The sequence below is a fragment of the Cololabis saira genome, chromosome 16 (assembly GCF_033807715.1).
Source record: "Cololabis saira isolate AMF1-May2022 chromosome 16, fColSai1.1, whole genome shotgun sequence".
NCBI lineage: Eukaryota > Metazoa > Chordata > Actinopteri > Beloniformes > Belonidae > Cololabis > Cololabis saira.
The window spans coordinates 1,674,217-1,818,395 of NC_084602.1; the positions used below are offsets into that span (position 1 = coordinate 1,674,217).

Sequence of the window (144,179 nt, forward strand, 5' to 3'; positions counted from 1 at the left end):
AGACAACTAAATCCTGTCCTACATACTCCGGTTCAGTAGGTGGCGGTATGCAATCCGCCAAAAAACGCAAAGAAGAAGACTTTGTTTTCTGCGCATGCTCTGTTCGCAAGGAATCTTGGTCAAAATTTCATAACGTTTTCGTTGGTGTCAGTTTATTATAACATAACGGCGATGAACGCTGGTTTGAGGGGCCCCCTAGAAATTTTTGCCTAGGGCCCCAACAGACCCTAGAATCGCCTCTGGTGACAATTAATAGAAGCGTGATGTCAGCAGTGTGGACATATTTCAAAATAAGGGATGACGACAGAAGCAAGAAAGACTGAAGCTACGTGCTGCTAAGCTACGTGCTGCTAAGGTGTCAAGAGTAGGAAAGGAGAATACGTCGTTTAATACCAGCAACTTGATAAAACATCTCAAGACGCATCATAAAGCTGAGTATATGGAGGTTGCTAATGCTACTGCAAGAACACAACAGCAATATTAGCTCAGGTTCTGCAAAAGCGACAGACAATGGCAAGAGACGACCCCCGGGCCGTGTTGGGACTCAGCGGGCTGTCGGCGCGGCGCGTGTCCAGGGGGCTGACCGGGCTGCGGAGGAAAGCCCAGCCTCAAGAACATTACTTAGTCTTATGTCATGCTCAGCTTTTGTGCTTCCCCACACAATAATGTCATCCATGGATGTGTCCACTCCTTCCAGGTGCTCATAGATCATGTGTATTGTCTTATGATACACTTCAGGTGCTGAAGCAATGCCGAATGGCAGTCGCCGGAATCTATATCTGCCAAATGGACTGTTGAATGTGCATAGTTTTGAGCTTGCATCGTCCAACTTTAAAATGCCAAAATCCTGATGATGCATCTAGTTTGCTAAAATATTTAGCGTTTGCAAATTGTGACATTATTTCTTCCCTTGTAGGCAGTTTGAAATGTTCTCTTTTTATAGCTCTATTATACACTTGACTGCGCAGGAAAATTTGACTACCATAGCTTTAGAAAATCAATTATTAATTTACGGTCCTATACATGTACTGATTTAGTTGAGGGAATACTTGCTCAGTACATTTGAGTTCTCCAGAAGTTGTGTTTCTCTTGGTTTGTAAGTGAATAAAGAAACTTGTCCTCCAAGGACTATGTCCCCAGGAGAGTATGCATGTAGAGGTTATCTCAGAACAGTGAAGATGCCAACAAGTGACCTCAACAGAAACATTGTGCATGCAGTTAAAGCAAATGTATGCAGGTTCCATTCAGCTCTCTGGATTATACCCCCCCCCCCCCGAACATTTTCATTAGTTGACAGACTCTCATTCAGGGGCGTCAATTGGGTATGGCAAGGTACGGCAGCCGCCACACCTCGGCTTCAGGGGAAATTGTAAATGTTTGTTTTTTTAAATACATTTATGGAATTACTCTGTGTCTATTTGTTTTGATTATTCTATTATTTAATACATATAAAATAACTACAAATGCAAGTCAGAACAACATGATCGATTTCACTAGGTATTATCTTTCCCAACACTTGTACCCCCCCTACCCCCTCATATCTTGAAATGTGATGTCCCAGCGTCCCTGACGACAGTCGTCGCTAGGTCAATCTCGTTTTTAGCGCGCTCTGCAGTGTCACTAACTTATAAAAATGAAAAGAAAGCAGACAACCACGCAATTTTTTTTCATAGAAAGAAGGCAAGTGATGAGTCCAATGTTGCCCCAGCAGCAGAAGATATTAACGAGGCTGTTAGCCATTGATGGATTAATTATGCAAGTTCATCTTAAGGTAAGATATCAAATCACCTACCCTCTTATAAATCTGTATAAGGGAAATATTTGACTTTTTTTACTCTCTCTTTCTGTCTTCTGCTCCTCCCTCTCCTTTTTGCATTTGGACTTTAACTGTTTGAAGTTAAACTGGGATGTCCCTGTGATATTGTTGCACTGACATAGTGAATAAAGTTAACCGAATGAGTTAAATTGCGTTTGTCAGATACTTTTTCTGCTGTCTAACTCTGACGCTTGTTGTCCGTGGTGCAGAAAACGGATGCGTATTGCGTAATCAACACGTTGTTAAAGTGTAGTGTTCATAGTTACGTTAGCAGGATGTGAGTGAGGCTGCATTTGAAAAAGTTCAAATTTTCTTGACCACACAGATAAGCTACATAGCAGACTTCTGTGATGAGTATTTTCAGGGCATGTTGATTGATACTGTAGTTCCGTTCTCTGACTCGTAACCTTGCCATACCTTAGCTTTGACTGAAATGACGCCACTGCTCTCATTATCAAAACAGAAGGGGGTGTTAAATAGCGCATAGAGAAGGATTCATCCAGGGACACATATGATTCATTATCACATGTCGCCGTGACCTGTTTCAACACGGCAGTTTGATGTATCTGACAAAAGTCCAGTCTTGTCTTTTCACCCAGATCCGCGGTGCAGTTCACACTAACGTCCATGAGAGGGCACCATAAACATTCTCGCTGAACATCATCAGCTTTCATTCGCACCTTTTCTAAAACCTCGTGGGGGTCCAGGGGACGCTGGAGAACAGGCCAGTTATGATCTGGTGAGAGGCAGAGTTCAGTCCGGACATGCAACCTGTGCAAGCCCACACTCGCCCCAACAGGTGCTTTCATCACCGAGCCATGTGTTATCTGTAGGAAACAGGAAACCCACTCTAATCTGCCACTTTTGTTGGACATTTTAAATGGGAACATTAGTTTTGTTAGTAGTAGTTAGTCAGATTATATGAGAGATACAAGCTGAATGGGGAAGGAAAGAAAAAGGACACCCCACATGGCACTAGGGACAGGGCCTATGATGAGCAGCCACACCAAAGGTATTTGATGCTTTTTATTCTTCTGAAGTTTTGCTCTTAAAGCACTGTCTAAATATACATATGTATATTTATATTTATATATATTAATGCATTTGATGTTGAACGTAATATTGAGAGTTGACAAGTCAAGTTTAATGCTGCCTATCCACTCTCTGTTTCCGCGGTTTCCCAAAACTCCGTCAATCAGCTGATTAGCGCCTCTGGGGTTTCCCCAACTACAGTACGTGATTGATTAGATTGATTAGTGCGGGAGCCTTCAATCTCCAGCTGATTGGGACGTTTCAGCGTCAGGTTTGTGAATGAAACAATGCTTTTTATTTTTTCCAAGTGAACATAATCCTTCTCCAGTTTGAATGATTGGCAGCTCATCTCCACTCATTGAGCATAGTTCTCATTTAATTGTAATAAAAAATTTTTGAATTTCCAAAATGTTTTCCAAAGCTGTTAGAATAATTGAACATAAAATCATCTCATATTCACTCCAAGTATCTTTACATATAAAATAACATTAGTTGGTGTGTGTGTGCGACTAACGCGGACGAGGTCATCAAAGAGCTATCTGTGCAAAACAAGAACTGCTCCCCCGGTCGAAGATACACCGTGCTGCTTCAAGGCCAAGGACGAGCAACATATATCAAGCTGAAAATAATGAGTTGTGTAAACGTGAAGAGTTGCAGCTGTGTTTTCCCTCTCCCTTAGAGCTGCAACTCGTATTGTAACTAGGGACCACCCTAAGGAATTAAAAAGAGAGGGGTCGGCAGAGTGGCTTCAGAGCGGCAGGAGATTGTAACTGAACACATCTCTGTCCATTCTCCTTGCAAGTAAAAATGTAACCTCTTGTCTTTCTCTCTTTTGTATTATGTTTTGGATGTTCTACTTTCGGATATTCTCTCAACGCTTGGCATTTCAGGATCTGTCCTCCTGTGGTTCACGTCTTACCTCGCAGGAAGATCCTTCAGAGTATCATGGCAAGGACGAGTGTCCAGATCACATGAGCTGGCAACAGGGGTGCCACAGGGATCGGTGCTTGGCCCAATTCTCTTTTCACTATAGACCTCTTCACTAGGTGAAATCATCAGCTCTCATGGGTTCTCCTACCGCTGCTATGCTGATGACACCCAGCTCTTCCTTTCCTTCTCCTACCACTGCTATGCTGATGACACCCAGCTCTTCCTTTCCTTCTCCTACCACTGCTATGCTGATGACACCCAGCTCTTCCTTTCCTTCTCCTACCACTGCTATGCTGATGACACCCAGCTCTTCCTTTCCTTCCCACCTGGCGACACTGCTGTCTCAATGCGAATATCGGCCTGTCTTTCTGATATCTCTGCATGGATGAAGGACCGTCACCTCCAGCTAAATCTGTCCAAGACTGAGCTCATTGTCTGTCCAGACAGTCATTCATTACTTCCTCAGATAGGAATTCTGCTGGGAATCTCGGTGTCATATTACATAGCCAGCTGACCTTTAAGGACCATGTTGCCTCAGTTTCCTGGTCTTGCCGATTCGCTCTTTACAACATAATGAAAATCAGACCCTACTGTACCTGACAGAACTTACAGCACAGTTCTTGGTTTAGGCTCTGGTCATGTCACGCATTGACTATTGTAATTCTTTGTTGGTCGGCCTTCCAGCTGCTCAATTAAACCTCTGCAGATGATCCAGAATGCAGCAACATGTCTGGTCTTCAACCAACTCAAGAGAGCTCATGTCACTCCACTGCTAATCACCCTGCCTTGGCTTCCAATTGCAGCATCAAGTTGTAAGCTCTGCTTTTGGTAAAGATTCAGCTCTTTAAGGAGAAATTCTGCATCTAGTAAACTTCTCTGCTCATCAGAATTAGTTAGAAGATTTGTCCAACTCTTTGCAGGAATCAGCACTCAGTAAGCGGCATGTACTTATGCCAAGATGATCACATGACGGTGTCTTCTTAGAGGTAGCTTTCTCGTATAAAGGGACTGTTGGGTTGGGTGAAAAAAAAATAAAAAATTCTAGCACTGGCATGGCAACACGTGTGTCCAACTGGACTCTCAGCAGTCTGACCAGCACTGATCCAGCTGGACCGTGCTATAGAGCAACAGAAGGAAGGAGTCCCATTACAGACCGCTGGTCCCAGCAAATGTTACAAATATGGAAAAATCAAAGCTGACGCAGCGTTGACAGGACACTGCCCACAGTGGTGCCCTTCAGGTGCAGCACCTTCAGGTGCACCACCTTCAGGTGCAGCACCTTCAGGTCGACAGCTCGACAGCCACCAGGTTTATGAACATCTGCACCTCAGAGCGCAAACAGACGTTTGCGCTTTATAATAAAATCGCTGCGAGCCGCGAGTCGCCTCGCGCTGACTCCCGTCGTGTCCAAACGTCTGACGGCCCCGCCCCCTGACCAATCAGTGGCCTGTAGTTTGATGACGGCCCCGCCCCCTGACCAATCAGTGGCACGGAGGGTGGTGACCTCAGAAATAGTCCCGGCTCAGCCCGGATAGAACCTCGCCAGAATGGTTACAGAAATAGTATCGGCTTGGAGCGGCTCTACCCGTCTCAGCCCCTAGTGCAAAAGTGCAAGACGGGGCCGTGGCGGGTAGAACCGAGTTAAGCGGGACTAGTGCAAAAGGGCCATTAGAGACTTGCTGGAGGAGCGTAGGGGGAAACTAATCATTCCAGCATTCACACGCAAAGGATGCCAGCTGACCAGTGAGGAGGTCACTCACACGCCGCATTGCTCATGCCCGCATTCATGTTGAATAAGGAACCTGAGGGTGTACAAGATTCTTTCTCAAACAGGGCCAATTAACTTTGTACCCGAAATTGACAAAATGCTCAAGATTTGTGCTGGTTTAGTGAATTTAAGAGCTGAGTTTATTTCAAGTGAAAAGTGAGAAGACATTTAATATTGCACTTAAACATACTTACATATTTCATTCATTTAACATTTTCTGAAAACAATTGAGGTCCAGTTACACTTACAGTATGAATATTTTCTGGTTTCTTAAGTCCTCCGACAGTAAACGTAATCTCTCTCACTTAAGACACAAATGTTAACAGAAATGCATACATGTAAATACTAGCAAGATAGTTTTAGATCCAACACAAACAAGTCAGGCAGTAATTTGGTTAGTCATTTATTTATGACCACAAAATTTAAACAATTTCAGCAAGTTGAACAAAAACGTTGCAGTAAATAGTGATAATATAACTGTAATATTTAACTCAGGATACCATCAGTTTACACGCTCTTGCAAAAATGAAATGACATCATGCTCAAACTGGAAAGTAATATTAGATGGTCATAACACAGATGGAATATTTAACTCAGGTTACCATCAGTTTACACGCTCTTACAAAAATGAAATTACTCTGTGATTGATCCTGGCATACTGGATGTGCTGGTATGGGTAGATTGAAAGAAAGACACTACATTAACAAGGAAATACATATTGTACTGTGCGAATGTTTAAATTGTGTTCTTTGTTGAATTTTATGCTCCTTTATATAGGCTACAACTTTGTTTTCAAACATCCGGATGATCATTCCCAAACTTATAATACCGGTACGTAACATTTAGATCTGACGTGTTTCCGGTTTCTGCTAAGTGCTGTCCCATTCTTGCAAATTGTTCAGTTAAACTGTATGCAGGCACCTCTCCCAGATTTGATTTAAAGCGCGGAGTCAGACAAGGATGTCCGCTCTCGCCGTACTTGTTTCTGATTTGTGCTCAATTACTCTCTGATTACATTAAGATCAGCCCCTTGAAAGGTATCAATAGCTGAAAATGATATTATTATTAGTCAGCTGGCTGACGATACCACTTTATTAAAAAAAAAAAAATGCTTCACAGGTTTCAGTAGCCATTGATTTAATTCAGATGTTTTCCAAAGCCTCTGGGCTCTGTTTAAACGTTAATAAGTGTGAGCTGCTGTAATGTTTCCTCTATCTCTAACATTCCTGTGAAAGATTCTGTCACTTACCTCGGTATTGTTATTAACAAAAATCAAGACACTAGATGCTCTTTGAACTTCAGCCCTACCATAGGAAAGATACAGAAAAAACTCAACTCTTGGCTACAAAGAGACTTATCCATTAGAGGTAGAATTCTACTAACCAAGGCAGAGGGCATATCCCGCCTGACTTATGCAGCTTTATCTCTCCATGTGAATAACAGACCTCTAGAGCCATTGATAACATACTTTATAATTTTGTGTGGAGAAACAGAATACACTACATTAGAAAATCAGTCTTAATGAACTCCTATGAACATGGTGGCCTGAACTTTCTTGATTTTTTCACCCTTAACTTTCAAAATAAATTGGATTAAACAGTTTCTTAGAAACCCAACTTCCATCTGGAATTTTATTCCCAACTACTTATTCTCAAAACTTGGAGGCCTTAAATTTGTTTTCCTTTGCAATTATAAAATTGAAAAAAATCCCCTTAAAATTATCTAATTTCCATAAACAAATGCTCACAACACACACACAACTTCTCCCCCCACAGATACTACATCTGGAACAATAGAGACATATTACAGTATATAAACACAAATCATTGTTCTTGGAAAACTGGTTGGTCCATGGGATTTATCTGGTTATCAGCTCCTCAATCCAAACGGCACTTTAATGTCATACTCAGAACTCCTGGACAAGTATAGTATTCCTAAACCACCAAAGGAATACGCTATAGTTTTTGATGCTGTACCTTCTGGTGTCTTAATGCTTCTTAAGAATTCATCTGAACTGTCTTTACCTCCATTGGATCCTGCTGTTACTAGTGTTGGTCAGATATGTTTCTCCTCTAAAAAGAGCAATAACAACCCTGATATACGTGCCTTATTTCAAAGAGAAGTAGTCTCTGTTCCAAATGTAGTCTCTTACTGGAATAACTTCACTTCAGATCTGAACTGGAAGAAAATATGGTGTTTGCCCTCTAAATATCTGATTATAAATAAGGTTAAAGAAGTGACTCTGAAAATGATTCATCGTTTTTATCCTTGCAAGGTATTTCTACAAAGATACAAAAAGGACATGGATGTGTCTGCTCATTTTGTAAACTGTCTGCAGAGACTTATGTCATTTATTTTGGTCTTGTCCCATCTCATGTATTTTTTTAAAGATATCTGTTCAATAATTTCACATCATATTGACTCTGATTTCTCCCTTTCATATGAAAATGTATTGTTTGGATTCTTTTCTTTCACCTCTAGCAAAGCAATTCAATTTTACATCATCAATTTAATTTTGTTACTTGCAAAATTTCATATTCACAAATCTAAATTCTCTAATCACATACCATCTTTCCCGGCCTTTAAAAATGAATTCAAACAATACATTGCAACAATCCAATATTCTAAAGATAGAAAAGCCATCCAAACCACTGAGTTATGTACTATGTATAACATTTTTTTGAACTGATCTATAATTTCTGTCTGTGACTAATCCACTGGCATCAAATGTTTCTATATATGTTTTATTTGTTTTATAATGTATTGTTGACAATTTGAAATAAATTTAAAAAACAAAACAAAAAAAACAACAACTCCACGCCCGTCTTCCGGGAGATGACGTGTGGTTATGGGGGCGGGGCTTGTGCGGGTCTGGGGGCGGGGCTTGTGTGTGTGTGTGGCAGTTATTATTATAGATCCATGGTGTGTGGTGTGGGCGGGGGGCGGGGCTTGTGTGTGTGGTGTGGGCGGGGGGCGGGGCTTGTCCTGATCCGGAAGTCTCGGCTGCTGCTGGAGAAGAGCAACATGGCGCTGGGGAACTGCTGGAAGCAGCTGTCGTGGTTCTACTACCAGTACCTGCTGGTGACGGCGCTGTACATGCTGGAGCCCTGGGAGAGGACCGTGTTCAGTATCCTTCTATCCTCCTCCTATCTCCGGGGGAGAGGCTCTGCCCGCGGCTGCTCTGGAGCTGCCCTGTAGCTCCGGCTGGAGCTGCTAACGCTAGCTGCTGTAGGAAAGTCAGGTGGAGCTGAGGGACAGACAGGTGATCACTAGACGTTTATCACACTGGTGGAGGTCTGGTCACGTTCAGTAAGTTCATAACTCTAGACGTTTATCACACTGGTGGAGTCTGGTCACGTTCAGTAAGTTCATAACTCTAGACGTTTATCACACTGGTGGAGGTCTGATCACGTTCACTAAGTTAATAACTCGAGCCGTGAACAGATCACACCCAAACTTACTGAAGTTTAGATAAAGTCCTCACGACCGCAGCTTTAGATCAGGTTAGTTCCTGTAAATACAGTAAAATACTGAACATTGATGTACATTAATGTACATCAAGGTGGATGGAGGTCGCTGTTGTTGTTAATGTAACTTTGTAAACACATGACCTAGGGACTCCAGACACAAATAGACAAATAAAACACTTATATATTGCTGTTAAGATACCACGTGACAAGAAAAAATATTCACATTTTATTTATTTTATTTATATATATATATGTGTATGTAGGTGTGTTTATGTATATATATATATATATATATATATATATATATATATATATATATATATATATATATATATATATATAAATGGATAAAAGTAGATGTGTAATTAGTCTAATGCAGGAATCCAGTTTGATTTAGTTTTAGAGTTGTATGAGCAGGTTGAGTACAAAAACATGAAGTCAGTTGCAGTGTAAGTTTTTGTGTAAAGGCAATAAGTTGAAACAAAGTGGTCCAGTCCTTGGTGAGAGCTGTGATGGAGCCGTCCGTCTGTCAGGCCGGACCGGTACTGGTCCAGTCCTTGGTGAGAGCTGTGATGGAGCCGTCAGGCTGGACCGGTACCAGGTCCAGTCTGGGTTTAGCTGTCTCTCAGCTGCAAACATGCTGTTTAGTCTAAAACCTACGGAAGAATATCAGGGCCAGGCAGGAGAACAAATGTTTGAGGGGAAGACTTTCTTTTTTTATTGTACACATCGAGAAAAAAGTCAAAATGTTGAGGAAAAAAGTTGAAATGTGGAGATTAATGTTGAAATACAATTTGGTGAATAAAGTGTAAATGTCTCCTCTGGCCCATCAAATCCAGTTAGAGCAACTGACAGCTCTGCAGCAGCATCTGTAACTAACTAACTAACTAACTAACTAACTAACTAACTAACTAACTAACTTACATCCTTGCAGTGGAACGTTAAGGAGACGTTTCTGAACTTATGCAACTGCATACAAGACTGTCTCAGAAAATTAGAATATTGTGATTTTCTGTAATGCAATTACAAAAACAAAAATGTCATATATTCTGGATTCATTACAAATCAACTGAAATATTGCAAGCCTTTTATTATTTTAATATTGCTGATCATGGCTTACAGCTTAAGAAAACTCAAATATCCTATCTCAAAAATTAGAATATTCTGGGAATCTTAATCTTAAACTGTAAACCATAATCAGAAATATTAAAATAATTAAAATAATTGCAATATTTCAGTTGATTTGTAATGAATCCAGAATGTATGACATTTTTGTTTTTTTAATTCTATTACAGAAAATAAAGAACTTTATCACAATATTCTAATTTCCTGAGACAGTCCTGTATGTGTGATATGTGTTTCAAATCAATATCTTCATCAAATTTTGACTCTTTTCTCAACATTTCCACTTTTTTCTCGAAGTGCATAATGAAAAAAAAATCTTCCTCCTCTGAAATATTATTTTTATTTTTCTCCTGCCTGGCCCTGATACTCTTCTGTAAAAACCAGCCCTGTCCTGTAAAAGTGCTTTGTTTTGGTGACTTGTTCCTAGATGAAGATGAGTTTGCGGTTAAGAGTCCAGAATGTTCCCGGTTGTTCCTGAACTCGTCTCCTCAGACTCCCTGCTGGTGTCGGTGGCCGGCATGGCTCTCTACACCGGCTACGTGTTCATGCCGCAGCACGTCATGGCCATCCTGCACTACTTCGAGGTGGTCCAGTGAGCCGGGGGCTCCCCCACGGACCTGTCCCATCGCTGGCTGCCCGTCCGCCGGCCCTGCACCTGTCCGTCGGCCCACGTTTCCTCCAGAACCTCCTTACTTTTCAAACTTTTACTTTTCTTTTTTTGCGTGTTTAAGTTTGCACAAGAGGCCCTTGTTTTCCTTCTCTGAGTGCTCTGCAACATTCCTGGAAACGTCCCTGGTTTCACCTTGTTTTTAAACTGAGTAACAGTCTGGATGTGACGGTAAAGCCATGGTTGCTATGGTAACACCATGGTTGCTGTGGAAACACCATGGTTGCTATGGTAACACCATGGTTGCTATGGTAACACCATCACTATGGTCCTGATCCTGACGGGGGAACGGTCCACACGCAGGACGGTGGTTTTCTCCCCCCGGACGTTTCAGCGGGACCATTCTCAACCTGCATCATTTTTGTGTTCCAGCTGTTTGAACGGAAGACTCTGGACCATAATCACACGTCTCACTCCTCCGTCTCACTCCTCCGTCTCACTCCTACGTCTCACTCCTCCTGCGTTTCCACCCGTGTCCTGTAAATATGAAGCTTATCAAATGTTTAATAAAAGAGAAGGTAATTTTGATGAGGTTTTTCATTCCGAGCTGGTTCAGATATCTGCGTTAAATACGCGCGGGTCGTGAAAACTCTGAGACGAAGCTCATCAAAGTTGTTGCTTGGCCGGGGAATCCTAAACAACGACAGTGTGTTTGATCCAGTTGCTACGGTTGTTTAAGTTCCAGCTGCTTTTCCCGGCAGATACTTTCACACTTGTGTGAAAAAGTGTTTGCCCCCTTCCTTTTTTTTTTTTTTTGCATGTTTGTCGCACTTAAATGTTTCAGATCAAACAAATTTAAATATTAGACAAAGATAACACAAGTAAACACAAAATGCAGTTTTTAAATGAAGGTTTTTATTATTAAGGTGAAAGAAAAATCCAAACCTACATGGCCCTGTGTGAAAGTGATTCCCCCTAAACCTAATAACTGGTTCCCTCGGCAGCAACAACTGCAATCAAGTGTTTGCCATAACTGGCAATCAGTGCGTTTACATGGGAACTTTAATTCCTCTAATTCAGAATTAAAATTCAATCCGATTTATAAAAAAAAAAAAAAATCACCATGTAAACACCTAATTCCGAATGAAAATGGCCATTCCGAATTAAACTTAATTCTAAGTAAGTGGCTGGTTTATTCTGATTTTAAATCCGAATAGAATAATTCCAGATCATGTTTACACTCGGTGCGTCCGACCTACTAAAAAGTATATACTAAAAAGTATACTTAAGTTCAGCACACTTTTGAGTAAATATCCGTAGGGTGGAGTAATTCGGACGTACTATTAAGAGTGCACACGTCACTTCCTGCCGTAGGGAGGGGGGGGAGTTGTTACCATTAGGGATGCACCGAAATGAAAATTTGTGGCCGAAGCCGAAACCGAAAATAATAATAAACACTTGGCCGAATACCGAACATTGTTCTTCGCAGTTTTTCATTTATTTTGCCAATTTTTTCACCATTGTATAAATCAAATAAATTCGATTTAGGCATGCTTTTAAAAGAAAAAAATCTTTTACAAAATTACAAGGTAGAAAACATTTGTTGAACATAAAAAACTGAACATTTAATTTCCCAGCATTTCTTAAATATTCCAGCAGACATTATACCAACAAAGAACAATAACTTAAAATAAATAAATTAGCAAAATGAAAATCTTTGAGCTTACGTTAGGCTTAACTGACTGAACATTGTAACATAGGCCTGAAAACAATAAAAATGCATTAAAGCGCTCAGGGTTTTTTATCATTTCAAATGATAAATCAAACTTGTAGCTGAAAGACTTTGCAGATGTTTCCCCTCTAGATATTTGAGCAGAACATTCATTGCAAACAGCCATTCTTGTATTATTCTTTGCCACTCTAAAATACTTCCACACTGCTGACATGTTTGCACCACTTCACTCCACGCTCTTCCACGTTTGATTTCGTCATCTAAACGCACCTGTAATAGATTGATTTATGTTGATTTGGTTCCACCTGCTGGTGAATGTTAGGTAAAATTCTTATGTGGTTAGGTTTCGGTTGGCCAACGATTTATGTGGTGCAACAGTTACGGAGCGGCCAGTCTATTTCCTTATATTACAACGCCGTTATTAATTGTTCAGTTTTTTTCCCACTTATTCCACCGAACACCGAAAGTTTTTTGCCATTTTCGGCCGAACAATTTCGGTTACCGAACAATCGGTGCATCACTAGTTACCATGGTAACAGCAGCAGTAGCAGCACCGCTCTTTCCCGTTTATTCTGGCCGAAACAAGATGACATTATATAATATTATTAAATATGAATATTATAATATTAATATTATATAATAATATTATTATACTTAATATTATACTTATGACATATACGTATCATTTAGCAACCAAACACTGCTGCATTGCATTGTGGGAAGTTTCTGCTCAGCTAGTGTCCATCAATCCACACTAATACATTTCTCTGGAATGAGTATGGATAGTACACGGGAGATGTGAAAGCTCCCTGAATCAACATAGGTGTGAGTGTGAATGTCTGGTTGTGTTTATCACTGACTACGTTTCCATGCATCAATAACCCTTTTCTAAACAGAATATTAGCAATAACCCGGTTTTTAAAAACCCCAATATGAGCCCTGGGTTACTCCTTTTAAAACCTGAATATTGGGTCATGTAAACGCCAAACAGAATATCCCCATCAAACGGAACAGGAATTTGTTTTCTGCTCATGTTCTGTTCACAAGGAATCCTGGTCTTTTGAGTCCAGGAAGTTCTTATAAACACGGAGAAACCAAGACCAGGAGGAGACTAATCCCTTCATAAATGTAATGAAGGATATGAACATTTCTGCATTTGTAGACGGTAGAAAGTACCGGGATAGAAGATTTACAAGAAGGAGAGAGAAAAGTTGCGTGAAGCAGCATTTGTACGAACACCAGACCAGATCACTTCTTCTTCTACTTCTACTGGGCTGTTCATTATCCACCGTGCTGCTGTTATTGTTGTTGATTATTTGTTATTTGGATTTGGATACAGGAAGAAGAAGCAGAAATGACCGGAATTGCGTCATGATGTTCTCCGTGCGTCGCTGGTTTGATCCAGATATCCCAAATGAATATTTACCATGTATACAGGGATAACCCTGTTAGCTCACGAATGGAAACAGATTATTCCCAATGTTTCAGTACCCGTAATATTGACCTTAACCCCAATTTTGACTGCATGTAAACTAGGGGTGGAACAATATATCGTGCCAAGAAATTTTGCGATACAAAAACGTCACGAAACGTGTCGTGGAGGTGACAAAGTGTATCTGATATTGGGTTATTAATATTAATCTATTGTGGTGACTAGTAACGACCGCGCCTCGACCCGCGGACCAAAATCTTCCTCCGCTCAGAAGAAACTAGTCCCGTTTTGGTCCCGATCACGGGACTCTTGCAGGGTTTTGAGCTCTGAACTTTTACTGATGTAAGGCTGGTGTAGAGTTAAGCCTTACCTTATTAAATTAAACCTTTTTGGGGTGGTGAGTAGGATAAACACGGGGACAACTTCTGCTGATTTCTAGTGTACTTTAATGTCCCTCAACAGTGTAGGATTTTAGAACATCAACACAGCACCTAGTGCCGTACTGTGGCGTATCACTCCGCCCAATCTAAAACAGACTCATCACTACAGATAAACTGACTAGTGTCATTATAGTCCCTGATTTACATCACAATATAAAGAATATATTTATAAAATAATCAACCCTGAATTACCAAAATAACCTTCTTAACAAAAATAAATCTCCTCTTACACTTATAAGGTGAGCATGAATCAATCTTTTTTATGATGTAAAATTGTATGTATTTATTTACTTTTATCTATTTATTTAATTTTAGTTGTTACATTTCTGGAAAAGAAAAAAGTAAAATCATACATGAGAGAAACTATTCAGTTTGTGGCTAAATATTTGTACTTGTATGAAACTGAAGATGCATAATACAAACCTGACATTTACTTTTAGTTCAGTTTGTGGAAAATGGTTGGCCTGGCTTTCTCTTTAAAACTTAAACAGTTATAAAGCATTACAAACTGTAATAATAGGGCAAACGCACAGCATTGTTTTGTATTTTGTGTCTTTCAAATAAAAGACCATTTTTTCCAGACATATGTTCCTCATTCAAGGTTGTTAAAAAATACTGCTATAATATCGTATCGTTATCGTGACCTCAATATCGTGTATCGTACCGTATTGTGAGATTAGTGTATCGTTACATCCCTAATGTAAACGTGGTCTATGGCTGTCTCCAAATTCAGATACTACCGCACTACATGCTACATACTGCAAAGTATGTACTAAATGAAGGATTCAGTACGCTGCTCCAGCAGACCGTTCACACAGCAGTGTGCTACAGTGTATCCCAGAATGCATTTCACACCAAAACGACAGAGAAAGATGAGATTTAAAAGCAGACTAGAAGCTGTTTTAATTTCAGCTGTAGTGCTGTTAATATGCCACTTCATTAAGTTTTAATATTTTTTCAGGCGTAAAAGTAACCGTTAAGATCCCCACCCTGGGCTCAGTTTATCCAAATAACGCCTGTTAAGAAATTTGATCCGATGTTTCGGGGATCAGAAGTATGTATATGTATATATATATATATATATATATATATATATATATATATATATATATATATATCCAGTACTCGAGTTGTAAAAAAAAAAATCAGGGGGGATGGTGGATTTGATCATATGGAGACAGATAATTTGTGCTGATTACAAATAATATAATATATTACAAATAATAGCAGTGACCAAAACAGCTGCAGAAATACTGCAGGAATGACATAGCAGCAGTTAAATGCAGCCTTCTGTAAGCTTTAAATATCCACTGGGCTTACATCAAATACATCAAAACACAACAATAAAAACACTTTTCTGAACTTATCAATATGACTCTGTCCTTCACAGGATAAGTAACATGGATCACTGCAAAAACTCTAAATCTTAACAAGAATATTTGTCTTATTTCTAGTTAAAATGTCTCATTTTAGTAAAAAAAATCTCATTACACTTAAAACAAGACTCATCACTGGAAAAAACAACAATTTTCACCTGTTTCAAGTAGATTTTCACTTGAAATAAGTAGAAAAATCTGCCAGTGGAACAAGATTTTTTTGCTTGTAATAAGAAGATAAATCTTGTCCCACAGATTTTTCTACTAATTTCAAGTGAAAATGTATTTTTCTCGTAATGACATGATCGCCCCCGTATAGCTCAACGGGTTGAGTAGGTGACTTACGTACAGCGAACGCGGGTTCGATTCCAGTCGGGCCATATTTTGCAAACTTCCCCCGATGTGGGACTAATAAAGGATTATCTTATCTTAAATGTTGAAATAGCAGTAATACCACATTCATTGATGAAATGACATAAGGGATGGAAAGGGATTAATAAATGTATTAATATGAACATATCAGTCTATTGAATTTCATTTTATTTTATTATTAACAAAGTTCTCCTCTCTTTCGAGTCGCTCTCTCTGCATCTCTTATTTATTTCAGCTCCCGGACAAATTCTCTGTCAAAACACATTAATGAAAAGTAGTTATTTCATGAAAATACAATGAACTACCGATATATAACGTTGTCATAACACTTAATTCACTTTTATTTACCTAGCAAGCACACTAAGATAACTAACAAAAACCTAACATACTATTAAAAACCTAACTTAAATCCTTTTAGGGAGGCATTTCGCTGCCCACTGAATAGGCTTCGTTGGTGGATCGCCACACAATCAGCGCCTCAGTGTGTCCTTATCTGTCCCTAATAAAGATAAGCTAAATGTTTTCTTCTTGACGGCTCACTATCGTTAACGGTAACGTTACTTTGGCTGACTTAACGTTACGTTATCGCTTTGTATTAACGTTATTAGGACAAATATGCCAAGTTCTACATTCATTACAAATGGGCAACGTAGCTTTGTCACAATTTTTTATCGTTGTCCTTACACTAAATTGAATTAAAAAGGTTATATATTAAAGTTACTTACATTTATATTCCTCCTTCTCCCTCTCCACGGACGCTACTAGTCATTTCAGTCACTGTCCGGTCGCAGCTGTTTTCTCAATAAAGCTTTGAGAAAAAAAAGAAAAAAGCGCTGCCCGGCCGAGGCCGCATTGCATTCTGGGATATAGTAGGCGAGGTAGACTGGTCTGATGCATGCTGCAGATTTTTTTCCAAATCAGTAAAACATCCGGGTATTTTTCTCACACTGCAGATTTCCTTCTGTTCACATACAGCATACTACTTACTACACTTTGGACAAATCAGTGTATACTTGTAGTACAGTATGCGGATTCGAAAAACAGCCTATGTGTCCCTGCGATGGACTGTTGACCTGTCCAGGTGAAGCCCTGAGCTGGGACAGGCTCCACCCCCGGGACTCTGCAAACTGGAGAAAGCGGGTATAGAAAATGGATGGATGGATGGATGAACAAGACTACAAGATTTCATCATGTAAGATGAGAAAATGATCTTTACATTGTTAAATTGACCTTTAATAAAAAATATCTGGGCCGCCGGAGAGCGTGGGCTGAAAAGCTACGAAGGATTTCTCCATCATTTACCCAAACCATCTCACCAACACGTTACGCTAATAAATCATGCTCCACATCATGTTTAATGTACGTTTAATGTACGTTTATTTCCTGCAGACAGCGTAAAAATAGTCCGAAGGTAGTTGTGGTCCTGGAGTGTCCCCAGGAGGCTCCAGCGCAGCGACGCACAGCGACGCCAGGAGGCCGTGAGTTCATACGTGAGTTGGTCCGTGTGTCCGTACGTGTGTTGGTCCGTGTGTCTGTACGTGAGTTGGTCCGTGTGTCCGTACGTGAGTTTGTACGTGAGTTTGTACGTGTGTTGGTCCGTGTGTCCGTGTGTCCGTACGTGAGTTTGTACGTGTGTTGGTCCGTGTGTCCGTGTGTCCGTACGTGAGTTTGTACGTGTGTTGGTCCGTGTGTCCGTACGTGAGTTGGTCCGTGTGTCCGTACGTGTGTTGGTCCGTGTGTCCGTACGTGAGTTGGTCCGTGTGTCCGTACGTGAGTTGGTCCGTGTGTCCGTACGTGAGTTGGTCCGTGTGTCCGTACGTGAGTTTGTACGTGAGTTGGTCCGTGTGTCCGTACGTGAGTTTGTACGTGAGTTTGTACGTGAGTTTGTACGTGTGTTGGTCCGTGTGTCCGTACGTGAGTTGGTCCGTGTGTCCGTACGTGAGTTGGTCCGTGTGTCCGTACGTGAGTTGGTCCGTGTGTCCGTACGTGAGTTTGTACGTGAGTTTGTACGTGTGTTGGTCCGTGTGTCCGTACGTGAGTTTGTACGTGAGTTTGTACGTGTGTTGGTCCGTGTGTCCGTACGTGAGTTTGTACGTGAGTTTGTACGTGTGTTGGTCCGTGTGTCCGTGTGTCCGTACGTGAGTTTGTACGTGAGTTGGTCCGTGTGTCCGTGTGTCCGTACGTGAGTTTGTACGTGAGTTTGTACGTGAGTTTGTACGTGAGTTTGTACGTGAGTTTGTACGTGAGTTTGTACGTGAGTTTGTACGTGAGTTGGTCCGTGTGTCCGTACGTGAGTTTGTACGTGAGTTTGTACGTGAGTTTGTACGTGAGTTGGTCCGTGAGTTGGTACGTGGATGATGCTCCACCAGCACCTGAAGGCCTCTCCTCAGGCTCCTCAGGCCACCGGGCTGTGGCAGAGTGGGCAGTAGCTGTATTTCCTGATCTCCTGCTCCAGAGCGCAGTGTTTACACACACTGCACATCCAGAACTGGTACTCCGTAATGGGCCGGCCCGTCACGATGCATGTGGGGAGCTTCCCCTCTAACCTGGAGACAAATGGAAAGGAAGGTGGATATTTGAGGAATTCTTTTTTTTTTTTTTATCCCCGTTTATCCCCATTTCCCCCCCCAGTGCTCCTCCCTAAGTCAGTCCTGGGCATTGCTCCCTCTACCAACCCCGGGAGTTCCTGCACTGAGCTCAGGTCTCCTCCTTAACCTGAGGAGTGATCAGCAGCATCTTTTCACCAGACAGGGTGGGGTTTCTCCGGCCGGACGTAGCGCGTGGAAGGATCACGTTATTCCGGCCAGATCCTCCCACCAGAGGGGGCAGTAGAGCCAGGACTGCTGCATGTTTTTGTGACGGTAGCTCAGATTATGCCACAGTCTGTGTGAATACTCTATTCTGATTGGCTGGCAGGTGTCCATTACCACGGCAACGGAGATTCAGAGAAGAGCCGGCTACCGCAGGACGGCCACATGAGTGATTTTGTAATTTCTTTTAATTTATTTGGTGAATTTAAAAATGTTGATGACTGGGATGCAGAACCGATGGATGACCGATGGAGACCACAGCTTCACAAAGAGTGGAAGGAAGGCAGCGCCGGGCAAGTTACGCCACAGTTTGTGGATGGATTGTAGATGCGTGGGCTAACGTGTCTGCTGGCACTGTTGTTCCAGCTTTCACAAAAGCCGGCATCATTTCCGAGGGGCCTCACGGCACGGAAAGTGACTCTGACAGCGAGGAAAGTGGAACTGTTGTCAGGACTCAGCCCGTCAAGCTTGATCCAGGAGAACTGGTCAGCGTGGCCAGAGAGCTGCTCCCGGCTCGTACCCGTGGCCGAGCCGGGAGCAGCTCTCTGGCCACGCCGAGCAGAGCCCTGACAGCTGTTGCATATTTGATTTAGCGCAGCTGTTTAATTCAGAAACGGAGGATGAGGACTTAATTTTTGATTATTCATTGGTGATTTAAAAAATGTTAGTACTTTGTAATAAAGACTTTAAAAAAAAGCACAATCAAACTCAGTTTTGCTCCTGCTCTATTTTTAAATACGCACACTTGTATGCTTGTGTGTGTGTTGTTGTAAGGCGGTGCGCCGTATGTGTGTGTAGACGGCGCCTTCTCGTACGGTGTGCCGTACGGTTGTGAAAATCCGGTAATTTGGAAGTGGGCCTGGGATCCAGACCCCGGTCTGATCTGGACTGATCTGGTCTGATCTGGACTGATCTGGACTGATCTGGACTGATCTGGACTGATCTGGTCTGATCTGGACTGATCTGGACTGATCTGGACTGATCTGGTCTGATCTGGTCTGATCTGGTCTGATCTGGTCTGATCTGGACTGATCTGGACTGATCTGGACTGATCTGGTCTGATCTGGTCTGATCTGGTCTGATCTGGACTGATCTGGTCTGATCTGGACTGATCTGGACTGGCGTGGCCTCTGCTGGTCTCACCCGTCCAGCGAGGCGTCCGTCTGGACCCCGCGCAGGTTCTTCGGGGGGTGCTTGGTGAAGATGTCCAGGGCCAGGTCCTCGTAGAGCTGCCGCTGCTCGGGACTCAGCCCGTCCAGGGACTCCAGCTTCATGAAGGCCTTGGAGCACACGCCGAAGGCCCGGTCGGCTGCAGAGCACACGGCCAGCAGAGAGAAGATCTCCACCGCAGGGATGATGTCCTCGTACTCACACAGGTGCAGGGCTGGGAAACGGAAGAACAAACACTCGTTTCAGCTCGGTGGTTCAGACTGATCGTCTTCTTTCAGACCAGACCGACTGGACCTGGTTCACACCGGTGCGAGACACCCGCGCCCGTCAACACAGACCGTGAACCGAGCATACCGGTGCAAGACAGGAGCAACAGCCCACAATCATTCTTTTAATATTTGAGAAATATTTGAGAAATAGGGGAAATTTTGAATTTGATCTCTAACACCTTGTCATAACTGCATGCGATGCGAGCAAGCGTCAGCGTCAAAAACAATTCCATTGCTTTATTTTTTATTGCACTGTCCATACTGGTTGCGCAGCGCGACGCGGCGCGCCGTTTTGAGCTGGACTTTTGTGGGACGCCCTGTTTCTATTTTCTTCCTGTCGCTCGCGTTGAAAGCCGGTTGAAAGCGCTGTAGGTCATTTCAATACAAGAACCTCAATAAAGTGGCAGCTGCTGGAGGGAGATGGCCAGGGAGCTGGAAGGTTCTGATAAGATAATAAGATATAATAAGAAGAATCTTATTAGGGCTTAATTTGTGCCAGATCCTTCCGGAACAAGATCCGGTACCTATTTGATTGGATCCGGCACCTCCTTTTATCCATATTCTCTCGGCGTTTTATTTCTCTTTGAAGTTACTCATAGATCGCCTGTTTGTCTATGTCGGATGCATTTAATCAGAAAAAAGAGAAGAGGGCCCTTTTCTCTGCGCTCCCTTTCTCCTGCGCTGCGCGTCACCGTCTCCATCACCAAGCGCTTTTCCAAATCCAACTCAGCCTGGATCATTTCTCGTGTGCTCTGCTTTTTCCCACATCCCAGTAATGATCTGACATGTTGACATGTTTGCTGCATTTAACACCACACGCCGCTCACTCCACGCTGTTCACTGTTTGATTGCATCACCACACGCCGTTATTAATTGTACGGTTTTTTCCCCACTTATTCCACCGAACACCGAAAGTGTTTTTTTTGCTATTTTCGGCCGAACAATTTCGGTTACGGAATATTCGGTGCATCACTACGCTTTGTTGTGTGTAGTGAGTGTATACGTGTGTGTAGTTCAGCCTACAGGTGCTGCGCGCTCCATATTAGAACGCGTCAATCAGTTTAAGTTTGCTTTTTGTGATTGTAAATAAAACTACCAGCCCTAATTCAAATTTCCCTCCATTGAAGGGAAACAACGTGAGTGAATCTTTCTTTAACTGTAATGTCATTTGTTGGAGTTTGGAGTTTTTTGGAGTATTTGTCTGAAAGTTGGCATAGACACGAGAATTCAAAAAAGGACAATAAAACTCAGAAAATGTAGTTTCTTCCATTTTCTTCCATCCAGTTATTTCAGTATATTAACATACCCAATGATATTTTCTTCTTCTACAGTATATGTTCATTCAGCTATAATATGCAATAGTCTATAAACAATGAAACAGTCACTGGTGCAATTTCACAAATTTATGGTTACGCGTAAAATCGCCGGCGTAGCCTACGGCGTAGGGTACGCGGCGACGCGCACAGTTCGGTGCGTGTCGCCGCGTACCCTACGCTGTAGGGTTTGCGTTGGTGTAACGCGGAACCATAAATCAGCCTTTTAAAAAGCGAGTTTCAGCTGTCAATCAAAAGAACGTGGGGGCCGATAACGCGTTCAGTGTGGACAGAGAGCGTCCGATGCCACGCAGTGCGACGCGATAGTCGGACGCTCGCGTCCAGTTAGGACAGGCAGTAAGCCACATGTAGTCATCCAAGAAGAGAGGACTGCAGATTATTAGGCTCATTATTTTGATCCAGGTCCTGGTCAAGGTTTCTTCCTGAATAAAGGGGAGTTTGGCTTAAGGTTTTTCTCCCACTAGGGGAGTTTTGCCATTGTTTATGTAATAACTGCTCGGGGGTTTATGTTTATGTTCTGGGTCTCTGGAAAGATCTTAGAGACAACTTCTGTTGTAATAGACGCTATATAAATAAAATTGAATTGAATTGAATTATTAGAAACACTTGATGGGGCGGTAGTGGCTCAGGTGGTAGAGCGGGTCGTCCAAAGATCGGAAGGTCGGCGGTTCGAATCCCGCTCCATCCCAGTTGCTGTCGTAGTGTCCTTGGGCAAGACACCTTACCCACCTTGCCCCGTGTGAATGTGTTTGAATGTGTATGAATGTTGGTGGTGGTCTGAGGGGCCGTTTGGCGCGATATGGCAGCCACGCTTCCGTCAGTCTGCCCCAGGGCAGCTGTGGCTACAAACGTAGTTTACCACCACCAGTGAGGATGTGTATGGATGAATAATGGTCTAAGTGTAGCACTTTGAGATTCATTGAATGGAAAGTGCGTTACAAGTTAAATTCATTATTATTATTATTGATGATACCAGCACAGGTGATTCAAAGTGGAAAGATTTCTGTTATATCTGTGGTCTGAGTGGAAGGAACATATTGGATTCAGCTGGAATGACTCTGAAGTCCTGAATAAAGCTGCAAATTAAACCCCCAGTTTCATCTTCTAGCTCAGGGGTGGCCAACCAGTCCGAGGCTGAGACCACAATTGGTTACTGTGTTACTGCAAAGAGCCACATCGTACACAACAACTGTACCATCCCTCACTCCCTGCTCTCTCTGAGACATAAAAATACCATTAGAAAACGGAAAGGTGAAATCCTGCAATCTGATTGGTTGTTAACTGTGGTATAATGAGCATATTATGTTTCATTCCAATGTATACAGTATACTGTTTATATTTCATAATTATATATTTTTTACTTTTTTTACCCTTTCCCTGCATGTGTGTGTTGAGTGTACTGCTGCTGCACAAAGTGAATTTCTCCATTGAGGAAGAAATAAAGGAGAATCTAATTTTATCTTATCTTATCTACCACGGCTTCTATTCTAAAGCTTCATCACAGCAGATCATTCTGCGTCAGGAAAGCAACAATGTTTCCATGACAACAACCAACTGTTACATATTTTTTGACGGTTACAGCAGGTAACAAAAAGTAGCTGGTCTTAAAATGTATTTTTGTTTACAATACAATTAATTAGGCATGTTGACGGCAAACTTTGATCTCCGGGGAGGAGCTAACGATGGATGGATGGATTAAGGAGTTCCTCTCTCCGAAAAAAAAGACGAGCAAAAGACGACATGCAGAGCTACAGAGGGGCTATTTTTACTGGATAATATGTATTTCTGATTAATTAAAAACTACATAAAATAGATTGTGTATTCCTCTTTCATATTTACATTATTGGTAACAGTTTTTTAAAAGCAATACATCACTTGGCGTCGGGCCGGAAACGCAGCTCAGCTGTGATATAATGAGCGTATACCACGGCCTGTCATGATGTATTGCTTAAATATTCATATTTAATATATATATATATATATATATATATATATATATATATATATATATATATATATATATATATATATATATATATATATATATATATATATATATATACTGTATATACACATACATATATATATTAAACTCTCCCACTCTGTTAAAAACTTCCTGTGTTTATCTTCATATTTTCGTTTGGCCGTGCATTTCTTTCCCTGCCACTTTGAAAGTACATTTTTGTCCCTCCAAGTTATTTCCGTCACAAACACGAGCGTGCCCGTATAGCTCAACGGGTTGAGCAGGCGACTTATGTAAACCTTCCCCTGTACAGCGAACGCGGGTTTGATTCCAGTCACTGCATATTTTGCCCCCACTTCCTACGTGTCTGTTTTTCACTGCACCATCAAATAAAGTCGCAAGAGCCGCCTGACACCGGGCAAAGAGCCGCCTGACACCGGGCAAAGAGCCGCCTGACACCGGGCAAAGAGCCGCCTGACACCGGGCAAAGAGCCGCCTGACACCGGGCAAAGAGCCGCCTGACACCGGGCAAAGAGCCGCATGACACCGAGCAAAGAGCCGCCTGACACCGGGCAAAGAGCCGCATGACACCGAGCAAAGAGCCGCATGACACCGGGCAAAGAGCCGCCTGACACCGAGCAAAGAGCCGCATGACACCGGGCAAAGAGCCGCATGACACCGAGCAAAGAGCCGCATGACACCGGGCAAAGAGCCGCCTGACACCGGGCAAAGAGTGGTGCACTGGTGTCGGGTGATGTCGGGTGGTGTTGGCCGGTGTTGGCCGGTGTTGGCCGGTGTTGGCCGGGGTTGGGTGGTGTTGGCTGGTGTTGGTGTTGGCTGGTGTTGGGTGATGTTGGGTGGTGCTTGGTCACCTGTGCGCGTGGCGTGGTCGGTGCAGCCGGCGTACAGCTGCCGCTGTGCCAGCAGGAAGTAGTGGTAGGCCCCCGCCCCCCTCCAGGCCTGGTCCAGGACCCGGGCTGGAGACGTTGCGTCCTCCTCCAGCAGGCCGGCCAGCACCGACGTCGCCTGCTCAACCACACAGACAACAACCGTTAATCCATCAGTCACATTACACAAACCAGCAGTGCCAATCATTCAAGGCTGGATTTCTAGAACACACTCATATTTTGTTCATAGGGCTTGGTCGCCAAGTTGCATTCTGGGACGCGGCGGCCATGTTGGCAGTTTCGTGAGTGTAAACAAACAGCAGTGTAGTAGCAGTGTAGTAGCACCAAGTGAACAGACGGACCGCAAAAAAAAAAAGTTAAAATGCCGGAAAGGAACTGAAATTTATCGGGATACGTTAAACAAGGAAGGCAGTTTTATCTGAAGATTGGGGTTAATCGCACCGCAGAGAGCTGGCAGGCAACTGCGTTTAGCTGGAGAAGTGGGGAATAAAACCATAACCATAATGTACTGCTATCAAAACTCATTGATTTTAATTTTTCTGTTCAATCCATGATGTGGTTCTGGTCATACTTGTCACACAGACAACAATGTACTGTTGTGGACGGCTCTAGGTCCAGCTTTATGAGCTGTCCAGTAGGGGTCCCCCAGGGGTCCATACTGGGGCCAATTTTATTTTCACTTTATATTAATGACTTGCCTTAACACTGCCCACATGTGGACGTCCAACTCTACGCAGATGACACAGTCTTATTCACCAAAGCTAAAGACCCTGAGGAAGCAGCTTGCGTACTCTCTACAGCTCTTACACACATACAAATGTGGCTCGACAGATCATGTCTTGTATTAAACGCTAAAAAAACCGTATGCTTATACTTTTCTAAGCAACCTTCCCCTATGCGTTCTCTACCCGGGGTCAGCTTAGGCACTGAAAAGTTAGAAGTGGTAACAGACTTTAAATACTTAGGTGTTGTTCTAGACTCAAATTTCTCTTATAAAACATATAAAAATGATCACTAAAAAAATAAAGTTCAATCTTTATAATTTTAAGCACATTAAATGTGCCATGTCAAACACTGCTGCCCTAACATTTTTACATGCTATGATTTTCTCACATTTAAACTACTGCATCACAACCTGGACCATGGTGGGGCCTACCACACTCAAAATCCTAGATAAAAAACCTATCTCATACCATCATTGCAACATCTTGGACAAATACAATCTATGAAGCTTCGACAACTTCTGCAAATTCTCATACAGTTGTCTAATGTATAAAACCCTACATGGCCTGGCACCACCTTGCCTCCAGGAATTTTTTAAATACCGACAGTCGCGGGTCACTCGAGCACTCGAGGTTCCGTTCAGAAAAACTGCTTTTAGCCATAACGCACTCTATAAAGGGTAGTGCGTTATGGAATTCTATACCTGTACACATAAGGGAATGCCCCTCTTTAACAACTTTTAAAAACCAGATAAAAATATGGCTCAGAGGTCAACAAATGTGTACACACACCTAATGTGTGTTTGGGCCTCCTCCTACCTACTAACTTTTTTTTATCATTCTCATTTTACTAATTGTACTTGTCTTTACTAATTGTACTTGTCTTTGTTTCTGTTTTCTTTTTCTTATTGCATTTTTATCTTCTCTGCTTTTAACACCTTACCTGCCTATATTGGACTACAGATGGAAACTAGCCTTGTGCTACTACAATCTGGCACATTTACATATGTATATATGTTCATCAATGTGCATTGTCCTGAGAAATAAATAAAGTAAAAAAATAAATAAAAAAATAAAACCGACTCCGGTCTGTGTGAGTGTTTGTTTGTGGTTTACTGTGGAAGGTTATGTTTGGTCGTCTTACAGCTACGATCCAAGCGAGCCGACGACTCTTTTGCTATGTTATCTCCGATGCTTGGTGTCCGTGGTTCTGCCTCCAAGCAGGAAAGCAGTGAAAAGTTAAACCATTAGCGATCTTTTCCCCACGTCTGTTATGTGTGGAGCTGCTGCAGCTACTACACAGCAACAGGTTACCATGGTTACAGAATAACGGACAGTAACGATTACAAGTAAGACACAACAAAGAGGGAGCACGTCTGTACACAGTGCGCAGTGGTCCGAAGAGCAGCTCAGGTAGCATCCAACATGGCGGCTCCGCCAAGTGATGACATCAAGACGACCAAGCCCTATTCAGTCAAAGCTATTAACAATCCATGATCTTGTAAAATATTATACATCAATAATCTTATTTAAAGCACTCAACAAACTACTACCAAGTAATATACAAGATTTTTTCACAATTCGGGAGAGAACTCATAATTTGAAAGGATATGTAGATTTTAAAATACCTAAAGTTCGAACCACTCGTAAAGGTTTTTGTGTGTCTGTATGTGGTGTGAGACTCTGGAACATGCTGGATATCCAATACAAGCAAAATATCCACAGATTTAAATTGCTAAATAAACAACATAACATAGTCTAGTCAAAGTATAAAGAGAGTGGGTTGTAACAATTTGTTAAATCAACTTCGGTCTTGAAATGTTGATGTGTACTTGTTGTTCCTCATTAAGTTGGTATGTATTGTCCATTACATTCTAGTACTGTTGTTCTTACCATCACTGACGTGTGCGTATGTATGTATGTATGTATGTATGTGTGTGTGTGTGTGTGTGTGTGTGTGTGTGTGTGTGTGTGTGTGTGTGTGTGTGTGTGTGTGTGTGTGTGTGTGTGTGTGTGTGTGTGTGTGTGTGTGTGTGTGTGTGTGTGTGTGTATGTATGTATGTATGTATGTATGTATGTATGTATGTATGTATGTATTCACTACCGTTTCATGTTTGAAATAAAAATTTTAATTTCAAATTAAAGCTGTAAGCAGCGATGAACGGGCCCTTGCGCATGCAATTTTCACCAATAAAAGTCAAGGACTCAAAACCGAGTCCGATGACACTCTATTGGCCCTTTTCCACTAGTACCTACTCTGCACGGCTCGCCTCGCCCCCGTCTTGCGCTTTTGCACTACGGGACAAGACGGGTAGAGGCTGGTCGAGTAGATACTTTTTCTGTACCTACTCTGCCGAGGTTCTAAGCGGCGGAGTCGGCGCTGTATCTAACATCATCACACTACAGGCCACCGATTGGTCGGGGGGCGGAGCCGTCAGACGTTTGAATCAGGAAGCGGGAGTCAGTGCAAGAGCGGCTCGCGGCTTCCTCATTTTATTCAACAGGCAACGGCAGCAAAAGTCTGTTTCTGATCCAACTCTGAGGGGCAGATGTTCATAAACCTGGTGCTGAGGAGAGAATTAAAAAGGGATCTAGACGGAGATAAGGAACGACCAGACCTACCAGGAGCTCTGTCTCTTCATAGCTGCTCACGGCTCCAGCTGAAGGCTGATTTAAGGTTCCACGTCACACAAACGCAGAGCCTACGCCGTAGGCTACGCCGTCGATTTATCGCGGAACCATAATTCAGGCTTTATTTCTCATCAGCGCCGACGAACAAAATAAAAAAAAAAAAAAAAGCATTGCCGCTTGAAGCTTCTTTCACTCTCCTTTTTTAACTTGATATCGAACACAAGCCACAGACCCAGCAGCACATCTATCATCTCCTCCAGGTTCTACATCTTTAGTGTTGTTGTCTTCTTAGTTTAGATACACAATCAAATACGTCACAGCAGCTTCACTCCAACCTCCTACTTCTGATCTGGGTATCTAAAAACAAACGAGGACAAAGCGGGTGGAGGCGAGACGAGTCGTGACGAGCTGTCCCGAGTTGGGGTGCGCTGAGTAGATACTAGTCGAAAAGGGCCATATGTCAAACCATTGAAAGTTATGGCAGAAAGTAGGAACTATCAGATATATCGACCAATCAGAAGAAGGGGCGGGGTTAATTCAGGCCAATGAAGGTCAAGTACTCAATACTGAGTCCGATGACACCACCCACATGTCTTTCTCACAACCCGTTCAAAAGTTATGGCAGATAATAGGGACTATCGGATATCGACCAATCAGAAGAAGGGGCGGGGCTAATTTGCACCAATTTTGTTCAAGGACTCAAAACAGAGTCCGATGACACCACCCACGAGTCTTTATATCAAACCATTCAAAAGTTATGGTAGAAAGTAGGAACTATCAAATATTGACCAATCAGATGAAGGGGGGCGCACTTTTTGGCGTCTATCGTCGCCACGGTAACGCTTTTGACTGAGAAAAGTAATGCGTGTTGTCGCAAGATGGAGACTCACATTTTGATGTATAACACACCTGGGTGCACATTACGGTTCAGGCCGTATTAACGGCCGAAGAAATTGCAGAAATTTCACCAAAATTACACGATTAATTCAAAATGGCCGACTTCCTGTTGGGTTTCGGCCATGGCGCCAGGAGACTTTTCTTTAAGTTGCGACATGATACAAGTGTATAGCGATTTTTGTGCATGTACGTCAAACCGTATTGTGGGGCTTGAGGCACAAAGTTTTCTAGGGGGCGCTGTTGAGCCATTAGGCCACGCCCATTAACACATTCACTGCCATTGACGCCCAAGAGTCACAAGTTTCTTGACGTAGTTTCAATGTTTATGTACTCCTAAAACTCAATATTCTGTGGGTCTTTGAAATCAGCCAAAATGCCAAAAACCTCTGGCAGTATGGAGCTCTCTGCTCTGAAAATGGCTGGCAGTCAATGAGTTAATGCAAACCATTAAATATCAAATATTTTCGCCAATTTGGTTACTTTTAGGGCACGTTTAGGGGGAAAAAAGGCCCTCCTTTCATCTGAAAAATAAAAATGAGGATAAAAACGAGAAAAGAAAAAAAAAACGAGAAAAATTCCTACAGATACGATAGGGCACTGTCAGTGCTCGGGCCCTAATAAATTATTGCTTTAAATCTCCTAGCTGCACTTAGAAATACAGGTTAAAGTGCTGAGTGGTCCAGGTGGAGTGGTCACCTGAGAGGCTCCGGTGGCTCCGGTGGCTCCGGGGGCTCCGCTCTGCTGCGTCTTCATCTGCTGGTGGTAGCTCTCCACCAGCTGGGCCGCCAGCACATACAGCTTCTTCACCCGCTGAGGGCGGCTCCTCTTCCTGGCCTCCTCCTCTGCTACCTGCAGAACACATGCGCAATTATGGTCTGGAACTGCACTTACAACCCTGCTGGCCAGGAGGATAGTGTATTTTCACGACCATTCGGCGCGCCGTGTGGAAAGGCGCACCCTCAGTTTTGTGTGTCATTTTTGGATGTAAAACACACATACGGCGCACCAACCGAAAAGGCGCCGTCTACACACACAGAGCGCCGCCTTACAACACACACACACGCACGCCTTACAACACACACAAATAGAGCGAAGAATTTAAAAAAATTTAAATAAAGCGGGAGCAAAACTTAGTTTGATTGTACTTTATTTAAGTTATTACATTAATCAAACCCATCGAAATCTTCATCCTCCGTTTCTGCATTCATCCGAGCCTGATCGCACTGAGACCAGGAGAACTGATCAATGAGATCGGGAGAACTGCTATGTAATTCTTCATATTTAGTTTTTCTTGTGCTTGAATGGGGTAGGTGCCAGGGGTGGTGGGTGGAGGGAGAGGGAGGTTGAGTCTTGTTGTACTTGTTGATATTAACAATGGTTAACTCTGAACTTGTGAACCACTGTATTTTTATGTGAAAAACATCAATAAACAAATTGTTAAAAAAAATTAAAAAAAATTGCCTGATATCTTTAATATCATTGTGCTGGATCAACTGCCAGGTGGTAACCACGGCAACGGAGATTCAGAAAAGAAGAGCCGGCTACCAGGACGGCGACATGAGTGATTTTGTCATTTCTTTTAATTTATTTGGTAAATATAACAATTTTGCTGAGTGAACTAGAATATCTCCCGTTACCAAGGAAACTGAGTTATGGCTTGTTAAATAACTTTGTAACTTACCAGGTTCCAACGGCTGCAGACGAGACATTAAATAGTCGCTCAGCCGCTCAGCTGTGGATTGTTATAAAACTAATGATTTCCACTCAAAACACATTAAAGCATGAATAACTGATTTCATATTTATGTTTTTTGGTAAGTGACTGGTATAAGCGGGATAATGCCCTTCCAGGTGACATTATCATAAATATATGGACTTTGCGGAGGCAAACCGTTCACGCCCCCACGTTGTCCATATACAGTGGGGAGAACAAGTATTTGATACACTGCCGATTTTGCAGGTTTTCCCACTTGAAAAGCATGTAGCGTCCAGGGCAACTAAGGAGTGGCTCCGTAAGAAGCATTTCAAGATCCTGGAGTGGCCTAGCCAGTTTCCAGACCTGAACCCAATAGAAAATCTTTGGAGGGAGCTGAAAGTCCGTATTGCCCAGCGACAGCCCCGAAACCTGAAGGATCTGGAGAAGATCTGTATGGAGGAGTGGGCCAAAATCCCTGCTGCAGTGTGTGCAAACCTGGTCAAGAACTACAGGAAACGTCTGATCTCTGTAACTGCAAACAAAGGTTTCTGTACCAAATATTAAGTTCTGTTTTTCTGATGTATCAAATACTTATGTCATGCAATAAAATGCTAATTAATTACTTAAAAATCATACAATGTGATTTTCTGGATTTTTTTTTAGATTCCATCACTCACAGTTGAAGAGTACCTATGATAAAAATTACAGACTTCTACATGCTTTTCAAGTGGGAAAACCTGCAAAATCGGCAGTGTATCAAATACTTGTTCTCCCCACTGTATTTATGATAATGGACACCTTGACGGGCATTATCCCTTACATAAACACCTTAAAATATATAATATGAGGAAGAAATACCTGGACTCATTCCTATGAGTCCAAGTAGAAGAAATGAGACTAAAGCAGTATCAAACATTGAACACTACATTCAAAAGAACAATCAAAACCTGTATTTTAAGTAAATATAATGAAATATGTTAGTTAAGTTTGATTGACATACCCATAGACGGCGGGAATTTTATTTTATTTTAGTTTTTTATTTACTTAGTTGTTGTTTTTTTTTATTTTTAATTTATGTTATTTGTGAATTTATTTCTTGGAAAAAGGGGCAGATTAGATACGATTCTTCTTCTTTTTTGCTCCCTTTTCATTCACAATTTATGAACATATGTATTTGTATTGAATTGTTTGTTTTATTTTTTTGAATGAAATAAAGAATAAAATGAAATGAAATGAAATGAAAGCGTACCTTGAACATGAGGCTACCGTACCTTGAACATGAGGCTACCGTACCTTGAACATGAGGCTACCGTACCTTGAACATGAGGCTACCGTACCTTGAACATGAGGCTACCGTACCTTGAACATGAGGCTACCGTACCTTGAACATGAGGCTACCGTACCTTGAACATGAGGCTACCGTACCTTGAACATGAGGCTACCGTACCTTGAACATGAGGCCGGCTGCGTCCAGGAAGTGGTGGGCTTTGCGGTACAGCTCCACCGCCTCCAGGGTCTTCTTCTTCTGCAGGAGATGGGACGCGTATTTGGACAGAAGAGACTTGATCTCCTTCATGTTGTGGGCTCTGGCAAACTCCACGGCCTTGTTCCACTGGGGGACAGGAGACAAGAGACAATAGTGATGGAGGGACGAAGCATGGTGGCTCTGCAGCAGGAAATATCAAAGTCTGCTGGGATTTGAAGCTGAGATAAAAGATTTATCCTCCTGTCAAAGTCTGTTTTAAGTCTTCAGTGCTGTGTCCTCTCAAATCCTCTCAAACATGTCCTTTTAAGGCAAAAAGGTCAATATTTACACTGGACAGGAGTGGCAGGACAAGAGTGGGAGGACAGGAGTGGGAGGACAGGAGTGGGAGGACAGCGGGTGTCTCCGCTCTCACCTGGTTCAGGTGGACACAGGTGTCCACGGCTGCTCTGGTCTGGTTGGTCCTCAGGTAGGCGTCCACCGCCTGCTCACACATCCCCACGGTGGAGAACATCTGTCCCATGTCCTGCAGACACACTCACAGTTACAAGGACACTGGTTTAGAGGACAGAACTATAGAGGGAATGGACATGACGTCACAGATGAGACTTCACAGCGGGTTATGCTGAGTGTCAGAAAGACTGAGTGTCAGAAAGACTGAGTGTCAGAAAGACTGGGTGGCAGAAAGACTGAGTGACAGAAAGACTTGTCAGAAAGACTGAGTGACAGAAAGACTGAGTGTCAGAAAGACTGAGTGTCAGCGTAAACTTTCAGTTTGAGCAACTGGAAAACATCTAAAATGGGAAAGAGCTGTTGTGCGATCGACTTTACTCATAGATTTAGCAAGAAATCTGAGTTATCGTTTTACAGACTGCTGAAAAATAAGCTTAAGAGAGACAAATGGATCGCTGCAATTCTCAGAAACAACTGGATTCCAGGCACAGAAACGTGGATTTGTGGTTCCCATTTTGTATCAGGTAATGTTGGATTTTTGGGTAGCTAACGTTAAACGGTCAAATCATAAAGTTCGGTGTCCTCATCACTTTAATTTCTACAACAAATCCTGCCTTGAAGTCAGACCAAGCGTCAAGACTTTTGTAAGCCTTCAAGCTTTGCTTCGTGTATTTCCCCGGTGTAGAAATTAAGTACATATAAATATCAGGAAACTGGATTGGTGTCCAAATATTAATGTCCATGGACCACTGGTTCTTGGTAACTGTACCAAATATGAATATCCATGGACCACTGGTTCTTGGTAACTGTACCAAATATTAATGTCCATGGACCACTGGTTCTTGGTAACTGTACCAAATATTAATGTCCATGGACCACTGGTTCTTGGTAACTGTACCAAATATTAATGTCCATGGACCACTGGTTCTTGGTAACTGTACCAAATATTAATGTCCATGGACCACTGGTTCTTGGTAACTGTACCAAATATTAATGTCCATGGACCACTGGTTCTTGGTAACTGTACCAAATATTAATGTCCATGGACCACTGGTTCTTGGCGTAACTGTACCAAATATGAATGTCCATGGACCACTGGTTCTTGGGGTAACTGTACCAAATATTAATGTCCATGGACCACTGGTTCTTGGTAACTGTACCAAATATTAATGTCCATGGACCACTGTTTCTTGGTAACTGTACCAAATATTAATGTCCATGGACCACTGGTTCTTGGGGTAACTGTACCAAATATTAATGTCCATGGACCACTGGTTCTTGGGGTAACTGTACGGGTCTCTGTCAAGTCCAACTGACTTTAATTTAAGCTGATAATCAGCTGTTATCCCGTCTTCTCCACTAGTTGCAGATGTTTTTACCACTCAGTGAGAGTAAGGGGGCTGGTCCAGTGGGAAAGTGACGTCAATGCTTGAACTCTATATGAGGGCAGAACAATAACCCCTTGTGTTGTTTGTTGGGGAGTGAACTTGTGTCTCACCGACAGCAGGGGATGGTTCTCCGGCAGCTCCACCATCAGTCTCTCCAGGCCGGAGTAATCCTCCAGCATGTAGTAGCACTCGGCCAGCTTCTCCTGGTTACAGCTCTGGACGTAGTTGTGCAGGGCACTGACCCTTCAGAGAGTGACAGTGGGACGCTGTTTAGCGCAGGGGATGGACTCGTGCGCCAGTATCAGGACAAACTACAAATAAGATACTCAAGACGAATTGACGTATATAAAACACCAGAAAAGATCATCAGTTCCTCATGGGTTCTCAGCCTAGTGATCATTTGTCCGTCAGACCCAGAAATGTCCGTCTCCATCGATGTTCAGAGCGTTTGTTAACACAGTCTGGTTGGTCCGACTGTCACTGGGTGTTCAGGTGCTTCCACAACCGCCCCCCACCCCCACCTAGCTGAAACCGTTCGTCCTGATCAATAGGCCCCTTCCTGTGTGTCCTAGCTGACGCTGCTTTCTAGAGATTCAACCTCCACAGCAGCTGCTGAACCTTCTACTCTCCATCATCCAGTCTGTTCTCTGCACTCACATCACTGTCTGGTTCGGATCAACCAAACTAGACAGAACAGACTGCAGCGGACAATCAGGTCTGCAGAGAGGAGAACTGGGACTAACCTCCATCTATCCAGGACCAGGACCAGGACCAGGACCAGACCCCTCACACCCAGGACACAGTCTGGTTGAACTCCTCCCCTCTGGACGGAGCTACAGAGCTCTGTACGTTTCTTCCCCCAAGCTGTTGCCCCAACGTCAAACTCGTGCTGGGGTCCGTCAGGCCGAGCCTCCTCCCCCCCCCCCCCCCCCCCCCCGCCCCCTCCGAGTGGGAGAGGAAGCCCGGAACCGCTGACTGCGCCCCGGGCTTTCCTGGCCCAGACGGCTGCCGCCCTCGGCCTCCGGCCGACCAGCGGGAGCGGTCGGGGGGCCGCCCTCGGCGCCGGGCCGAGCAGCGGGAACGGTCGGGGGGTCGCCCTCGGCGCCGGGCCGAGCATCGGGAACGGTCGGGGGGTCGCCCTCGGCGTCCGGCCGACCTCGGCGTCCGGCCGAGCAGCGGGAACGGTCGGGGGGTCGGGAACGGTCGGGGGGTCGCCCCCGGCGCCGGGCCGACCGCCGAGAAAGCCGCTCTCGGGGCCGGGCCCATGGTGGCCTCGGGCCAGATGGTGCGTCCAGGACCACCCCCTCCTCCGTGCCGCGGCCCCCGCCAACTGCTGGTCCGCCTCCGGGGCCGCCTCCTCCACGGCGCAGCCCTTTTCTGGAGCTGGTGTGTCCGGGACCGCCTCCTCCGTCACGCCGCCCTTCTGGTCTGCCTCTGACTCCGCCTCTGACTCCACCTCCGCCTCTGACTCCACCTCCGCAGCCGCCTCCGCAGCCGCCTCCGTCCCAGGAGCCGTCGCCTGCCGACCTGCAGCCACTGCCTCCCGGCCGCTGCCGCTGCCTGAGGTTCGCCGCTGCCACGGCGAATCTCAGGCGTGGAGCCGGGGTGGGCCGTTCTGGGGGTCCCGTCGGCTCGGGAGCTGTCGCTTGGCGGCCCGCAGGTTCTGCCTCCCGGCCTCTCAGCTGCGGCGCCGCCAGCCCTTCCCGCGCTGCTGCGGCGTACCTCAAGCGTGGCGCAGGGGTGGGTCGGTCCGCGGGCATCAGCGAGCTGCGCTGGCCCGCTCCAGGGGCCCGCTCCAGGGGCCCGCTCCAGGGGCCCGCTCCAGGGGCCCGCTCCGTGCCTCCCTTCTCCATCCCGTCGGGCCCCACGTTGGGTGCCAGTGTAGCAAGGCTAGTGCTACGGGGGCCCGACCGACAGGATTGAGAGGACACGGAGTTTAGTGCAGAACCCTTTTCATTAACACCACCACACGCCCAGGACACAGTTCACAAGCACCTCACACCAGCAGCACATCACGATCAGCAGCTTCCCAGATTCAGCTTCAGTCTCCCTTATAAGGCTGGCAGGGTGGAGAGGCTGACGGGCCACACCTGTGTCCCATCAGCCTGAGTGGCTGCAGCTCCTCCACCCTGCCACAACGTTTGATGGTCTTTCTCCAATTCCTCTACAGGTCTGGGGGTTGGGAAGGTCCTGATTGGATAGGGGGGGACCGGAAGTTAAACTACCGGAAGAAAAACTAACTTAGCCGCTTAAACTTTGAAAAGCTCACCATTTTGATGTTTCCTGTTTCCATCTGTTCTTTTAATGATTTCTATTTATTAAATAAATGGTCTCTGCTCTTGACCAGCGTTTACTGCGTGCTGCCATCTTGAAACTTTGTTTGGAAAACCAGCCCAGTGCGGAATATAAGCGTCATGGAGACAGACGGGCGAGGGAACGAGCAGAAAGAAAGACCAGAATTAATTTAAAGAGGAATGAGTGGTTACATGATCGTGGAATTATTCCATTGGGATTTAAAATCACAATAAACCAGCCACTTACTTCAGAATTAAAGCTAGGGTCTACGATTTTACCTATTGTACATTTTTATCAAAATCATTTATAAGGTTGTTATGACCCAATAGTGTTACCTATGAAATATGATTAGCAAAAAGAACCAAAAGAAAATATTCCTTCTATCTGCTGTAATCCTGCAAAGAAGTCGACCAATAGGCGCCTTCGGCCCGAACGGCACCTATTGGTCAATCTGCTTGAATGTCAGTGATTGGACAGTCCTCACCTACTCCCCGCCTCCCAAAGTACGGCAACACCAAGGATATTCCTGCTGCTCCCGGACCAGAGGGGGTGAGGAGGGGGGGCTTCGCGTGAGGCAGAGCACAGGGGGAGGGGGTTTGTGTGGAGAGTAGGTGTCTTTTTAAAAAAAACTTAAGATCGTAGACCCTAGCTTTAAGTTTAATTCGGAATGGCCATTTTCATTGGGAATTAGGTGTTTACATGGTCATTTTTACTCATTTTAAATCGTATTGAATTTTAATTCTGAATTAAAGAGGAATTAAACTTCCCACGTAAACGTACCCAATGATAAAATGTTGTTTCTGAACTGAAAATACAAAGAAAGCATCCTACCATAGTTGTCTGTCAGCGTAGTAGTCTCCGATGGCGTTGGACGCCTGCTTGAGCAGAGCGTCGTCACAGTCCCCAGAACCGTTCTTGAGCAGCCCCAGAACCCGGATCCAGTCCCCCAGTTTGATCCTGAGGCTGATGGCCAGGTCCCTGCAGGGCAGACAGACAGATGGCATCATGCCAAGAGGACGGATCTCAGCTGGCTGAGACCCGAGACGCGGTCGTACCTGCGGTCCATGTCCAGGTACATGTTCTCGGCCTCCTCGAACCGGCTGAAGTAGGCGGCCACCTCGGCCTGCTTCATGGGCTCGCTCTGCAGGTGGCCCAGCCGCTTCACGAACTCGATGCCCTGGTAGTCCCTGCAGCGGACGAAGGCCTGGTCGGCCGTTTTCAGGTCCAGCTTCTCCAGGGCCGCCTCGGCCAGCAGACGCCTGGGGACACACACACTAGTGGGGACAGCTCTGGACGGGTTGAACAGAGGAGCAACGTTCCAGGAAACGGTTGGAATAGAGAGTCTGCATTGACGTCACTTCCCCACTGGACCCCCCCTTACTGCACTGAGTGGTAAACACAGCTGCAACTAGTGGAAAAGACGGAATAACAGCCGATTATCAGCTTAAATTAAAGGCAGTTGGACTTGACAGTGACCCGTACAATTCAATTCAATTCAATTTTATTTATATAGCGTCTAATACAACAAAAGTTGTCTCTAGACGCTTTCCAGAGACCCAGAACATGAACATAAACCCCCGAGCAATTATTACATAAACAATGGCAGGTAAAAACTCCCCTAGTGGGAGAAAAACCTTAAGCCAAACAGTGGCAAGAAAAACTCCCCTTTAGGAGGAAGAAACCTGGACCAGGACCAGGCTCATAAGGGGGGACCCTCCTCCCGAAGGCCAGACTGGGGTGGTCAGGGACGTCAGCAGCCCACAGCAGGGGGGGAGGGTGCAGGTAGTCGGAAGCAGTAACGGGATGACCAGGGGTGGGAACCGCAGGCAGGTGGAAGCAACAACGGGATGACCGGGGGTGGGGACTGCAGGCAGGTGGAAGCAGCAACGGGATGACTGGGGTGGGGACCGCAGGCAGGTGGAAGCAGCAATGGGATGACCGAGGGTGGGGACCGCAGGCCAGCTCGAAGCTCCCGAAGCTCCGGCCCAATCAGCAAGCCCCAGGTTGGGGTGCAGGGTCGGGGAAAGGTTGAGAAGGGGCAGGGCCAGGGGGAGGAGTCTTGACGGACAAACCTCTCCCTCGCCTGACCGGGCCGTTACCCTGCCCCTCTCACTCTCACGCTGCAGGTTCAGGTGTTGTGCATTCAGAGATGCTCTTCGGCACCTGAAGAACTAGTGGTCCATGGACATTAATATTTGGTACAGTTACCAAGAACTAGTGGTCCATGGACATTTATATTTGGTACAGTTACCTGAAGAACCAGTGGTCCATGGACATTAATATTTGGCCACGAATCCAGTTTCCTGATATTTATATGCTACTCAGTCTTTCTGCTTTCTGCTTTTCTCATTGGGAGAAACCCGCTGTGAAGTCTCATCTCTGACGCCATGCACATTCCCTCTATGCGTTGCTTTTTTTCCTGAAGTAGAACACAGGATCAGCGCTCCATGAAACGGCTGTAATACTCTGAGGTGTAAAGATCATCTCTGTGCGGCACACGAGGGCCGTTCTGTGGACGGAGCCAGATCTTGAGTGATCCTGCAAGAACTGACACTGTAGCCAGAGAACACACGGCAGCAACACCACCCTGGAATAAACCGGCTTCTCCCTCACTCTCCACCTCCACCAGCACATTCCTCTGGACGGTTCAGACCAGAGCTGGAGCCTCTGCAGGTACTCGACAAACCCACGACTTTAGGGTTTAGGGTTCACATCTCTTGATCTGTTGATTTTTGTGCTGTGTAACTGACACCAGCATGACCCCTGTTCTGGTTCAATAAACCAGAAGGAATGTTTCTGCAAACAGCAGAACACGTGCAGCCTGATCCACAAACCCGGGAGAAGCTCGGCTGAAGCTGCTGAGGCAGCGTTCTTTTAGAAATGATTGAAATCATACATCACGATGGTGGTAGGATTTATGAAACTGCTTCAAGGTTTTTAGAGATGCTACATTCTAACTACATGAGGAACGTGAGATAAAGCTTCCACCTGGAGTCCGACCTGGAGACCCCCACTCATAGAAAACAAGAACCCTCCTTTCATAAGGAGGCTGGAGGAACACTTCCCTTCTGGGGGCGTCTCTCCAGCTGGAAAATACTGTGCATGATATAATAAAGCTTGTATCAACATTTGATTGTGTTCTCTGGTCTCCTCATGGTGCAGCACATTAACCAACACGCACGACTTTCAATATCATATAGAGGGAATGACGTCACAGATGTCCACTGAGTGTCAGAAAGACTGAGTGACAGAAAGACTGAGTGACAGAAAGACTGAGTGTCAGAAAGACTGAGTGTCAGCGTAAACTTTCAGTTTGAGCAACTGGAAAACATCTAAAATGGGAAAGAGCTGTTGTGCGATCGACTGTACTCATAGATTTAGCAAGACATCAGAGTTATCTTTTTACAGACTGCTGAAAAATAAGCTTAAGAGAGACAAATGGATCACTGCAATTCACAGAAACAACTGGATTCCAGACACCGAAACGTGGATTTGTGGTACATATAAATATCAGGAAACTGGATTCGTGGTCAAATATTAATGTCCCTGGACCACTGGTTCTTGGTAACTGTACCAAATATTAATGTCCATGGACCACTGGTTCTTGGTAACTGTACCAAATATTAATGTCCATGGACCACTGGTTCTTGGGGTAACTGTACCAAATATTAATGTCCATGGACCACTGGTTCTTGGTAACTGTACCAAATATTAATGTCCATGGACCAGTGGTTCTTGGTAACTGTACCAAATATTAATGTCCATGGACCACTGGTTCTTGGTAACTGTACCAAATATGAATGTCCATGGACCACTGGTTCTTGGTAACTGTACCAAATATTAATGTCCATGGACCACTGGTTCTTGGGGTAACTGTACCAAATATTAATGTCCATGGACCACTGGTTCTTGGTAACTGTACCAAATATTAATGTCCATGGACCACTGGTTCTTGGGGTAATTGTACAAAATATTAATGTCCATGGACCACTGGTTCTTGGGGTAACTGTACAAAATATTAATGTCCATGGACCACTGGTTCTTGGTAACTGTACCAAATATTAATGTCCATGGACCACTGGTTCTTGGGGTAACTGTACCAAATATTAATGTCCATGGACCACTGGTTCTTGGTAACTGTACCAAATATTAATGTCCATGGACCACTGGTTCTTGGTAACTGTACCAAATATTAATGTCCATGGACCACTGGTTCTTGGTAACTGTACCAAATATTAATGTCCATGGACCACTGGTTCTTGGGGTAACTGTACGGGTCACTGTCAGGTCCAACTGCCTTTAATTTAAGCTGATAATCAGCTGTTATCCCATCTTCTCCACTAGTTGCAGCTGTTTTTACCACTCAGTGAGAGTAAGGGGGGGTCCAGTGGGGAAGTCCCTCTATCATGAGACTGTCAGTCGTCTCCTCAGTGTGTCCCGGTCGGTACTTGCCACAGTCTGGGGTGAGGATTGTCCTCGATGAACTGCAGAGCGTCCTCGATGCCGACCTTCTCCATCAGAGCGCGGCTGTCTCTCAGGGAGCGGATTTCAAAGTTGATCAGGTTGTCCTTGTTCGGCCTCTCGGGGTCCTGGAAGACACGGCCCCATTTCAGTCGGACCCCTTCCCTCTGGTGGCGCCAAGAGCCACAGTTCTGATCCATTACAGGCTGAATTCTGGTTCTGCGTTAAACCTACACCGTAGCCTACACGGCTACGTGGGAGTCTCTCCTTAGCCTACGGCGTAGTCTGACCTGCACCTCCCAAAAAATGTAACTACGACCCAACGGAGACCGAGAGGCTGTGATTGGTTGCTTGGTAGCAACGCATTTCTGGTTCTGGTTCGGGAAGCAGTCATTGTTTTGTTTTTTTGTACAATAGTTGTCTTTATGTCTTTGATTCACTGTGACTGGAAAAACCGGACGCTAAACAAAGTATCAACTAGTGCTCTGGGGGGGTGTTGCACCGTGGAGAAATGACGGAGAAGAGTGACGGAGAAGTCTGAAGGTTCACAACGGCGTCATGGCAACGGCGTCACGGCAACGGCGTCACGGCAACGGCGTCACGGCAACGGCGTCACGGCAACGGCGTAGGCTCTGCGTTGGTTTAACGCAGAACCTTAACCCTTGTACTGTCTTCGGGTCAAAATGACCTAATTCATCCATCCTTCTTTCCTCCTGCTCTCTCCTTCCTTCTTCCCTTCCTATTTTCTCCCTCCCTCCCTCCCTCCCTCCCTTCCTTCCTTCCTTCCTTCCTTTCTTCCTTTCTTCCTTTCTTCCTTTCTTCCTTCCTTCCTTCCTTCCTTCCTTCCTTCCTTCCTTCCTCTTGCTCTCTCCCCTCCTTCTTCCCTTCCTCTTTTCTCTCTCCTTCCTTTCCTTCCTTCCTTCCTTCCTTCCTTCCTTCCTTCCTTCTGATTTCTCCTTCCTTCTCCCTTCCTCTTTTCTCCCTCCCTCCCTCCCTTCCTTCCTTCTTTTTTCCCTTCCTTCCTTCTTTCCTCCTGCTCTCTCCTTCCTTCTTCCCTTCCTCTTTTCTCCCTTCCTTTTCTCCCATCTTCCCTTCCGTTATTTCTCCCTTCGTTCTTTCTTTCCTTCTTTTCATTCTTCCTTCCTTCCTTCTTTCCTCCCTTCTTCTCTCTCCTCCTCCTTCCTTGACCCGAAGACAGCACCAGGGTTAATTCAGGCTTTAGACGTGTCAACAAACACGTGAGCAGTAACTTCATCTCATAAAACAAAGGTGTACCTTCATTATTTCATCCAGCAGAACAGATTTGATTTCCAGGTCCTCAAAGTTACAGATGTATCCAGAAGTCTGAATAGGTTCCTGTTGTTGAGAATACAGTAAAGTAGTGCAGGTGAGGGACGTGTTACCGGAGCAGCCGTTGGACTGCGGTGGGGGGTTTCCTGTCACCTCTGGGTCCAGGTTCCTGAACACGTACATCCTGGTCTTCTCCATCATGGCAAACAGGTCCGGGTTGTCGTTAGCCCACTTCATGTCCCAGACGTCTTTGCGCTCGAACCTGGATGGATCTCCGGCGGACGCCGTCGTCGTCTGAACTTCCAGGTCTAACAGCGTCAACACGCCGGCGATGTCGATGATGGCCAGACGGCTAAAGGAGAAACCAGACTGATTATCGACGGGCTCCAACAGCAGCCGGAGCAGTGTCTCCGTGTGCAGGCGTGAGCGCAGCGACCTGGAGTTGCAGTTCAGGGAGAGGTGGTGGGCCCGGCTGCTCAGGCTGTACTTCTGCACCAGGGCCAGGTTGGGAAGGCTGTATCTGAGGACGCTGCCGGACTCACGGCCCTGAGGAACAGACACTCTCTCACTTCACCAGTCCACTGTTTGCTGTCAGATGTTGTGGTTAGACGGGACTACGTACCACCACCAGGGTGTTGTCTGTCGCTGTGATGCAGCAGACGGGGTCTCGAGTCGCCTGAAACACAGATGAAAACACCACAATACCACAATAATTCATCTGCTCAACTCTTAACGACAACTTTGGAGTTTGAAAGGAATGTGTGGCAGTTTTTTTGAGCCGTGTTTAATGCAAAAGGTTATTTTGATGTGCTTAAAAGCAGGGCTGGGGATCCATTCAAATGTCAAGAATCGATTTGATTCTGATTCTTAAGATTCAGAATTGATTATCAAGATTTGATTGGATTCCGATATTGATTTGTGTTAGTGTTATTAAAACAGTTTTTTGAGCTGTTGCATGAATGATATGACTGTAGTTCTGCAACATATTAATACTAGTATTATATTGAGATTCAACAGCAAGTATTGCAGCTAATGATGCTGTAAGGACCAATCAGCTCCCAGAATGCTGATAGAACTGCTTTAGGCTGTATTTTTTTTTTATTTCGGCTGTATCTGAAATCGCATACTAACGTACTACAAGCTACATACTGCAAAGTATGTACTGTATACTGCATACTAAATGAAGGATTCAGTAGCTGCTCCAGCAGACCGTTCACACAGCAGTAGCAGCCAAGTATCCCAGAATGCATTTCACACCAATTCAATTCAATTCAATTCAATTTTATTTATATAGCGTCTAATACAACAGAGTTGTCTCTAGACGCTTTACAGAGACCCATACCCAGAACATGACCCCCGAGCAGTTATTACATAAACAATGGCAGGTAAAAACTCCCCTAGTGGGAGAAAAACCTTAAGCCAAACATTGGCAAGGAAAACTACAGCGGAAGCCCAGAGCTAAAAGCTGTTTTAATTTCAGCTGTAGTAATATGCCACTTTATTAAGTTTTAATTTTTTTTTCAGGCGTGAAAGTAACCGTTAAGATCCCCAACCTGGGCTCAGTTTATCCAAATAACGCCCGGAGTACAGACGTGATCGCCGGGTCAACCCGCGCCGTCGTCCCGGGGAGAAACCTGCAGCTCTGTGGAGAATTCCCGCTGGCTGAAATAAATCATTTAGGAAGATAAATGTTGGTTTAATAAATGAAATCTAACAATTGTAGCTGCCACATTAGTTTGTCTGAATATAAAGTGAAGCTTCACGTTTTACTGGATCCCAAGAAGCAGCACCTTGAAATACGGAATTGTTCTGTCATTGGGAATTAAAAGTTGAGTTCCGTATTGAATAGACTGGTCTGATGCAGCTGCAGATTTTTTCCAAATCAGTAAAACATCTGGGTATTTTTCGCACACTGCAGATTTAGCTTCTGGTCACATACAGCATACTGCATACTACATTCTGGCTAAATCAGTACGTACTAGTAGTACAGTATGTACTAGTAAATCAGTACGTACTAGTAGTAAAGTATTGGCGCTTTTGCATTAGTACCGCCTTAACTCGGTTCTACCCGCCACGGCCCCGTTTTGCGCTTTTGCACTAGGGGCTGAAGCGGGCAGAGCCGCTCCAAGCCGATACTATTTCTGTAACCATTTCAGCGAGGTTCTAATCAGGGCTGAGCAGACTATTTCTGACGTCACCACGCTCCGCGCCACTGATTGGTCGGGGGGCGGGCCCGTCATCACCCTCCACGCCTCTGATTGGTCGGGGGCGGGGCCGGCAGACGTTGGAATCAGGAAGCGGGAGTCAGAGCGAGAGCGACCCGCGGCTCGCAGCGATTTTATTATAAAGCGCAAAACGTCTGTTTGGTGATCCAACTCTGAGGTGCAGATGTTCATAAACCTGGTGCTGAGGAGAGAATTAAAAAAGCGATGTAGACGGGCTGTTTTACTCTCAGCCGCTCGCGGCTCCAGCTGATTTCTGATCAGCGCCGACATGAACAAAGCGGTTGCGCAATCGAGTACGTCACAGCAGATTCACCCCAACCTGCCCGCTTCTCCCCTGGCTGTGGAAAAACACACAGGGACAAACGGGAAGAGCCGCGACGAGCCGCGCGGAGCCGAGCCGGGCTAAGGCGGTACTAATGCAAAAGCTCCATATGCGAGTTGGGAAACGGCCATCGTGTGGGTCAGAATTACCAAACAGATCCAGGGCAGCAAACAGAGATGGATGAAATTGTCGTTATTTTTTCCCACATTCCGTTATTATTTTTTCGTTTTTCTTTTTTTTTCGGCTTTTAATTTTTGAGAATTCGGTTTTTAGCATTTTATGCAAATGTAACCCCAAGACAGTATATAAAGTAATGAAATATAGACAATTTATGCAATTATAACTGAAAACTTTAATGTTTTCATACCTTTAAACACATTTAAAGGCAAAAACATGGCACCAGTTATTCTGGTGTCCAACAAAACATTCTTTTTTGGGCATAAACAAAAAAATATCAAAAGTTGTAATGTAATGATGGGGGGGAAAAAAAATCAATCTTTAGACATACAAATTCTTAGGAATTAATATGAGAAGCGATTTAGAATTGGAAAATGGATTTTTTCAACACAGACCTACTTAACCCTTGTGCTGTCTTTGGGTCAAAATGACCCAATTCGTCTATCCTTCTTTCCTCCTGCCATGCTCTCTCCTTCCTTCTTCCTTTTCTCTTTTCCTCCTTTTTTACCCTCCTTTACTCCTTTTTCTTCCTACCTCCCTTCCGTAATTCGTTCCTTTATTACCTTCTTTGCTTTTCCTTCCTTCTTTCCATATTTTCTCCATTCCTTCCTTCTTCCCTCCCTTCTTTCCTTTTCTCCCTTCTTTTCTTCCTTTATCCCTCCCTTCCATCTTTTCTCCCTTCCTTCATTCCATCTTTTCTCCCTTCCTTCATTCCTTCTTTTCTCCCTTCACCCTCCCTTGACCCAAAGACAGCACAAGGGTTAGAAGTACTTGGAAGGAAACATGACTGATGTTTCTTACAGTGAAAGCTTTGGCAGACTCTGGAGCCGCGTCGCCCGCGCCCGCTGGACTATCGATGTGATGGATCCTGAGGACACAGGGAGGAGGAGGCGTGAGAGAGAACAGGAGGCCAGACAGAGCTGCCTATTCACTGGAGGGACTTGTGAGCCAGGTGAGAGCAGGAGGTGGCACCCTGCACGTCTGGAACCTCCATGCCATTTCCTTCTCATGAATGAGTTCTTTTTCAGACGACGGTCCGGGGCCGGCCCTTCTCACCGGCAGCTTTGAACCAGAACACCCAAACTTACCCACGGACTCACAGAATCTAGCACCGGGGTGGCCCTGGCACCGGGGTGGCCCTGGCACCGGGGTGGCCCTGGCACCGGGGTGGCCCTGGCTCCCGGACCGTCAGCACCTTCATCTGGACGGCTCTGGTGACGTCGCTGCACATGAATGTGTCTCTCACTCACCTCTCCTTGCCTCCCCTCTTGGTCCGGGTCACTTGGTTGATTTCCAGGGCGGTCAGTTTCTTTGCCACTCTGTACTGCCACAGATAAAAGGCCTCCTTTGAAGCGGTGATGACGTGAGTCTTCGTTATGGTCACAAATATCGGCTCTAAACGAAGAACAGAAACAACCAGGTCTCAGCGGGGAGGGATTGCAAAGCGTTGAATACTTTGTACTTGCTAATATACTTGTGAGACCACGTGGAACCTCGTGCTTCAGAGGTGGAGACTGCACTAATAGGTTTTTATGTACACTTTCTTATAAGTAATACAAACGTGTATAAATATTGTAAAGTGTTCCACCCTCCATTTGAACGTCTAAAGCCTGAATTATGGTTCTGTGTTAAACCAACGCAGAGCTACACCGCCACCGCGGCGCCGTCGTGAACCTTCAGACTTCTCCATCATTCCATTTCTCCGCGGTGCAGTTCCACCCCAGAGTGCTAGTTGATACTTTGTTTAGCTTCTGGCTTTTCCGGTCACAGTGAATCAAAGAGATTTTGGTCCGCGGGTCGAGGTCGTCACGTGATCCCGCTGCACCAATAGGATGTTACTAGTAAACAATATATTAATATTAATAACCCAATATCGCGCTACAGTTTGTCACCTCCACGACACGTAGCTGCACGTATATATATATATATATATATATATATATATATATATATATATATATATATATATATATATATATGTGTGTGTACAGCACTTGGGCAGACCTACACTTACATATAAGAATATAAGAGTTTCAATAAGCTTACTTTAATATTACTTTAATTTAACACCCCTACTTTAATAACTGTTCAATATAGAGATATAATACTCAAAATTATATATATATATATATATATATATATATATATATATATACAGTCAAAAACAAAACAAATCAAAGCAAACAAAAGAAAACAAAACAACGCCCAGCATTTAGTTGTGCTACTATGTATGTACGTACTAATAGAAGTAATTATAATGCATAGTATTACATTATCATTACTTTACTATAATACTACGATATAATAGAGAACAATAGACAGCAATGATATAACAATATACTTGAATAACTATATAAGAGTAGATATGCTATATATACTGGTTCATATATTCACCTCCAATTAAAATGATATAAATGTGTAGGAACTCACCGATGTCGATGTACTTGGTGTCCAGGGGAGTCCCCAGGGAGTTGCACAGGTTCAGCACGTACTGGAACACAGCAGGGACTTTACTGGACAGCTTTATATTCAATTCAATTCAATTGTATTTCTATAGCGTCTATTCCAACAGGTTGGGCCCAGTTTTGTGTTGTGAGATTTGAGGCTGAACATTACCCTTGTTGCACTTGCAGCATCCTCCTGTGTGACCAGTGATTTAACACAGGGAGTAAGGAGACAGAACTTTAGTGAAAGATCCCAGCACAGATGCACATACAGACACACATACAGACACACATACAGACGCACATGCAGACGTACATGCAGACGCACATGCAGACGCACATACAGACGCACATGCAGACGCACATACAGACGCACATGCAGACGCACATGCAGATGCACATGCAGACGCACATGCAGACGCACATGCAGACGTACATGCAGACGCACATGCAGACGTACATGCAGACGCACATACAGACGCACATGCAGACGTACATGCAGACGCACATGCAGACGCACATGCAGACGTACATGCAGACGCACATGCAGACGCACATACAGACGCACATGCAGACGTACATGCAGACGCACATGCAGACGCACATGCAGACGTACATGCAGACGCACATGCAGACGCACATGCAGACGCACATGCAGACGCACATGCAGACGCACATGCACAGGTTCAGCACGTAGACGCACATACAGACGCACATGCAGACGCACATGCAGACGCACATGCACAGGTTCAGCACGTAGACGCACATACAGACGCACATGCAGACGCACATGCAGACGCACATACAGACGCACATGCAGACGCACATACAGACGCACATGCAGACGCACATACAGACGCTGCAGGGGTTTGTACCTGGGGCTGAGTTTCATCTGCCTTGCTGGCCAGGACGCAGAAATCCCCCGAGGTGGTGATGGACATCAAACTCTTGACATATTTGACAAACTTCTCGTTGTTTTTGGTTTCCCAGAAGACCACGCAGTGTTCCTGCCGCTCTGGCGTGGTGTAGGCGTACACCACCGTGCTGCAGCAGTAGCCCCACTGGACACACACACGGAGACACCGGGGACATCAGGACACACACGGAGACACCGGGGACATCAGGACACACACGGAGACACCGGGGACATCAGGACACACACGGAGACACCGGGGACATCAGGACACACACACGGAGACACCGGGACATCAGGACACACACACGGAGACACCGGGGACATCAGGACACACACACAGAGACACCGGGGACATCAGGACACACACGGAGACACCGGGGACATCAGGACACACACGGAGACACCGGGGACATCAGGACACACACACGGAGACACCGGGACATCAGGACACACACACGGAGACACCGGGGACATCAGGACACACACGGAGACACCGGGGACATCAGGACACACACGGAGACACCGGGACATCAGGACACACACGGAGACACCGGGGACATCAGGACACACACACGGAGACACCGGGGACATCAGGACACACACACGGAGACACCGGGGACATCAGCACACACACACAGAGACACCGGGGACATCAGGACACACACACGGAGACACCGGGGACATCAGGACACACACGGAGACACCGGGGACATCAGGACACACACACAGAGACACCGGGGACATCAGGACACACACACGGAGACACCGGGGACATCAGGACACACACAGAGACACCGGGGACATCAGCACACACACACAGAGACACCGGGGACATCAGGACACACACGGAGACACCGGGGACATCAGGACACACACGGAGACACCGGGGACATCAGGACACACACGGAGACACCGGGGACATCAGGACACACACACGGAGACACCGGGGACATCAGGACACACACACGGAGACACCGGGGACATCAGGACACACACGGAGACACCGGGGACATCAGGACACACACGGAGACACCGGGGACATCAGGACACACACACGGAGACACCGGGGACATCAGGACACACACACGGAGACACCGGGGACATCAGGACACACACGGAGACACCGGGGACATCAGGACACACACGGAGACACCGGGGACATCAGGACACACACACGGAGACACCGGGGACATCAGGACACACACGGAGACACCGGGGACATCAGGACACACACGGAGACACCGGGGACATCAGGACACACACGGAAACACCGGGGACATCAGGACACACACACGGAGACACCGGGGACATCAGGACACACACGGAAACACCGGGGACATCAGGACACACACGGAGACACCGGGGACATCAGGACACACACACGGAGACACCGGGGACATCAGGACACACACACGGAGACACCGGGGACATCAGGACACACACACGGAGACACCGGGGACATCAGGACACACACGGAGACACCGGGGACATCAGGACACACACACGGAGACACCGGGGACATCAGGACACACACGGAGACAATGATGTACTTTTAGGAGTAGTTTTGAATCACTATACTTTGTACTTTTACTTGAGTAGATTTGTGAAGAAGAAACTGTTCCTCTTACTCCGCTACATTAGGCTACGTTGAGCTGTTACTTTTCTTTTATCCCTTTTATCCATGTATGCGTCAATCTCATGACATCACTGGGTGATTCTTTGGGAAAAATGTTCTGTTATTATTTTATTTATTTTATTATTAATTTAAGCTATATTTTATTTTTTATTAATTTTAATTTATTTAATTATTTTCTTGATTTAATTTGCCTGAAGATGATTATTTTGTACTTTTGTCTGTTTGAATGGTTGTGTTAAAAAAATAAATCAGACGTTACTCAACAGTTACTCAGTACTTGAGTAGTTTTTTCACCAAGTACTTTTTTACTTTTACTCAAGTAATTATTTGGACGACTACTTTTTACTTCTACTTGAGTCATATTATTCTGAAGTAACAGTACTTTTACTTGAGTACAATTTTTGGCTCCTCTACCAGCTCTTGCTATGAATGAATATAAACACTATTGGGTGAACGGGTAGATTAGTTTATATTTATGTACACAAATGGGCAGCTAATTATATATTAATCGGATAAAACGTATTTGTCACAGTTTCACAGTGTAGGATAGGTTTTTTTTACTGTTTAACTCACTCCCCTGTTTTTCCAGATCCTGCCACCCTAATCAGCCAGATATCCACTCATTCCCTTCACCTGTGCTTCCCCACCCAGCTCCACACCTGGTTTCCCTCATCAGCAGTTCCCCTCATATATCGGCCCATTTCCACCTTCTAGTTTGCCAGATTGTCGTGTATTTTTGCCTCGCTTTCCAGCCTTCATATCCTGTTCTGTTTCTGCCTGCCTGCCTGCCTGTCTTTGACCCTGCCTGATTCTTGGTTTATGGATTTTTGCCTGCCCGTTTTGGTTTTGTTTGCCTGATCTGCCTGACTACCCGGTTTGACCCCTGCCTGCCTTTGACAAAGATTAAAGCCTCTTGGACTCTGATCCTGCCTGGTGTTGTGCATTTGGGTTCTCTGTCCTGTCTGAGCCGTGACAGTATTTTTGTTTACGTAAAGAGCAATTATAAATAAACATAAGATGTTAGATGTTAATTAAGACTAAATTATATAATACAGCAGGTTCATGGCTGTGCATTTAAAAACCCTGAACTTACACCAGTTGACCAAATTCACTGCCTTCACTCAAAAAACTAAGGTTCTTACCAAGAAATGTTCTTATTTCTAACCTAAAAATGCCATTACACCTGATAACACACATCACTTAAAAGGTTAGGTGTTTTTCCCACGTGTTTAAATTGAACTTTTATTTGTGTCAAGCACATTTTAAGTTAAATTAAGTTTTAAGAAAAGTCTTAGATTTTGAGTTTTGTCAGTGTTCAAAATATAATTCTGATTCCTGCTGTATTGGAGCAGATTAGGCACCAGCGCTGCTTGTTTTATCCATCAATTACTAGAGATAAAACTGAAAACTTTGTTTGTGTTTTCACAGATTAAATGCGTTAAATGTGTATGTGCATGTATATACATATATGTATGTATGGGTGTATGTGTATGGATATGTATATTGTTGAGGAATTTATCAAACCAGTTCAGAAGTCCGCTTTGTGGTTTTTATGAGGTTTTATTGAGCCGGCGGTGAGCACGTCTACACAGACCAGAGGTCTGGTAGAAATGCTGACCTCGAGTGATGTTGTAATCAGATTTTTATACAACAAGATGCAGGAATACACGAATCAGGCGAGAGACAAAAAGTAATTTACAGTCGGATGTGAATCGGGCCAAATGTCATTATCAGACATTTGGCATGACTGTCACAGACCTCCAAATCACCCCATAGGGTGCTTTCGTGATTCAAGTCTGTTTGAACCAACTTCCGAGGTGTCGGGATCTGCACGGGGGGTAGGAAGCTGAAGCTACCCCAAAGGTGTTGGGTCCTAGTTCAAAGCCCTGCAGGAGGTAGGACTGGGGCAACCTGCCCCTGCAGGGGGCCAAGCTGCTTCATCAATATATATGTGTATGTGTGTGAATACGTGTATATGTATATATACATATATATATATATATATATATATATATATATATATATATATATATATATATATATATATATAGATAGATATAGAGCAGATGGAGTTAATAGAGATAGTACGGTGTAAAAAAGTATATTTATACAAATATTTATATGAGCATGTGTGTACAAATATATAGAAATATTCAACTATGTGTATGTATGTATAGGTATGTGTGTGAGTATAATTATAGTATAGTTAGTTATTATAAATACTTACAAATGATTAGTGAATAGGGGTAGGATTAAATTAGTTTACACTTCTTCCTACTCCTTTTTGCACATGTAAATTGAGATATTAAGTGTTAAAGAATGAAATTTTTTTTTTTTTTTTTTTTTTTGTTTGCTTTGTTTTGTTTTCTTATCTTTTCTTTTAATAGTTATCTTTTACAAGTACAAAATAAAAATCAAATCAAATGAAAGAATGTCGTGGACAGCATGAGTGACATATGTTAGTAATTACCTTATAATCTGGTCTTATGTTGGCAAAGTAGATGTAGGAGTCTACAGCGAGGGCGCAGCGCAGGCCGCCCCCCTCCCAGGCAACGCCCGACATCTGCTTCCCAGGAACCTTCAGAGTCCTGAGATGCTGGGGAGAAACAGGGAATTAGGAGAATGATTCCCTTTTTTCTTTACTAGGTTGTATTTTCAGAGCTGGAGCTGGAAGTTCTCCGTGATCCGAGGATCCGGCCCAGTTGGTTCACCATGAATACGTTTCCAGCATCAATAACCCTTTTAAAACCCCAATATTGGCAATAACCCAAATTTGCACGGCCATGTAAACACCAATAACCCCTTTGAATAACCAGAATTTGCTCATATTCATGTTTTTAAAAACCCCAATATGAGCCCTGGGTTACTCCTTTTAAAACCTGAATATTGGGTCATGTAAACACCAAACTGAATATCCCCATCAAACGGAACAGGAATGTGTTTTCTGCACATGCTCTGTTCACAAGGAATCCTGGTCTTTTGAGTCCAGGAAGTTCTTCTAAACACGGAGAAACCAAGACCAGGAGGAGACTAATCACTTCATAAATGTAATGAAGGATATGAACATTTCTGCATTTGTAGACGGTAGAAAGTACCGGGATAGAAGATTTACAAAAAGGTGAGAGAAAAGTTGCGCGAAGCAGCATTTGTTTTGAATTTGGATACAGGAAGAAGAAGCAGAAATGACATGAATTGCGTCATGATGTTCTCCGTGCGTCGCTGGTTTGATCCAGATATCCTGAATGATTAATTACCATGTAAACGGAATATTCTGAATGCTCCAGTAACCGGAATATTAGCAATAACCCGAATTTTGACTAATTCTATTCTAATTTTTAAATCTGGGTACAGTGAGCGAAACTAAGACAAAAAAAAAATTGGAAATTATGAGAATAAAGTCATAATATTGCGAGAATTAGTTTTCTCGCAATAGTTTTCAAGTCATTGTCATTAGTGAAACCTGGCTGACAAATGAAAAGGGCTCTAATTTTATATTAGAAGGATACAATCTTTTTAGTGTAAATCGTAAAAATAAAAGGGCTGGTGGAGTGGCTTTCTTTGTACAGAAAGATTTTCAGTGTAGAGTGGTTGACAGTACAGTTGTGGAGGATATCATGGAGAGTCTGACAATTGAAATTAATTCCACTAATCTGAAAAGTATTATTGTGAGTTGCATATATAGGACACCTGGTTCCTGCATCGATTCCTTTATTAATTCCTTGGTTGATATTTTAGGTAAGGTATGTGATAAGAAACAAGTTTTTGTTTGTGGTGATTACAATATTGATTTAATTAAATGGGATGAACATAAAATGACAGCAGAATTTTGTAATACGATGTTCAGTTTAGGTATTTGGCCTCTAATTGATAAACCGAGTCGAATAACTAAAGAGAGTGCAACACTTGTAGACAATATTTTTACGAATATTCATCATCAAGTAACAAGCGGTTTACTCATAAGTGATGTCAGTGATCACCTTCCTGTTTTTGTAGTTGTGCATAATTTAAATACCAAATGTTCGGTTGATAAAAATAAACCTTCCTGCAAATTAAGGAGATTGAAAACATCAGAAAGAATTGAAGCCTTAAGGATGGATCTTAGGAGTTGTAATTGGGACGAGGTTTATGTTGATGATCCAAATCTAGCATATGATGCATTTTTGTCTACATTTTTAAAATTATTTAATAAGCATTGTCCTATAAAATGTGTAGGGTGAAAGATCAATATAAAGGTAAACCATGGATTACAAAAGGTCTGCAAAGGGCATGTAATAAGAAAAATCAACTGTACAAAAAGTTTTTACAGCAGAGAACTAGTGATAGTGAGGAAAAATATAAGCGCTATAAGAACAAACTAACCACCATTATGAGGATTCAAAAGAAGGAATACTATAGTAAAATATTGGCGGACAGTAAAAATAACATACAAAAAACTTGGAAGGTAATCAATCATATTATTCAGAATAAAAGTAATAACTCAGAACTTCCAGATTATTTTATAAATAAAGTTAATAATAAAGTGGATGATTTAAAAAATATTGTTGACGAGTTCAATGACTACTTCGTAGATGTTGGAGCTTCGCTGGCAAAACAGATTACTGTATCCGATGACAATAAAAATATGTTTAATTTGATCAACACTAATGTCAGTTCTGTGTTTCTAAGTGGAATACATGAAACTGATATTATTGAAATTGTAAGAAAATTAAAATATAAGAGATCACTTGACATACACTCCATTGATACAGTAATTATTAAAGATGTTATAAAAAGGAATTTTTCCAAACAACTTGAAGTTAGCAAAGGTGATCCCAATTCATAAAAATGGAGATAAACACTGTATGGAAAATTACAGACCAATATCACTTTTACCGCAATTTTCCAAAATTTTAGAGAAATTGTTTGTGAAACAACTAAATCGGTTCATTAATAAAAATAAATTATTAAGTGAAAATCAATATGGATTCAGAGAAAGTAGAACTACTGCTTTTGCAGTAATGCAAATGGTAGAAGAAATAGCAAATGCAAATGAAAATAACGAGTGTTCTATTGGACTGTATATTGATCTGCAGAAAGTTTTTGATACCATAGATCACAATTCAATTCAATTCAATTCAATTTTATTTATATAGCGTCTAATACAACAGAGTTGTCTCTAGACGCTTTACAGAGACCCATACCCAGAACATGACCCCCGAGCAGTTATTACATAAACAATGGCAGGTAAAAACTCCCCTAGTGGGAGAAAAACCTTAAGCCAAACAGTGGCAAGGAAAAACTCCCCTTTAGGAGGGAAGAAACCTTGAGCAGGACCAGGCTCATCAGGGGGGACCCTCCTGCCGAGGGCCAGACTGGTGGGTCAGGGACAAACAGCTATTGAAGAAATTAAAGATGTATGGAATACGAGGGGTTGCTCATTCTTGGCTGGAAAGTTATTTAGATAATAGACAACAGTGTGTACAAATTAATGATACTATGTCCGCCTTTAGAAAGATTACTTGTGGTGTACCTCAAGGTTCAGTGATTGGTCCAATACTGTTTATTCTTTATATTAATGACATCTGCAATGTAACTGATTTTTTTAGATATGTTTTATTTGCCGATGATACCAATTTGTTTTGCTCTGGTACGAATTTAAGGGAACTTTTGTGTTGTGTAGAAAGGGAGCTGGAAAATCTCAAGACTTGGTTTGATGTCAATAAATTATCTCTAAATATTAAGAAAACAAAATTCATGGTTTTTGGGAATCAAAATGAAAGTGATGGTAATATTAAATTAAAAATATGTAATGTTGATATTGAAAGGGTTTTTGAGACTAAATTCCTTGGGGTTGTCATCGATCAAAAGTTAACATGGAAACAACACATTGAATATATTAAAGGGAAAATTTCAAAATCACTCGCAATCCTGTATAAATCCAGAAATGTACTTGATTTGGCCTTGATTTGATTTACTACTCATTGATTGTTCCCTATTTATGTTACTGTGTGGAATTGTGGGGATCCACCTTTAAAACCACCTTAAATCAATAATAAAACTTCAAAAACGAGCCATACGTACCATCAATAAGGCTGATTACTATACGCTCACACAGATCCACTTTTTCTAAATTCTCATGTTATTAAATTTTATGATTTGTTTTATTTTAAAATCATGCAAATTATGTTTAAAGCAAAATCAAAAATGCTCCCTGATCCAATACAGAGGTTCTTTTCAATTCAGGAGACTCGTTACAATCTCAGAGGTGTCTGTAATTTCACAGTACAAATGGCTAAAAAAGGTATGAAAAGGAGATGTGTCTCCATCGTTGGAGTTAAATTCTGGAATGATGCCAACATAAATTTAAAAACATGTCATTCTTTTGTTGTATTTAAGAAAATGGTTTGTCAAGCTATTTTTGAAGCTTATAAGTGCAATTGACCATCTGTCAATGTTTCTTTGCTTTTCTATTGTTTCTTTGCCTTTTGTTGTTTCTTTGCTTTTCTATTCTCTTTTTGGTTTTCTGGAGGAAAGGAAGGCCTTTTTTCCCCCTAAACGTTCCCAAAAAGTCACCAAATTTTGCACGCAAGCCAGGCCTGGCGAAAAAATTTGATATTTAATGGTTTGCATTCAAGGGCGTGGCAAAATGGCTCAACAGCGCCCCCTTGAAAACTTTGTGCCTCAAGCCCCACGATACGGTTTGACGTACATGCACGAAAATCACTACACACCTGTATCAGTACGCAACTTAAAAAAAAGTCTCTTGGCGTCATGCCCGAAACCGAACAGGAAGTCGGCCATTTTGAATTAATTGTGTAATTTTGCCGCAATTTATGCCATTCCTTCGGCAATTAATACGGCCCGAACCGTAACGTGCACCCAGGTGTTATACCTCAAAATGTGCGTCTCCATCTTGCGACTACGCGCATTACTTTTCTCTTTCAAAAGTGTAACCGTGGCGACGCTAGACGCCAAAAAGCGCGCCTCCCCTTCATCTGATTCGTCCATATTTGATAGTTCTCCAAAAGTCACCAAATTTTGCATGCAAGCCAGGCCTGGTGATAAATTTGAAATTTCATGGTTTGCATTAATGGGCGTGGCCTAACGGCTCAACAGCGCCCCCTAGAAAACTTTTCTCTGCCATAACTTTTGAAAGGTTTGACATAAAGAGTCGTGGGTGGTGTCATGGGACTCGGTATTGAGTCCTTGACCATAATTGGTGAAAATTAGCCCCGCCCCTTCCTCTGATTGGTTGTCCCTATCTCCTGCTATAACATTTGAATGTTTTGACATAGAGAGTCGTGGGTGGTGTCATGGGACTCTGTAATGAGTCCTTGAGCTTCTTTGGCCTTAATTAGCCCCGCCCCTTCTTCTGATTGGTTGTCCCGATTTTCTGCTATAACTTTGGAATGGTTTGACATAGAGAGTCGTGGGTGGTGTCATCAGATTCTGTAAGGAGTCCTTGACCTTCATTGGCCTGAATTAATCCCGCCCCTTCTTCTCATTGGTTGTCCCTTTTTTCTGCTATAACTTTTGAATGGTTTGACATAGGAAGTCGTGGGTGGTGTCATTTCTGATATGCTTAGGGGGGGCGGTGGCCGTGAGTGCGAGGGCCCGTTCATCGCTGCTTGCAGCTTTAATTAATATTAAGACTTTATTCTCAAAATACTACGACTTTATTCTCAAAATATTACGACTTTATTCTCGTAATATTACAACTTTATTCTCAAAATATTACGACTTTATTCTCGTAATATTACAACTTTATTCTCAAAATACTACGACTTTATTCTCAAAATATTACGACTTTATTCTCGTAATATTACGACTTTATTCTCAAAATATTACGACTTTATTCTCGTAATATTACAACTTTATTCTCAAAATATTACGACTTTATTCTCGTAATGTTACAACTTTATTCTCAAAATATTACGACTTTATTCTCGTAATATTACGACTTTATTCTCAAAATATTACGACTTTATTCTCGTAATTTTACGACTTTATTCTCATATTATTATGACTGTATTTTCGTAAATTCCTTTTTTATATATATATATATATATATATATATATATATATATATATATATATAAATATATATTAGTGGTGGGGAAATAAATCGATATTGCAATATATTTTTGCACTCTCTGTAGCAATAAATATCGATAAACTGACGGCATTGACGGGGTTTACGCGGTTGTCACGTGGGAGTCTTCAACTGATGTTCAGGAGATTATTAAGTTCCTTCACACCGTAAGAGCCGCAGTAAAACACATAGCCTATTCATATTACAACACACTTCAAACTAATATTTGCAAACGTTTTCACTGACAACATTACCTTTTTCCTCTCTAACTGAGACGATATAACAAAAAAATCGTTGTAATGTCACACACACGCAGCTGCAGCAGCAAAAAAAACGTTAACTGCGACGGAGGATATCCGGTCCGAACATTCAAAATAAAAGTCCTTTTCAAAATAAAGTTCTCCTTTCATCCTTTAAACCAGGACCCTTGGATGAGAGAAAAACAGAGCAGGGACCCCTGCTTGGAATTCAGATTTTTTCCCATCTTTTTTTAATGTGTCAGGTTTTCTTGACACATTAACAGACAGTTATTCTGTTAGGCCGAGCTGGAACGTTACAATCTCCAGCTTTAAGCTTCGTTATTGTCATTAATTAATCCATCAGGTCTAACTAGCGTTAAATAGGAAATAGCCAAGTCAATTTTGCAAATAATTTTCTTTTCTTAAACAGCTAGCCAGCTCGTTTTTCCGCTCTAAAGTTGACATTAGTCACAAGACTCACGTCAGGGGAATCATTTATGTAGAGGTGTAGACTAAATAGTTATTTTCAAAAGTAGATTATCATTACCTGTTAATGTAGTCTCTCAATCACAAAAAATAAATTAAAGGCTTTTTTTCTTTTTTTTTTCTTCACAAAATGACAGTTCGTTTTTTCTTCTCTCTATTCATTCTTCACCCAAAAATAAATTGATAAATAAAGTTTTTTTTCATTTTCCTTTTTTTCACAAAAAATTAATTATATATATATATATATATATATATATATATATATATATATATATATATATATATATATATATATATATATATATATATATACCGCTGCTTTAAAAGGATCGTTCATCTTTTAAATTAAAGACAGGTGCTAAAATATAGAAGAAATGACCGAATAAGGGCAATTGGTCCTTTACAGGCAGTGAGGTACAACTATGCTAAATTAAGTTGCTTACTGACTTTTCAGTATTAGAAACAAAGCAGTGACTGTCCTGGTTTATATAGGACATGTTATTAATGTTCATGCACTTTCATTTGTCATTGGCAGTGAGGAAATATACAAATGCACTTTCTTTGTACGAAGAAAGTGTAAACTCCATGTAAAATTGAAGAATAGTTTAATTCGGAATTATTTAATTCGGAATAATTAATTCCAAATTAAAAAAACATCATGTAACCGTGGCCATTCACACGTTCACATTCACATGTCCACGTTCACATGACATTCACATGATTCTTCTTCTTTCTGCTCCCTTTCATTCACAATTTAGGAACGTTTGTGTTTATATTAAATTGTTTGTTGTTTTACTTTATCAATGAATGAACTAAAGAAGAAATAAATAAATAAATGTCCAGGTGAAAGGTTGTTCCATTTCTAACTGTAAGAAGGAGAATAAAAACGGTGCCCAGATGTCAGCAGGTCACAGACGGAGCCGTGCAGCAGTCTTACCTCCCCAAACGGAGTGTAGAACTGCACCACGTTGAACTCTTTGTCCTTGCTGGCGGCCCGGAGGGAGCCGGCCACGGCCAGCACGCTCCCACAGTGGTTCCACTGGATGCTGACCACGTTCATCACCGTGTCCACACACACCGGGGCTGCAGGTGGAGGCAAAAGCACCACGCTGTACAATCAGCAGGTCTAACATCCCATTCTTAGCTTGAAATATAGTGGAGTCCTCCAGGGGATTTGAGCTGCTCACTTTCATCACTGTCATAACGCATGATCTGGCACCTTCCGTTGTCAAAACAGATGGCAAGACACGGACAGTCTGGCTCCACATAACCCCCCGTCCCTGCATACCAGTGGATCCCCGCTATGCACACACTTCCAGTCACCGCGCTGAGACAGCTGATGCTCATCTTCCTCTGGAAAACCCAGATAGAACAAGTCAAACCAGTTAGACGGTTAAAGGAAAGTGAAAAACATCCTTTCAATTATTAATCGTATTTGCCTGTGAATGCTAACAATAGACCAGAGCTAATTCTGTGAAGACAGAAATGTTTGAAACCTTCTCATATAATAAAAACATTTGTTTCAAGATTGCCTTAACTGCACTGCAACATAGAATAGAATAGAGTACAGGACTGTCTCAGAAAATTAGAATATTTTGATAAAGTTCTTTATTTTCTGTAATGCAATTAAAAAAACAAAAATGTCATACATTCCGGATTCATTACAAATCAACTGAAATATTGCAAGCTTTTCCTTATTTTAATATTGCTGATTATGGCTTACAGTTTAAGATTAAGATTCCCAGAATATTCTAATTTTTTGAGATAGGATATTTTAGTTTTTGTAAACTGTAAGCCATGATCAGCAATATTAAAATAATAAAAGGCTTGTAATATTTCAGTTGATTTGTAATGAATCCAGAATGTATGACATTTTTGTTTTTGTAATTGCATTACAGAAAATCACAATATTCTAATTTTCTGAGACAGTCCTGTAGGATAGAATAGAATAGAATAGAATAGAATAGAATAGAATAGAAGGCCTTTATTATCATTATAATGGTATGATGAGATAAGGCAGCAGCTCGGTAAAAGTGCACCCATGTAAAGACTATGTAAAGAACAAAATAAGAAACAGGAAACATAAATATATACAGTATACACTATGAAATTGAATGAAGGAGAGAATATTGCACCTGAATGGATGAAGAATATTGTGCAATATGATGTAGCTTCTGAGTTCAGAAAGTTCACAGTTTTTGGGAAAGAATCTGTCCATTCAACACATACAAGTAACTCAACTGCTCACATAAACTTTTAAGCACTTCATTGTGTGGATTTATGACAGGAGCTCCCTGTGGCTTGGGACGCCACAAAGCACAACACCAGTATAACAGTGCTGTTCCAGTAACGCCCACACACTTACGATGAAGTTTCCTTGGTTGTCGTAGATGTGCACCTCCCCGTTGGCCATGCCGAACAGCAGGATCTTGCTGTCAGGGGACCACGCCACATGAGCTAGCTGGATTCCCTTTAATTCCTTTCCCCAAACTCTGTTTCCTGCAAAAGCCAGGTCAGGTTTAGGCATACTAAACCATCTTTCTGGAGGGAGCAATTCAATTCTTGTGAAACAATAGAGGGAATGTGCATGACGTCACAGATGCTTCTTCACAGCGGGTTACGCCCACTGAGTGTCAGAAAGACTGAGTGTCAGAAAGACTGAGTGTCAGAAAGACTGAGTGTCAGAAAGACTGAGTGACAGAAAGACTGAGTGTCAGAAAGACTGAGTGTCAGAAAGACTGAGTGTCAGAAAGACTGAGTGTCAGAAAGACTGAGTGACAGAAAGACTGAGTGTCAGAAAGACTGAGTGTCAGAAAGACTGAGTGTCAGAAAGACTGAGTGACAGAAAGACTGAGTGTCAGAAAGACTGAGTGTCAGAAAGACTGAGTGTCAGAAAGACTGAGTGGCAGTGTAAACTTTCAGTTTGAGCAACTGGAAAACATCTAAAATGGGAAAGAGCTGTTGTGCGATCGACTGTACTCATAGATTTAGCAAGAAATCTGAGTTATCGTTTTACAGACTGACGAAAAATAAGCTTAAGAGAGACAAATGGATCGCTGCAATTCACAGAAACAACTGGATTCCAGACACCGAAACGTGGATTTGTGGTTCCCATTTTGTATCAGGTAATGTTGGATTTTTGGGTAGCTAATGTTAAACGGTCAAATCATAAAGTTCAGTGTCCTCATCACTTTAATTTCACCAACAAATCCTGCCTTGAAGTCGGACCAAGTGTCAAGACTTTTGTAAGCCTTCAAGCTTTGCTTCGTGTATCTCCCCGGCGTAGAAATTAAGTACATATAAATACCAGGAAACTGGATTGGTGGCCAAATATTAATGTCCATGGACCACTGGTTCTTGGTAACTGTACCAAATATTAATGTCCATGGACCACTGGTTCTTGCTAACTGTACCAAATATTAATGTCCATGGACCACTGGTTCTTGGGGTAACTGTACCAAATATTAATGTCCATGGACCACTGGTTCTTGGGGTAACTGTACCAAATATTAATGTCCATGGACCACTGGTTCTTGGGGTAACTGTACCAAATATTAATGTCCATGGACCACTGGTTCTTGGTAACTGTACCAAATATTAATGTCCATGGACCACTGGTTCTTGGTAACTGTACCAAATATTAATGTCCATGGACCACTGGTTCTTGGTAACTGTACCAAATATTAATGTCCATGGACCACTGGTTCTTGGGGTAACTGTACCAAATATTAATGTCCATGGACCACTGGTTCTTGGTAACTGTACCAAATATTAATGTCCATGGACCACTGGTTCTTGGTAACTGTACCAAATATTAATGTCCATGGACCACTGGTTCTTGGTAACTGTACCAAATATTAATGTCCATGGACCACTGGTTCTTGGTAACTGTACCAAATATTAATGTCCATGGACCACTGGTTCTTGGGGTAACTGTACGGGTCACTGTCAAGTCCAGCTGCCTTTAATTTAAGCTGATAATCAGCTGTTATTCCGTCTTCTCCACTAGTTGCAGCTGTTTTTACCACTCAGTGCAGTAAGGGGGCTGGTCCAGCGGGGAAGTGACGTCAATGCAGACCCTCTATTCACAGATGTGTGTAGTAGCAGATGTGTGTAGTAGCAGATGTGTGTAGTAGCAGATGTGTGTAGTAGCAGATGTGTGTAGTAGCAGTGTGTAGTAGGTGTGTGTAGCAGCAGTACCGTCTACAGAGCCAACAATGACCGCTCCATCTTCATACACGATGCAGATCTTATGACCATCAGCATTCCAGCTCATACTCCTCACCACCGACTTGTTTCTGTTGTTGATCATCTCTTCATACCAGGCACCTAAGGATAAATGGGTAAAGATAAATAACTAAAGACAATTTATTTATAATCAGTACTGGAGTTGAGGGGGGATGAGGGGGGATGAGGGGGATGAGGGGGATGAGGGGGGATGAGGGGGGACGGCATCCCCCCTCATCCCCCCTGAAATAAAAACGGTCCAAATCATCCCCCCTGTAAAACTGCCATCCCCCCTTTCCATCCCTTATGTCATTTCAACAATGAATGTGGTTTTACTGCTATTTCAACATTTAGAGTCATCACCAGAAAAATAACACCAGAAAAATAACTTATTTGACAATTCTCACCTGTTTCAAGTAAATTTTCACGTGAAATAAGTAGAAAAATCTGCCAGTGGGACAAGATTTATCTTCTTATTACAAGCAAAAAAATCTTGTTCCACTGGCAGATTTTTCTACTTATTTTAAGTGAAAATCTACTTGAAACAGGTGAAAATTGTTGTTTTTTCCAGTGTTGAGTCTTGTTTAAGGTGTAATGAGATTTTTTTTACTAAAATGACACATTTTAACTAGAAATAAGACAAATATTCTTGTTAAGATTTTGAGTTTTTGCAGTGATCCATGTTACTTATCCTGTGAAGGACAGAGTCATATTGATAAGTTCAGAAAAGTGTTTTTTATTGTTGTGTTTTGATGTATTTGATGTAAGCCCAGTGGATATTTAAAGCTTACAGAAGGCTGCATTTAACTGCTGCTATGTCATTCCTGCAGTATTTCTGCAGGTGTTTTGGTCACTGCTATTATTTGTAATATATTATATTATTTGTAATCACCACAAATGATCTGTCCCCATATGATAAAATCCACCATCCCCCCTGATTTGTTTTTACACCTCGAGTACTGATTATAATGCGAGCAGTATTGTGCCAGCGGTCGTGCCTTTGTAGAGCATCCACACGATGATGAGTCCGTTCTGGTCGCTGGTCGTCAGCTTCTCAAACTTCTCATTCCACGTCACCACCTGCACTGCACCTGCACGGGTTCCAACCACGAGGAGTGAGCGCATTATTATCTGATCTGAGTCAAATACAACACTGGGAACAAAATTCAACAGCAGAACAAAAGAATCTGAATTGTTTCTCAGTTGTAGTTTCATGATTGTTTTGGTTTGTGTAATGTAAAGGAACAGAAATGTTTTTAACTCACCACTGTGTCCCTCCAGGGTCTGGTTCATGGACAGATTACTGGGGGCCGCTAAACCTTTCAGTCTGTTATCATCTGTTGATAAAGGACAGTAAAGGTTTTTGTTGATTTTAATTAACTGTGTTGCACATTTGTTTTAGTTATCAATAACACCTGTAGAGCAACATAGAGGGACAGGATCTGAATGAAAAGGCTTTTCACATTTTAAACTGATTTCCTGACTGTAATAGCAATTGTTTGAAATACTCTGAACTCTTAATCATGTAAATTACATACTAACTGAGTATGACAAAACGAATGCTATTTGATACATTGATGAATGCATTGATCATCAATCATCACAACCACAATCATACTTTTTTTTAAATTGTTAAATAAGTTTAAAGTGTTAAAAGGTGAAAACCGACCCTTGACACTTTAATCCAACCAGGACATGTAGGTAAAAGTACAAACAACTTATTACAGTAACAAGTGTTTGAACTTATTTTGTCTCACACGCAACACAAACACAGACAACCTAAACCTCATCACCAACATCATCAACCTCGGTAACCTCATCAACATCACCAACCTCATCAACATCATCAACCTCATCAACATCATCTACATCATCAACATCATCAACCTCATCAACATCATCAACCTCATCAACATCATCTACATCATCAACCTCATCAACATCATCTACATCATCAACCTCATCAACATCATCAACCTCATCAACATCATCTACATCATCAACATCATCTACATCAGCAACCTCTCCTACATCAACATCATCCACATCATCAACCTCTGCAACCTCATCAAAATCTGCAACCTCATCAACATCATTAACCTCATCAACATCATCTTCTACATCAATAACCTCGTCAATATCAGCAACCTCATCTACATCAAACATCCGCAGCCCCAGCAACCTCATCAATATCAGCAACCTCAGTAACCTTATCAACATCTGTACCCTCAACATCAGGATCATCATCCTCATCAGTCACTTCTTCAACATTATCAACCTCAACAACTTCATAAACATCATCAACTTCAAAAACGTCCTCTTCATCAGCAACCTCATACATACCAGCAACATCAGCAACCTCATCAACACAAGTAACTGTAACATCAGGAACCTCATCAGCAACAGCAACTTCCTCAACCTCATCAACCTCATCAACATCTGCAACCTCAGCAACCTCATCAACATCTGCAACCTCAGCAACCTCATCAACACCAGCAACATCAGCAACCTCATCAACACAAGTAACCGTAACAACATCAGTAACCTCATCAACTTCATCAACCTCAGAAACCTCAGCAACCTCAGCAACCTCATCAACATCTGCAACCTCAGCAACCTCATCAACACCTGCAACCTCAGTAACCTCATCAACATCTGCAACCTCAGCAACATCTGCAACCTCAGCAACCTCATCAACATCTGCAACCTCATCAACATCTGCAACCTCAGCAACCTCATCAACATCTGCAACCTCAGCAACCTCATCAACATCTGCAACCTCGGCAACCTCGACAACCTCATCAACTTCACCAACCTCATCAACATCTGCAACCTCAGCAACCTCATCAACATCTGCAACCTCAGCAACCTCGACAACCTCATCAACATCTGCAACCTCAGCAACCTCATCAACATCTGCAACCTCAGCAACCTTGACAACCTCATCAACTTCATCAACCTCATCAACATCTGCAACCTCAGCAACCTCATCAACATCTGCAACCTCAGCAACCTCATCAACATCTGCAACCTCAGCAACCTCATCAACATCTGCAACCTCAGCAACCTCATCAACATCTGCAACCTCAGCAACCTCATCAACATATGCAACCTCAGCAACCTCATCAACATCTGCAACCTCATCAACATCTGCAACCTCAGCAACCTCATCAACATCTGCAACCTCAGTAACCTCATCAACATCTACAACCTCATCAACATCTGCAACCTCAGCAACCTCATCAACCTCAGCAACCTCATCAACATCTGCAACCTCAGCAACCTCATCAACATCTGCAACCTCAGCAACCTCATCAACATCTGCAACCTCATCAACCTCAGCAACCTCATCAACATCTGCAACCTCATCAACCTCAGCAACCTCATCAACATCTGCAACCTCAACATCAGGATCATCATCCTCATCAGTCACTTCTTCAACATTATCAACCTCAACAACTTCATAAACATCATCAACTTCAAAAACGTCCTCTTCATCAGCAACCTCATACACACCAGCAACATCAGCAACCTCATCAACACAAGTAACCGTAACAACATCAGGAACTTCATCAGCAGCAGCAACTTCCTCAACCTCAGCAACCTCATCAACATCTGCAACCTCAGCAACCTCATCAACATCTGCAACCTCAGCAACCTCATCAACCTCAGCAACCTCAGCAACCTCATCAACATATGCAACCTCAGCAACCTCATCAACATCTGCAACCTCATCAACCTCGACAACCTCATCAACTTCATCAACCTCATCAAAATCTGCAACCTCATCAACCTCGACAACCTCATCAACTTCATCAACCTCATCAACATCTGCAACCTCAGCAACCTCATCAACATCTGCAACCTCAGTAACCTCATCAACATCTGCAACCTCAGCAACCTCATCAACATCTGCAACCTCAGCAACCTCATCAACATCTGCAACCTCATCAACCTCATCAACCTCATCAACCTCAGCAACCTCATCAACATCTGCAGCCTCATCAACATCTGCAACCTCAGCAACCTCATCAACATCTGCAACCTCATCAACATCTGCAACCTCAGCAACATCAGCAACCTCATCAACATCTGCAACCTCAGCAACCTCATCAACATCTGCAACCTCAGCAACCTCATCAACATCTGCAACCTCAGTAACCTCATCAACATCTGCAACCTCAGCAACCTCATCAACATCAGCAACCTCATCAACATCTGCAACCTCAGCAACCTCAGTAACCTCGTCAACATCTGCAACCTCAACATCAGGATCATCATCAGCTACTTCCTCAACATTATCAACCTCAACAACTTCATAAACATCATCAACCTCCCCAACATAAATAACCTCATCAACACCAGCAACCTCCCCAACATAAATAACCTCCCCAACACCAGCAACCTCATCTACATCATAAAGAACCTCCACTCACCAGTCTGAGTTTCCAGCTTCAGGACCTTCAGGAGACCGTCGTCTCCTCCGCAGGCGATGAAGCCCTGGTCCTTGTTCCAGGACACACATTTCAGGTGGATATTGTTGGGAATAGCGATCTATGGGACACAAAACATGCCCGCCCTGTTATAGATTAAACTGTATACAGGACTGTCTCAGAAAATTAGAATATTGTGATGAAGTTCTTTATTTCCTGTAATGCAATTAAAAAAACAAAAATGTCATACATTCTGGATTCATTACAAATCAACTGAAATATTGCAAGCCTTTTATTATTTTAATATTGCTGATTGTGGTTTACAGTTTAAGATTAAGATTCCCAGAATATTCTAATTTTTTGAGATAGGATATTTGAGTTTTCTTAAGCTGTAAGCCATGATCAGCAATATTAAACTAATAAAAGGCTTGCAATATTTCAGTTGATTTGTAATGAATCCAGAATGTATGACAGTTTTGTTTTTGTCATTGCATTACAGAAAATAAAGATCTTTATCACAATATTCTAATTTTCTGAGACAGTCCTGTATAAATGAAACTGTGTGTTTGTGTTTAAACTGAGCAGCAGGTTCCTCACCTTCTTGCTGAGATAAATGAACATGACCACGACAGCTTTGACCGATGACAGCAGAATAATCCCAGTAAATGTGTGAAAACACGGAGCTTGTTACCATAAAGGCCTGGGATAAACGTGCAGTTCAGACCGCGACAAAACACTGTTTACCTCACTTTTACCGTCAGTTTAGCTACGGATAACTTCATGGATTAACATAATCAAAGACACGGTGTCATCATATTAAAGACGCATAGCTAAATTAGGTTTCAAACTGTTTAAAGACGATGTTTTTACGGCTCATGCTGCCGGACTGAATGCTGTGGTAAACGGTGCCTCTCCGTCTCCATGGAAACCGGAAACCGGAAACAGGAAACGTTGCCCGGAAGCGTGTGTTCCGCGCTGGGAGTTGTAGTTTTTCACGTGGATTGTCGCGGTAGGTTTGTTTGTTTTTCATGTGTTTTCATCAGAGGTGTATAAAGTACTTGAAAAAAGTAACTAATTAAAAGTAGAAATACCATAACTGAAAAAGACTTTGGTAAAAGTTAGTCACCCATAAGAAAATGACTTGAGTAAAAGTCTATACTCAAGTATCAAAAGTAAAAGTACAAGTATTTTATAGTACGCATGAAAAGAAGCAACACAACCAAAAATGATCCTTCCCTTGTTTATTTTATTTCACTTTCTGAAATGTGGTATAGAATACAACACCAAAATGTATTTCTTGCAAAATATAATTCCTTAATTATTTTAATTTATAACGAGTTGTAACGAGGTGGCAAATGTCAAAGTAAAAGTATATTTTTGAACTTTTAAATGTAGTGAAGTAAAAGTAAAAGTCCTGATTTAAAAAAAAAAACGCAAGTACAAATCCTCAAAAAAAACTACTTAAGTAGTGTAACGAAGTACATCTACTTCGTTACTACACACCTCTGGTTTTCATGTGCTTTATTCTGAACTTACATACTTCTTTTCAGACGAAAATATTTCTAGAATTATAATTAATGTTTTAATGAAGTGTGGTGAGATGAGTAAATAACACAAGAAATGTAAATAATTCATTATTTTATATTTATTCTCCATGTGCATCTTCCAAATAAAAATACAGAAAACTAGATGCCTTTTTTTTAAATGAGCACTAAAATACATCATGCACACTGGCCTACGAGTGCAGGGAGAGGCTGATACAGGCCAGACGGCAGAAGATACAGAACATTTATGATACACTATTCTGACCCGTGTGGAGAAAATACCACTATAATTACTATTGCTGCAAAACCTGGACCCAGTTACACTCGGAACTATCGTCCCTCCTGTCAAAAACTGTACAAAATAATTACCTATCAGCGCTTTGCCATGATTGCTGTATATTTTCTTGTTTATTTTAAGGATAAGGATTACGATAATTCAATTACGTAACATGTCATGGGCCAGCTGGATCAGGCCGTTTATGGCCTTTCTTTTTTAAATAATGCTATCTGGCACAAACAACATCTGTTGCATAATAGATTAGCATTCTTGGTAATGCCATTGATAGAGGATTTGAAACTGTGAATTGAAATACACTACAACATAGAAATAACACTGTAAATTAATTCTTAAATATGAACCCCATAACTAAGTTGCTAAAATCACCTAGCTATCATACCTAGTTTACGTCTGAAGTAAATTCCTTGCACTTTTATGTGCTAGTTTTGTGTTAAATAAACACCAACGCTACTAACAGAAGGCTATATTGCAAAAATCCACATCCTGTAGAAAGTCAGTCATCTTTGACGGTCGTAGCAGTTGGAGAACAGCGCTGAGTGGTGAAGACAGTCGTCGTGGAGACGGTCTCCTGCTGGCACACTTGCTCCTAATGCTGCACGTGAACCTCAATCTGGGTCACTTTGTGTGAAAGCTCATCGAGTGGTCAGAGTCAAGGAAATAAAACACATCATCATCACTGAGAGAGTTAATGACACAAGATCATTGTGATATCTGCTCAATATGCCAAAGTTAATCAGTTTAAAGCGTGGCTTGCAGAACAATCACAATTTTAAAATCCTAATATAAGATTGAATACGGATCGTCCTCAGGGAAAGGATATGTTTCCTGCTCAGCTCCTGGATGGCCGACTGCACGGTTCTCTGGAAGACGAGCTGAGCTTCACACATGCAGGCGTCCTCCGTGATTTCACTTCTCATTTCCTCTAGAACAATCACAAGATCATATGCAAAGGGTCAAAGGGCTTTTTGAGAGGGGTTTCAATGCGTCTAGACCTGACTCAGGCCCAGACATATATTATTATTATGAGTCTGGTCCACATATCCACAGAAAAATGCAAATGGAATATCAAATGTAAAGATTTCTTATTGGATAAATCTCTCTCAAATGCCAAATGAAGCAAGTATCTGAGGAACCTTGGTGGACTGCATGATCCCAGACTCCTTTTAGACATCCCCACATCCTTTCCCAGCAAGACATTATACAATAATTAAACACATTTTTAATTTTTACCAAACTACGACATCACCTGTAAATCTGTTAAGCCCGGGGGTCGGCAACTCAAAATGTTGAAAGAGCCATATTGGACCAAAAACACAAAAAACAAATATGTCTGGAGCTGCAAAAAATGAAAAGTCTTGTATCAGCCTTAGAATGAAGACAACACATGCTGCATGTTTCTATATTAGTTAGAACTGGGGGAAGATGTTTTTTTCATTATGCACTTCGAGAAAAAGGTCAAAATGTTGAGAAAAAAGTCGAAATGTCGAGGAAATAGTAAAAATTTCATGAAAAAAGTTGAAATGTCGAGAAAAAAGTCGAAATGTCGAGATTAATGTTGAAGTACAATCTCGAGAAAAAAGTCTAAATTTTGAGAAAAAAGTCGAAATGTCAAGATTAGTGTTGAAGTATAATCTTGAGAAAAAAGTCAAAATTTTGAGAAAAAAGTCAAAATTTCGAGAAAAAAGTCAAAATGTCGAGATTAAAAAGGCAAGGAAGAAGGAAGAAAAAAAAGGAAAAAGAGAAGAAAAAGAAAAAAAGCAGAAAAAAAAGAAGTAAAAAAAGAAATAAAAAGAGACAAAAAGAGAAAAAAAAAAGGAAAAAAAGAAAAAAAGGAAAAAAAAGGTCAAACATTTTTGAAAAACCTCCAGGAGCCACTAGGGCGGCGCTAAAGAGCCGCATGCGGCTCTAGAGCCGCGGGTTGCCGACCCCTGGTTTAGCCTAATAAAAGACCTCCGAGACGTTGGATCTGTTATAGAATAACCCAAAATATGTGGAGGCACTGAGACCATAGTGAGTGGAAAGGTTGTCTTACGTGAGCATGTCTTTCCATCCATGTTCAATACATATCCCGCTCGACATGTGCAGATGTACGACGCCCCGCTGGTGACACATGTGTGCTGGCAGTCGTGTCCCTGAGCACACGCATCTGACCCTGGAGAGAGAAGCTCACAGATCAGCAGATATCACATCAGCAACAGTCCCGCGGCCGTGGCCACACCGCTCACAGGAGCCTTTACAAGTGCTTCTGTTGGGTTCTTAGACGTGTCGGTCGTCACTACAGACAACAAACATGCATAGAGGAAAAGGAATCAACAAATGGAGGGAATGAGCATGACGTCACAGATGCAACTCCACAGCGGGTTATGCTCACTGAGTGTCAGAAAGACTGAGTGTCAGAAAGACTGAGTGTCAGAAAGACTGAGTGGCAGAAAGACTGAGTGTCAGAAAGACTGAGTGGCAGAAAGACTGAGTGACAGAAAGACTGAGTGTCAGCGTAAACTTTCAGTTTGAGCACTCAAACATCTAAAATGGGAAAGAGCTGTTGTGCGATCGACTGTACTCATAGATTTAGCAAGAAATCAGAGTTATCGTTTTACAGACTGACGAAAAATAAGCTTAAGAGAGACAAATGGATCGCTGCAATTCACAGAAACAACTGGATTCCAGGCACCGAAACGTGGATTTGTGGTTCCCATTTTGTATCAGGTAATGTAGGATTTTTGGGTAGCTAACGTTAAACGGTCAAATCATAAAGTTCAGTGTCCTCATCACTTTAATTTCTAAAACAAATCCTGCCTTGAAATCGGACCAAGTGTCAAGACTTTTGTATGCCTTCAAGCTTTGCTTCGTGTATTTCCCCGGTGTAGAAGTTAAGTACATATAAATATCAGGAAACTGGATTCGTGGCCAAATATTAATGTCCATGGACCACTGGTTCTTGGTAACTGTACCAAATATTAATGTCCATGGACCACTGGTTCTTGGTAACTGTACCAAATATTAATGTCCATGGACCACTGGTTCTTGGTAACTGTACCAAATATTAATGTCCATGGACCACTGGTTCTTGGTAACTGTACCAAATATTAATGTCCATGCACCAATTCAATTCAATTCAATTTTATTTATATAGCATCTAATACAACAGAGTTGTCTCTAGACGCTTTACAGAGACCCATACCCAGAACATGACCCCCGAGCAGTTATTACATAAACAATGGCAGGTAAAAACTCCCCTAGTGGGAGAAAAACCTTAAGCCAAACAGTGGCAAGGAAAAACTCCCCTTTAGGAGGGAAGAAACCTTGAGCAGGACCAGGCTCATCAGGGGGGACCCTCCTGCCGAGGGCCAGACTGGTGGGTCAGGGACGGCAACAGCACAGCAGGCAGGTGGAAGCAGCAACGGGATGACCGGGGGTGGGGACCGCAGGCCAGCACGCAGCTCCCGAAGCTCCGGCCCAATCAGCAAGTCCCAGGTTGGGGTGCAGGGTCAGGAAAAGACTTGTGCTCCGTAATGCAAGCTACAAGCCACCCACGACCACCTGCAGGACAAAAGGGAGAAAAGGGAGGAGAAGGGGGGGCCAGCAACGGGATGACCAGGGGTGGGGACCGCAGGCCAGCACGCAGCTCCCGAAGCTCCGGCCCAATCAGCAAGTCCCAGGTTGGGGTGCAGGGTCGGGGAAAGACTTGTGCTCCGTAATGCAAGCTACAAGCCACCCACGACCACCTGCAGGTTCCGGTGTCCGGCAAAGGATGCACCACTGGTTCTTGGGGTAACTGTTCTTGGGGGGCGGGGGGGCAGCCACGCTGAAAGCCCTGTCTCCAAAGGTCTTCTGGTCAGCAGTAATATTTAACACATTTGGTTCTTGTAACGAAGTCCTGGTGTGACGTAGAAACAGGACCAGTTCATGAATATTTCTCCCATTCTTCCTTACTGGAGCGGCTTGTCTAAAGGCGTCCCAGAAACCAAACTTTTGTGCTCAAGCCTTCAAAGCAGACTGGTAGAACATGTTCAGCCGTTTGGTGCACACAGTGAATGATCCGAGTCTCCTCAGAAAGAAAAGTCTACTGCGCCCGTTCTCTAGACGGTGCATCCCTCACCGTTGTGCATCCAGTCCAGTTTGTTGTTGATAGGCTCCCCACCCCTCTCCACCTCCTCTCCACCTCCTCTCCACCTCCTCTCCCTGGATACAAACAGGGACAGGGAAGCTTCTGTTCCTCTCTGACGTCCAGTGCCAGTGACTGGATCTTTTTGATATTGAGACTCAGACAGTCCAACAGTGGAGGAGTCTTCCGAGAACTTCTGCCGATGGAAAGAACCAGAATTCCAGCAACAATGTGAGATGTGAGGTGTGAAGAGGAATGGTGCCAGAACCGTTCCTTGGGGGAGGTGGCGGTGCTGCCGAGCACAATCTCAGAGATACAGCCGTCCACGTTTGCAGACTGCGGTCGGCTGCTGGGGAAGTCTGTAATACAGGCTGGTGTCGGGGTGCAGTAGCTCATCTCCCAGCAGGGACGGCTGGATGCTAGTAAAGGCAGTGGAGAAGTCCAACATCCCTCTTATAGTTCCCTCCTGCTTCCCCAGGTGGGAGAGGGCCTTGATAGCTCATCCCGGTCGCCATGAAGCGCAGGGTGACGGCCAGCCGTTCTGCGGCGGTCACGCAAGCGGTGTGTGTGTTGTTGTGCTGAATCTGCGGGGTAATCCGACGCAAAATATCGTCAAATAAAGCTGACGACATACGGAAATATTCCCGGTGTTTTTCATCGTCGATTCCCCGCATAGGCAAGACAAGGGTGTCAAACTCTCCAGTCTCCCGCCGGCTTTGGTTTAACGGTCTGACATACCATCTCTGATGGCGCTGGCGCCGTTTCCTTTGCCGAGATCGCAACAAAAGCAATGTTATAAACTCCTCTTCATCCAATGTTGACATGTTCTTGTGTGTGAAATCCGGTACTACTACTAATCACTTTTCCAACGGTTTTCCAACTGCTGCTCTGCTTACTGCCCCCTATCGGTAACTGCCGGTATGACGCGCTCTCCTCTACTACGCGAGGAACGTTGCAGTTGGTGGTGGACGAGAACGGACGAGAACGGACGCGACCGGACGCGAACGCAGGCACCAACTGCAAGTATAAATGAGCCCTTATACTTCATGTAGATGACGGCATCATCTCCTTGATGGGGCCGATGGCTCCAGAGAAGCTGTCAGCAGAAGCCACGTCCCATTGCAAACGTGTTTGCTGTTTGCCATCTAACCCACTGACAAGCCACACAACTGCGCCCAATTTTTTATTTTCTTTTTTAGTTCCAAAATAAAGAATGCCACAGAAGCACAAGACACCTGGATCCCCAGTGCTCTGTTCCAGCCCTCATAAATACATTGATAAAACACACATAATACATTCATTTACAACTTAGATAAATGAATTTAGAAGGACACGAAAAACAACTTAAAAAATAACTGAATTTAAAGATATTCAATCTACGGAAGAGTATCAGTGCCAGGCAGGAGAAAGATAATATTTTAGAGGAGGAAGATTTTTTTTTCATTATGCACTTCGAGAAAAAAGTTGAAATGTCGAGATTAATGTTGAAGTACAATTTTGAGAAAAAAGTCGAAAGGTCGAGAAAAAAGTTGAAATGTAGAGAAAAAAGGCGAGACATTTCGACTTTATTCTTGAAATTGTATTTCAACATTAATCTAGACATTTCGACTTTTTTCTCAAAATTGTACTTCAATATTAATGTCGACATTTCGACTTTTTTCTCGACATTTCGACTTTTTTCTCGAAGTGCACAATAAAAAAAAATTTTCCCGTCTCAAATATTTTTTCTCCTGAATGGCCCTAATACAATGGACCTAATGCAGTATTTTTTTTAACAACCTTGCATGAGGAACATATGACTGGAAAAAATGGTCTTTTATTTGAAAGATACAAAATACAAAACAATGCTGTGCATTTGCCCTATTGTTCCAGTTTGTAATTCTTTATAACTGTTTAAGTTTTAAAGTGAAAGCCAGGCCAACCATTTTCCACAAACTGAACTAAAAGTAAATGTCAGGTTTGCATTATGCATCTTCAGTTTCATACAAGTACAAATATTTTGCCACAAACTGAATAGTTTCTCTCATGTCTGATCTGACTTTTTTTCTTTTCCAGAAATTTAACAACTAAAATTAAATAAATAAATAAAAGTAAATAAATAAACTATGAAAAGTCCCACATGACTGTTATTGATCTTGTGCAGAGCTCAGAGCTTCACCAGCTCCAGCCTGAGGCCGTAAGGTCAACCCCGTTATCGTTTCATCTTCACACCGTCGGGGACGACACAATCTTTACACCATAAAAAAGATTGATTCATGCTCACGACCCGAAAAAGGTTTAATTTAATAAGGTAAGGCTTAACTCTACACCAGCCTTACATAAGTAAAAGTTCAGAGCTCAAACCCCCAAGAGTCCCGTGATCGGGACCAAAACGGTACTAGTTTCTTCTGAGCGGAGTCAGATTTTCGTCCGCGGGTCGAGGTCGTCACGTGATCCCGCTGCACCAATAGGATGTTACTAGTAAACACAATATATCCATATTAATAACCCAATATCGCCCTACAGTTTGTCACCTCCTCGACACGTATCGTGACGTTTTTGTATCGCGAAATTGGGATCCATGGGATCTCATTCCAGAGGTTAGAAGACTGGATGGGAATCACTGGTGCTTCTTTAAACTGGTTTATGCTCTGAAAATCTGGACCAGTCTTCCTGACTTCCATCTTTTCTCCCTTCCTTAATCCCTTTCCTACTTCCTTCCTCCTTTCTTCCTTCTTTCCTTCCTTCCTTCTTTTCTCCCTTCCTTCATTCCTTCTTTTCTCCCTTCACCCTCCCTTGACCCAAAGACAGCACAAGGGTTAGGACGACCCTCGGAGGTGAGTTATGCGCGGGGCAGCTGGACACGCCACCCCGCGCCGACCAATATAAAAAGGACAGGCAACACGCTAGATCTGCACGTTAAACGCGGGGTATCCGCCAATGGAAAAGGGGCTTGTGTCTCCAGATCTGAAAGTCACATTCTTGGCTTTCCGCAGAGACCGGACCTCTGCTCTCAGGCAGGGTTTCTGGTTGGGGTAGACGGGACTTCCTTGGTGGAGGTTACATCCTCCATGAAGACAGCTAGGACGCGTTCCTCCAAGTCCACCGCTCCATCACTTGTAGCTGCCTGTCTGCAGATCTACTAGTCCTGTAGCAGAGTCGCTGTCACTGGTCCACATAGTGACCGTTCTCTGCAGTAGTTTGCTTTGTTTAATGACAGACTGGAACCATCAAGATGGAGATGTGGTCAAAGGGAGGTCTGAGGTGGGAGACTGTCTGTGTGCACCTTGTGTGTTGGTGTAGATGTGGTCCAGCGTGTTATTTTGTGTCAGAATGGTGACGTGATGGGGAAACGTAGACAGAGTGTCTCAGATCTACGCAGTGGAAGTCTCCTGCAATGAGGTGCACTCAGTCTGGGTGTACCTGTAACAGGTGGAGAGTGTTGTTCACCGTAGCATCTGGTGGGATGTAAACCACTGTGATGAACACTGCTGCCAACTCTACAGGCCAGTCAAACGTTCAAGAGCAGTGTTTGTTCACCAGTGAACAGTTTGTTGATATACACACCCCTTCCTCGTGTCTGTTGGGTTGGGTCAGCTCAGGAGAGTAGCAGTCCTTCCATCTCGTAAGGCTAAGTCTGGCTTGTTGTCGTTTAGCCAGGATTCCGTGAGACAGAGAACGGTGCAGTTCCTCAGCCCCAGCCTCAGACCAATTAAGTCCACTTTGTTGTCCAGAGAGCAAATGTTGGCCAAAAAGAGGGGCGGAACAGGAGGTCTGCTACATTTAAGCTTGGCTAGCAGACTGGATTGCTTTTTCCCTCTTCTGCTTCCGAGTGCAACGCTTCCGTTTAACTCATGTGTTCTGCTCCTCCCGTCCGATGTTCTGCCCAACACTGACTTTGAGTGCAGGCATAGCAGATGTGGGATATGGATGTCTGATGTCCCTGAGTCCAGCTGAGCTGTACATGAGGGGCTTGTTTGTACCGAAATCAGTAGATACCATGACTACGTTTACATGCAGTCGGGTTATTGCTAATATTCCGGTTACTGAAACATTGGGAATATTCCGTTTACATGGTAATTAATCATTTAGGATATCTGGATCAAACCAGCGACGCACGGAGAACATCATGACACAATTCCCGTCATTTCCGCTTCTTCTTCCTGTATCCAAATTCAAAACAAATGCTGCTTCGCGCAACTTTTCTCTCACCTTCTTGTAAATCTTCTATCCCGGTACTTTCTACCGTCTACAAATGCAGAAATGTTCATATCCTTCATTACATTTATGAAGTGATTAGTCTCCTCCTGGTCTTGTGTTTCTCCGTGTTTATAAGAACTTCCTGGACTCAAAAGACCAGGATTCCTTGTGAACAGAGCATGTGCAGAAAACAAATTCCTGTTCCGTTTGATGGGGATATTCCGTTTGGTGTTTACATGACCCAATATTCAGGTTTTAAAAGGAGTAACCCAGGGCTCATATTGGGGTTTTTAAAAACCCCAATATGAGCAAATTCGGGTTATTCAAAGGGGTTATTGGTGTTTACATGGCCGTGCAAATTCGGGTTATTGCCAATATTTGGGTTTTAAAAGGGTCATTGACTGCATGGAAACGCAGCCAATGCTGTAGCCGGGAGCTACACTCTCACTCTCGCCATCATGTTCTCATTGTCATTCTGTTTGGCATCCATCATCATTAAGATTAAAACTGGTGCTACCCACCTTGCTATGCTCAATAAAACCAGTTCAGACATTTGTCTGCCGAGAAAGTGGAGGTTCTTACGTGAGCATGTTTTCTGGTCTGCATTCAACACGTATCCCATCCGACACTGGCAGGTGTACGAGTCAGCATCGCTGATACAAACATGCTGGCAGTCGTGTCCCCGGGAACACGCATCAGAACCTGGAAAGAAAACAGTGTGAACATAGACAGACACAACACAACACAACAGAGTCCAGGCTTTCCCCCTGTCCTGCCTGTGTAATGTCTGCGGAACAGTGTCTGCCTTGCTCGGGGTGAATATACTTGCTGTTTGAGCCTGCGTTCACGTCCATTCGCGTTCACAACCAGCTTGCCACGCGAGCGAGGGGAGCACGTCGTACCGGCACTAACCGGTTTGGGGCAATATGCATAGCCATAGTTAGAAAAGTAATAAAATATTTCGTAGTAGTCTAATAAACCAGCTGCTGGAATAACGGATAAATAAACAAGAAAGCAACACGGGATGAAGAGGAGATCACTGCTCTACTTTTCTTGTGATCTCGGTAAAGAAAACGGCACCATCAGAGATGGTTTGTCGGACCGTTCAACCAGAGCCGTCGAGTGGCTGGAGAGCTCGTTCGTCTTGCCGATGCAGGCAGTTGATGATGAGAAACAGTGGCAATATTTTAGCTTTTCCTCTGTTTCGTTTGACAACTTGTTACCTGGGATTGTCCTGCTGATTCAGCTCAAAACCAGACACGGCGAGTCCAAGACCACAGCAGAGCTGGCTGTTATCCTGCGCTACGTGGTGACAGGGACGAGCTGTCCTGCTTAGAGCGTCCACGCGCATGTCGGCAGGAGATTCATTTACCGAAATATCTGCAGCAAAGTCGGTGTGGGTCAAGCGATGTCAGATGAACCTCTGAATCCAGCTCAGACGATTGATGGTCGGTGGGTAAAACCCCCCACCAGCACCATCACCGCGGCATCTTCCAACGAGCACGGACATAACGACCACGACTCTGTATCTGTTGATTTTCCGCTCGCTGTTTAGACACACGTTTGTCACAGTGCGGTGGATCATAAATATGAGGATAACAGCTCCTGCTCAGCAGCCTCTCTACAATTTTCTGACCTCCGCATCCAGGTCACTTGTGGACAGCTGGTGCTTGGACCAGGACCAGCGCCACTTGTGGGTAGGAATGGGCAATATTTTAACGTTCACAATACACCGTCAAAAAAATTCCCCACAGTAAGAATTTGTCAACAATAAATTCCCGTTGATGACGTTTTTGTGTAAAGCCTGATTTATGGTTCTGCGTTAAATTGACGCAGAGCCTACGGCGTAGGGTACGTGGCGACGCGCAACGTAGGCTCTGCGTCAATTTACGCAGAACCATAAATCAGGCTTAACAAACATGGCGGAAGGCGGATCTGAGAGCGAGGAGCTCGTTGTTAAACGAGGCTCCAGCTCCGTTATCTGGAACTGGTTTGGATTTAAAAAGAGAGACGAGGAGAAAACACCATCTATTATATGCAGAGTCTGCAAAAAAACAGTGAGTGCAAAGGATGGCAATATATCTTTGTTCTTCATCATGTTGTATTTTGCACTATTTTGTTACCCAACAGAAGGAAATGGTTGTTACATTTTGATATAACGTTTGACTATTACGAAAAAAAATTGCAATAGTATCTAATTTATGGCATGTTCCCACCACAGGTTAATTTGCCCATTTTATTTATATTAGAAGAGGTCATCACTGATAGGATTTTATTTTCACTGAACTTTTATTTATTTGTCCTGTTTCTTTATTTATCAGGTTGTATTTTTTTCTACTTTGTGATTTTATAAGCTAAGAAAACTTGAAGGACAATTGTACTTTAGCTGTTTGCACTGTTATCCCACTGTTTAAGCCATACAGTTAGAATAAATGTTGAATCTGTTCTTACATTTCAAACTTGTTTCATTTGAGTCATTCCAGTTTTGCAGTACAGGTGGACTAATTTAATTGTTTTTTATTAATTCAATTTAATTGGTGTAGTTTAGTAGCATTTAGTATTCTTTTAGAGCAGTGTTTTGGGGGCTCCAAAGACTGAATGTGGTGATAGATTTATAGTTAAAAAGGTGGAGTTGAATTGGTATTTTTTTATCATCATTTTTATCGTTATCGGGATAAATGCCAGAAATTATCGTGATAAATTTTTTAGTCCATACCGCCCATCCCTACTCGTGGGCAAAGCAAGAACTGCAGGTAGCATACGCAGTCAGTGTCTTTTGGAGAACGAGCATGGGGACGAGTGAAACGAACACAGGATACGCGTGTCGGCCATGATGCGTACGCGTTCTGAACAAGAAGTATATTCACCCCCTTAGGGCCAATACATGTGCAACAAGAGTGTCCAAGCAGTAATGTTTATCAGTTTTAGCTTGATCATCTTGGACTGTCACTATTCCGTCTAAATTCTTTCTACAACATTGGATGTTTGATATTCAAACTTTTAACAAGCCCTTTCCATTCACTCAGCTTCAGCAAGATTTTATGACTAACTTTTTATGGTGAAGAAAATAAATTATAAAATGGGCTTTCTCGACTATAAAACAATCCTAAAACAAAGATAGAAATTCTTACGTGAGCATGTTCTCTTGTCGGAGTTCAAGACATAGCTTGGCCAACATTGGCAGATATACGAGTTGCCATTGCTGACACAAATATGCTGGCAACTATGTCCCTGAGCACAAGCATCCAGACCTGGAAGAAAAGGCTCCGTTGTTTGATTGGCTTAAGAACAGAGAGGTCAGTACTTGTGTGTTAGTGTGAGAGTAATCAGATAATCAGCCACAAGCAGGTTAGTCGGCTTGATCGCTGTGATTCCAGAACTGGGATATTATCGTGAATTTAAAGGGGACCTATTATGACATCTAATACCTATTTTAAACAGGCCTTTAATGTCTTAAAAACAAGCTTTTGATTGTTTTTGCTTAATAAATTAGAAATTCAGCCTCTGAGCCATGTCTTTATCTTCCCATTCTCTAACCTCATTATCTATGCAGGATTCTGAGTGGGCGGGGCTATGATAATGAGGCTCTGTGCTGATTGGCTGCCTGAATGACGTGATACACCGATATGAAAAAAATGGAGGAAGCTCCGGCCGGCGGAGTTAGTTGTGGGCGTGGTTTCACGCATCGGAGGCCGACCGATGTAAATTGCATTTTGGTTACGTAACGAAAGGGAGCAGAATCTGAACGTGTTTTTCATAATAGGTCCCCTTTAAGTTAGATTTTTTATAAGAAAGAAAAGATGTTCATTATTCTTCCAATATTTCATGCAGTACAAACTAGTACACACACACACACACACACACACACACACACACACACACACACACACACACACACACACACACACACACACACACACACACACACACACACACACACACACACACACACACACACACACACACACACACACACACACACACACACACACACACACACACACACACACACAGGTTTTAAACAGTCCTATTAATTAAACTGTAAGTATAATGTGTATACACCTTAAAGAAAAGGATTTTACAGTTTGACGTGTTTCTAAGTAAATGATTCATTCCTTATTTTATATATTTGCTTGGTTTTCCTGTTGATCGGACATTTTCTTTTTCAAAAATGAAACGAGTTAGAGATAGTATACGTAGTATAGTAGACTAGTATACGTTAGTTACCAACGGAACGTTGTTGTAACCTGTAAACGGAACCAGGGCAGCTGTTACTGTAACCCAGTCTTTCTGCTGAAACCCAGCGGAAACCGGACATCCGGCGGGTTTCATTTATCTTAAACTGAGTTGTTTTGCTACTTAAATCTTGAGCAGAATTAGTTTTCCAAAACAGGAAGGTATTTCTTTTGAGAAATACTTTTAACTGCCCCAGTTAAATAATCTCGGTTTAAACTCTGTGTCTAGAAACTTATTCAGAGAATAATGTTATAATTTAATTACATTTCGTTTAGTCTAAATATTTTCTCTTTAAACATTTAGGTTATATATAGACAGTACTGGAGTTGAGGGGGGATGAGGGGGGAAAGCATCCCCCCTGAAATAAAAACGGTCCAAATCATCCCCCCTGTAAAACTGTCATCCCTCCTTTCCATCCCTTATGTCATTTCATCAATGAATGTGGTTTTACTGCTATTTCAACATTTAGAGTCATCACCAGAAAAATAACACCAGAAAAATGTGACAATTATCACCTGTTTCAAGTACATTTTTACTTGAAATAAGTAGAAAAATCTGCCAGTGGGACAAGATTTATCTTCTCATTACAAGCAAAAAAATCTTGTTCCACTGGCAGATTTTTCTACTTATTTCAAGTGAAAATCTACTTGAAACAGGTGAAAATTGTTGTTTTTTCCAGTGATGAGTCTTGTTTTAAGTGTAATGAGATTTTTTTACTAAAATGAGACATTTTAACTAGAAATAAGACAAATATTCTTGTTAAGATTGTGAGTTTTTGCAGTGATCCATGTTACTTATCCTGTGAAGGACAGAGTCATATTGATAAGTTCAGAAAAGTGTTTTTTATTGTTGTGTTTTGATGTATTTGATGTAAGCCCAGTGGATATTTAAAGCTTACAGAAGGCTGCATTTAACTGCTGCTATGTCATTCCTGCAGTATTTCTGCAGGTGTTTTGGTCACTGCTATTATTTGTAATATCTTATATTATTTGTAATCAGCACAAATTATCTGTCCCCATATGATAAAATCCACCATCCCCCCTGATTTTTTTTTTACAACTCAAGTACTGTATGTACTTCAAGCTAATTCAACGTTGGCCCTGCTGTTTTGCGGAGGTTGCGGAAGCCCCGAAAAGCTCAGCAGAACCGTGGGTAACCGGAGCACACAGGCTCCAGGCCCAACATGCAGGGACGTGCACTTCCTGGGATCAACATGAGCAGCATCATATCAGGCTTTCAACGTCTGGAGGACGTTGACTTTGCTCGGACTCACAACAAGATCAGATCATTGCCCCTTCTTTTAGTTGGTTGGTTTAGAACTGCTTTCCTTCATCTGAAGGGGAAAAGTTCCCCTCCTTTGGAGGACGTAAAGTTAACACAAATGGTGGTAAATCAGTGGTTAGCTTGCAGATGTGCAAAGAAGTGAGGACCTCCGAGTGAATATCCCTCTATGGTGCTGCCCACATGATCACAGGTTCATTCAGAGGACGTATCAGACATACCGTTGTGTCCTTTATCTTCAGCTTCAATATCTATTCCATAATCGTCTGTCCTGCTATTTGGGACAAGTCCATTTTCATCAATTCCAATATCTACAGGAATATCTGCACTCCCATTATCATCATCCTTACCACACAAGGTTTCCCTAAATTTGGACGTAAGCTTCTCTATGACACCGTAGGTCTCAACGTAGAAGACGTGCTCGTCGTGCGGGGGGCTGGCCATGAGCCGCAGGGACTCCATATCCGCTCTGTCAACGCCCACCGCGTAGATCTCGATCCCGGAGTCCCGGGCTGCTGCAGACACTTCCTCCACCTTGTCCTGGGGCCTCCCGTCCGTCACCACGATGGCCACCTTGGCGATGTTGGTGGAGTGCACGCGGGCGCCGGCCTCCTGGGTGAAGGCCTTCTCCATGGCCGTCTTGATGGCCATGCCGGTCATGGTGCCGGCGGCCAGCGGCTCGATGTGGGCCAGCGCCCGCTTCAGGGACGACTTGTCAAAGTACGTGTTGAGCAGAAACTCAATCTGCACCGTGCTGGCGTAGTTAACGAGGCCGACCCGAGTGGCCTCCGAGCCGATGATCAAGCTGTCCACCATGTCCTGCAGGAACTCCTTAGCCTTCTCAAACTCTGCAGGGCGGACGCTGCGGGAGCTGTCTATGATGAAGACCAGGTCTATCGGCCGGTTCCTGCAGTTGGGTCTCATTGCTGCAGGACAAAAGAACAGAATACTAATGAATCTGAAATTCTAGAAATCATTCTTTTCTTTATTTATTCCAAAATAACTTCTATAGAGGGTCTGCATTGACGTCACTTCCCCACTGACCCCCTCCCCCCTTACTCTCACTGAGTGGCAAAAACAGCTGCAACTAGTGGAGAAGCCGGAATAACAGCTGATTATCAGCTTAAATTAAAGACAGTTGGACTTGACAGTGACCCGTACAGTTACCCCAAGAACCAGTGGTCCATGGACATTAATATTTGGTACAGTTACCCCAAGAACCAGTGGTCCATGGACATTAATATTTGGTACAGTTACCAAGAACCAGTGGTCCATGGACATTAATATTTGGTACAGTTACCAAGAACCAGTGGTCCATGGACATTAATATTTGGCCACGAATCCAGTTTCCTGATATTTATATGTACTTAATTTCTACGCCGGGGAAATACACAAAGCAAAGCTTGAAGGCTTACAAAAGTCTTGACTCTTGGTCCGACTTCAAGGCAGGATTTGTTGTAGAAATTAAAGTGATGAGGACACCGAACTTTATGATGTGACCGTTTAACGTTAGCTACCCAAAAATCCAACATTACCTGATACAAAATGGGAACCACAAATCCACGTTTCGGTGTCTGGAATCCAGTTGTTTCTGTGAATTGCAGCGATCCATTTGTCTCTCTTAAGATTATTTTTCGTCAGTCTGTAAAACGATAACTCAGATCTCTTGCTAAATCTATGAGTACAGTCGATCGCACAACAGCTCTTTCCCATTTTAGATGTTTTCCAGTTGCTCAAACTGAAAGTTTACGCTGACACTCAGTCTTTCTGACACTCAGTCTTTCTGGCACTCAGTCTTTCTGACACTCAGTCTTTCTGACTCTCAGTCTTTCTGACACTCAGTGGGCGTAATCTGCTGTGAAGTCTCATCCGTGACATCATGTCCATTCCCTCTATATCCAAGTGCAGTGCGTTGGAATGAGACATTTGAATTAAATTCATATCTCCTTTTTTGTAATAACATTTTGATTCAAGATAGACGGGTTCTATTTTTTTAATGATGGTGTTTCAGCACCGCATTAATTTGCAGAAACAAGTGGAAATTTGGAATAAAATAAAACAAATTACAATTAGAATCATTCACATATATAGATAAATACAACTGAAACAAGAAAAATATGGGGATGATGTAACAGAAGAATATAAACTCTGGGACAGGTTTCCAGGTGCAGGTGAGATTATCTGATAAGGTAGAATTACTGTAAATGGTTCTGGGTAATGCTAGAAAGGACTTTCTGAGTAGATCCTGTGGAGCGGGTCATAAAGGGAGGGGGCAGTAGTTGGCCCCAGTGTCTGTTATGTTGATGTATTTGTAGTTTGTTCTGGTCCTGTGCCAACGCTGACCGCCACAGATCTTCAAATACTGTCAAATGGATCTTTTCCACTAGTACCTGCTCAGGAGCCTCGTCTCGCCTCCTCTCGTCTGGCCCTCGGTTGTTTTTAGACACCCAGATGAGAAGTAGGAGGTTGGAGCGAAGCTGCTGTGACGTATTTGATTGCCCGCGGCTCCAGCTGACTTTTCAGCAGCATTGAGACAAACAAACAAAATTTTTTAAAAAGCGTAGCCGCTTGAATCTTCTCTCATTCTCATTTTTTAACTTGATATCAAACACAAGCCACAGAACCAGCAGCACATCTATCATCTCCTCCAGGTTCCACATCTTTAGTGTTGTTGTCTTCTCCGTTTAGATACACAATCAAATACGTCACAGCAGCTTCTCCAACCTCCTACTTCTGATCTGGGTGTTGAAAAGAAACGAGGGCAAGACGAGTGGAGTCAAGCTGAGTAGGTACTAGTGGAAAAGCGCCAAAAAACATGTTGTGACTCTAAAAACAAATTTAAGGATGTCAAAATATATTTTTATAAGTCTCAAATTTTTATGAACTTTACAGGACTGTCTCAGAAAATTAGAATATCGTTTTTTTTAATTGCATTACAGAAAATAAAGAACTTTATCACAATATTCTAACTGTCTGAGACAGTCCTGTATATTATATTGAATAGTATGATTCAGAATGTTATAAAAAGTTGAATTTAATACTAATCAGGCACTTTTTAAGGTCCACGTGTGTTTGTGTGTGTGTGTACATGTATGTATAGTCACTGAAATAAGTTAAAACTAAAAAAGTTAACTTTGGTATAAACACAAAAATCTAGTCTCAGTTGTTGTGTCTGCAGGAGTCCAGGAGCCTACCTGCTTTCATTCCGCTCACATCTGGAACAGCCCGCCAGGACCCAGAGGGAACAGCTCTGTGTTGCCGTGGCGATGACTGCTGGCTGTGTTGCCGTGGCGATAACTGCTGGCTGTGTTGCCGTGGCGATGACTGCTGGCTTCCCCCGTCATGCAGAAACCTGGAGTCAGGGTCGTCAGCTGGGCCGAGGCAAGAGAGGAGGAGAGGGAGAACAACGGAGTAGAATTAAGCTCCGATAAGGGTGAGCAGGTGGAAACCAGCAGACACCGAATGAATGAATGCGCAGGCGCAGGCAGGTGGAAGCAGCAACGGGATGACCGGGGGTGGGGGGAGGGACCGGGACCGCAGGCCAGCATGCAGCTCCCGAGAACGGAGAGCTCTGCCAGGAACATAAGGCACTATCAGGTATTGTAAATACTGCGGAGCTAAGCCGTTTTGGGCTTTATACGCAAGTAATACAATTTTAACTTGGATTCTGAATTTTACAGGTAGCCAATGGAGCGACGCTAACACTGGAGAGACGTGGTCTCTCCTGCTGATTCCTGTCAGTACTCGTGCTGCTGCATTTTGGATCAGCTGGAGCCTATTCAGCAAATTACTTGGACATCCTGCTAACAACACATTACAGTAAACTAGTCTAGAAGATACAAACGCATGAACTAGTTTTTCTGCATCACTCTGCGAGAGGATTTTCCTGATTTTTGCAATATTACGGAGATAGAAAAAAACGAATGAATGAATAAATGAAAGAATGAATGAATGAATGAATGAATGAATGAATGAATGAATGAATGAATGAGTTGGTGCTGTGGGGGGCCTGGGGGACCAGGTCTGGGTCTGGGGGCCCCGGTCTGAGGTCTGGGGTCCGGGGGACCAGGTTCAAGCCCCTGAGCCACCTTGGGCCCCTGAACAAGGCATTAACCCTTACTGCTCGCCGTGCAAATGCCAGACCACTGCTCCTAGTTTGACTAGAGATGGGTTAAATGCAGAGAATAAAGTAATCCATCGTGGGATTACTAAGAGAAAAATTTATCTTTTTTATTTAAAAAAATCTACATTGTGAGCAATACATACATATATAATAATAATAATAATAATAATAATAATAATAATAATAATACATTTTATTTAAAGGCGCCTTTTTTGGCACTCAAGGTCGCCGTACACAATACATTAACAACCTATATGGCAAGGCAAGTTTATTTGTAGAGCACAATTCAACACAAGATAATTCAAAGTGCTTTGCATAAACATTAAAAGCAGCAAGACACAATTAAAACAGAAATAACAACTAAAATGAAATAAAATGATAAGAAAAGAGGTAAAATAATAGAAAACACAAATTGTTAAAAAGTAAGGGCAGTAGAGTCCAGCAGGTTCATCTCATTCTTAAAATGGCAAGAATTACGTTTCTATGCGGTCAAAACGTACAAAGACCGAGTCAAATACAGTATTACAAAGTAATCTGTGCCGATTCGTGCGGGGAATCAGACCAATTTGACAATTCTATATCACAATGCCTGCATTCAGGGCTTATCCATAACTTTGCTCAGTTTTCAAGAAGTATTTAATTTAAGAGTACGCTTAAATAACAAATAAAATGAAATAAAATGATAAGAAAAGAGGTAAAATAATAAAAAGCACAAGTTGTTAAAAAGTAAGGGCAGTCGAATCCAGCAGGTAAGTAAGTAGCAAGCAAGTACTTAAATTGACTTTAAGATTATTTTAATTTAAGCTATTTTTTATTAATTCTAATTTATTTTATTTTTTTATTGATTGAATTTGCCTGAAGATGATTATTTTGTACTTTTGTCTGTTTGAATGGTTGTGTTAAAAAAATAAATCAGACCTTACTCAACAGTTACTCAGTACTTGAGTAGTTTTTTCACCAAGTACTTTTTTACTTTTACACAAGTAATTATTTGGATGACTACTTTTTACATCTACTTGAGTCATATTATTCTGAAGTAACAGTACTTTTGCATCCAGGACCGGGAATCCAGCAGAAACACCAACCTTGTCTCCGTCCGTGGAGCGGCGGGTCCCGGCTGGAACCCTGGCCGGTGATGTCGCCCTGCTGGACGGACCCGGCGGGGTCCGGGGGTCCGTGGCCCCGCGGCCGCGGCTGGCGGCCCCGCACCCCGGTCCCGGCCCCGGGCCCGGGGTGCGGGGACGGGGAGGATCCCAGACCTCCCGCAGCCAGGACGCAGATCCAGCAAAGCGTCTTCCACGCTAATAACGCCGTCATGTTGGTGCACCGCGCTCTTCCACAGCACCGACTCACCGCTGCCCTTTTATCCGGCCTGTGTGGCCCCAGGACCGCAGCCCACTGGGCGGTCTGCCCGGGGCCGGGGGCTGCGACCTGGCGCTCCGCGCTGCAGATCCGCAGCTCCGTCAGGGCGGAGCCAGCTCCCAGGGGCCGCTCCCAGGGGCCGCTCCTGGGGGCCGCACTCCTCTTCCAGCTACATTTGTACGACGGAGGGCCAAACTAAGACAAAAATAAATCAAATTGGAAATGACGAGAATAAAGTCATAATGTTGCGAGAATAAAGTCGTAATAGAATAAAGTCGTAATATTATAAGAATAAAGTCGTAATATTATGAGAATAAAGTCGTAATTTATGAGAATAAAGTCGTAATATTATGAGAATAAAGTCATAATATTATGAAAATATAATGTATGACAACTCTAACAGGAAGAGCATCTTCTCCCTGTGTTAAAATGTGGAATATTGAGCATCTTGTGAAGTTATGTTTATATGTTTATAATATATTTAATATTACGACTTTATTCTCAAAATATTACAACTTTATTCTCGTAATATTATGACTTTATTCTCGTAATCTTACGACTTTATTCTCATATTATTATGACTTTATTCTCGTAATTTCCTTTTTTTTGGTCTTAGTTTGGCCTTAATACTCCGTCGTACATTTGTCTCTTAATTATTCAATCAAAAAAAGATTGCTCCAATCAAAAAATACATTTTCAATAAAAAAAGTCACTTCAATCAAAAAAAACATTTTTAATCAAAGAAAAAAAGTTTTTGAATGCAAAAAAATATTTGAGACAAAAAAAAATGATTGGAAATGTTATCTTTGATAGAAGTGAAGTTTCTTTTGTTTGAAGCAACTTTTTTCATTGAAGTAGTATTTTTTGTGTTTGGGCCATATTATGGGTAGGACATTTGTGTCTTTATCATTTAATCAAAAAAGAAGAAAAAAATATTTTCAATTAAAAAAAATCACTTCAATAAAAAAAAACATTTCCAATCAAAGAAAAACAGTGTTCAAATGGATTTTTTTGAGTCTCAAATATTTGTTTGCATTCAAACACTTTTTTTCTTTGATTGAAATCATTTTATTTGATTTAAGTTAATTTTTTTTTTATTGCAAATAAATGTTTTGATTGAAGCAATCTTTTTTTTTTATTGAATAATTAAGACACAAATCTACCTCCATCCAGTCCCAGGGGCCACCATTATAACCAAGAAGCAACTCGGGGACCAACTGCTTTTGGGGATGTTTGTTTTATTTTGCACCTTGATTTTAAATAAGAGTATGGGCCTATATATGCTGTTTATTTGCGTCAGTGTCTATTTTTATTTGCACCTTTTGCTATAAAAAAAAAAAAACAAAACAAAAAACAGTCAATGAAAAATGAACAATAGGAAGCCAAGAGGGCTTATAATATTACAAAGTTCACTCTCACTCTGTAGGACGAGGGCTGAGATTAGAGTTTTCTTACCAGTCAGTGGGATTTCTGGGCATGGTGAGTTGCACACAATTTGTCTATTCGTGGTAATCTAGCGGATAGGGACAGTCTCATGTCACTTTCAGCTCCAATCTTGCCCTGTACTTGTTCTTTAGGTAGGCCAGTGTGGAGAATCCACTCTCGCAAAGATAATAGTTGCAAAAGGTAACAGAGAAAGGTAACAAAACTTCAAAGCATCAGTCTAAGTGTCATGGTCACAGTTTCATAGGTTTTTTTTTACTGTGTTACTGACTCCTGTCATCTGGATCCTGCCACCCTCATCAGCCTCATTCCCTTCACCTGTGCTTCCCCGGCCCAGCTCCACACCTGGTTTCCCTCATCAGTTTCCCCTTCATATACCGGCCCATTTCCTCATACCAGTTGCCAGATTGTCGAGTGTAGATGCCTCGCTTTCCAGCCACGGATCCTGTTCTGTTTCTGCCCGCCTGCCCGCCTGCCTGCCTGCCTGTGACCCTGCCTGTGACCCTGCCTGTGACCCTGCCTGTGACCCTGCCTGTGACCCTGCCTGTTTCTGGTTTATGGATTTTTGCCTGCCCTTTTTGGTTTTGTTTGCCTGATCTGCCTGACTACCCGGTTTGACCCCTGCCTGCCTTTGACAAAGATTAAAGCCTCTTGGACTCTGATTCTGCCTGGTGTTGTGCATTTGGGTTCTCTGGCCTGTCTGAGCCGTGACACTAAGTTTAGTTGCAGAAGAGAGACTGTTTTATGGAGCCAAATCAAGGCCATACGTTTAGCTAATTTGAAAATGAAATTGTAATTGAAAAACTAAGATTTGAACCGGAAAATTAAAGTTTTGTTGAACTTATTATTTTACAGTTAAAATTTTTTTTTCAGTATCGGATCTTTTTTTTCAGTATCAGATCTTTTTTTTCCCCAGTTTCACATCTTTTTTTTTTCAGTGTCAGATCTTTTTTTTCAGTGTCAGATCTTTTTTTTTCAGTGTCAGATCTTTTTTTCAGTTTCAATTTTTTCTTTTGCTCAGGTTATGAAAATGTGAACAAAAAGCACTGGACAACAGGACAATTTATAAATCCAGACCCTTACTATAGAACGTTACATGAATGTTACAGTCGTCAGCAGCTGCTTGAACTGGTTTCTTTCGTCCTCTATGACAGTAAACTGAATATTTTTAACATGTCTTAAATATGTCTAGAAACGATACATTTGAGGACGTCATCATGGGTTTTGAGAAAAAATAAGTGACATTTTTCATCACCAAACAACTAATAATAACTGTTAGTTGCAGCTCTACTAAGCAGCTGCTGCACACGCCTCGCATCCACTGAAAGAAGAAAATATAAAAGAAAAAAGGTATTAGGATTGATTGGAAACTTAAGATGCAAAAAACACACAATAAAATGCATCTTATTTTCTTACAGCAGCTTACATGTCCCATGCTGCTCTGCTCTTCATTCCTTCTCAACCCTTTTTCATAACTTGTCTCTGTTCCTCTGCTTCTCCACAAGTTTTATGTCTCATTTCCAATTCTCTCCTTCACTCTTTTCCTCACTTTCTTCTCTCTTCCTAACTCCTCATACAGACTCACTTCCCCACTCCTGGCTTCTCACATACTTTTCTTCTCTCTCCTTCTCACAACTTCTAGAACCAAAATGACATCAAATAGGATGATTTTCTATAGCTATTCCTTTGCAGCGAGCTACTTCATTCAGATGGTCTTCTCTTATTTCAAATCCATGTCACTGTCAGTTTCTTGCGCCACCAAAGCTACGCCGTCGTCTTTGATGCAACTCCCACTGGAGCATTAAGGCTTTTATCGTCAACGGTAGAGAATCTACCTTTTGATCCAAATAGCATCTATACTGACTATGACCGCCACTTTATAAGCAACAGTGTCCACCAACATCAGAAACATCGCTCTGAAAGAAACTTTATCTTTACCAGCCTGTATTTCTTTCGGTGTGACAGTTTTGAAACCACTGGACCTGGTCATGGATGTTACCATGGCAACACTGGACTAACAAAATAAGAGACACCAGTTAAGATCATTCACTATTGTTACCCACCCGGTGAAAACATTTATAAAGAAATGCGCATCTGTTCTGGAGCTGGTATTGTACGAGCATCTTTGGGACTGACGTGAACGTGTTTAATGGAAAAGAATGTCTCCCAAAACCAAACACCTGTATTATTTGGTGAACATTCTGATGAGCTGATAATGTTTATCATTTCTGGGAAACATCACATCCAATTTTCAGCTGGAGCCGCGAGCAATCAAGTACGTCACAGCAGCTTCACTCCAACCTCCTACTTCTCATCTGGGTGTCTAAAAACAACCGAGGGCCAGACGAGAGGAGCCCAGACGAGGCTCCTGAGCAGGTACTAGTGGAAAAGATCCATTTGACAGTATTTGAAGATCTGTGGCGGTCAGCGTTGGCACAGGACCAGAACAAACTACAAATACATCAACATAACAGACACTGGGGCCAACTACTGCCCCCTCCCTTTATGACCCGCTCCACAGGATCTACTCAGAAAGTCCTTTCTAGCATTACCCAGAACCATTTACAGTAATTCTACCTTATCAGGTAATCTCACCTGCACCTGGAAACCTGTCCCAGAGTTTATATTCTTCTGTTACATCATCCCCATATTTTTCTTGTTTCAGTTGTATTTATCTATATATGTGAATGATTCTAATTGTAATTTGTTTTATTTTATTCCAAATTTCCACTTGTTTCTGCAAATGAATGCGGTGCTGAAACACCATCATTCAAAAAAAATAGAACCCGTCTATCTCGAATCAAAATTTGATTACAAAATAATGTGAACCACAGGAGATATGAATTTAATTCAAATGTCTCATTCCAACGCACTGCACTTGGATATAGAGGGAATGGACATGATGTCACAGATGAGACTTCACAGCAGATTACGCCCACTGAGTGTCAGAAAGACTGAGTGACAGAAAGACTGAGTGACAGAAAGACTGAGTGTCAGAAAGACTGAGTGTCAGAAAGACTGAGTGTCAGAAAGACTGAGTGTCAGAAAGACTGAGTGTCAGAAAGACTGAGTGTCAGAAAGACTGAGTGTCAGAAAGACTGAGTGTCAGAAAGACTGAGTGTCAGCGTAAACTTTCAGTTTGAGCAACTAGAAAACATCTAAAATGGGAAAGAGCTGTTGTGCGATCGACTGTACTCATAGATTTAGCAAGAAATCAGAGTTATCGTTTTACAAACTGCTGAAAAATCAGCTTAAGAGAGACAAATGGATCGCTGCAATTCACAGAAACAACTGGATTCCAGACACCGAAACGTGGATTTGTGGTTCCCATTTTGTATCAGGTAATGTTGGATTTTTGGGTAGCTAACGTTAAACGGTCAAATCATAAAGTTCGGTGTCCTCATCACTTTAATTTCTAAAACAAATCCTGCCTTGAAGTCGGACCAAGCGTCAAGACTTTTGTATCTTCAAGCTTTGCTTCGTGTATTTCCCCGGTGTAGAAATTAAGTACATATAAATATCAGGAAACTGGATTCGTGGCCAAATATTAATGTCCATGGACCACTGGTTCTTGGTAACTGTACCAAATATTAATGTCCATGGACCACTGGTTCTTGGTAACTGTACCAAATATTAATGTCCATGGACCACTGGTTCTTGGGGTAACTGTACCAAATATTAATGTCCATGGACCACTGGTTCTTGGTAACTGTACCAAATATTAATGTCCATGGACCACTGGTTCTTGGTAACTGTACCAAATATTAATGTCCATGGACCACTGGTTCTTTGTAACTGTACCAAATATTAATGTCCATGGACCACTGGTTCTTGGTAACTGCACCAAATATTAATGTCCATGGACCACTGGTTCTTGGTAACTGTACCAAATATTAATGTCCATGGACCACTGGTTCTTGGTAACTGTACCAAATATTAATGTCCATGGACCACTGGTTCTTGGTAACTGTACCAAATATTAATGTCCATGAACCACTGGTTCTTGGTAACTGCACCAAATATTAATGTCCATGGACCACTGGTTCTTGGTAACTGTACCAAATATTAATGTACATGGACCACTGGTTCTTGGTAACTGTACCAAATATTAATGTCCATGAACCACTGGTTCTTGGTAACTGCACCAAATATTAATGTCCATGGACCACTGGTTCTTGGGGTAACTGTACCAAATATTAATGTCCATGGACCACTGGTTCTTGGTAACTGTACCAAATATTAATGTCCATGGACCACTGGTTCTTGGGGTAACTGTACGGGTCACTGTCAAGTCCAACTGCCTTTAATTTAAGCCGATAATCAGCTGTTATTCCGTCTTCTCCACTAGTTGCAGCTGTTTTTACCACTCAGTGAGAGTAAGGGGGGGTCCAGTGGGGAAGTGACGTCAATGCAGACCCTCTATATAGTTTTTTATAATTTGTTTATAGTTTGTTTTTATTTTTTACATACATGTATATATATGTTTATCAATGTGTGTATAGTTTGTCTTTTTGTATGAATAAATGTGGCTTGTTTCTCTTTCAACTTTGAAGCTTTGTCTCATCCCTTGTTAAATTATACATATATAGTTTGATTATCCACTTGAAATGATTGTTAATTATACGACTGGAACAGATAAGATCCTATTGAAAAAAACCTCAGGGAATACCTTTAATTATAAATAAATAACAAGAAGAACTGGAGTAAGTAGCCAAAACAGGAAGGCGACAAAACTGAGTGTGGCTGAGTGGAAGCAGGATCTGGTTTATTTTACAGAAAGGACAGATTCTTGGCAGGTACGTCGTCTAGTTGTTCTCCGGGTCTACGTATCGGAAAAGAAACACATTTAAATTAATATGGTTTATTATAATACATTTCATTTGTTAGGCGCCTTTCATGGCACTCAAGGTCGTAATCAAACAATCAAAATACAAAAACACAATTTAAACAATAGAGAACAGTAAACGTTGCAGCAGAACACAAAAGACCATGTAAGTTGTAAGTGTACTTAGTTGATTAAATCTCATTTGTGAAACTAACTTCACCAGTAAAATCAAACATGACAGTAATGACAACCAATCACAAGTTAGTTGATCTACAGGATCTGTGAGCAACAATATTATATTCAAACGTTATTAAATGGTCGGGTAAAAGGGAGTTTACAGGTGACACCAACAGACCATCAGTTTCAACACCGTAGGTGAGAACGAGATTGAGAGTATGATTAAAACAGTGCGTCGGCCCGTCCACTTTTTGTGAGATACCCATTGATTCTAGAAGAGAATTGAAAGCTAATTTAAGATTATCGCTTTCAACATCCATATGAATATTAAAATCATCCACTATGATGAATTTATCTGTGCTGATCAATAATCCAGAAAAGAAATCTGAAAATTCAGACAAAAACTCTAGATACGCACCAGCAGGGGGCCGGTACACTACCACTAACACAACTGGCTTCTCTGATTTCCAGCTCGGAAATTTTTGACTAAGCGTGAGGCTTTCAAATGTATTATAATTGCACTTGGGTTCAGTTTTTGTTTGGACTGGAGACTGGAGTTATAAATTGCTGCGACTCCTCCGCCTCGGCCCGTGTTTCTAGGAATGTGATGATTAAAGTAGCCGGGCGGAGTTGATTCATTCAAACTAACATACTCTTCCTCCTGTAACCATGTTTCTGTTAAGCAGAAAATATCACTCCTGCTCTCTGTAATTATATCGTTTACTAACAGAGACTTGGAGCTTAACGATCGTATATTTAGTAGTCCGCATCTAATTTTTCGGTCTCTTATTGGTACCAAATGTGCATTGGTTTTAATTTTTACAAGATTATTTTGGTTAACGCCTCTATAACGCCGCACCTGGTGAACTTTTGGAGGGCGGGGAACTGCAACCACTTCTATTTTGCTAGGCACCTGGTTAGAGTTACCAGTTACATCATGTAATCTTATAGTTTTAGAGTCGCCAATTACATAATGCAATCCTATAGTTTTAGAGTCGCCATCACAACATTAATCCTACAGTTTTATTGGCAAGCGTTGGTCCTCGAGAAGCAGCAGAGAAGTGTGTAAAGCCGAGGACACACCAACCCGACGTTGCCCGCTGTCGGCCGACTGCTGTGTCGCCTCGCGTCGCCTGTGTCAGGCTGGGTCGGGCTCAAAAAGAAGCATTAGACACACCGCAAAGACGACACCCAACGGCCAACTAGCACGTACGTTCTGCACAGTCTGCGTTTCAATATTGCTGCGATGTTTTCGGACATCTGTACCGGATGCCTCCTGGACGCCTCCCTAGGGAGGTGTTCCAGGCATGTCCCACCGGGAGGAGACCCCGGGGAAGACCCAGGACACGCTGGAGAGACTATGTCTCTCGGCTGGCCTGGGAACGCCTCGGACTCCCCCCGGAGGAGCTGGAGGAAGTGTCTGGGGTGAGGGAAGTCTGGGCATCCCTGCTGAGGCTGCTGCCCCCGCGACCCGGGAACGGAAAAGCGGGAGAAGATGAGTGAGTGAGTGAGTGAGTTTTCGGAGAAGAGCCGCCGGTCCGGGCCGCAGCAGCAGCAGCAGCAGCAGCTCACGTACAGACGTGATCGCCAGGTCAACCTGCCGTCGTCCCGGGGAGAAACCTGCAGCTCTGTGGAGAATTACCGCTGGCTGAAATAAATTATTCAGGAAGATAAATGTTGGTTTAATAGATGAAATCTAACAGTTGTAGCTACGCCTGCTAAGAGATTTGCTCCAAAAATTTCGGGATTTCTGTCTGCCTGCCGGATCGGGAGCTGATTTATGGTTCTGCGTTAAATCGACGCAGATCTGAACAGCCAATCACAGAGTGAGCTGTTTGACCGACGGCTGACGCCGATTCGACATGTCGAATCGGCTGAAAAGCTCCCGACGGGCGGCCGACCTGTGGCGACGTGCGGGACACACCGGGAAAACTACCCGACAGACGCGCACCGACGCTCACCGACGGCCGACCGTCGGCTTGGTGTGTCAGGGCCTTAAGACTGCAGCTCTGCATCCTGGCCTGGACCCTGCATTGACAGGGGGAGTGTCTAATAAAACCGGCCATTACTAGAAATAAGAGCTGCACCACCCCGGGTTTGCAGAAGGAACATTGATCTACCTCAAAATTAAATCTTTTTTTAAGAAATTCTGCCACAGGAAAGACCTTATTCATAATTTTAAAATGTACTTCTTTAACTTTAGGCAAAGATACGACGGAGTATTAGGGCCAAACTAAGACAAAAAATAAATGGAAATTACGAGAATAAAGTCATAATAATATGAGAATAAAGTCTTAAAATTACGAGAATAAAGTCGTAATATTTTGAGAATAAAGTCGTAATATTTTGAGAATAAAGTTGTAATATTACGAGAATAAAGTTGTAATATTAAATATATTATAAATATATAAATATAACTTCATAAGATGCTCAATATTCCTCATTTTAACACAGGGAGAAGATGCTCTTCCTGTTAGAGTTCTCATAAATTATATTCTCATAATATTACGACTGTATTCTCATAATATTACGACTTTATTTCTAATAAATTATGACTTTATTCTCATAATATTATGATGACTTTATTCTCATAAATTACGACTTTATTCCCGTAATGTTACGACTTTATTCTCGTAATGTTACGACTTTATTCTCGTAATGTTACGACTTTATTCTCATAAATTCCGACTTTATTCCCGTAATGTTACGACTTTATTCCCGTAATATTACGACTTTATTCTCGTAATGTTACGAGTTTATTCTCATAATATTACGACTTTATTCTCATAATATTACGACTTTATTCTATTACGACTTTATTCTCGCAACATTATGACTTTATTTTCGTAATTTTACGACATTATTCTCATAATATTATGACTTTATTGTCGTAATTTCCAACTATTTTTTTTGTCTTAGTCTGGCCCTAATACTCTGTCGTACAAAGAAGCCAAACTAGTTGCAGGGCAGAAACTCTTTTTCCTGATACACAATTGCTACCCATAGGTGGCGGTAATGAGCAGCATCGCTCTACTTGTCGCCGCCAATGAAAAAGAAGAAGAAGAAGCAGCAGCAGCTCTCGACTCATGTCTTTAGGTTGGATGTTAATATCTCTAACTTTTCTATTGAAACATCAGAATGAGCAGACTTGGAGGCACTCAGGGGTGTGACCCCTATGAGCTGGAGGAGCTGAGCGACGAGGAGCGAGCTGCGAGCAGGTGAAGAAAACCTCTAATAAACACACCAGCACCACCGCAACGTGTTAAACCAGGCTGTTTTACCAACAGCCAAGTTATTCCGATAAAAACGGCGTTTAATGTACTGGTTAGGTTTTTATCACAACTATGCTGCTTTCATAGAACCACATCGGTTGGATTGTGTTGTGTTATATAGTTCCATGCTTACAGAAGTCCCGAGAATATAACCCAATATAATAGACGGATGTGACATTACACTTTAATAGTACTTTTCAGATAACTGTGCATTTAATGTATATTATAATTTATTATAAATTAAGAATATACAGCGCAACTTTTCACCAAACGTTGGAGGGAGGTTTAGCAGGAAGCCGGACACATTTATTTATCTGCAGTAAGGATGCTGGACATCAGCAGACTGGGGGGAAAAGTGAAAAGTGGCTCAAACTGCGTGTGAGCCGCTTCGCTCCCAGTGGTGTGTTGTGATATTCAGGTTAAACATGTAACCCATAGATATAGATAAAGGCTTTATATATATCTATGATGTAACCGATGTCATTTTGTTGTTTTCGCTCCTGTTAATATCCCTCTGCGCATGCGTGTTGCCCTAAACACGCCTACCGACTACGCCGTTTCCGGTCACGTGATTCAGGCTTGTCCAGTCCAACATGGAAGAGAGCTCATAAACTGTCGGTGCGTCCGAAATGCCTTACTAAACAGTATACTCAAAAATTATACTTAAGTTCGGCAGACTTTTGAGTAAATATCAGTAGTATGCATTAATTGGGACGTACTACTCAGAGCCACACGGCACTTCCTGCCGTTGGGAGTTACCATGGTAACAACTCCTGTAACAGCAGCAGTAGCAGCACCACTCCGCTCTTTCCCGTTTATCCTGGCCCAAACAAGATGACATTATTGTGATGTGTTTATATTGGTTTAAACTGTTTGAGCCGACGAGAAAGATGCGAGTCTTCTTTCTAGTTAACATCTGCTTTATTGAAGGCTGTCAATCAACGGAACTCACACACATGGTGCGCCCCCTGCTGCTCAGGTGGGAGTGCTGCTCTAACTCACACCATAAACTGGCTCACGCCACATTTATATGGGGCGGCAGTAGCTCAGGTGGAAGAGCGGGTCGTCCAATGATCGGATGGTCGGCAGTTCAAACCCTGCTCTGTCCCAGTTTGCTGTCGTAGTGTCCTTGGGCAAGACACCTTACCCACCTTGCCCCGTGTGAATGTGTTTGAATGTGTATGAATGTTGGTGGTGGTCGGAGGGGCCGTGTAAAAACGTAGCTACCACCACCGGGGAGAATGTGTATGAATGAATAATGATCTCTGTAAAGCTCTGGGTGCCTAGAAGGGTGCTATATAAATCCAAGTCATTATTATTATTAAGATATATTATTATTATATACTAATATTATAATATTAATATAATATAATAATAATATTATACTTATGACATGTACGTATCTGTGCAGCACTTAGCAACCAAACACCGCTGCATTGCATTGTGGGAAGTTTCTGCTCAGCTAGTGTCCATCAATCCATACTAATAAATTTCTCCAGAATGAGTATGGATAGCACATACTATTGAGTACGTTCTAATGTTTCGGACGCACTAAAAAATCTCACATACTGTTTTTGCTACTCATTAGGGTGGAAGTGTGGGATTTGGGAGGCAGTGTGTGTAGCGTATAGCCCATAGATGTAAACACGCAGACGCCTCACTGAGCGCTGAGTCACACGTCAACGCTGCTGCATCTGGGATGTGGCAGAGAGTGGAGAGACAGGAGGAGATCATTCAATCATGTTTTTTTTTTTTTTTTTTTAACATTTTATTTGAGAGGGACCATGTGCAATAAAAAACATAAATGTAAACATTTGATGCATTGCACCAGAGTTAGCTTTAGGCTAATTTGCAACTGCAGTCCCTTGGTAAAAATAAATACAGCACAGATAGGAAACATCAAACATTATTCAACGATATGTAACATATACTGTAGCAATAGAACAGACAGGCAGTGCCCCCCCACACACACACACACACACACACACACACACACCTTCTCAGCCGCATGGGGGGGTGAAAGTGACTGGAGGAAAAAGTAATGTTGTTCACTAGCAAGTTAGCGGGTGCATTGTTGTGAGAGTTTTTAAATGTTTTTTATATTAGCTTTAAAGGCACCAAGCAGGTCCCAGGTGTTGCTGTTGTCTGGGATTGTGTTCCGTTGTGTGACGGCTTTAACAGAGAGGCTGCAGGTCAGCTGTGGACAGAGCTGTTCTAGTAAACCTTCCAGAGCCACGGGAACACACAAACCCCCTCAAACAGGTGGGAACAAGCCGGCTAGGGTTTTGTAAACTGTACATAGATTTGAAAATATTCTAAAATGTTCAAAAGTTTGTGCTTATGTAATATATCACAGTGGTGGTACCTACATAAGTTTAAATCGTATGAAGAGTTTTATGTATAACATGTGAAAATGTCCAAAGATTTTATTTGGAATTCTTTTCTTCCCAAAAAAGGCCAATATTTATACAAAATGAACTTGTTAACATGATATTTCTTTTGCCTCTTGAGCCAACGTTCACCTGAAGAATAAAGGGCGTATTTGTTGATTGTTTGCAGCTCTGAGGACGAGCTGGACGTGCTGCTGAACGGGACTCCGGACCAGAGGAAGAAGCTGATCCGGGAGTATCTGACCGGGGAGAGCGAGTCCTCCAGCGAGGATGAGTTTGAGAAAGAGATGGCTACGGAGCTCAGCTCCACTATCAGGACCATGGAGGGAGCCTGGTGTCCAGGATCCGGTAACACTCACTCACAATGGGCATTAAGTTCAACATGTGTGTTAAGTCCTAACAGATTGTTGGATGGTTGTGCAGGAGCTGATGGAGGTGGTGGTGGGGGCGGTGTTGACGGGAGTTCTGCTCTTCCTACGCCTCAGATGTACGACGAGGTTTACTTTGACTCTGATTCAGAGTCAGAAGACACACCAAGTAAGAACCAGTTTTTGGTGTTTTAAACCTGCATGCTCGTCCATGGGAGAAAGAAGACTCTTAGTTGGAAATAAAGACGAACCACTTCGTCCTAGAAAAGCCCACGTCAAGAATCATCAAGAATTTGCATCATAGATTTCTACTGACAAAAATGCAGATATTTAGATAAAGATTAAAATATAATAGGCTAAATAGGGGGTCTTCAACCGGGGGTTCGCGACCCCTGGGGCGGCCACGGAGGGACTGCAGGGGGTCCTCCAACTTCAAAAGAAATTGTGAGAGTTGAAAGAAAAAAAAAGGGAAAAAAAGTATGTATATGTATGTATATATATATATATATATATATATATATATATATATATGATTGAGAAAACTCCATTAACAGGTGATAATGATCTACTTTGACAATAACTATTTAGTCTCCAACTACATAAATGATTCCCATGACGTGAGTCATGTGACTAATGTCAACTTTAGAGCGGAAAAACGAGCTAGCTAGCTGTTTAAGAAAAGAAAATTAGTTGCTAAAGGGACTTGTCTATTTCCTATTTAACGCTAGTTAGACCTGATGAATAAATTAATGACAATAACGAAGCTTAAAGCTGGAGATTGTAACGTTCCAGCTCGGCCTAACGTTACTCCTTCCACGTCTGACGAGGACAAAGTTTCATCCACCGCAAACCCGTGTAGCTAATAACCCAGTCAGGAACTGGTTAATAGGGTGATAGAAGCAGAACAAAACACATTCAAAAGTTAGTAGAAGCCAGGCTTAATATGTGACACATAAAAAAAAGGGGGGGAAAATCTGAATTCCCAGCGGGACCTGCTCTGTTGTTCCCTGGTTTAAACCGATGGAGGAACCGAGGTTTAGACTCAGCCGTCCCTTCGTTGGAGCTTGATCGGTCCTGATCACGCGGCTCTTCCTCATCTTTTACCCCAAACATTGTGGCCATGGCCTTGTACTCAAGTAACCAGTCTGGGCCGTCTCCCCTTCATGGCTGTTTTCCAGAGATAAGGGAACTGCTCCAAGTGATTGAGGGTTAACCTGCATAAGCCTGTGTGATTCCTCCACATGATACAGGCTTTGCTTCTGGAAGAGTGTGAGCAGGTCACAAATCACACATGATGTTTGGCCCTGCTCAATCTATCTATCTATGTTTTACTTCTCTTAACTCCTGCAAAGGCTAAAATATATATGGCTGAATGCTAATATTTTGTCTTTTCGTATGTAAGTCATAAACTGTGTTTGGAATATTGGTTCTTGAGGGCCCTTTTCTGAGACAGGACTGTCTCAGAAAATTAGAATATTGTGATAAAGTTCTTTATTTTCTGTAATGCAATTTTAAAAAAAAAAAAAAAAAAAAAAAAAACATTCTGGATTCATTACAAATCAACTGAAATATTGCAAGCCTTTTATTATTTTAATATTGCTGAATATGGTTTACAGTTTAAGATTAAGATTCCCAGAATATTCTAATTTTTTGAGATAGGATATTTGAGTTTTCTTAAGCTGTAAGCCATGATCAGCAATATTAAAATAATAAAAGGCTTGCAATATTTCAGTTGATTTGTAATGAATCCAGAATGTATGACATTTTTGTTTTTCTAATTGCATTACAGAAAATCACAATATTCTAATTTTCTGAGACAGTCCTGTATATCCCAACAACACCTAATTTTGACTGTGATCAAACGAAAAGGCCATTGATAAAAATGTTGTAGTTGTACATTAGTGAGATGTTTGATTGTTCTAATGTTTTACTGATGTGCTGCAGGTGCAGGCAGCTCCACGGGCCGGAGACAGAGACGGAGACAGAGCCAGCGCGTGGTCCTCACCAACGACGAGCTGTTCTACGACCCGGACAAGGACAGCAGAGACCAGGCCTGGGTGGACGCCAGGAGGTGCACGGACACTCTCATGGGATTATCAAGGTTTATTTTCCCCCCGACGGTTCACCAGACTGTTGTCTTCTCTTGCAGACGGATGGGGAAACAGCGTCCAGCTGCAGGACTCCACTCACAACCTTTTGAGCCTCAGACTTTACGAAACAGTGACGCCATTCTGAACTGTCCTGCCTGCATGACCACGCTCTGCCTGGACTGTCAGAGGTGACTTACACTTTAATTTCTGTGCCGTTTACTTGTGAATTAGTCTGAAATTCCCTGAGGCCACGTGTTGCAGTCAGTCACATGCAAGTGCAACATTACTAATACACTGAACGCTAACTCATCGGATATTGAAAGACATAAAAGTCTATCAGAATTCAGTCTTACATACATATATATATATATATATATATATATATATATATATATAAATAAATAAATTAGGGGTGTAACGATACACTAATCTCACGATACGATACATGATACTGAGGTCACGATAACGATACGATACGATATTATAACAGTATTTTTTTAACAACCTTGAATGAGGAACATATGAGTGGAAAAAATGTCTTTTATTTGAAAGACACAAAATACAAAACAATACTGTGCATTTGCCCTATTGTTCCAGTTTGTAATGCTTTATAACTGTTTAAGTTTTAAAGAGAAAGCCAGGCCAACCATTTTCCACAAACTGAACTAAAAGTAAATGTCAGGTTTGCATTATGATCTTCAGTTTCATACAAGTACAAATATTTTGCCACAAACTGAATAGTTTCTCTCATGCATGGTTTGACTTTTTTCTTTTCCAGAAATTTAACAACTAAAATTAAATAAATAAATAAAAGTAAATAAATAAATGAAAAGTCCCAAACTGTGTATGTATGTATGTATGTATGTATGTATGTATGTATGTATGTATGTATGTATGTATGTATGTATGTATGTATGTATGTATGTATGTATGTATGTATGTATGTATGTATGTATGTATGTATGTATGTATGTATGTATGTATGTATGTATGTATGTATGTATGTATGTATGTATGTATGTATGTATGTATGTATGTATGTATGTATGTATGTATGTATGTATGTATGTATGTATGTATGTATGTATGTATGTATGTATGTATGTATGTGTGTATGTGTGTATGTGTGTGTATATATATATATATATATATATATATATATTAGGGGTGTAACGGTACACACAATTCACGGTTCGGTACGTACCTCGGTTTATGGGTCACGGTTCGGTACGGGTTCGGTACAACGTGAAAAAAAAAAAAAATACAAAAAGTCCCAAATGTATTAGACTAGCTTTATCTTCCATTATTTTGATCATAGCATTTGAAAGTTAAAGTTTGTTCAATTGGCTACAAAACTAAAAAGCATCTCTTATTAAAGTGTAAAATAAATAGAATAAAACATTTAACTTGTGCATTAGTGTTTTTTATTTCAAAAGTCCAGTACAGTAGCACTTGCCAACTGGCAACTTTGCTAACTTTATTATAAAAATAAGAAAATAAAATGTTTAACTGTAAACAGAGAACATACTCTCACATAAATAATAGTGCAAATAGTTCCTAAACTGAAAAGCATCTCTTGAAATACTACAAAATAAATAGAGTGATTCAATCACTTCAGTCTACGGCTGATGCAAAATAAAAGGCAATACAGAACTGAAAAACAACTCCTGATGAGAAGATACAAAATAAATACACTTCAAAATATAAGACAAAATAACATTTGTGCCTTCAGGAGCAATGCATCACATTTGTGATTATTAACTTGTGAGTAAGGTCATTATGCACCTCTTGAAAAGGTACTAAAGCTTCATTATATTTTCAAGTTTTTCTTCAAAAAAATGAGTTTGTCTACATTGTCTGTAGTGAGGGCAGATCTGCTGGCAGTAACTGTATCCCCTGCCGTGGAGAAAACCCTCTCGCTGGGGACTGAGGTGGCAGGTACAGCCAGGGAACTCTTTGCCAACATGGCTAGGTTAGGATAAAGAGACTCATGAGCCTTCCACCAGGAGAGCGGGCTGGAATCAATAGAAATGCAGTCCTTTGCCATGTAGGCATACACTTCCTCCTTCAACTGCTGCCTCTGATCAGGCTGGTTACTCTGCTCAGTTTTAAAGAGTGGGCTAAAAAGTTCAGCCATGGCTGACCTCTTTGGAGGAGGGGAAGAAGCTGCCTCAGACTGTGCCGTCACTGGAAATGAAGTGGCCTGTGATGAAGTCGGTGGACTGGCCTCTGTAGTCTCTGTAGTCTCTGTGTTCTCACCCTGCAGTATTAAATGACAAAAACAATTAATAATTAATAGTGAGTTCAATGACTGTTGCAACAGTAATGTGTTCAGTTAAGACACGAGAGAAGGTATTTTAAAAATATGGAAACATCAACCTTAGTATAAAATGAATACATACTTGTTCAGCTCTGCTCAGGACTTCTGGGATGATGAGATTCTCATAGATTATCCGATGACAGTCAGGTTCCATGTGTGGAAGTGTCTTGAACCTTGGATCCAAAGCAGTGCACTTCTGAAGGAAGTCCTGAAGCCCAGGGTCGGTGTACCGGTTTTGTAGATTTTCTCTGATGGCATGCTTTATTTCCCTGACAGTGGGAGTGTCGTCATCAATTTGTTCCATAGATTTCAAGATCATTGTTTTCAGTGGTAAGATCATAGAAACTGATGGTGCTGTTCCAGTGCTCAATATTGTGGTGATTGTCTTCAGAGGCTTCATAACCTCAATCACACTCTCTGCAACGGTCACCTCCGCATCAGTAAGGTCGGCAATATCCTTGTTCTTGAGGGCCCTCTCTGTTAGTGCTGAATAAACAGCCGTTTGCTGTTCAAGATACCGCTCAAACATCTCATAGCTGGAGTTCCAGCGTGTGGGAACATCATGGATGAGACGATGTTTTGGCAAGTGCAGCATCTCCTGCTTCTGCTCCAAAATGTGTGCAGCCGTTGTGCTCCGGTGGAAAAAAGAAACTGCTCTTCGGATTTTCCCCAAGAGTCGAGATACCTGGTTGACTGCCATAGCTTTCTGTGATGCTAAGTTTAAAGTGTGGGCAAAGCATCCAATTTGTGGACCCAGTTCTACTTCTTTGACTGCATTAACCATGTTTCTTGCATTGTCTGTGGTCACTGCAATGGTTTTGGGCTTTTCAAGTTTCCACTCTGTTACTGCCTCTTGTAGCTTCCCAGCTAGGTGAGCGCTAGTGTGCTGTTCATACACAGGGCGCGTTAGTAGAACTGGATTTTTAATTTCCCACTCAAAGTTAATGAAGTGGGCTGTCACAGTGAGGTAGCTTTCAGTGGAACGGGAGGTCCATCCATCCGTTGTTAGTGCAACAGCTTGTACAGCAGACAGCTCATGCTCCACCACTGCTCGTCTACGTCTGTAAATGGCAGGGACCACGGACTGGCTTATGTGAGCACGGGATGGGACTTTGTAACGAGGCTCGAGCACTTGTAATAAATTCTTGAACCCGGGCTCCTCTACTACTGCGTATGGGCACATAGATGTTGAAATGTACACGCCAATTGCGTCGGTAATGTCTTTGGCCCTGTCTGCTTTCATATCTAGACGCTGCTTAAAAGCAGCGGGAATAAGTTGTTGGGAACTTGTTTTTTTTTTCCTACCTCCGGTGATGGGCATATCGGGGTGATGCCCAGGGTGTGTTTCCAGCGACGTAGCGCACAGATGTGAAACAACGCCGACACACAGTATTTGTCCGGTCCACCACTCGCATTCCATCACCGTTATAGTCCACTGGGAACCCAAAGTTTTCCCACACCGCTGACTTGCACGAAGCAGGCATTAGTTATCAATGGAAGTCCTAACGTATTGTCCAACTTAAAATATTTGCTCCTCTAGCTCTCTTTCTAAACTTGCCATGACGCTTTCTTCTTCTTCTAACGTTCTTTTTCAGTTTGTTGCGTGTTGCATCTTCTTCTTCTTCTTCGTCTTCTTCTTTTTCCGTAATGGCGGTTGCTGGCAGCTTTTAGGCGCATTACCGCCACCTGGGGACTGACTCAGACATTGTTTTTTTTTTTTTTTTTTTTTAACTCAGTCAGACGTATTCGCCGTATGACTGCGTGCACCGAACCGTGACGCCCGTACCGTGACGGGACGAATACAAAAACCGTTACACCCCTAATATATATATATATATATATATATATATATATATATATATATATATATATATATGAACCCCGAGTTCTTCAGGTGTTATAATTTAGTTGTTGGGGAGTTTGCCCGAGACGTTAGAGTTGGAGTCTGCCTTTGTTTAAGACTGTAAAGCTGTTGATTTCCTTCCTGTAAATAAAGCGGCTAGTGGAAGATCAGAGCCGTCTCTGCCGGTCAGTGTAACGTTTCACTGACCAGGAGGAGACTCTGATCTTCCACTAGCCGCTCTCAAACAATCATTACAGACAGGAAAAGCTCTGTAACTATTTTCACGCCATCGTCGCTGTAATCAACAGCAAAACCGGAATGATGCCACCGGAGATTTGAATGAAGCCGGCGCTTCTTCAAACTTTTTATCTTAACTGTCCCGATCGCGCTCATGGTGAGCACGAGCTCTGCTCTGTGTGAGGGGGAGTGGGCGGAGCTACAACAGTGATGAAGGGGAGTGGGCGGAGCTACAACAGTGATGAGGGGGAGTGGGCGGAGCTACGGGGGGAGTGGGCGGAGCTACAACAGTGATGAGGGGGAGTGGGCGGAGCTACAACAGTGATGAGGGGGAGTGGGCGGAGCTACAACAGTGATGAAGGGGAAGTGGGCGGAGCTACGAGGGGGAGTGGGCGGAGCTACAACAGTGATGATGGGGAGTGGGCGGAGATACGAGGGGGAGTGGGCGGAGCTACAACAGTGATGAGGGGGAGTGGGCGGAGCTACGAGGGAGTGGGCGGGGCTACAACAGTGATGATGGGGAGTGGGCGGGGCTACAACAGTGATGAGGGGGAGTGGGCGGAGCTACAGCAGTGATATGGGGAGTGGGCGGAGCTACAGCAGTGATATGGGGAGTGGGCGGAGCTACAGCAGTGATATGGGGAGTGGGCGGAGCTACAGCAGTGATATGGGGAGTGGGCGGAGCTACAACAGTGATGAGGGGGAGTGGGCGGAGCTACAACAGTGATGATGGGGGAGTGGGCGGAGCTACAATGGGGAGTGGGCGGAGCTACAACAGTGACTCGCGGAGCTTTTCTGCAGCAGGCACAAACACGCGGATTGTAAAGCATTAATACAAAATTAATGGCAAAACCGAAAATCCGCGGCACACAAGGGCGTATAGAACCGTGGAGGGAGAACTGAACGGTATATATGTATGTAGGATATATATATATATATATATATTAGGGCTGTCAAATTTAACGCATTAACTTAACGCCCTCTTAACGGCGACAATTTTTTTTAACGCACGATTAAAGCGCAGGGTAAAAAAAAACAACTTTTTTTAAAAGCGAGGAAAGATGGAGAATGAAAAGGGACTTTTGAACGGCAAGTTCACTTTCAAAAAGATGCAGTTGGTTCGCTGGACAAGACTAAAGTTATTTGCATGTGGATTTGAAATGAAATACCATTGAAGTACGTGGAGTCTCCAATACCACTTGACATAGACTCAAATACACATTAAACACAACTATATAATATGTTTAAACTAAATGAATATTCAACAAGAGATGCAGTGGTGTAAAGTAACGAAGTACAAGTACTTCGTTATTGTAATTAAGTAAGATTTTTGAGAATTTGTACTTTTACTGATACTTTAATTTTTCTGTACTTTCACTTTTACTTCGTTACATTTTCAAGGAAAAAATCGTACTTTTAATCCGATATATTTAAAATTGGACACGTCGTTACTCGCTACAAATTAAAGAACAGCACATCGGGGGCTGATTTATGGTTCCGCGTTACACCGGCGCAGAGCTCAGCGTAGGGTACGCGGCGACGCACACTCTACGCCGTGCGTCGATTTAACGCGGAACCATAAGGCGGACGGGAAGGAAGGGGGGCGCGTGGATATACCGAGAAGGAGCCGCAGCTCCCGGGAGAGTTGCGCCGCAGAGGCGGGCCGGAAGGCCGGAGGAACCGCCGTCGCGTCGAGTACCGATGAGGACTGAAGCCTGAATTATGGTTCCGCGTTAAATCGACGCAGAGCCTCGCCGTAGGGTACGGGCCCTGCGTTGGTGTAACGCGGAACCATAAATCAGCCTTGAGCGGCAGCCGACGCGTGTCCATGAGCACCATTCTTTGATTCCACCCCTTCTAAGGTGGTTTTGGCATTTAAAAGTTCAAAAGTCTCATCCTTTATCAGCTGGGGTTGCTTAATGTTGTCACTGCATACTACAGGCTGGGGGTGGACCTGTCAGCGGGGCCACTGGGGTACAGCAGCAGTGATGAGCAAAGGGACAAATTAAAATGGGGTAATAGAAACAAACGCTAAAAGGGTCAGAATAATATCACCATTATTTAGAGTTTTAGAGATGTAAAGCAAATTCTTGGATTCTTCATTTCTTTGCAATCCTTTTGAAAATAATTTTTTACTTTTGTACTTAAGTACATTTTACACCATGTACTTTTGGTACTTTATTATATTTAAGTTGAGGTACTTTTATACTTTTACTTAAGTAATGTTCTTAATGGGTACTTTTTACTTAAGTAATTTTCAAGCAGAAAATTTGTACTTTTACTTAAGTACAATATTTTTGTACTTTTTCCACCTCTGAAGAGATGTCAATTTCTTAATAACCTGATTATCAATTAAAGAATCAATTAAAAAGAGAAACTCTTTCTGTCAACCTCTATTAAAAAGTGTGTTTGGTTAATTTTAAGTCACATTCCCTTTCCTTGTCCATCAGGCATGAGAAGTACCGCACCCAGTACCGAGCCATGTTTGTGATGAACTGCACGGTGAAGAAAGACGAAGTGTTGCGCTACAAAAACCAGCCGGACGGGAAACGGAGGAAGAGGAGGAGAGGACGGAGGACAGAAGCGGAGGAGGACGAGGCGTCCCGCCGGCTGCCCGCGGGGGTTGATGCTGACGAGGTTTACCACCCCGTCCAGTGTTCCGAGTGCTGCACAGAGGTGGCCGTGTTCGATAGAGACGAGGTCTATCACTTCTTCAACATTTTGTCCAGCCACTGCTGAGCTCCAGGAGGTTTTTTCTCCCCTTTTTGCCATTAAGAGTTTGCCCGTGACTCCCCGTCTCACGGCATCCCTCAACTATTTTAGCTGTGTTTTTTGAAACTCCAGAACTGTTTCCATACCAACCAAGACCAAACCAGAGACGTGTCAGAGCTCGTCACGTGAACTCATCAGTGTTCCTTTCCTCACCATCCTGGCTGAGAATCAGACGACCCATTCACTTGATCAGCAGTTCATATCAAACTCATGTAAATATATACTGTATGTGTACAAAGTTTTACATTTGATTGTGCTCACATTAAACGGTGCATTCTAGTGTCTCAGTGATACTTGGATACAAAAATGTGGCTAATTATTTTCTGAATGTTTAAAGAAGTACTTGTCAGCAGATGGAGTGCAGGAAAGAATGACTTGAACATCAACTAAATGTTTGTCTTTATTGCACATGCCTTCACACCAGCATCTCTCCCACACTCACATCCCAGGTGGCTTTATATCTGCACTTAACCATCCGCCAGAACCATTTCCCTTTAAAATACACACCTATAAAACTCCTCATACCATAATACCATAAAAAACATAAAACCCAAAGTGACCAACCATATTTACTAGTGCTGTCAGGAGATTAAAAAAAAAAAAATCTAATTAATTACAGGATTTATAATTAATTAATCTAATCACATTTTAATCTCATATCTGCTAAAGGTCCCCAAATAAAGAATTTGAATTCTAGGTCATTGCAAAATTGCAGTGCATGACTAATTAATTGAATACACTAAGGCCGCGTTTACACGTAGCAACAACGGTGGTGTTTTCATGCGTTTTGGTCGTTCGTTTACACGAAAACGAAGCTCAAAGTCTCCAAAAACCATAATTTCTGCAAACTCCGGCCAAAGTGGAGATTTTCAAAAACTCTGTTTTCAAGTTTGCTTGTAAACTGAGAGAAACGGACATTTAGGCTTCAGAACGTCACATTATGAGACAGAAACGTCACCAGCGTCATCTGTGCGACCTGTGTTTACAATTAGTTTGGCCACCGTCAATATTTTCTTGTATTTTACCTGTTTTATATTCTAAAGTCACACTTAAAGGAGCATGAGGCAGGATTTATGAAAACAATTCATATATGTTTAAAGTTTTCTAGTAATGTCAGATGAAGCGTTCCAAACCAAAAAGAATGAGCCCTCTAGTGTATCTCTCCGTTGCCTTGAACAGGCTGTGTGCTGCAAAATGTGCTGCAATTGTGACCGGAATTTCCCGCGCTGTCCTGCGGATGTGACGTCAAATTACGCTGCATGCGCGTTCTCCCCGTTCTCCCGTGCCGGCTTCACTGTTGGCTGCAGTACCCCCAACGGCCGTCGTAGTGAAGGGTAGCGCTATAGAGTCATTTCTTAAAAGGAGCTTCATGCTCCTTTAAAAGTAACTCCACTTCTCTGTTACTCCAAACGAAAGACTCTCGTTCCGTCTTGGAAGTAACTGGCAGTCAAGGCTGATTTATGGTTCCGCGTCACACCAACGCAGAGCCTACGGCGTAGGCTGCGCCGCCGATTTAACGCGGAACCATGTTAGGCCGCGTTCAGACTGCAGGCAAATATCCGATTTTTATCCCATCCAGATTGAAACTGGATGACTCTTTTGAAGTCTGAACAGTCCCAAACCGCATGATATCCTATTTTTGCAAACCAGATGGAAACCACCTCCGGGAGGTAGTTTCATATCCGATCCATATCTCATTTGGGCAGATGCGTGTCAGTCTGAACATCCAAACACTCAGATGGGATATGACTGTCCCAGACGCTCCAAACTACCCGCCCATTTCCAGTTGTGGAGCTCCTCATCCTTTCACAGAGAGCATGTACAATCTCTGATGTCACGTCAAAAACTATTATTTGTAGTTTAAGTGTTGCAAATTCACATTACAAATCATGTTTTAATAGCAGAAAAAAGACTGCATTTCCACGTAGGTGCGGGTCGCCGCGTACCCTACGCCGTAGGTCTGCGTCGGTGTAACGCGGAACCATAAATCAGCCTTCAGTCGCGCTGTGAGCCTGAACCTGCAGCCCGTCAGCTCATTTGTTATTCATTGCAGGTTCGTTTTGTTAACTCTGAGCTTTGTTGGTTGGTTTGTTAGTTTGCTGGTGGTTTTGTTCTGAACACCTTTCTCTGTTTCTCATTTTGCTGGGACGCCGGGTCCCTCCACCGAGACACTTTTGCGGTATGTGTTCATTGTTATGTCTAAAAATGATGCGCAGTGCCGACCCAATCAGAAACGGTACAGATATATATATATATTTTTATATAAAAAAATAAAATTATAAAAAAATAAAGGATCCCCATTACCTTTGATCGGGTGGGCAGGACGCACGTTTTGCCCCAAAACCAGCCTCAGTACACAGAGGTCCGACGGGAGGATTAGAGTGAGATGGGGCAGTCTCAAACGATTTAAAATATTGCACAGTGTATGCCCAGCTTTACAGGTATGGAACAGCATGTGAGCTGGCTCCATATTGTTATTGTTTTTGATGTCGCAATTACATGACTTCACACAATACACGCGCTGGGTGACGCCTCCGCTCCGACGTCGTTGCTACGGCAACCCGTCAGATCAGTCAATGATGTGGCCCAGTCTGAACAGAGCCAGATCCGATATGGACACTTGCTAAAAACAGTGTGGACAGTCAGCCCTGAAAATCGGATATGAGAAGGAATCAGATATGAATCAGATTTGCCTGCAGTCTGAACGCGGCCTTATTCAGGCTTCACACGTGTCATTTGTTGATGTTTTTTTCCAGGATTCTGATTGGCTAGCATGACTTTATCTTCTCGTTACACTGCCCCCTGTAGGTTTGGCTGCTCATAGCACCTTAACAGCGGGTTCGTGTAAATGATGGTATTTTTCAACCCGGCTACGTGTAGACGTGGCCTAAGAAGAGAAGATTTGAAATCCACATTTTTATTGGTCAAATGTGATTCATAAATGAAATTCAAAAGAAAAAGCTCAAGCACATCAGCAAACCAATTAGGCCAGGGGCATTATTCAACAATGCAATACAAATACAGTTAAATAAATAAAATAAAATAAGGCTGAGTCTCAAATAGGCACTTAAGCAGACTCTCAATTCAAAATTAAAACTAAAGCTGACTCAATACAGCGATTCAAGTTCAAGCACTAGTAGCTGTAACATTTACAGTGGAACTTGTCCGGACATGTTTAGTGTTTAAATGATAATTCAGGCTGGAGCAGCTCCGCTGATAGGAACATTCTTTTTTACAAAATGTACAAATCACTGCGTTCTTGTTGATTGTCCCGTCTTTTTATACATAAACTTGCCGTTCAAAGGCCCAGCAAAGATGTGCTGAGTCTCCCCTGAGTCGTCCAGGTCTGTCACTGCTTTGTTAGTTTGACCAGCAGCAGGAGGGAAGTGACCTGTTACTGCCAACTTGTGTCTTCAGTATTCACATTCATTACTCAGAAGTATAGATACTAGAGTTTAAAAATACTCCTGTACAAGTTGAAGTATCAACTCAAGTTTTTTACTCAAGTAAAAGTATAAAAGTACTGGTTTCAAAACTACTTAAAGTATAAAAGTAAAAGTAATGTAAGGGGGAAAAGGCCATTAAGGACAAAAGCCATTGAAAATGAATGTATCTTAGTATAATGCAAATATATTAAAGAAGCATATATGTGTACTATTGAGCATTAACATGTGTTAATATAAATATATTAAAGAAGCATATATGTGTACTATTGAGCATTAACATGTGTTAATATAAATATATTAAAGAAGCATATATGTGTACTATTGAGCATTAACATGTGTTTCAGAGAGCAGCAGATATGATGACTAGTTGCCTATAAGTATTGTAATGGTGCAAAAAGTCAAACGTTCATGTTCATGTTATCATTTATCCTAACCTTTATTGGAATGTACATCCAAGTTTAGTTGCAGGAATCTGAGGGAACGGATGTAAGAACAAAACTGGACAAGAACATCTGAAACAACCACAACCAAATTCACTCTATCCGGATGGAGCAATTTAACTGGATAGTTTTTATTAAAGGCCGAAATGAAATAGAGTAACGAGGCTGTTTTTAAAATGTAAGGAGTAAAAAGTACAGATAATTGTACAGAAAAAAGTGAAAATGTAAGGAGTAAAAGTAAAAAGTCGTCGGAAAAATAATTACTCCAGTGAAGTATAGATAACCAAAATTTCTACTTAAGTAAGGTAACGAAGTATTTGTACTTCGTTACTTGACACCTCTGCTGCCAAGTGGCTACGGGTCCGTCAATGGGCCAAATTTAAAATGCTCGCGCATTTTGCTACTCATAATTAATTGCGTTAATTTTTACAACGCGTTAATTAGCTGTGCAATTAATTCATCTAATTAACGTGCTAAACTGACAGCCCTAATATTTACCATATTGAAATACCCTGATACCAAGACACCTTTAGCACCTTTATCCCTTGGTCTCTCCCAGAACCTTCACATTCAGACAATGGGGGACACATTTGTCTTGCACCCTGGAGAAGACAAGGACAGGTAAGTAATCACACTCCCAGCTAAATCAAAACACCAACATTTATTTTTTGTTTTTACAGGAAGTTGTCGGCTCACGTAACTAGCTGTGAACTCTCCGGAATCCAACCTGTCCATCATTACAATACTCAATAAACATGAATGAATAAAAACCTGTAGAAATGTTTCTGTGCAACGCTATGCCTGTTCTCCAGTAACAGAGTCTCTCCTACACTACGGTAACGAAGGAGCTCTTCGTTACAGTTGCTCCCCCTTCTCCCCAAGCATGCACATTCAATTCAAATCAATTTTGAATGATTGAATGTTGAATAACGTGCCAGCCATGTGCACGCCCTCTGATCTGAGATGCAGCCGGCCCTGGTTCCCGGTGAATCTATAAAGACATCATCTATCGAGGGTCGAAACCCGAAAAAATGGCTAAACGAAGAGCAACATATTTCACAGAAATGGAGCAGCAAGTTCCTCCTCAAGGCGTACGAGGAGGAGAGGGCAGTGATTAAAAAAAAAGTAACACGATTCGGGGAAATGTCGCCATCTGCTGGACGAACGGGCGCACCGCAACAAGAAACGGAGAGGAGGGGACACACGTTCCAGGTAATAAATATGGTTTGTATGGTTTATATTATAAATAATATAAACCATATGTACCAGCCCAATCACACTAACACAGCAAAGTGGGAGCAGAGAGAGTGACTCTGTAGTTTGTTGTGCCGTTTAACCCTGACAGAGTGAACATAGTAATTACTGACATATTATCCATCAGGAAATTCTACAGTTGATCAGTTTATAAGATGTCATTTTAATACTGCAGAGATAGGGGTTTGCACATCTAATTTGTAAGCGGAAAAGACAGGTATCCTGTGTCTGGCCGTCCTTTACCATACTTACCACATCTCTCTAGTGTTAGCGTCGCTCCATTGGCTACCCGTAAAATTCAGAATCCAATTTAAAAATGTATTACTTGCATATAAAGCCCAAAACGGCTTAGCCTTGCATTATTTGCAAGACCTGATAGTACCTTATGTTCCTGGCAGAGCGGGGGTTTATGTTCTGGGTCTCTGGAAAGCGCCTAGAGACAACTTCTGTTGTATTAGACGCTATATAAATAAAATTGAATCGAATTGAATTGAAAAAGGATGAAGAAACACTGGATCATTTGTTTTTGTCCTTGGTCTCATTGTTTCTGGACAGACATACACAATTAGATATCTCTTAAAATTAATAATGTTCCACCTTTTGAATTAAGCCATATTATTTTCTTCATGGATGATTTGGAATTTTCTGTCTCTGATATCATTAATATAATTTTGTTAAACCCTCCTTCCAGGGTTTTATTAACGATTTAAAGATTTTTTTCACGTCTCAAAAGAGTAGAAAACAAAAATGCAAGTAAAATAAGTCGAGACATTGCTCATTATTTGTTATTCTAATTTAATATTTCCTCCCCTTTTCTATGCTCCACTATGTGAATTTAAATGCTTAATTTATTTTGTTATTCATGTGCACCTTTTAATTCTTAGAGCACTTTTTTTGTTATTTTTATTTTCCTTTCTTTTCATATTGGATTTAAATTGATATTTGTCCATTATCCTCTTTGAGAGTTTATATTTTCAATAAAGTTTAGTTTAAATGAAAAAAAAAATAGTTTGGCTTCTGAAAGAAAACTAATGTCATGCTAATATGCCACTCACTTCTGATGTTTACAATTATATTAAATATGAACTTACTTTTATTTTCTTTTACCATTCTTCCATCCTTATTGTTCTGTTATCAAATTTCTGAGTGCAGAGACTGAGATGTTCCAACATTTCTTCTGACAATAATTACTTGAATTACTGCCCGTAATGTTTCTTAATATAATGTATATCAGTCTTGTTAAGGGTTCAGTGCTAGGGCCAATCTTGTTCAGTTTATACATGTAGCCGTTGGGAAGTATAATCCAGAATCACGGCATACACTTTCATTGCTATGCTGGTGATACGCAGCTCTATTTGTCTATGAAGCCGGATGAAACAGAACCGACTGGATGTCCGGAAATTTCTTGCTTCTAAATTCAGATAAAACAGAGGTTATCATTCTTGGTCCAGAGCATCTTAGGAAGGGATTAGATGGTGTTGCGATGGCTTCCAGTGCAACTGTGAGAAACCTTGGTGTTATTTTCGATCAGGATTTGTCGTTTAAACCATATGTCAATCAGGTTTGTAAAATAGCCTTTTTCCATCTCCGTAATATTGCAAAAATTAGGAAAATCCTCTCGCAGAGTGATGCAGAAGAACTAGTTCATGCGTTTGTATCTTCTAGACTGGATTACTGTAATGTGTTGTTAGCAGGATGTCCAAGTAATTTGCTGAATAGGCTCCAGCTGATCCAGAATGCAGCAGCACGAGTGCTGACAGGAATCAGCAGGAGAGACCACGTCTCTCCAGTGTTAGCATCGCTCCATTGGCTACCTGTAAAATTCAGAATTCAATTTAAAATTTTATTACTTGCATATAAAGCCCAAAACGGCTTAGCTCTGCAGTATTTACAAGATTTGATAGTGCCTTATGTTCCTGGCAGAGCTCTCCGCTCCCAGGGTGCAGGTTTACTCGTAGTTCCTAGAGTATCTAAATGTAGATTTGGAGGGCGGGCGTTCTGCTATCAGGCACCATTACTTTGGAACCAACTTCCAATCTGGGTTAAGGAGGCTGACACCACCTACACCTTTAAAACTAAACTTAAAACCTTTCTGTTTAGTAAAGCCTATAGTTAGTGTTTAGTAAACCTCTAGCTGGTGTTGGTAAATCTCTAGGTAGTGTAAACTTTAGTGTGTTAGAGTCTGTAGTCATAGTTGCAGCTATAGAACAAAACTATAATAGTTAGTCTCAAATTGATTAGCTTCGTGGTAGATATGCTGCTATAGGCTTATGCTGCAGGAGGGCACCGACATGACCCGCTGGGCGGTGCCTCTCACCCTTCTTCTCCTCTCCTTTTCCCTGCCTCTCTTCTCCATTACCATTTTTATTTATTATAAATATCTCATAGCTATCATTTTTGTCCATCGTTCCTTTCTTGTGCCGGCCCCCCTTTTTTCTCTTTTGTGCATGTTTGCAGGCTCGGGAGCTGCGTTCTGGCCTGTTGTGTGCTGCTGACGCCCCCCCGCCCCCCACCTCTGGTCATCCCGCTGCTGCTTCCACCTGCCTGCTGTGTGCTGCTGACGTTCCTGACTCCCCCAGTCTGGCCTTCGGCAGGAGGGTCCCCCCTTATGAGCCTGGTCCTGCTCAAGGTTTCTTCCCTCCTAAAGGGGAGTTTTTCCTTGCCACTGTTTGGCTTAAGGTTTTTCTCCCACTATGGGAGTTTTTACCTGCCATTGTTTATATAATAATTGCTATGTTTATGTTTATGTTTATGTTCATGTTCTGGATCTCTGGAAAGCGTCTAGAGACAACATCTGTTGTATTAGACGCTATATAAATAAAATTGAATTGAATTGAATTGATTTAACCTGATTATGATACTGAATTCATTCCAATTGCTTCCCGTGTTAATTCCTCTTCCCCTCCCTATTGGTTTTACTGTGGCAGGATGAAGCATGACTCCAGAGGTTGGTCAACAAGCCTTTATTTCAGACAACGAAAAAACAACTGGCAACTGGCCCGAACAACTGACAACTGACAGCTGACAACTGACAACTGACAGAGAAGACGCGTAACTAATGCCCCTTTTGCACTGGTACCACCTCAGCTCGGTTCTACCCGTTTTGCCCTTTTGCACTAGGGCTGAGACGGGTAGAGCCGCTCCAAGCCGATACTTTTTTCTGTAACCATTTCAGCGAGGTTCTATACGAGGCTGAGCAGGGACTATTTCCGACGTCACCACCCTCCGCGCCAGTGATTGGTCGGGGGGCGGGGACGTCACCACCCTCCGCGCCACTGATTGGTTGGGGGGCGGGGCCGTCAGTCGTTTGAATCAGGAAGCGGGAGTTAGAGCGAGAGCGACCCGCGGCTCGCAGCAATTTAATTATAAAGCGCAAAACGTCTGTTTGTGATCCAACTCTGAGGTGCAGATGTTCATAAACCTGGTGACTGACAAGAGAATTAAAAAAGGGATGTAGACGGGCTGTTTTACTCTCAGCCGCTCGCGGCTCCAGCTGATTTCTGATCAGCGCCGACATGAACAAAGCGGTTGCGCAATCGAGTACGTCACAGCAGCTTCACCCCAACCTGCCCACTTCTCCCCTGGCTGTGGAAAAACAAACGGGTAGAGGCGTATAAAGGCGTGACAAGCCGAGTCGGGCCGAGTAAGTCCTAGTGCAAAAGTGCCATAAGCAACCAAAAATCGACCCCTTCCCTACAATCCTGATGGGTGCGAGGTCCGTAGCAGCTCCCCCCCGGAACACCCAGAAGGTTGTCCTGGAAGGACCATCAGTCCCTCACTGGTGGTTTATCAGCCGACCATAACGGTCCATGGGCCCCGGGGTCAAAAAATTATTCAATGCGAAGGAACTGCTTGCTAGGTGAGTTTGCGGAGCCGAACTTTCAGGCAAAAATTGTCCTGGCACACGAAGCGGCTGACCGAACACTCTGCGGGCGACGCATTCAAATCTTCCTTCGGGGCCGTGCGCAAACCGAGCATGACCCACGATAAGCGGTCCACCCAGTTACCATCCGAGAGTGCAGCACCCAGCGCGGCTTTGAGGGACCTGTGAAAACGTTCACAAAGGCCATTAGCTTGTGGGTGGTATGCAGTAGTACGGTGTACCTGCACTCCCAAAGCTTCTGCCAACGACGACCAAAGTTCTGAAACAAACTGGAATTGGGAACGGTTCCAGGGGCGCCTTAGTGTGCTGGTGGACTTTAGCCCGCTGGCATGCTACACCTGCGGAGGCCGGGCCAGGCGAACTTGGTCCCAACCAGTTTCACCGACACCCGGATGCCAGGGTGTGAGAGGGAGTGTACTGAGTCAAAAACCCACCGGCGCCCGGAAACTGGGACCACCGGACGGGGCCGACCAGTGGAGATGTTGCAGAGAAGGGCTGGACCTCCGACCTCCACCGCCAAGTTCTCTAGTCTGAGACCGGTACCAGCAGACTTAAGAGTCGCAATGTCCTGGTCATCGGCCTGGTCAGCAGCAATGGCAGAAAAATCAACTCCCAGATGTACAGGGCACACAAGCGCGCATGACAGGCAATCAGCCACAAGGTTTGTTTTACCCGCCACATGCCGAATGTCCGTGGTAAACTCTGAGATGGACGCTAGATGGCGCTGCTGGCGAGCGGACCACAGCTCTGTCACCTTGGACATTGCAAAGATCAACAGTTTATGGTCTACATATGCCGTGAATGAACGGCCTTCTAGGAAAAAACAAAAATGACGGGTGGCGAGGTACAGTGCCAACAACTCACGGTCAAAAACACTATACTTTCGGTCACTGTCTTGTAGTTTGCGGCTGAAAAATGCAAGAGGTTGCCAAACTCCCGCCACCCGTCGCTCTACGGCTCCCCCTACTGCAATGTCCGAAGCATCGGTCGTCAAAGAAATGGGAAACAAAGGTGAAGGGTGAGCTAAAAGGACTGCATTGGCCAGGGCAGACTTAGCACCCTCAAAGGCACTGATGCGGTCAGGTGACAATTAATCATACCCAAAAACTCCTGCAGCGCCTTAACCGAGGCTGGATGGAGAAAATCTGCCACCGCTTGTACCTTTAGACGGCAGTGGAACTGCACCCTGAGCTGAAATTTGGTGCCCTAAAAAGTCAACAACTGGCCGACCGAATTGGCACATAGCCGGGTTGACAATAAGGCCGTGTTCATCTAACCGCTGAAAAACTAGTTTCAGATGTGCCAAATGCTCCTCTGCTGAGGAACTGGCCACCAAAATGTCATCAAGGTAAATTAATACTCGCAACACAGAGTCCATCAACCTCTGGAAGTTATGCGCTGCCTCCTTCAGGCCAAAGGGCATGTGCAGAAATTCAAAAAGCCCAAACGGGGTAATTACAGCGGTCTTAGGCACATTGCCTAGACAAGACTGCTCGCATGGGAACCTGGTGGTAACCACGTACTAAATCCACCTTTGAAAAGATGGTTGTCCCTGCTAAATGCGCGGGAAAAATCGTGGATGTGCGGGACTAGATACCAGTCGTGCACTGTGACGTTGTTAAGACGGCGAAAGTCCCCACACGGGTGCCACGGACCGCCGGTCTTTGGCAGGAAATCCACCAACAGACGTTGGAACACGTTACCTAATGCTAAAAAGTTAGCGTGTGCTAGTGGCCCAGATGCCCCAGTCTTACATGGAAAAGTCCTAAAATTCACTGCATCGATCAATCGGCGGTTTGCAACGTCCACTAGCAAACCGTTAGCACATAGAAAATCGGCACCGATAATAGGAACAGCAACATTGGCAATGACAAAGTCACTCTCAAACCGGTGCCCGTGGAAGCCTACAGTCACTGACCGGGTCCCGAAAGAGGTGATGGAGGAACAGTTAGCCGTGCTCAACGGCGGTCCATTACCTACGTTTAACTGGTCCGTGGCAGCCGGTGATAGAAGGCTCAGCTGTGCGCTGGAGTCCACCAGGAAAAATTTCCTTGACACAGAGTCTGCAATGAATAGCAGCTCACCTTGACTGCTGACGCCCACAGCTGCTACTGAACGTCGGCTTCCCGGCGGCTCGAACTGACATGGAGGGACGGAGCGTCTCACCTTGGTGCCGAAGCGTTAATGGAAGAAACAGATCCGTCCCGCGTCGTCTCGAGGTATTCACTGCAGCCACCACCGCTGGGTTTGTGTCCTCCGACGTTGATCGCTGGGGATTGTTGTGATGTGGTGAACGACAAAACTCCCTGTAGTGAGCAGGACTCGATCCGCTTCCTCAGCCATATCGCGGTAGTCGCCCGTTGCAAGGCAGGTGGAGTTTGCCAGTGCAGCGCGTGCGGGTTGCGGCAGTAAGCCCGGCAGGGACAGGAGTCTGTCCGCTCTCTCTCCAGCAGAAAGGCTGAACATTTGGAGGAGTAGTTGTCTGAGTGCGGCGTACTTCAGGCACTATCAGGTCTTGCAAATAATGCGGAGCTAAGCCGTTTTGGGCTTTATATGCAAGTAATAAAATTTTAAATTGGATTCTGAATTTTACGGGTAACCAATGGAGCGACGCCAACACTGGAGAAACGTGGTCTCTCCTGCTAATTCCTGTCAGTACTCGTGCTGCTGCATTTTGGATCAGCTGGAGCCTATTCAGCAAATTACTTGGACATCCGGCTAATAACACATTACAGTAATCCAGTCTAGAAGATACAAACGCATGAACTAGTTTTTCTGCATCACTCTGCGAGAGGATTTTCCTAATCTTGGCAATATTACGGAGATGGAAAAATGCTATTTTACAAACCTGATTGACATATGGTTTAAACGACAAATCCTGATCGAAAACAACACCAAGGTTTCTCACAGTTGCACTGGAAGCCATTGCAACACCATCTAATCCCTTCCTAAAATGCTCTGGACCAAGAATGATAACCTCTGTTTTATCTGAATTTAGAAGCAAGACATTTCTGGACATCCAGTCCTTGATGTCCCTCAGACATGCCTGAAGTTTAACTAACGGTTCTGTTTCATCCGGCTTCATAGACAAGTAGAGCTGCGTATCATCAGCATAACAATGAAAGTGTATGCAGTGATTCTGGATTATACTTCCCAATGGCTGCATGTGTAAACTGGCCCTAGCACTGAACCCTGCGGAACACCATAACAGACCCTTGACTGTTCTGAAGAAACTTCATGTACATGAACAAACTGGAACCTGTCAGATAGGTATGATTTAAACCAACATAGAGCTGTCCCTTTAATCCCAACAACATGCTCTAACCTGTGCAGTAAAATGCCATGATCTATAGTGTCAAAAGCAGCACTGAGGTCCAGTAGAACCAATATGGAAACTAATCCCTTATCTGAGGCCATAAGGAGGTCATTCGTTACTCGAACCAGTGCTGTCTCTGTGCTATGATGCATTCTGAACCCTGACTGAAAGACTTCAAACAGATCATTTCTATACAAATAGTCACATAACTGGCTTGAAACTGCCCTTTCCAGAATTTTAGATACAAATGGAAGGGATTGGGTAACGTATTGCGTCACGCATCGCGTCACTTCCTGGTGTTTGCGGTCTGTGCTGCTGCCGTTTCACGGCGTTGCAGGCTCAGATCTCTCCCGACTTTTTATCTAAAACTTAGACTGTTTTCTGGTAAAATAGCACTATATCTGGTACATTACTGTCTTTATTTCAACACTCGCTCATTTTCTCTTCCGTAACTTTCACTGTCACCAATCACCGATACATTTTCTGTCCGTTAGCCTCCGTTAGCATCTTAGCATGGCCGCTCCGGCTCCCACCGCTTCACCTCTTTCCTGCTCAGTGTGTGAAATGTTTAGTTATTCCTCTGCCTCCTTTAGTGAAGACGGTAAGTGCTTAAAGTGTAGTTTATTTGCAGGGCTGGAGGCGAGGCTCAGTCAGTTAGAGGTCCGGTTCGGCCAACTAAACCATAGTCCGAGAGCCTCCTCAGCTAACCAGGCTAAGCTAGCGGCGGACCGGCCCGTAGCAGCTGAGCGTAACCGCTCCCCTGCAGCTCCCGAGCAGCCGGCCAGGCAGGGCAGCTGGGTGACGGTTCGGAGGAAGACTAGTCTTAAAGGGCTCACGGAACACCACCACCCGCTTCATGTGTCTAACAGATTTTCCCCACTTAGCGACACATCTGTTGAGAAACCGACCCTGGTGATTGGAGACTCCATAGTCAGACATGTGAAGCCGACTCCAGAGACCTTAGTTAGGTGCATCCCGGGGGCCAGAGCGGGCGACATAGAAGCAAATTTGAAGCTACTGGCAAAGGGTAATCGTAAATATGGTAAAGTTATCATCAATGTCGGAGCTAATGACTCCCGTCTTCGCCAGTCGGAAGTAACCAGAATGAATATTGTCTCGGTGTGTAACTTCGCCAAAACCATGTCAGACTCCGTAGGTTTTTCTGGCCCCCTCCCCAATCTGACCAGCGATGACATGTTTAGTCGCATGCTCTCGCTCCGCCGCTGGTTGTCTCAGTGGTGTTCAGAAAACGACGTGGACTTTATTGACAACTGGGAGACATTCTGGGGAAAGCCCGGTCTGATTAGAAGGGACGGCATTCATCCCACCCGGGATGGTGCAGCTCTTATGTCTAGAAATCTGGCCAATGTTATTAGACACTCCCCCTGACAATGCAGGGTCCAGGCCAGGATGCAGAGCTGTAGTTTAACAGGGCTGGAGGCGAGGCTTAGTCAGTTAGAGGTCCGGTTTGGCCAACTAGACCATAGTCCGATAGAATCCTCTGCGGACCGGCCCGTAGCAGCTGAGCGTAACCGCTCCCCTGCAGCTCCCCGGCAGCCGGCCAGGCAGGGCAGCTGGGTGACGGTTCGGAGGAAGGGTAGTCTTAAAGGGCTCAGCGACACATCTGTTGCTTCTCAAGGACCAACGCCTGCCAACAAAACTGTAGGATTGCATTATGTAATTAGCGACTCTAAAACTGTAGGATTACATGATATTGGCGACTCTGGCCAGGTGCCTAGCAAAATAGAAGTGGTTGCAGTTCCCCGCCCTCCAAAAGTTCACCAGGTGCAGCGTTATAGAGGCGTTAACCAAGATAACCTTGTAAAAATTAAAACCAATGCACATTTGGTACCAATTACAGACCGAAAAATTAGATGCGGACTACTAAATATACGATCATTAAGCTCTAAGTCTCTGTTAGTAAATGATATAATTACAGAGAGCAGGAGTGATATTTTCTGCTTAACAGAAACATGGTTACAGGAGGAAGAGTATGTTAGTTTGAATGAATCAACTCCGCCCGGCTACTTTAATCATCACATTCCTAGAAGCACGGGCCGAGGCGGAGGAGTCGCAGCAATTTATAACTCCGGTCTCCAAACAAAAATTGAACCCAAGTGCAACTATAATACATTTGAAAGCCTCATGCTTGGTCTGAAATTTCCGAGCCGGAAATCAGAGAAGCCAGTTGTGTTAGTGGTAGTGTACCGGCCCCCTGCTGGTGCGTATCTGGAGTTTTTGTCTGAATTTTCAGATTTCCTTTCTGGATTATTGATCAGCACAGATAAATTCATCATAGTGGGTGATTTTAACATTCATATGGATGTTGAAAGCGATAATCTTAAATTAGCCTTCGATTCTCTTCTAGAATCAATGGGTATCTCACAAAAAGTGGATAAACCGACGCACTGTTTTAATCATACTCTCGATCTCGTTCTCACCTACGGTGTTGAAACTGATGGTCTGTTGGTGTCACCTGTAAACTCCCTTTTATCCGACCATTACTTAATAACGTTTGAATTTAATTTTGTTGATGTTGAAGTGCAAAATAGGAGGTATTATTTTAGCAGATGTTTGTCTGATGAAGTTATTGTTAAATTTAGGGAGGCCATTGCTTATCTTACGACAGTGCGAAATAGTGATGTAGTCGAGGCCAGTGACCTGGGTTCTACCTCTGCAGATGTTGATTTCCTTGCTAGTAACACTGCTGATTTGTTGCATTCAGCTTTAGATGAAGTTGCTCCTTTGAAAAGGAGGGTTTCTAGCCACAGGAGCTTAACTCCCTGGTACAATTCAGATATCCGCATGTTGAAACAAAACGTGCGTAAAATGGAAAGGAAGTGGTACTCTTGTAGGTCTGTAGACTCTCATCGTGAATGGAAAGATATTCTAATAGTATATAAAAAAGCCATTCGCAAAGCCAGAACAGCTTATTATTCAACGCTGATAGAGGATAACAAAAGTAACCCACGTTTTCTGTTCAGCACTGTAGCCAGGCTGACAAAGAGTCACAACTCTGTTGAGCCGTGCATTCCTGCAGCTCTCAGTAGTGAGGACTTTATGGGCTTCTTCAACAGTAAAATCGCGAGAATTAGAGAAGAAATCAACCAGCCGGTTGTAGGTGTTTCTTCAGCTTTAGCGACTTCCCTAGGCTCTGACTTGTCTCTAGACTGTTTTGATCCTATAGACCTCCCTGAGCTGACTTCACTCGTTAATAGAGCTAAGTCAACCACATGTATGTTAGACCCCATCCCGACTCGTCTATTCAAACATGTTTTTTCTCTTATTGGTACGACAATACTGGACCAAATTAACCTATCCCTAAGTTTAGGATATGTACCACAGGTTTTCAAAGTCGCAGTAATTAAACCTTTACTTAAAAAACCTTCTCTTGACCCAGACACCTTAGCTAATTATAGACCAATTTCCAACCTTCCATTTGTGTCTAAAATTCTGGAAAAGGCAGTTTCAAGCCAGTTATGTGACTATTTGTATAGAAATGATCTGTTTGAAGTCTTTCAGTCAGGGTTCAGAATGCATCATAGCACAGAGACAGCACTTGTTCGAGTCACGAATGACCTCCTTATGGCCTCAGATAAGGGATTAGTGTCCATACTGGTTCTACTGGACCTCAGTGCTGCTTTTGACACTATAGATCATGGCATTTTACTGCACAGGTTAGAGCATGTTGTTGGGATTAAAGGGACAGCTCTATGTTGGTTTAAATCATATCTATCTGACAGGTTCCAGTTTGTTCATGTACATGAGGTTTCTTCAGAACAGTCAAGGGTCTGTTATGGTGTTGTGAGATTAATCCAAGTTTATAATTTTGAAACTGCCATAATCAGAATGAGAAAACTGCCTGTTTATCTTCATGACATGCTTTGGAGGTTAAAACTGAATGTTGCCCTGCTGACTTCTCAGTCTGTCAATGAACCATTGTCAGATGGACACATCTGTCACAGATTTCCTGGGTTCAGGAGGAGGCCCAAATTGACCTTTGCCCTGAAACCGATCACATGCATAGATTCCTGAGAGATACTCAGGGGTTTTTAGACTGTCCTGGGACAACTGTTCTATTATATTTGTAAAGTTAGCCTGCACACATCTGTTCAGAGTTCCTGTTTCAGCCCCAGAGGGCATATAACCTCAGCGACCTATGGTTTATAAAAACTTTAAGCTTCTGTTTACCTCTTTAACTGAAAATGTCACATGTGTGACATTTTGACCCCGATGTCTGTTCCTCTGTATGTTTCCCGTTTTCTTCCAGATGTCCATTTCATGTCTATTTACTGTTGTCTTCCAAATATGGTCAAAGTTTCCTGTCAGTTTACCAAATAAATAGCTTCCTGCAAAGGAGGGTCTTTGGGAAGCATTAGCTGTCAGGGGGCTGCCTCTGTCAGTTTTGCTTTCCCCTCCTGCAGGAGCACCTGAAAAACCATTCCTAGTCTCCGGTGTCTTTTTCTAAGTTAATTAATGTATGTTGATGACTTTTTAACCTAACATTTGGTGCATAGAAACCCGGGATCTCAAGTTCTGGCGATGGAACGGCGTACGGTCAAAGGAGGGCATTTAAAAATCTGTCGACAGCGTTTCCGACTTTAGGGAACGGGCCCAGATTTGGTCTGCGCTGTTCCAGAGTCCAGACGACGAGATTTCCCAGCCAGGGGAAAGCACTTGGGGACTGGTGAGAAAACTCCTCTTACTTAATACCTGGGGTATTGAAGTATTTTTGTGTAAAATACGAGTGAAATTCTGTGTACTAACAAGAAGGTTAGTGAAAGAGGTGATTGGCAGCAGGTCGGGGACACGATTTTTATAAGAAGGCATAGGGGCCTCTAAAAATACTATGCCTGGGGCAGTGCGTAAGGCCAACACGGGGGGTTTCGGACCCGACAGAATAACAAGAGGAGGTTTCTTGGAAATGGTTTTTAATGGTTGTGTTTTATGTTTGTCTAATGTTTGTCTAATGTTTGTCTGATGTTTATGTCTGTTCAATGTGGGGTTTCAAAATTGAGAGGAAAAATTTAAATTGTTCACTAAAGATCAGGCTAAAACCAAACTGTTAAAAAAGGAAACTTATGTTCTGAGAGAAACTTAAGAAAGAAAATAACTGACGAAAAATAGCAGAGGCGTGGTTAAGCTGAAACTTATGCTTAAAGAATCTCAAAAGATGCTTAATTGATGGGGAGACGTCCTCAAACTTAAGAAAATGGAGACAAATCTAGCAAAATTATAATATAGGGAACTTAAAAAGAAGAAAATCAACTAATTTAAGACTAAAAGAAAAAACAAGAAGTAAAAATGGGTTAAAGAGGTGGTATTGATGAGAGACTGGGAGGGGAGAAGTGGGGGCTGCAGCAGGATGTGATTCTCTGTGTGTGTGACAAGCTCTCTCTCTCTCTCTCCCTCTGTGTGTGTGTGTGTGTGTATGTGAGACTGTCTGTGTGTGTAAAAGTGCTGCTGCAGTGTGGCTGCACGTTTACGAAGAGCTGCATGAGATGACAGGCTTAGTGAAGCTTAAGAGGGAGGTGTCTTCTCATTTGGAGACTACATGTCCGTGAGTTGAGGGTTGAATTTCCTCTCTGTTGAAGTTTTTGTTAAAATGATACAAATAGCAGCCGAAAGCTCTGTGTCTGTGTGTGACTCTCTGTGTGTGTGTGAAAGCGTGCTCCAGCAGTGGGTGCAGCGCTTTACGAGCGGCTGCAGGCTGAGAAGTGAGCTCTCCTTTTGGAGGAGACGTAGAGATGTGGAATAATATAGTTTGTTCTATCATTCTAAGCCTGAATGAAGGCATAGAATCATAGAAGTTTAAATTGGGTTAATTCACCATTTAATTTGCAGATTACTTTTGTAACACTGTATTTGACTTGGATTGTATGGAAATGGGATTCCTGCAATTTGCGAGCATGAGATAAAATGATTGGGTTGTTTGTGACATGAATGTAAAACAAATCAATCATTTGTCCTTACTCTGTCTGTTGTGAAATCACTACTGATGATTGACAGCTTCAGAGGATGGGTTTCGTACAATGAAATTAGTGCCGCTATATTTTTAGAATACAGTGGAAGGGTGTGTTCATGAGCCTACTCTCATTTGTATGTCAGTGACATTTTACACAGAAAGGGGTGTGTGGAGGAGAAACAAACCCGTTGTACAATCTTTTTAGAAAAGAAAAACTCTGAGTGCATATTAGCTATTCACACTGAAAATGTGTACATTTGTGATCAGTGTTGCTACCATTTAGGTTGTGAGTTAATTTGAAATGCACCAATTGAGTTTGGTTAGTTTAGTTGGAGGATAAATAATTTACACATTTGCAGTGATACACAAACCCACATATAGATGATCTGAAGTTGTGTTTAATGTTAGTGGGTTTTTGTCTATGTGTAGTTTACACATGGGAATTTATCCCACAATTTTCTTAAGACTTCTATGAGTTTTTCATAGAGAGCATGCATTTGCGTTGCAGCATGCAAACAGAAGATTAGGAATCTCCTGAAGACTATATGATTAATCTGGAGACAATTTTCTGACAATTTTCTGACAATTCTTTTGATTTGGGGAAATAGAGCTCAACAACAGTTGAGAAGGCATTATTTGATAGAATGATTCCTTTAAGTCCGATGTTTTGTGACTATGACTTATTGTTTATATACAATATATATATATATATATAAGTTCACTGAAGACTACTGTTTACATTGCAGGAGAGTTGCTGCACTGACAGTTTTTGTGTGGTGATACTTTAATAAGACCATAACCTACTTGGGTTGAAATAAGAACGTTTTTCAATGAGAAATTCTGTAGTCTAATCTACGGTGGGAGACAGAATTTTAAAGGCTTTGCCCCATCTAATCTGGTGATGGGAGGGGGGATCTCTGAGGGACATAGATATCCAACCCTAGAGAATCATTGAGTCAGACCTGCAGACTTGCCAGGGTGCGAAGGTCAAGAAGTGGGAGGGCCACTTATCTGGGGAGCCTGACTCTGGCAGCCTGACTCTTCCAGGGAGAAGTCAACAAGGAGGGGGCCTAATGACACAAAACCCCCACCCCTGTCGGCATGCAAAAAATGCTGTGAAGCAAACTGGTGCTTCCAAGGAAGTTGTTCCCCCTGGTGGCTAAGTTGAGCCATAGGGAGTTTCTATGGCTCAACAGGAGGGAGTGGGAGTATTTAGGGGTACATATGATACATTATGAGGATTAAATACTAAATACCCTTTAAAAAAGTTTTAGTAGGAGCTTTCCGACATGTTGCAGATACAACATGAAAGGACCTATCCATTTGAAGTTGTTCATATGGATTTGATTCTTGGAGTGAACTAATGGCTGTTAAGTGAAGGCTCAAGAAAGCCATGGCCTGAATGACGGCCATTAGTCGAACTGTACATGAGAATCGTCTTCTTGTACGCTGCTGTTTTCTTCCTCTCCCCCTCTCCTGAAGCAGGAACTGCTGAAACTGGGTAACCGGATCCTGAGTCGAGTGGTGAAACGTCATCACTCCGTCAGGACGGGCCCTTTTTGCTGTCCAGATCAGGACACCGGCAGCAGTAAAGGCTGCTGAATGATCTACTGCGTTCACCAGTTGCAGTGAAAGCTAGCGGAGAAACGTGCCAGGCTCGAGTAGTGCAGGAAGTCGGGCGGTTTCACAAACCTTTGCCCGCCGAAGTAATCAACTCATGCCTATCTCGCCAGCCCAGCCTGAAGAATATGACTAGCCAAACTGACTTGCGACAACAAACTAGGAGAGGAGTCCGAGGAATGGAAGAGACTTTTTCACTACTGAGTCATGCTGACATAATGACTGAGATTACGATTCCGATTCCGACTATTACTGTCTTTGTACTGTTCTGTGTTTTCATTACTTGTATGTTTATGATGACACTGGAGTGTTTTTTTTGTTTACTGTTGAAGTTTCAAAATGATAAAAAAGGAGGGAAATGTGAGATTAATCCAAGTTTATAATTTTGAAACTGCCATAATCAGAATGAGAAAACTGCCTGTTTATCTTCATGACATGCTTTGGAGGTTAAAACTGAATGTTGCCCTGCTGACTTCTCAGTCTGTCAATGAACCATTGTCAGATGGACACATCTGTCACAGATTTCCTGGGTTCAGGAGGAGGCCCAAATTGACCTTTGCCCTGAAACCGATCACATGCATAGATTCCTGAGAGATACTCAGGGGTTTTTAGACTGTCCTGGGACAACTGTTCTATTATATTTGTAAAGTTAGCCTGCACACATCTGTTCAGAGTTCCTGTTTCAGCCCCAGAGGGCATATAACCTCAGCGACCTATGGTTTATAAAAACTTTAAGCTTCTGTTTACCTCTTTAACTGAAAATGTCACATGTGTGACATTTTGACCCCGATGTCTGTTCCTCTGTATGTTTCCCGTTTTCTTCCAGATGTCCATTTCATGTCTATTTACTGTTGTCTTCCAAATATGGTCAAAGTTTCCTGTCAGTTTACCAAATAAATAGCTTCCTGCAAAGGAGGGTCTTTGGGAAGCATTAGCTGTCAGGGGGCTGCCTCTGTCAGTTTTGCTTTCCCCTCCTGCAGGAGCACCTGAAAAACCATTCCTAGTCTCCGGTGTCTTTTTCTAAGTTAATTAATGTATGTTGATGACTTTTTAACCTAACAGTGTTCCGCAGGGTTCAGTGCTAGGGCCAATCTTGTTCAGTTTATACATGCAGCCGTTGGGAAGTATAATCCAGAATCACGGCATACACTTTCATTGTTATGCTGATGATACGCAGCTCTATTTGTCTATGAAGCCGGATGAAACAGAACCGTTAGTTAAACTTCAGGCATGTCTTAGGGACATCAAGGACTGGATGTCCAGAAATTTCCTGCTTCTAAATTCAGATAAAACAGAGGTTATCATTCTTGGTCCAGAGCATCTTAGGAAGGGATTAGATGGTGTTGCGATGGCTTCCAGTGCAACTGTGAGAAATCTTGGTGTTATTTTCGATCAGGATTTGTCGTTTAAACCATATGTCAATCAGGTTTGTAAAATAGCCTTTTTCCATCTCCGTAATATTGCAAAGATTAGGAAAATCCTCTCACAGAGTGATGCAGAAAAACTAGTTCATGCGTTTGTATCTTCTAGACTAGATTACTGTAATGTGTTGTTAGCAGGATGTCCAAGTAATTTGCTGAATAGGCTCCAGCTGATCCAAAATGCAGCAGCACGAGTACTGACAGGAATTAGCAGGAGAGACCACGTCTCTCCAGTGTTAGCGTCGCTCCATTGGTTACCCGTAAAATTCAGAATCCAATTTAAAATTTTATTACTTGCGTATAAAGCCCAAAACGGCTTAGCTCCGCATTATTTGCAAGACCTGATAGTGCCTTATGTTCCTGTCAGAGCTCTCCGTTCTCAGAGTGCAGGTTTACTCGTAGTTCCTAGAGTATCTAAATGTAGATTTGGAGGGCGGGCGTTCTGCTATCAGGCACCATTACTTTGGAACCAACTTCCAATCTGGGTTAAGGAGGCTGACTCCACCTCCACCTTTAAAACTAAACTTAAAACCTTTCTGTTTAGTAAAGCCTATAGTTAGTGTTTAGTAAACCTCTAGCTGGTGTTGGTAAATCTCTAGGTAGTGTAAACTTTAGTGTGTCAGAGTCGCTCCTGTAGTTTCTTGTGCTGGCCCCCCCTTCTCCTCCCTTTTCTCTCTTTTGTCCATGTTGCAGCATCCTTTGCCGGACACCGGAACCTGCAGGTGGTCGTGGGTGGCTTGTAGCTTGCATTACGGAGCACAAGTCTTTCCCTGACCCTGCACCCCAACCTGGGACTTGCTGATTGGGCCGGAGCTTCGGGAGCTGTGTGCTGGCCTGCGGTCCCCACCCCTGGTCATCCCGTTGCTGCCCCCCCCTTCTCCTCCCTTTTCTCTCTTTTGTCCTGCAGGTGGCCATGGGTGGCTTGTAGCTTGCATTACGGAGCACAAGTCTTTTCCTGACCCTGCACCCCAACCTGGGACTTGCTGATTGGGCCGGAGCTTCGGGAGCTGTGTGCTGGCCTGCGGTCCCCACCCCCGGTCATCCCGTTGCTGCTTCCACCTGCCTGCTGTGCTGTTGCCGTCCCTGACCCACCAGTCTGGCCCTCGGCAGGAGGGTCCCCCCTGATGAGCCTGGTCCTGCTCAAGGTTTCTTCCCTCCTAAAGGGGAGTTTTTCCTTGCCACTGTTTGGCTTAAGGTTTTTCTCCCACTAGGGGAGTTTTTTACCTGCCATTGTTTATGTAATATCTGCTCGGGGGTCATGTTCTGGGTATGGGTCTCTGTAAAGCGTCTAGAGACAACTCTGTTGTATTAGACGCTATATAAATAAAATTGAATTGAATTGAATTGAAGGTTGGAAATTGGTCTATAATTAGCTAAGGTCAAGGGTCAAGAGAAGGTTTTTTAAGTAAAGGTTTAATTACTGCGACTTTGAAAACCTGTGGTACATATCCTAAACTTAGGGATAGGTTAATTTGGTCCAGTCGTACCAATAAGAGAAAAAATGTTTGAATAGTAGAGTCGGGATGGGGTCTAACATACATGTGGTTGACTTAGCTCTATTAACGAGTGAGGTCAGCTCAGGGAGGTCTATAGCAGGGGTTCTTAACCTTTCTGACCTTGGGGCCCAATTTTTTCAGTACAGAGTGGCCCAGGGCCCATTAAATATAAACACTGTATAGCAGGGGTATTCAACTTTAAGAGGTCCATTTAGAGAAAATTTACTCAAGCGAAGGTCCAGAACATCATTATATATATATATGTGTGTGTGTGTGTGTGTGTTTGTGTGTATATATTCAAGTAGCCTCATAGTTGTATCAACATCTGCATCTGACTGTTATATTAAAAAAAGTTGTTATAAAAAAAATATGTTTAACTTGAATTAAACATATTTTTTTCTCTTAAAAATAAAGTAGATTTTATTTTATTTTTCAAATGCTATCTTATTTTATTTCTCTACCAGCAGTTTGAATTTCCCCTTTTCTTTGTTAATTGTCTCAACACATTTTTATACTAAATTAATATAAACACATCTTAACAATTTAAGGTTCAGGTTCAGGTTCTCATATGCATGTGGAGGTGCTCATTGATGAGCCTGAAACGATGCTTCACAGCTGTATGTGGACCCAAACATGGGTGTTTTAAGATGCTCAGCTTATTTTCTGTGACTTCAGTTCAGACTTGAGTGGATATGTTTGATGAAAAACGTTGTGTTTTGTTTCAGTGGCGTTTCACTTTCTCACTTTGAACGCCACGGTCTCTGAACGTATGAGACACTGGTTTTGTCCCGGTGGGAAGACTGAACAGGATGAATTTGTCCATTCCGGGTTGCATATTTAAAAATACAGCGAGGACAAAACTTAGTTTGATTTTACTTTAAGTTATTTACATTGATAAGTTGTCAGGACTCAGTGTGTCGGGTTCATCCGAGCCTGATCAGCTGCGACGGGCACAGCCCGCACCGCAGCTCTCTGGTCGCGCTGCAGCAGTTACTTTCCGATGCTTTTTCGAAAGCCCGAACAGTCCAGTCCAGCAGACACGACAGCCCACGCATCTACCATCCTTCAGCAGTAACGACGGAGCCCACCGCCCGAGCGGCAGCCTCAGCCGACCTCCCCGGCCGCGGGGACGCGTCGGGATAAATGAGCACGCCGTGCTCGCTCGCTCTGGGCGCAGACCCAAGTAATCGATCCCTGATCCTGGCGGATCTAAACCTACTCTGTGCAAAATGAAGGATTTTCTCTGTAAAGACACACCAATTCTCTTACTATTACACGTACAGCTAGCTGAGTGTCTTCTTCTCCTCATTTGGTCGGGAGACTATGCAGTCCCGCGGCCCCCGCGGCCCACACGTACAAAACTGAATTTTTTTTGGCGGCCCACTAGATGGCGCTCGCGGCCCAAGTGTGGGCCGCGGCCCTATGGTTAAGAATCACTGGTCTATAGGATCAAAACAGTCTAGAGTCAAGTCGAAGCCTAGTGAAGTTGCTAAAGCTGAAGAAACACCTACAACCGGCTGGTTGATTTCTTCTTTAATTCTCGTGATTTTACTGTTGAAGAAGCTCATAAAGTCTTCACTACTGAGAGCTGCAGGAATACACGGCTCCAGTTCAGCTACAGTGCTGAACAGATAACGTGGGTTACTTTTGTTATCCTCTATCAAAGTTGAATAATAAGCTGTTCTGGCTTTGCGAATGGCTTTTTTATATACTATTAGAACATCTTTCAACAAGATCAACAAGATCAACAAGAGCTGGTTCTAGAGGTGACTGTGTAGTTCCGTTCAGAAAGAGTGCCTTTAGCCAAGCCACTTTTTCTGTTCGTGCTTCCCACACCTGGAATTCAATACCAAACACAATACGTGAACTCCCGAATCTGTCCTCTTTTACCAAACATCTTAAAGCTTGGCTATTGGAAGAACAACACTGTTGCCACAACCGTGCCTAAAACATGTATACTTTTCATTGATGTTGCTTTTCTTTTCCTTTTCTGTCCTATCGTGTTTTTAAGGACACTTGTAATTGCTCCTCCTGCTAACTGTTCTACTTGTCGTTACTGTTGTTTTATTGATTTTAGTATTTTATGTTGTTGACACTAACCTGCCTAAGGGACTAAAGATGAAAATTAGCCGTTGGCTATAATCTTGCATATTTACATGTATATGTTCATTAATATGTATTGTCCCTGTTATAAATAAAATAAACTAAAAAAAAAAAAATCTTTCCATTCACAATAAGAGTCTACAGACTTACAAGAGTACCACTTCCTTTCCATTTTACGCACCTTTTTTTTCCAACATGTGGATATCTGAATTATACTGGGAGTTAAGCTACTATGGTTGGAAACCCTCCTTTTCAAAGGAGCAACTTCCTCTAAAGCTGAATGCAACAAATCAGCAGTGTTACTAGCAAGGAAATCAACATCTGCAGAGGTAGAACCCAGGTCACTGGCCTCGACTACATCACTATCACTATTTCGCACTGTCGTAAGATAAGCAATGGCCTCCCTAAATTTAGCAATAACTTCATCAGACAAACATCTGCTAAAATTATACCTCCTATTTTGCACTTCAACATCAACAAGATTAAATTCAAACGTTATTAAGTAATGGTCGGATAAAAGGGAGATGTTCCTGGCAGAGCTCTCCGTTCCCGGAGTGCAGGTTTACTCGTAGTTCCTAGAGTATCCAAATGTAGATTTGGAGGGCGGGCGTTCTGCTATCAGGCACCACTACTATGGAACCAACTTCCAATCTGGGTTAAGGAGGCTGACACCACCTCCACCTTTAAAAAAAACTAAACTTAAAACCTTTCTGTTTAGTAAAGCCTATAGTTAGTGTTTAGTAAACCTCTAGCTGGTGTTGGTAAATCTCTAGGTAGTGTAAACTCTAGTGTGTTAGAGTCGCTCCTGTAATCTTTTGTGCTGGCCCCCTTTTTCTCCTCTTTTTTCTCTTTTGTACATGGTGCAGCATCCTCTGCCGGTGGCGAAGAGCATCTCTGAATGCACAACACCGGAACCTGCAGCGTGGGAGTGAGAGGGGCAGGGTAACGGCCCGGTCAGGCGGGGGAGTGGTTTGTCCCTCAAGACTCCTCTCCCTGGCCCTGCCCCTTCTCAACCTTTCCCCGACCCTGAACCTAACCTGGGGCTTGCTGATTGGGCCGAAGCTTCGGGAGCTGCATGCTGGCCTGCGGTCCCCACCCCTGGTCATCCCGTTGCTGCTTCCACCTGCCTGCTGTGCTGTTGACGTCCCCGACCCCCTGTCTGGCCCTCGGCAGGAGGGTCCCCCCTTATGAGCCTGGTCCTGCTCAAGGTTTCTTCCCTCCTAAAGGGGAGTTTTTCCTTGCCACTGTTTGGCTTAAGGTTTTTCTCCCACTATGGGAGTTTTTACCTGCCATTGTTTATGCAATAATTGCTCGGGGGTTTATGTTTATGTTTATGTTCATGTTCTGGATGTCTGGAAAGCGTCTAGAGACAACTTTTGTTGTATTAGATGCTATATAAATAAAATTTTATTGAATTGAACTGACAACGAAATCACAACTGACAGAGACTGACCATGCCCTTTCCCTCCAATCCTGCTGGGTGCAAGGTCCTTAATTGTGTCCGCCACACAAATACCTTCATAAACGACCTGTTGGCTAAAGGCTATGCTGAGAAGGTGCCCAAAGAGGAGCTGCCCAAGAGAGCTCATGTCACTCCGCTGCTAATCTCTCTGCACTGTCTTCCAGTTGCATCGCATGCAGTTGCATGTCTTCTTAGACATAGCTTTCTTATTTAAAAAAAAAAAAAGCGTCTGCTAAATGACAGTAGTAGTAGTATTAGTAGCTGGACCGTGGTGATGGGAAAGTATGGTACATACCACACCATGATGTTTACCATCCCACCAAAGGAAAGATCAGAATTGTGTTTAGCTGGTGAGACTTTGGACTTTTGAGTCAGATATTGATTCAAGAAGAAAGAAAATTACACTGTGGATTATTGATGGACGTTATTGTTGAGCTTATTGTTGTTGAAAGTGTTTTTTTTTTGCATGTGCACGTCTCCTACTTGGTACTGTATGTGAGTAATTATGATTAACTCAATAATTAGGGGCTGGGTGGTAGGTGCCGTATTGTGTCACTGGTGGATTATTCGTCTTTTGATTTGTTTGGTCTGGTTGGCACGGTGATGCACAGGGCTAATAATAATAATTAAAGCTGCAAGCAGCGATGAACGGGCCCTCGCACCCCTGCACATGTTCAGGCGTGCTGCAGTGGAAGCGCTTGTATGACTTGCATGTAGATGTCTTCAGGCCTGGACATTTAGCGAATGACACCACCCACGACTCTCTGTATCAAACCAAGTTATGGCAGAAAATAGGATCTATCAAATATCGACCAATCAGAAAAGGGGGGGGGCTAATTTGCACCAATTATGTTCAAGGACTCAAAACCGAGTCCGATGACACCATCCACGACTCTTTATATTAAACCATTCAAAAGTTATGGCAGAAAGTAGGAACTATCAAATATTGTTGCGATATGATACAGGTGTGTACCGATTTTCGTGCATATACGTCAAACTGTATTGTGGGGCTTGAGGCACGAAGATTTCTAGGGGGCGCTTTTGAGCCATTAGGCCACGCCCATTAATGCATCATGAAATATCAAATTTATCGCCAGGCCTGGCTTGCGTGAAAAATTTGGTGACTTTTGGGGAACTATCAAATATGGACCAATCAGATGAAGGGGGGGCGCGCTTTTTGGCATCTAGCGTCGCCACGGTAACGCTTTTGAATGACAAATGTAATGCACGTCGTCGCAGGATCGAGACGCACATTTTGATGTATAACACACCTGGGTGTACATTACGGTTCGGGCCGTATCAACGACCGAAGAAATGGCATAAATTGTGTCAAAATTACACGATTAATTCAAAATGTTCAAAATGGCCGACCTATTCGACTTTTCTTTAAGTTGCAACATGATACAGGTGTGTACCGATTTTCGTGGATGTACGTCAAACTGTATTGTGGGGCTTGAGGCACAAGAAGAAGATTTCAAAAATGCTGGACAGAAAAGGTTAATAAGATATTTAAGAAAAAAGAGGACTTGTTCTGATAGATACGTAGAAATTATTGTTGCGGTCAGTAACATCCATCCATTTTCCTCCGCTCATCCGTTACTGGGTCGCAGGGGCAGCAGTCTCAGCAGAGATGCCCAGACTTCCTTCACCCCAGACACTTCCTCCAGCTCTTCCAGGGGAGTCCGAGACATTCCCTGGCCATCAGAGAGACATAGTCTCTCCAGCGTGTCCTGGGTCTTCCCCAGTGGGACATACCTGGAACATCTCCCTAGGGAGGAGGGACATGCCTGGAATACCTCCCTAGGGAGGAGGGACATGCCTGGAACTCCTCCCTAGGAAGGCATCCAGGAGGCATCCGGTACAGATGTCCAAGCCATCTCAGCTGACTCCTCTCAATGTGAAGGAGCAGCGGCTCGACTCCGAGCTCCTCCCAAGTGACTGAGTTTCTCACCCTATCTCTAAGTCCAGCAACCCTGCGGAGGAAACTCATTTCAGCCGCTTGTATCGGCAAACTTGTCCCTTCGGTCACTACCCAAAGTTCATTACCATAGGTGAGGGTGGGAGCGTAGATTGATGGTAAATCGGGAGCTTCGCCTTTCGACTCAGCTCCTTCTTCACCACAGCGGTTCCGTACACAGACAGCATAACTACGGACGCTGCGCCGAGCCGTCTGTCAATCTCCCGCTCCATCGTTCCCTCACTCGTGAACAAGACCCCGAGATACTTGAACTCCTCCACTTGAGGCAGCACCCACCTGGAGAGGGCCTGCCACCATTTTCTCTGGAGAATCATGGCCTTGGTTTTAGAAGTGCTGATTCTCATCCCCGCTGCTTCGCACTCAGCTTCAAACCACCCCAGCACATGCTGAAGGTCAGGACAACATTATCTGCAAAAAAGAGAGATGAAATCCTGAGGTTCCCAAACCGGATCCCCGTCGGCCCCTGGCTACGCCAAGAAATCCCGTCCATAAAAATTATGAACAGGACCGGTGACAAAGGGCAGCCCTGCCAGAGTCCAACATGCACCGGGAACAAGTCTGATCTACTGCCGGCAATGCGAACCAAACTCTTGCTCCGATCATATAGAGACCGGACAGCCCTTAATAGAGGGCCCCGGACCCCATACTCGCTGAGCACAGAATGGCATGAGTGACACGATTTAATGCCTTCTCCAGATCCACAAAGCACATGTAGTGGGGAATTTGAACCCTCGAGCACCCTGCGGAGGGTATAGAGCTGGTCCAGTGTTCCATGGCCGGGACGAAAACCGCATTGTTCCTCCTGAATCCGAGGTTCAACTATCGGCCGTAATCTCCTCTCCAGTACCCTGGCGTAGACTTTCCCGGGGAGGCTGAGAAGTGTGATCCCCCTATAGTTGGAACACCCTCCGGTCCCCCTTTTTAAACAGAGGGACCACCACCCCGGTTTGCCACTCCAGCGGTACTGTCCCCTTCCTCCATGCAATGTCGCAGAGGCGTGTCAACCAAGACAGCCCTACAAAATCTAGAGAATTGAGGTACTCAGGCCAGATCTCATCCACCCCCGGTCCCTGCTACTGAGGAGCTTACGAACTACCTCAGTGACTTTGACATGGGTGATGGACGAGTACATCCCAGGGTCCACAGTCTCTGGTTCCTCAATGGATGTCATGTCAGTCGATTTGAGGAGATCCTTGAAGTAGAAGTCCTTCCACCGTCCGACGATATCCCCAGTCGGGGTCAACAGTTCCCAATCCTGCACCGTAAACGGTATTAGCAGAGTACTGCTTTCCATTTCTGAGGTGCCGGATGGTTTGCCAGAATTTTTTCGAGGCTGACCATGGCCTCACCAAACTCCTCCCAGACCCGAGTTTTTGCCTCCAGAACTGCCCAAGCTGGGGCTTGTTTAATCTGCCGGTACATATCTACTGCGTCAGGAGTCTCACAGGCCGACACAGGTAGTGTAAACTCTAGTGTGTTAGAGTCAGTAGTCATAGTTGCAGCTATAGAACAAGACTATAATAGTTAGTCTCAAACATAGCTTCGCGGTAGATATGCTGCTATAGGCCTATGCTGCAGGGGGCACATGACATGACTCAAGACTCACCTGTTTAAACTTGCCCATTCAATTTGACCGCTCACCACACACTACTTCCCACCATACTGTTGCGTTATCTGTACTGTTGCTCCTCGGTTGTCTATTGTATGTATTGTGTATGTGTGTATGTATTATAATTTCTATTGTATTTCTATTGTATTTCCTGTATTTTATTGTTTTTGTTTTTATTCTGTAAGGTGACCTTGGGTGACTTGAAAGGCGCCGCTAAATAAAATGAATTATTATTATTATTATTAATAATTGCTTTGGGGTTTATGTTCATGTTCTGGGCCTCTGGAAAGCGTCTAGAGATAACATCTTTTTGTATTAGACGCTATATAAATAAAATGTAATTGAATTGAAATTGAACATGGCCTGGTAGGACTGCTTCTTCAGCCTGACGAAATCCCTTACTTCCAGTGTCCATCACCGGGTCCGGGGCTTGCTGCCACAATAGGCACCAGAGACTTTGCATCCAACACTTCAAGCTGCTGCGTTGACAATGGAGGCAGAGAACATGGTCCACTCGGACTCAATGTCCTCCGCCTCCCCCGGGATCTGAGAGAAGTTCTCTCGGAGGTGAGAGTTGAAGACTTCCCTGACAGAGGGCTCAGCCAGACGTTCCCAACAGACCCTCATAATACGTCTGGGTCTGCCCGGTCTGTCCAACTTCCTCCTCCGCCAGCGCATCCAACTCACCACCAGGTGTTTATCAGTTGACAGCTCAGCCCCTCTCTTTCCCCAAGTGTCCAAGGCATAATCAGTAATATTTCCTCAATATCAATATCTCGTACATATCAAAGACTAAAACACAGAACAGATGAATACACGAGTGTCATGTACAACCAGCACAAAAGTCTCTCATTTTTACAGGAAATTACTTTTAATCAGGGTAATAACAACCCACCCTTTGACAGATGCATCGGCCTGTTACCACATTACTTCTACTGGTTTTCTAGATGTCTTTCTACAGTATGTTTTCTACTTTCATATATAAAGATTCATTAAAAAAAAAAAAAAAAAGCATTACCTTGTGGGAAAATTGGACATAACTTCTTAAACATGCACAAGGTTCATAAACTAAGGAAGTATCATTTTACCCATCCAGATCTGACTTTTTTATTCATTATTACGTAATTTTTAGACATTATATTAATGTAAAGGTTTTTTTGGTTTAAAAGGAGGTCTGTGTTTTGCTGCCAGTCCCTCTCTAACCAAGCTTGGATACAGGTTTGAATATGGCTGTCAACTAGGCCGAAGTGTGACTGCACCACAGGGTACTGGTGAGGGCAGCTACGTTAGGTAAGGCAGGAATTGGAAACATGTCAAGGCAGCAATAACAATATAGCAAGGCCCGGGGAAATGAATGACACCAACTGGCCCAGACAACTTAAATTTGTTGCCTTCATAGCTACCACCACTCTCCTGCCTGATAGGCAGATGCCCTTGGGACAATTGACTGGAAGAAGTATTTGAAAGGAAGAAGGACAGATACCAAAAGGTCACAGATGAATGCTGGCACAGGAAATGGGAAAACCAAAGCCACTCAGTTGAGGTTAGCTGCAGAGGATTTTCCAGCCCGTCGCTCTACAGAGCTCTTAACTTGCTCCGGGTCAGAGAGCTGGAAAGCCTGGAAAAAGAGCCATCAAGCCCAAACATTACAGTTGCTGCCGAGGAAGCATCAAAATGGCTGCGTTTGAAGTGATCCATGGTTGACAGAAGCTACATGGACACAAGTCAGTGACTGATCGCCCCTGGTTGGGCGGCCAGGGTGTATGATGTTGAAAGACTTGAAACGACCAGGGCCCCATGTTAAATTGGTGATAATGTGTCAAGGTTGCACCGTAAGGTGTTAGTTAGATTAGATTGATTTTTATACTACCAAGCACTTCTTTCATGTATAATGATGGAGAAAGCACTTTGTAGAACCAAAACAAGGTTCAAAGGCACCTATAGTATTTAGACCCTCCAGAAAAACGCAGGGCAAAAATCCTTGATTCTGCGGGCTAAAATAATTGATTATGCGATTAAATGTGCAGGTTTTTTATGTGCTTTTATGCGGTGAAATTGCGGAATATGCTGGAAGTTGCGGAATATGCTGGAAGTTGCGGAATATGCTGGAAGTTGCGGAATATGCTGGAAGTTGCGGAATATGCGGGAAGTCGTGGAATATGCGGAAAGTTGCAAAATATGCAAAATATGCAGGAAGTTGCGGATTCGGCGCTGAGCTCTTCCCTCTTCGCTCGCCGCTAATCATCATCATCATCATCATCATCATCATCATCATCATCATCATCATCATCGTTTAGGCTATTAGTCAGACTCGAGGTCCATGATAAAAACATACAACACTCAATACATAAGAACACAGATTAAAAGAATGCTGATTGTACTGAGGGAATCCTTGTTAGTTTCTTGTCCTCCGCTTAGTAATATGCTTAATTCAGCGGGTTGTCTCGTCTGATCTGAGGTCGTAGACGAAAAAAAAAAGGAGAGCGCAGGTGGAGAGCGGGGCGGTGGCGGCCCGGAGGCCGGTCCCCGCCTGGTCTCTCCCCTCCAGCCCGCGGCTCGGTGCTCGGGTGATTGCCGGGCGCACCGGCGCGGTGAGGGGACGAGCCAGAGCTTCGTCACCCCACACGTTCGCCGCCAAGGTCCCCAAGTGGATGGGAGCGTGCGCAGCGTGCGCAGTGGTACGCGGTCAGCGCGGTTCCTGAGTCCACCGGCAGCCGCGCCCACCGCGCAAGCTGGGGGCTGGACGGAGACGGCACTCCTTTTTCCTCTCACCCCCGCGGGTGAGAGCTGCTGTTTGGGGAGGTGGCGGTTTCTGTGAGGGGTGCGGAGGTCCCCGGACGGGTCCCGCACGTCGCGACCGGGCGTCCCAACATGTCACTCACAACACTTCCCCCTTTTCCAAACTTTATGCGAAAATGTGCGGCTATTGTGAAATCAAGCGAGCCCCGCATAATCGCATATTTAGCGCGGACATATGCAATTATCGCGGGAAATATGCGCCCTTTTAGGAATAAATCTATCCCCGCGTAATCTGCGCCATTTGGCTGATTATGCAATGAATTATGCGATCGCGTAATCGCGTTTTTCTGGAGGGCCTAAGTATTGACCTCGGCAGCAGAGATTCCAATAGTGACGTATATGCTAAATTCTTAAAGAAGCTGAGAGATCAAAGCACTTAATATTTTGCGGCATAATTGCTGAATGCATCAAAAAGATGAAATTGTGCAATCCAGTGAATAATTTGAGAGAGCTTTTTATTATGAATATGGCATCTGTAAGGTGGCCTAAAAAGGTATACAGAAAGACAACCATGTAGGTGACATGATCCTCTGAATGGATGAAAACCTAGAAAACATATAAAATAACATAGCTTTAAAAATGAAGTATGTACATTTTCAGTTTTGCAGTGTATTTGTGGCAAATGAGTTTAAAAATATGTGTACTGAAAATAATAAAAAAAGTAGCCAGGCACTCAAAGTTAGCATCAATTAGTCACGTGCTACTTCCCTTCTGTGCAAGGAAAACAAATTAAAAAAACTGAAATGTACTTAAGTTTTTTTTTTCTTTTTCAACATTTTAATTTGTTTGGATTTAGACTTCTATAACACTGTTAACACTGATAAGAGACTCCCTCTCTCCCATATTTCAGCTATTGGCACCAAGTTCCTGATAAAATAATCTATTTAATTGTACAAGAAATTATTAAAAACACAGACACAGTTTCTTCACAGGTAAATGAAATGATATTTCAATATTTGTGAATCTTAAACACTATGTATTTGACAGCAGCTGTGATTAAGGTTTTAAAGATTTCACAAGGTTTTCATTTTTGACATAAAACACAGAGAAAAAAACACTGAAACAGCTTGAACGGACTTTTTGGTTCAAGTTACATGTGGGTGTGTTTCCTGGTTACGTTACTTAAGTGCTTTCCACCAACGACGTGCATCATCCCAGTTGCCTCTCTTTAAACAGGGCTGTGCTATGCGCGCCAATAGTTAAGCCAAACCAGCAACCTTTGTGAGCCTGGATGTGCGAGAAGGTTCTTTCCACTGTGAGCTTGTGTGTAGGATGGGGAACTGAATCAGAATCTATTGGATTCCTTAGTTGGGGTGCTTTTTTAATGAATTGTGATGAGTTTGAATTGGGCTAGAAACTGGATTGTAAAGGGATATACGGTAGTTGGAATATAACTGGATAATAATTAGCGTGGACCTTATTCAACCTATTTATTTTCTGTTTAAAGAGCCTTGAGAAAACTTATATTCTGAATTGG

At 43.0% G+C, this 144,179-nt stretch overlaps 6 protein-coding genes across 8 annotated transcripts in view; 3 read left to right on the forward strand and 3 right to left on the reverse strand.

Moving 5' to 3' along the window:
• Window positions 1-8,542: 8,542 nt before the first annotated feature.
• sptssa (serine palmitoyltransferase, small subunit A) lies at window positions 8,543-11,336 on the forward strand. The gene is made up of 2 exons (XM_061744028.1): window positions 8,543-8,673; window positions 10,634-11,336. The coding sequence occupies exons 1-2, from the start codon at window positions 8,571-8,573 to the stop codon at window positions 10,735-10,737; spliced, it is 207 nt and encodes a 68-aa protein (XP_061600012.1). The 5' UTR covers window positions 8,543-8,570; the 3' UTR covers window positions 10,738-11,336.
• A 6,132-nt stretch (window positions 11,337-17,468) lies between these two features.
• On the reverse strand, window positions 17,469-67,958 carry wdr35 (WD repeat domain 35). Its single transcript, XM_061743612.1, has 28 exons — window positions 67,643-67,958; window positions 67,049-67,166; window positions 63,878-63,949; window positions 63,611-63,703; window positions 62,586-62,714; window positions 60,751-60,884; window positions 59,573-59,738; window positions 59,323-59,468; window positions 52,060-52,185; window positions 47,913-48,098; window positions 47,210-47,233; window positions 47,024-47,084; window positions 45,844-45,988; window positions 45,395-45,461; window positions 42,492-42,545; window positions 42,306-42,415; window positions 42,023-42,221; window positions 41,855-41,935; window positions 40,571-40,707; window positions 37,174-37,377; window positions 36,950-37,096; window positions 33,934-34,066; window positions 32,398-32,508; window positions 31,947-32,111; window positions 29,501-29,653; window positions 24,519-24,672; window positions 20,054-20,294; window positions 17,469-18,646 (listed from the first exon to the last, which is right to left on the reverse strand). The coding sequence occupies exons 1-28, from the start codon at window positions 67,664-67,666 to the stop codon at window positions 18,496-18,498; spliced, it is 3,531 nt and encodes a 1,176-aa protein (XP_061599596.1). The 5' UTR covers window positions 67,667-67,958; the 3' UTR covers window positions 17,469-18,495.
• A 496-nt stretch (window positions 67,959-68,454) lies between these two features.
• LOC133462075 (matrilin-3-like) lies at window positions 68,455-88,254 on the reverse strand. Of its 2 annotated transcripts, XM_061743192.1 has the most exons (8): window positions 87,897-88,254; window positions 85,883-86,059; window positions 83,039-83,614; window positions 80,303-80,422; window positions 77,754-77,873; window positions 70,920-71,039; window positions 69,708-69,809; window positions 68,455-69,526 (listed from the first exon to the last, which is right to left on the reverse strand). In XM_061743192.1, exons 1-8 carry the CDS (start codon window positions 88,126-88,128, stop codon window positions 69,474-69,476), a joined length of 1,500 nt encoding a protein of 499 aa, XP_061599176.1. In that variant the 5' UTR covers window positions 88,129-88,254; the 3' UTR covers window positions 68,455-69,473. The 2 variants fall into 2 exon arrangements, with proteins under 2 accessions (XP_061599176.1, XP_061599177.1); XM_061743193.1 differs by lacking the exon at window positions 80,303-80,422 and having other exon boundaries at window positions 68,456-69,526.
• A 9,414-nt stretch (window positions 88,255-97,668) lies between these two features.
• Window positions 97,669-110,276, forward strand: eapp (e2f-associated phosphoprotein). Its single transcript, XM_061743432.1, has 6 exons — window positions 97,669-97,836; window positions 100,450-100,628; window positions 100,704-100,817; window positions 102,593-102,719; window positions 102,798-102,926; window positions 109,589-110,276. The coding sequence occupies exons 1-6, from the start codon at window positions 97,757-97,759 to the stop codon at window positions 109,875-109,877; spliced, it is 918 nt and encodes a 305-aa protein (XP_061599416.1). The 5' UTR covers window positions 97,669-97,756; the 3' UTR covers window positions 109,878-110,276.
• Window positions 110,277-123,640: 13,364 nt separating this feature from the next.
• LOC133462821 (uncharacterized) lies at window positions 123,641-127,970 on the forward strand. Its single transcript, XM_061744272.1, has 3 exons — window positions 123,641-123,710; window positions 123,981-126,038; window positions 127,917-127,970. The coding sequence occupies exons 1-3, from the start codon at window positions 123,660-123,662 to the stop codon at window positions 127,968-127,970; spliced, it is 2,163 nt and encodes a 720-aa protein (XP_061600256.1). The 5' UTR covers window positions 123,641-123,659.
• A 15,186-nt stretch (window positions 127,971-143,156) lies between these two features.
• Window positions 143,157-144,179, reverse strand: part of LOC133462256 (neuronal PAS domain-containing protein 3) — a 331,973-nt gene continuing 330,950 nt past the window's right edge. For both annotated transcript variants that reach the window (XR_009784244.1, XM_061743401.1), the window contains one exon: window positions 143,157-144,179. This exon is cut by the window's right edge. The gene's annotated coding sequence lies outside the window, so the exon portion shown is untranslated.

Excerpts from the sequence above, each read along its gene's own strand:
- sptssa (XM_061744028.1), top strand. The coding sequence starts at position 8,571 with ATGGCGCTGGGGAACTGCTGGAAGCAGCTGTCGTGGTTCTACTACCAG. Across the intron at positions 8,674-10,633 it reads CTGGGAGAGGACCGTGTTCA|ACTCCCTGCTGGTGTCGGTG; the intron begins GTATCCTTCTAT and ends TCGTCTCCTCAG.
- wdr35 (XM_061743612.1), bottom strand. The coding sequence starts at position 67,666 with ATGTTCATTTATCTCAGCAAGAAG. Across the intron at positions 32,509-33,933 it reads AGAACCATCCCCTGCTGTCG|GACATGGGACAGATGTTCTC; the intron begins GTGAGACACAAG and ends GTGTGTCTGCAG. Across the intron at positions 24,673-29,500 it reads GAGCCACCGGAGCCTCTCAG|GCGACGTCGGTGCTGGCCGG; the intron begins GTGACCACTCCA and ends GTGGTTGAGCAG.
- LOC133462075 (XM_061743192.1), bottom strand. The coding sequence starts at position 88,128 with ATGACGGCGTTATTAGCGTGGAAGACGCTTTGCTGGATCTGCGTCCTG. Across the intron at positions 86,060-87,896 it reads GCTCCACGGACGGAGACAAG|CTGACGACCCTGACTCCAGG; the intron begins GTTGGTGTTTCT and ends GCCTCGGCCCAG. Across the intron at positions 83,615-85,882 it reads TGTGAGCGGAATGAAAGCAG|CAATGAGACCCAACTGCAGG; the intron begins GTAGGCTCCTGG and ends TTTGTCCTGCAG.
- eapp (XM_061743432.1), top strand. The coding sequence starts at position 97,757 with ATGAGCAGACTTGGAGGCACTCAGGGGTGTGACCCCTATGAGCTGGAG. Across the intron at positions 97,837-100,449 it reads GAGGAGCGAGCTGCGAGCAG|CTCTGAGGACGAGCTGGACG; the intron begins GTGAAGAAAACC and ends GATTGTTTGCAG. Across the intron at positions 102,927-109,588 it reads CTCTGCCTGGACTGTCAGAG|GCATGAGAAGTACCGCACCC; the intron begins GTGACTTACACT and ends CTTGTCCATCAG.
- LOC133462821 (XM_061744272.1), top strand. The coding sequence starts at position 123,660 with ATGCAGAGCTGTAGTTTAACAGGGCTGGAGGCGAGGCTTAGTCAGTTA. Across the intron at positions 123,711-123,980 it reads CGAGGCTTAGTCAGTTAGAG|GTGCCTAGCAAAATAGAAGT; the intron begins GTCCGGTTTGGC and ends GACTCTGGCCAG. Across the intron at positions 126,039-127,916 it reads TTTCTTCAGAACAGTCAAGG|CGTGCTCCAGCAGTGGGTGC; the intron begins GTCTGTTATGGT and ends TGTGTGTGAAAG.